Below are 144,179 nucleotides of genomic sequence, written 5' to 3'. Positions count from 1 at the left end.
ATAACTAGTGTGTGCAACTTTGCGCATGTTAGCACAGATTCCACAATCCATGCAGAATAAGGTGAAATCAGATATTTGGTGCTATCTCCTTTATTTTTCTCCCTTTTCCCTTGGTCTTCCCATCAACTGTGGCCAAGAGGGGAGGCTGTAGTCAGCTGTTAGGCCTCCACTAACATGCAGATTATCTGACCATTATCACTTGCCATAAATGCAAGCTTGCTGTGTGCAAACTGACTGCCACAGTTCCTACGACACAACAGTGACTACATCTCAAAAGTACTTCAGTGACTATTGGGATGTCCTGAGATAGTGAAAGGGGCTATATAAATGCAAGACTTTTCTTTTGTTTTCCTTTTCTTACTTTTTCTCATGCTTTTCTGTAGTTCTGTAAAATTTCCTCCCTCTCCTGTTGTTACCTTGTTTTTAAATGCCCCTTCTCTCTATTCTTGCTCTGTTGATTTGAGAAGAGGGCTGAGGAGGGGAGCACATTAGAGGACAATTCAAGATTAGCCAAGGGTGAGAGGAGAGGAGAGAGACAACATGGTGTAGGTGAGAGAAGTGTGAGGACTAGGAAGTGATAAATAACTGGAAAAGAGTAAGGGAAAATGAGCATGTTACAGAGACATCAATAGTGACACAAATAGTTCAGATTGAGAGTATATTCAACAACATTCTGCAAGCAACATAGAGTCAAAATGGCACGGAAGGAAGCCATCTGTGTTAAATATATTCCTAGAACATCAAGTATAATTTAACGGTTAAGATATTTTTACATTTGATTCGAACACGCCCACAGTCATCCTTATTTTTCTGACATCTATGTTACATAATAGTGGTCACCAGTAAAGTTTCTAAACATATAGTGGAACTCAAGCTGGAATCTACAAGACACAAGTGCAGAGAAGCCATCTCGTGAGCAATCTAAGTTGTAGAAACATTGTCGGCATAAAACAAATCAACTTACAGTCACTTGGCAGTACAGAGCTTGAAAATTGCAGAAGCTTTTTATCTTGCACTATTCAGGACAAAAACAAAGAACCTCCTCTTCCTGATTTACAGTGACCTGGACTGTGGTGTGCAGGGGATGATTTCAAAATTTTCAGATGAAGTGAAGATGGGAAATGTTGTCAACTGTGATGGGGATAGTCTTGAACTTTGAAAGCATAGGCATGTTGGCGGATTGGGCAGACGAGTGGCAGACAAAGTCCAATGCAGAGAAGTGTGAGGTGTTCCATTTTGGCAGGAAGAATATGGTGAGACAGTATAAAATAAAGGGAGAAACTCTAAAGGAGGTGCAGGAACAAAGGATCTCAGTGTATATGTACATAGGTCATTGAAGATGGGCAGGGCATGTTGAGAGAGCAGTTAATAAAGCAAATAGTATCTTAGGCTTTATTAATAGGGGCATTGAGTACAAGAGTAAGGAGGTCATGTTGAACTTATATAAGACACTAGTTAGGCCTCATCTGGAATATTGCATCCAGTTCTGGGCACCATGCTTGAGGAAGGATGTGAAGGCATTGGAGAGAGTACAGAGGAGATTCATAAGGATGATTCCAGGGATGAAGAACTGTAACTACCAGGATAGATTGGAGAGGTTGGGACTCTTTTCCTTGGAGAAAAGAAGGCTGAGAGGAGACTTGATAGAGATATTCAAGATCCTAAGGAGTATGGACAGGGTAAATAGTGAGAAATTGTTCCCACTCAAAGGAGCATCAAGAACAAGACAGCAATATTTAAAATAATTGGCAAAAGGAGCGAATGTGATGTGAGGACATTTTTTTCACCCAGAGGATGGTTGGAGTCTGGAATGAACTTCCTGAAAGGGTGTTGGAGGCAGGTTCTATCGAGATATTAGAAAGGGAATTGGATTGCTACCTGAAAAGAGAGAATGCGCAGGGTTACAGGGATAAGGCAGGGGAGTGGGACTAGGTAGAATGCTCATTCAGAGAGCCAGTGCAGATTCGATGGGCCGAATGGCCTCCTTCTGTACTGTAAAGTTTCTGTGTTTGAAACACAAGAATGCCAAACTTCAAATGATCCCAACAAATTATAACACTTTTCTCCTGTAGTATAAATTGTTGAGATTGTTTGAAATTTGGCATTCTTGCATTTGTCCTGATCAGTGCAAGATGAAAAGCTTCAGCAACATGTCTCTCTCTTCAGCAATATGCAAACCTGTTTATTATTATCATAAATGTAGATATTCTTTTCTGGAGGGTGATTCAGATCTTAAATGTTTTTCAATTGTGGGCCTTGGAAGAAAGGATTCACTGAGACATCCAGGCCTTAGCTGAGATACACCAGAGTTATTCCGTGCCTTTCCACAGAGCAAACACTCTGAAAAGGACAAGAATTAAGAGTTTTGCCAATCACATCTGGCTTCACTTAAATTATCCCAGTATTTCAAAACCACTCCTCTTAATTCAAAGTCCACTCCTGGAGTACTGTGTACAGATCTGATCACCATCTTATAAAAAGGATGTAGAGGCACTGGAGCGTGGTGCAGAAAGGATGATAGTGGAAATTCAGGGATATAACCTATAATGAGAGGATAAACAGGCTGGTCCTCTTTTCTCTTGAAAAGGCTGAGGAGTGACCTAATGAGGTCTTCCAAATTAAGAAAGGTTTTGCCAGAGTAGACACAGAGAGAATGGCCGGAGTAGACACAGAGAGAATGGCCGGAGTAGACACAGAGAGAATGGTCGGGAGGAAATTCCTGTCAAGCGTCGATGGACTTTTTGCTGGTTGGCCAAATTTTCCTGTCACTGGCAGGACCAGAAAATCCCAGCCCATGTTTCCACTGGGAAGAGCAGAACTAGAGGCCATCAGTATAAGATCATCATTTAAGAAATCCCACAGGGAACTCAGGCGGAACTGCTAGAATAGCGAGAATGTGAAACTCGCTGACACAGGGAGCGGCTGAAGCGAATGGTTTGGATGCATTTAAGGAAGTTGGACAAGCAGCTGAGGGAGAAGGGAATAGAGGGGTATACTGATAGGGTTAAATGAGGAAGGATGGGAGGAGGCTCAATGGAGCATAAACACTGACGTGGACTACTTGGGCTGAATAGTCTGTTTCTGCGCTGTATATCCTCATTAATGAGTTCAAATTAAATGAGAACTCACGTTTTTTTATTAAAGTGCCAAATTCCCATTTTGCTGTTTTATTTACATAACTTAAATTGTTGGATAATTCATAGTTTTTAATACAAAAATGACTTTGAATTATGAGTAGGCAGTATTCCAAAAAGAGGCTGTGTGAAAAATTAAAGATTACAAGGCAATAGGCACACAATTTAAAAGCAGCTTATATCAGCAAGGTAACATATAGCAGCTGCTTTTGGCTCTGTGAGCAGGATTTCTTGGGGGCTTGTATGAGTTTGTGTTTGAAAAGCAAGAGAGATTCCCATCTTTAAGTTTAATTCATGTCCTGCCAATGAAATTGCGAGGAGGCATGTTTCCCAGAAATGTTTCAATCAATACTGGTAATCAAAAGATAGTTTCCAATCACCTTGTGCCTGGCTCTAGTGGCCCTTATGTTTCTCAAGCAGGTGTACTGCTGCACTTAGGGTTTCACCACATGGTAATCTTGACAAAGGAGATCTTATGTAAAGATATCTCTAAATTGTCCATTGTTACCTTTGTTCAAATGTGGGCAGGTCAGTCACACAACAGGAAGAAACAGACTTGCATTTATATAGCACTTTTCACAGCCGACGGATATCTCAAAGTGCTTTGCAGCCACTGAAGTACTTTTGACGTGCGGTCACTGTTGCAATTTTAGAACCAGGGCAGCCAATTTACACACAGCAAGCTCCCACGAACAACAATGACGTTATGATCAGATCATCTGTTGATTGAGGGATAAATATTGGTCAGGACACCAGGGATAAGTCCCCCGCTCTTCTTTGAGATTGTGCCATCAGGTCTTCTATAAGCACCCAGAGGGCTGATAGCACCTCAGTTTACTCTCTTGTTTAAAGGATGGTGCAGCGCTCCCTCAATACTGCACTGGAGTGTCAGCCTAGCTTGTTGTGCTCAATTTCTGGTGTAAGTCTCAAACTCTGAATCAAGAGGCCAGGCCACCAAATGAACCTTGGCTGGACCTCTACTTTGCATGATAAAGATGGAAACCTTTAATTTATGTTAAACAGGTTAACATCTCATTATTTTTAAACAATGATGAATTTTATACAGACACATTCGAGTGTTTTAACATGTGTAATCCTACAGGGTGATTACAAGCCCAAACTATTTTTAGAGAAATCTCTTCCCCCACAGAAAAGAAGCATTTGGATGATTATTTTTGAAAACGTCGGTTATGTTTAACCAGGCCGGAGTTATTTAAGTTCCAGGTTGCTGTGGCTCTCACCTTTGAGTCAGGAAGGTTTGTGGGTTTAAACCTGCCTCAGAGATTTAATCACAAAATCCAGGCTGACGCTCCAGTGTAGTACTGAAGGAGTGCTGCAGTGAAGAAAGCGCTGTTTTCAGATAAGATGTTAAACTGAGGCCCTATCTGTCCTCTCAAGTGAAAATGAATGTACACAGGGTCACTTTTTGAAAAAAGAGCAACGAATTCACCTGATAACTCTAACATTTATCACTCAAGACAGAATCAGATTAGCTGGTCTTTTATGTAATCGTTTGATTGTGGGATCGTGCTGTGTACAAGCGAGCTGCTGCGTGTCCATTATGACAGCGACAACACTTCAGAATTACCAAATTGATTTGGGGGCACCCTAGGGTGTGAACAGTGCTGTATGCACGCAAGTCCTTATTCTCAATGTTAACAATGATAATCTGAATGCGGTGACAGTAATTTTATAAATTGCGTTCATATGGTGACAATGCACATGAAATTTATGAGGCAGATTTTTTTTGTTAAGCAACATGCCTAATGCAAAGTATTAGTTTGAGATCAGTAGCAATCCGGTTATTACCCTCAGTGTAATATCTCGTCATTCTTCCATGAACAAAGTCATTGGGCCTGGTGAAGAGGATTCTGTAAAATGTAACAGATCACCACCTGCTGGTGTCTCTGCTGAATTGCATCACAACCAGAGATTCTAATCAGCAAACAGCACTGCAGTTGGACACAATGGAATCTATCAATATTAAATGAACACTTCATATTCATTCAGTTGTTGCTTGGAAGATGCAGTGTTTCAAAAGCTCATTACAACGCTTTCCTTGGTTAATCTACGAAACTGCTCACCAGCATCATTGGTGTAGCTTTTGGTGGAAACTAGGACATTTCTTGCTGACTACTGCAAACAACAGCAGTTGGCTACTAGAAAATTCACAGGGTTAGAGAAATAATCCTTAAATTAGAAAAACAGACCTGCTACATGGAATGGGACAGTGCTCACGAAACGAGTATGGTTTACACATTTTGCTTCGATTTAAATATTAATACTTTGATATAAAATGGCCACATGAAGCAGCATAAATCTACGAGCATGTGCAATGAGGAACAAGCTGCGGATATATCATAAGGTTTGGAGTCCGCACAGGTACAAGGGCTCAAAGTGACTGAGGTCTGTCAGTTCCTTCAGCTGCCTTCAGCTGTGGCTGACGTGTGCTGGCTCGATCCTTCTCTCCTCACTGCCTTTCCCGTTTCGTAAAAGGTAGTATTCGTGGTTTCTCACCCTTCACAGCAGTGGTCCCATCGGTGGTGCCCTGACAATCAGCCAAAAGCCAACTTCATATCCGCGATATTATGTTGAAAAGAACTTGAGCCACATTTGGTGCTTTCCTGCTTTACCCTGTCCAGGGCATTGGGTTTAGCCCAGTACTGTATAAATGGACAGGGATATGTGAACAAAGGAACAGGGAGTGCCCATTTAGCCCCATTAGCCTGTTCCACCATTCACTGAGATCATAGCTCATTTGCAATCTAACTCCATATACCCACCTTTTCCCCATTATTTTTTACTTGTTCATGGAATGTGGGCATCGCTGGCGAGGCCAACATTTATTGCCCATCCCTAATTACCCTTGAGAAGGTGGTGGTGAGCTGCCATCTCAAAATGCTGCAGTCCATGTGGTGTAGGTACACCCACCGTGCTGTTAGGGAGGGAGTTCCAGGATTTTGACCCAGCGACAGTGAAGGAACGGCCGATATATTTCCAAGTCAGGATGGTGACTGGTTTGGAGAGGAACTTCCAGGTGGTGGTGTTCCCATCTATCTGCTGCCCTTGTCCTTCTAGGTGGCAGTGGTCACAGGTTTGGAATGTGCTGTCGGAGGAACCTCGGTGAGTTTTATCCATAAATACCTTTGCTTAACAAATATCTATCAATTTCATATTTAAAATTAACAATTGATTGAGCATCAATTCCATTTGCAATAGAGTCCCAAACTACTACCAGCCTTTGTGTGTTGAACTGTCCTGTAGAACACTCCTGAAGGGTGTCATCATATTCTTTAGACTCTACCCTCAGGTCCTAGACACCCCAGCCACTGGAAATAGCTTCTCTCTATCTACTCTGTTCTCCTTAACATTTTGAAAACTTCAATTAATTTGCCCCTTAACTTTATGAATTCCAGGGAATACAACACTCATTAGTGTAACCGCTCCTTGTAATTTAACCCTTGGACTCCAGGTATCATTCTAGTAAATCTACACTGCAGTCCATCCAAGGCCAATATATCCTTCCTAAGGTATGGTGGCCAGATGTGCTCACAGTAACTCCAGGTGTGCTATGTCCAGGGCTATGTATAGCTGAGGTATGATTTCTACTTCATTGTATTCTAGTCCTCTAGATATGAAGGCCAGCATTTAAGAGGAGATGATCGTGTCTTGGTAGTGTCACTGGGCTAGTAATCCAGAGGCTCAGGCTAATGCGCTGGGGACATGGGTTCAAATTCCAGGAATTTAAATTCAATTCATAGATCTGGAATTGAAAGCTCGTCTCAGTAATGGTGACCATGAAACTATCATCAATTGTCATAAAAACCCATCTGGTTCATTAATGGCCTTTCGGGAAGGAAATCTGCCGCCCTTACCCGGTCTGGCCTCCATGTGACTCCAGACCCACAATATGGTTGACCCTTAGCTGCCCTCTGAAATGGCCTAGCAAGCCACTCAGTTGAAGGGCAATTAGGGATGGGCAACAAATGCTGGTCTTGCCAGTGATGCCCAGATCCCACAAGAAAGAATAAAAAATTCCATTTGCCTTTTTTGATTATTGTCTCTGACCTGTTGGTGACATTGCAATGATCTGTGTACCCAGGCTGTACAGAAGTCATGTGTTGCAGTGCAGGCTGGCTTATATCGCTGCCCGCTCCCAACCCCCACGCCTCAATCCCACCTTAGCATGCCACAATATGGTATGCCATCTAGCTGAAGAACAGCAATGTTCACTCATTCTGCGGAGCTCAATTTGGATGGGTTCACGGCCAAGAAGTAAACTGACCCTGTTCCGGTTCACCAAAAGCAAGTGAAAAGAGGAGAATTCTGTTCTTAGCTACTGATACTGAAGTTGGGAATACAAAGAGCATACAAGCTTTTGCTAAAGTAGCAAATGGAAGAAATCTCTCTCTGTGCTTTTAAATAGTCAAAAGAAAGTGAAGGAAAATAATGCTATGTGTTACTTAAATAACCGTCAGCAGAATTGTCAAACATCAGCCTAACCCTCACCCAGGTAATCCCTAACATCAACTGTTTTTTATTGTTGTGGTTTATTCTGACACCATGTTTGTTGATTATTTTAAAAGTCTAATAGGGAGAGATTATACTGTATCCCAATTATTACTCCAATTATTACTGTATCCCAATTATTACTCCAAGATCTTTGGTGCATTTGAGTAAGAAGTAATTCAGCAGCTTATTGTTTGAACCAGTCTTTCTCCCCTCTCACCCACCACTGGAAGTCTTTTCAGCTTGCTTGCTCACCAAGTTTTCTTGCATTTTCACTTTGGTTTCAGTCACTTTCTTGATCCAAGAGACAAATTTAGACACTTTTGTGTAAACGCCAGGAGAGTCCTTTCTTCCACATCCGTAGCCCCATGAGGTGATTCCTAAAATGACCCAGCGTCCTCCTGTGCGCTGGCATGTTAGAGGTCCACCACTGTCACCCTGGCAACTATCAACCCGCTTGTGCTCAGACAGATTGCCTGCGCAAATCATGCGGGCAGTAAACTTGTTCCTGTAGCGGCTTTCACAGATCTTCTTTGGCAGTAAAGGTACAGCACCTTGCAGTAGAGTTCTTGAGTAGGATCTTCCTAAAAAGCGGGTTGGAACAACAATAAGTCATTGCATTACTTGCCTCTAGGTGGCCAGTGTCGGCCATTTTGTTTCAATATGTCAAGTTAGCGTTTGCAACTGGTAAAGTTGACTACGTTAATGTCTTCTCAATGCGCCTCCCCTTGTTTTAACACAGTGAGTTGCTATAATCTGGAATGCACTTCTTGAAAGGGCGGTGGAAGCACATTCAGAAGGGAACTGGGTAAATACTCAAAAAAGAAAAATTCGCAAGGCTGTGAAGAAAGAGCAGGAGAGTGGGACTAACAGATCTTGATAGCTCTTTCAAAGAGCCAGCTCAGACATGATGGCCTCTTTCTGTGCTACACAATTCGATGTAGGCCATTGGTCCACAGGAGTATTTAGTTTAAGCAGTGTGATGCATGTGTGAAGACAGTGTATACAATAATGCAATTGAAGCAGGGTATATGTCTGTACACAAATTTTGTTGCTTGAAGGTTCTATTTCAATATGTCTTAAGGAGTATCTTTCTTCAAACAATTACATTATCTTATACACTAGTTCAACCCCAGCTAGATTATCGTGTCTAATTCTGGGCATCACACTTTAGAAAGGATATGAATGCTTTGGAGGGCATGCAGAAGAGATTTACTGGAATGATTCCAGGATTGAGGAATTATAGCTATGTGAATAAACTGGAGATTGTTCTCCTTAGAGCAGAGAAGGCTAAGAGGAGATTTGGTAGAGGCGTTTCAAATCATGAAGAGTTTAGATAGAGTAAATAAAGAGAAACTGGTGACAATAGATTAAAGGCCAATAACCAGAGTCAAAGATTCAAGGTGATTGGCAACAGAAGCAGAGGCAAAGCAAGGAAAAGCTTTTTTATGCAATGAGTGGCACCATGGTAGATATGGATTCAATAATAACCCTCAGAAGGGAACTGGATAAATATCTAAAGGAGAAAAAAATGCAGATTTGTGGGGAAAGAGCAGGGGCGTGGGATTAACAGATTTGGTATTCGAAAGATTCAAGGCAGACTTATGGGCTGAATGGCCTCCTTCTGTGTTGTACTATTTGATGACTCTGGGAAGTAATTCTCAGTGGCAAAGTCATGGTTAAGTGAAGAAATGCAAATTATCAGGACCAAAGCAGGTGGAAGGGATGTGGAGAGGTGGCATCCTCTCTGCATATATATTAATGAGCTTGGTGTACAGAGCACAATTTCAAAGTTTGCAGATGATACAAAACCTGGAAGGATTGTAAACTGTGAGGAGGACAGTATAGAACTTCAAAAGGACATAGACAAGGTGGCGGATTGGGCAGATAGGTGGGAGATGAAGTTCAATGTGGAGAAGTGTGAGGTGATTTATTTTGGCAGAAAGAAAATGGGGAGATAGTATAAGATAAAGGGCACAACTCTAAAGGGGGTGCAGGAGCAGAGGGTGCTGGGTGGGTGTATATGTGCATAAGTAATTGAAGGTGGCAGGACAGGTTGAGAGAGCAGTTAATAAAGCATACAGTACCCTAGGCTTTATTGATAGGGGAATAGGGTACAAGAGCAAGGAGGTTATGTTAAACTTGTATAAGACACTAGTTCAGTCTCAGCTAAAGTACTGCATCCAGTTCTGGGCGCTGCACTTTTGGAAGGATGTGAAGGCATTGGAGAGAGTGCAGAAAAGATTCACGAGAATGGTTCCAGGGAAGGGGAATTTCAGTACTGGAGATAGATCAGAGAAATTAGGACTGTTTTCCTTGAAGAGAAGGCTGAGAGGAGATTTGATAGAGGTGTTCAAAATAATGAGCGTCCTGGACAAAGTAGATAGGGACAAACCATTCCCACTCATGAAAGGATCAAGAATGAGTGGGTACCCATTTAAAATAATTGGCAAAAGAAACAGGAGTGATATGAGAAAAAACTTTTTCATGCAGCGAGTGGTTAAGGTCTGGAATGCTCTGCCTGAGAGTGTGGTGGAGGCAGGTTCAATCGAAGCATTCGAAAGGGAATTAGACTGTTAGCTGAAGAGGAAGAGTAGGCAGGGATATGGGAGAAGGCAGGAGGATGGTGCTATGGAAATTGCTCATTCAGAGAGCCAGTGCGGACTCAATTGGCCGAATGGCCTCCTTCTGCAATAATAATGCTGTGATCCTATAACTAACGTGTTTGTAAAGGACTTTACAATTACACCACACAATGGACAGGAGGAGGCCATTCAGCTCCACTTATTCATGCCTGCCTTTGTTCCTTGCAGCTTGCTACCCATGCCTTACAAAATTCTATAATTCTCAGTCTTGGAAGGTTTAATTAACTCAACATCCACAGCCATTCGGTGGAGAGAATTCTGGATTTCCACTACCCTTTGTGTGAAGAAGTGCTTCCTGATTTCAATCCTAAAGAGCCTGGCTTTGATTTTAAGGTTCTGGATTTCCCACCAGAGGGGATCATTTTGTCAGTAAATATGCTGTTGAACCCCCTTATCATTTTAAACACCTCGATTAGGTCACCTCTCAACCTTCGAAACTCAAGGGAATACAAACCATCCTCATAACTTAACCCTTTATGTCCTGCTTATCACTCCGGACCCACTGTACCTGCCCAAAGCCAATATATCTTTGTTATGAAGTCCAGATGGGATCTAGCCAAGGCTCTGAGTACAAGTACAACTGAGGCATCACTTCAAATTAAGCTGTTTGTTTTTAAGGTGCAAAGACACTTACAGGCACATTTTAAAAGCTTTATAATATTAAATTTGCTAAGAAACAGACTACTGTACACCACTGAAACTAATAAATGGTTCTGATGATCAAACCAGGTTATTCACAGGTGGCAGATGAGAAACCCACATTAAAAATGCTTCTTTACTGTGACAAACCCATTTCCAGCTGTGCTGATTAAAGCTATGTCAAGTTACCACTCTTAAATACCTCAAGGAATGTTTATTGATACAAGGGAAAAGAAATAAACTATTGCATTCGAATTCCCTGCTCGATTGCTCTTGGATCTCACAGGAGATTTTCAATTTGTGATTTTGCAATTGAGTTTGAGTTTGCAATTGAACTTGAACTTTGGAAAATCAGCACAAATTTAGTTTCCTGATTGCGTCCAAAGTGGAAACTCTAGACCATGGTCCTCACTAATAAATGCAATAAAGAATTCAGGAGAAGGTTCTTTACGCAGTGAGTGGTTCAAATGTGGAACTCGTTACCAGAGCAAGTGGTTGAGGTGAATAGCATAGAAACACTTGCAGAGAAGCTAGACAAAGACTTGAGGGACAAAGGAATAGAAGGATATGCTGATGGAGTTCAGTGAAAGCTCGGAGGAGGTTTGCGTGGGGCATAAACATTGGCATGGACCAGCTTGTGCTGTAAGTCCAATGTAATAATTGTTGGAGTTGGAAACATAAGAACATAAGAAATAGGAGCCAAGTAGGCCATTCAGCCCTTCGAGCCTGCTCCACCTGTCAATATGATCATGGCTGATCTGATTGTGGCCTTAACACAACGTTCCTACCGCCGAAACCTTGTATATCAAAAACCTGTCAAACCGCTTACCTGTATCTCCCCACCCAGTGATATAGCAGGTTTGCCTGTTAATTCTGACCTTTTCCTTTCTGCCTGGTAAACAGACTGGAGTTGCATACTGATTAAAGGTCACACAATGTCCTTCTTTGCCCTTCAGTCTGACCAGCGCTATATCATTATCACTGCTGTCCGGCTGGTAGTTCTTGTGAGTGACAATCTTTTCAACGGGGATTTCTCGCTCATATTCATCCTCGACGGCCGTGTGATAATCTCCAACCCGAATAAAGTAATGCCGTGTGTCGTTACCAAACCTGAAAAGGTCAACAGCTCAGTAAACACAAACCCTCTTTTTGAAATGAAGGTTTTCACATGTAAGGTCTCTCCCTGTTTCCATTATAAAGAAAACTCTTTTGATTCAAAACAATTAAACTAAATTATCAAAATCAGGGGCAAAGTAGAAAGCAGCTCCTTAAAGGGAAACTGCAAAACCAAAAGGCAAAATGCAAAGGAAACTTACCAACATTATATTAAACTGTGATTAAAGGGGTCTATAAAGCACCCCAGTCCCCACAGTGCCCACCAAGCACCAAGGCCTCGATGGTGCTGGCAGACACCGCGTGCTCCTTCTCCAGGGACACCCAGTCATGTACGTAGCCGCGGAATAGGGGCAGACAGTCGGGTCAGACGACCCTCTCGATCGGCCGCTGCCTGCACCTGTTAATGGCCAACTTGGCCAGGCCCAGGAGCAGGTTCACGAGGAGATCCTCCTCCCTCCCCCCAGCAACATTTCCACTTTACATGTTCCATTCAGGAAAGGCATCCTTGAGAAGCAGCATCTCAGCTGCTGCACTGAGTGTCTCAGTTGGCAGCAAGTCTTATCTCTGAGTCAGAAAGTTACCGGTTCAAGTCCTATCCCAGCAAAGTGGGCATAACACCTAAGCTAATGCTCCAGTGCGGTGCTGCACTATTGTAAACACTTCCTTTTAGATGAAATGTTAAACTGAGGCCCCACCAGCCCTCTCAGGTGGATGTGAAAGATCCCATGACACTATTTATAAGCAAAGCAGGAGAGTTCTCCTGCTGTCTTCACCAATAGTTATCATTCAGCCAACAGCATGTCATTGTCACATTGCTGTCTGTGGTAGGGTTGCCAACTCTGCTTGAAGGTTTTCCTGGAGATTTGAACACAAGGTCTCTCTCCTCCAAGCTCCCCCATCCCCATGCATCTATCCTTGTGTCATCCCACTTTCCCACCCCAAATACAAACTGAACAGACTCCTCAAATATTCGACTGGATCTTTTTTGATTAGCGAACAGTGTTTTCCCGTGCCCTGCACTTATATAAAAATGAAAACTTTTTTAAAAAATGGAAAAATACCCATTTCTTTTAATGCTCCTATCACTTTTCCACCTGAGTGTTGCTTGCAACAGTGTCCTGGAGGTTAATCTTTAATTCCTGGAGACTCCAGGGAAATCCTGGACAGTTGGCAACCTTCTGCTGAAGAGTCACACGGACTCGAAACGTTAACTGTGTTCCTCACGGCAGGTGCTGTCAGATCTGCAGAGTTTTTCCAGGTATTTTTATTTTTGTTATAGTCTGTGGGAGCTTGCTGTGCACAAATAGGCAGCCATGTCTCCTTATTGTAACAGTGACTACACTTCAAAATTACTTCATTGGCTGCAAATTACTTTGGGCCATCCTGGGGTCATGAAAGGCGCTATATAAATGCAAGTCTTTCTTTCCACGAGTAGCTGTTCTTTCAGTTTCTTTGCCCTTTGGTTCCCTATGTAAATGAGAGCTCTCGTCAGCACCCCAATTACCCCATCCACCCCATTCTGGTGCATGATGCTGAGAGTTTGACAAATGTTGATGTCCATCACCACAGGAACATGGGCTAAGGAAGAGATCAGCCTGCAATCAGGCACAGGAAACAACATTAGGAAGTACGACTGATTGCACTGTAAACTCCCAGCTACCATGGAAGACTGTCTAACACTTACAGTAACTTACACCATGTTGTACCCAAGTCAAGGGTAACAAGGACAATTGTAGCAACTTCTATTGCCATATCAAGGATTTTCTCCCATTCTTGAAACGCCTCAATTTTAAAATTCTCCTTCTTGTTTTCAAATCTCTCCCTGGCCTCAACTCCTCCGTCTCTCTATTAACCCCCACCAGCCCTACAACCGTTCATGATTTCTGCTCTCCTCCGATATTGGCCTCTTGCTGTCCACCAATTTCCATCGCTCCACCATTGGCGACCTCGATGTTAAACTCTGCAATTGCCTTCCTGGAGTTTGCTGCCTCTCCTTCTTTAAGATGCCGCTCAAAACCTACCTCTTTTGATGTTTGACAATGTTCCTGTGAAGCTACTTGGGACGTTTTATTACAATAAAGGTGCTATATAAATGCAAGTTGTTGTTTTTGTACAGTTCAGTGCTGTTCTCCTGAAATGGAAATTCTTTAAGAAGGAGGGTGGTTTTGGAGAAAAAGGCAGAAAGAAAATAAGAATAAGAATTGACACTAATTATGCAAGAAGATGACCATAAAGATAGACTCCAAAATCAGCATAACACAGTACACCAGGTGATCTTGGCCTTATCACAACAGTGAAACAATTTCAAAGTACTTCATTGGCTGTGAGGCATCCTGAGGTTGTGGAAGGTGCTGTTTAAATGCAAGTCCCTCCTTCATTCTTTTTATAACAATTGCTTTCATATTATTATCAGTAGTGGCACTTTGAACTTTGCCAAGGGCATAATGCAATTTGCTATTATATAATATTAAGTTCAATCCTGCTAATGCTGAGATTTCGTAATACCGAATAATCCAATTTATTATAGGTAAAATAGAAAATGCCGGAAATGCTCAGCAGGTCTGGCAGCACCCTGAGGAGAGAAACAGAGTTAATGTTTCAGCTCAATGTCCTTTCATCAGAACATTGACCTGAATTTCTGGCAGATTCCCAGCATTCACAGTTTTTGCTCTTGAGCCAAATGTATTACTTGGGTTCTGATGGTTTAGATTCTATTTGCTTGTACTTGATCCAGCCTTACTTTTTATTTACTGGTTCATGGGATGTGGATGTTGTTTGGTTGACCAGCATTTACTGCCAACCCCGAGTGCCCTTGAGAAGGTGGTGATGAACCAACTTCCTGAACCTCTGCAGTCCTTGCAGTGTAGGTCCATCCACTGTGCTGTTAGAAAGGGAGTTCCAGATTAAACTCAATGAAGGAATGGCGATATAGTTCCAAGTCAGGATTGTGTGTGACTTGGAAGGGAACTTGCAGGTGATGATGTTCCCATGTGCCTTCTGCCCTTATTCATTTCAGTGTAGAGGTCATGGGTTTGGAAGATTCTGCTGAGGGAATGTTTTTTCAGTTATTCTTTCATGGGACGTGGCCATCGCTGACAAGGCCAGCATTTGTTGCCCATCCCCAACTGTGCTTGAGCTGAGTGACTTGCTCAGCCATTTCAGAGGGCAGTTAAGGAGCCAGTCACATTGCTGTGGGTCTGGAGTCACATGTAGGCCAGATAAGAATGGCAGATTTCCTTCCCCAAAGGATATTAGTGAACCAGACAAATGTGTTTTTATGACAATTGAGGAGAGGCAAACTCTCAATTCCAGATTTTATTAATTGAATTCAAATTCCACCAGTTGCTGTTTGAACCCATGTCCCCGGAGGATTAGTCTAGGCCTCTGGATTACTAGTCTAGTGACATTACCACTACGCCATCGTCTACCCCAATCCATACAATGGTGATAATTGTAGTCTTATAGATGCGATTGTAGCATATTGAGTGCTATATCAATTCCAATGCTCAGCCAAATGCACTAAGAGTTAATAAATCTTGAACTTTTGCATTATGCTCACATTAGCCACAAGATGTGATAGTTCTTTTGAGTTGTTTTGTGTAGGATGATCAGGGCCTCACACAGTATTAAAATAATATATTCATGGTATGAACCAGAGAAGTAACTGGCATCAGCGCTGGCAGGTTACCGCTCATGGATGCCAGGTGTCATCAGATACCTTCACACAAAAGCATATACATTGACTTATGGAACTGAGGCACAGCTGGTCTGTGAGAATATTAGAATATCAACACTTCTGTGCTCAATTCCTTTGTCTACTGTGTTATCAGAAGAGTTAACCCAGTTCAAATAAACAGGATAATGTCGCCGTCAAAATAACAGAGAAAGGAACTGCATAGAGCAGTGTTAGGTTTTTGTGCACGAAATGCACAACAATAATTCCAAGGTCACCGTGCAAGGGACCAGTAAGGACCAAACATCAGCACACTCAGTAAATGCCAGCAAGTTTCATATCCATATAATTAGAAAGAAAGTCTTGATTTATAGTCTTTCATGACCTCCAGATGTTTAAATTGCTTTACAGCCAATGATGTACTTTCTTCTTATAATGTAGTCAGTGTTGTAATGTGGAGAATGCAGCAACCAATTTGCACACAGCAAGTTCCCACAAACAGCAACGTGATTATGACCAGATAATTTGTTTTTGTGATGCTGATTGAGGGAAAAACATAAGTCAGAACACCAGAGAAAAGACCACTCCTCATCTCCAACATGGTGATGTAGGATCATTTACACCCACCCAAGAGGACAGACATTAATATCTCACCTGAAAGGCAGCACCTCCAGTACTGGAGTGTCATATTCAAGTCACCACGGTGTGACTTGAACCCACAACCTTCTGACTCAAAGACAAGAGTGTGAGCTACTGAGCCACAACTGGCACAAACAAACTCTTCACTCTCAGCACAAACAAACATGCATTAAGTTCTACATGGTTACTCCTGCACTTTGAAGTCTGGAGCAGACACAATGCTGAGGTTGGGGGGGAAATACCACTCACATGCAAAACAAAAATTAAATATCAGCCACACTAATAAATTTAAATGGAATGAGAAAACAGGGCCAAAACTACTGTTTCAATGAAAGCAAAGAATTATTGTCTCCCTCACAAACCTTTTGAAGCAGTGAGCTGCAGTCAGCACCCAGCAGTTGTTGATTAATGTGGCTCCACACAATAAACGGCTCTCTCGGTAAAACATCTTCAGCCTCAGTGAGGCTTGCCATGGCCATCCACCTCTGGAATCACAGGTCAGAAACGTCTTGACAGGAAAACACTTACAAACCCCTCTATGTAGTCCAGAGTCAACCAGAACAGATAAAGAGTAACCTACACATTTTTAGTACATGAGCAAAGTTGCATATGTTGGGCCTATATGTGCAGGCACGTTTTTCCCATTATAACGAGAACCTTGGTTTTATAAATAGAGGCATAGAGTACAAGATCATGGAAGCTAAGCTAAACTTTCATAAAACACTGGTTAGGCCTCAGTTGTCCAATTCTGGGCACCTCGCTTTAAGAAGTATGTCAAGTCCTTGGAGAGGGTGCAGGGATACACCAGAGTAGTATCAGGGATGAGCGGGTTCAGTATGTAGAGATACTGGAGAAGCTGGGGTTGTTCTCCTTAGAGCAGAGAAGGTTAAGGAGAAAATTAATAGAGTCACAGAGTTATACAGTACAGAAACAGACCCTTCAGCCCATCATGTCCATGCCAGCCATCAAGCACCTGTCTACTCTAATCCCATTTTTCAGCACTTGGCCAGTATCCTTGTGCACTGTGGCGATAGCATACAGGTGTCGAAAATTGTGAAGATGGAGGCTGGGGGATGTCTGTGTGATGGGTTCAATCAAGGTCCCGGAACCAGGGTGAAGCCAAGGCTCAGGTGAGGGAGCTTTACCAGGCCTGGTACCGGGAGGTGCTCAACACCATACAGAAATTCTACCTGGATATCACAGTGAAACAGGGACTGGATAAAATACGGGAAACGTTAACGAAAACTGCCCACGTCAACGACTCCTGGATTATCGACTTGCTGGTGATTAAGGACAAAATGGATCATGAAGAAACTATTAAAGGGTGGAAGCAGCGGACAGACATCATGCGGGACATAAGGTGTAAATAATGAGGGAAAATGGCTATTGTAAAATAAATACATTTTTAAAAATTTTAAATCCTGTAATGTTAAATTTTTAAAAAGCAGATTAAAGCCGAGCAGTTCTACCCTAGAAAGTTAGCTATTCGAATCATTACACAGTGTGTTGATGAAGCTAGAGCATACCTGTTTAGACCAGCTGCTGGTACTGAATGTAACATCAGCTGGTGATAGTCAACATCTGGTATTGCACTGAAACTGTTGCACTTGGTCAATACAGAAGTGCAATTAAACAAACAGGTTCCAGTTGTATCCAGGGGCAATGTACATTTTTTTAAAGTTTAAGTAGCACAAAAGACAGATTTTAACTTCCTTACTGAATAAAATGTACAGCAGAATCTATGTGGCTGAAGAGATTGAAGATCACAGTAGTAGGCAATGAGATGTAAAGAAAATGTCACAATTAGAAGTTCTGTCCATTTAAGCCAATATCCATTTAATAGGGTAAATTTAAGTATGCCCTGGTATATTTCCGTATTTGATATATGCCATTGCCCAGTGCAAACATGTTCATTACATATGTAGCTGGGTGTGCCAGAAAACTCATGTTTTTTCACACTTATCTTCCACAGATACAATTGTGTACATGAAAAGACACATGACCCACACTGTGGTTATCCGCCTGTACCCATGAGATACAAAAAAAAGACCTCCAAATAACACTGGATGTGTTCACTTATGAATTACATTAATCTTGAGAGACTGGCATTCTGGAGAGGCCCAACTTGTGCATCAAACAAAGACAGGCTAAGCCTCTCTCCCTATGTCACTACTGAGCAAGGTGCTAAGACTAGTAAGTTGTAAGGCATGGTGGTTGAATTTTATTAAAAAGAGACTGGCAAACATACCAGTATCCTGCTGTACATTCAGGTCTCCAGGTAACCTATGAAGATCCTTCTCTACAGGGAAAGGTCTATGCTCTATTTCCTATCTCCTCTGACTACCAGATTGAAATTAGGAACTTAGTCTATTGGGAATTGGAGTTAGGAATGCTCTGTGGCATCTCTGGTCAACAGCAAAGCAGTTTGCAGTTGGGTGAATATTTGGCGAGGCAGGAATGTGTGGAGATGATCCCAAGGGAAAATGAGGATGAACAGATGAAAAAAAGGAGCAATAATTTTATTATCTTGACAGGAAGAACAGAGGAAAGCTTGTAAATACCATCAGCTGACCCAGCATCAACTACTTTTACTTTTTGGTGTTCCAGTTGGAAGATGAAATGATCCTTGTAATTATTAATTATCCCTTTCAAAAGTAAAGTCAAACTTAGAAACATGTATACCTTTAAACTCAGCTGACTATCAGATTAACTCCATCAATGTCCAGATGGACAGCAAAATGTTGATTAAAATACCGTTTTCAGTTCCTACCTGATTGATTTATTCCCACCAATAATTCGCTTTTTACGACGATTCATTAAACGCAGGCCACACACTGAAGGCAAGGAACCTAAACATCCCAAATAAAATCAATTAAAATCTAAGCTAATATTCTTCAGTGTCAAACCTCCACCAAAGTCAACCATGGGCCTCCTGAAATATCATTATCAAAAATGCTAAAGGATACATCTTAAATAAAGGTTCATCGTGGAATCTGAAACTTGGTAGCTTTAAACAATTCTCTTGAAGGGATAGCTCAGTGTAACGTAGCTTATCAGGATTTGCTTATAACTATGGGATAAATGTACTGCTTATCAATAACGTGCTTATCAATAATATTAAACAAAATATCATTGAAAACAAGGGACAAAAATGGTCATTCAGGCCACCAAACCCTCTCCTTAAATACTACGGCCAGAATATTGCCATCGGCATGTGGGGGCGGGCTTAACACGCTGATGCGCAAAACTATGTGAGATGGCGTTGGGTGTGCGTTCCAATGACATCGCGCATCATTCCAATATTGCGTTCGGTGGGCATGTGCTGGAGGCGGCTGCGCATCTGCCAAACTGTCAAAGGCCTAGTAAGGCCATTAGGAAAGTAATTTAGCTCATTAACAGCGCTGCCCGTCCAACCTTAAGGTTGGTGGGCAGAAGAAGAGCCCAAGCGGCCTTTGCGTTTTTCAGGAAACCTCATCCACGGGCAGGAAAAAGTTTCCTGAAGGTTTAATAACATAATTAAATAAAATTTGCTAAATGTAGAAACATGTCCCAGTTGTGACACTGTCACATGAGGGGACATGTTTCAATAATTTTTCCGTTCATTTGTTCAGAAGTTTTATTATCAACTTAATCTCCCTGAGGCAGCTCCATCGGCTCTGGACCCGCTCCTGCCCAGCCTGCCCAACATCGGGAAGATGCTGTCCTATGTGTAAATTCATCTCCCTATAACCTCCAGCTTCATTATTAGATACTCACCTGGTTCCTTTTTAAAAGAGTTAATTAAAATGGCCTTAACTTCTTCTTCAGATTACTTCCTTGATTCTCTCCTGTACCTAGCGGCACATGGAGCCTATGTCTGTTTCCACAGCTATTTATTCCTGGAGCAGATTGCTTGCTTGTCACCAGAGGCTATAGCTTGAGGGCACCACTTTGCAACAAGCAAGGCTCACCAGGAGGCTCACCCACTTGTACTGCCTGCCACAGGCATCCTGGAAGGGTTTATAGATTTATAATCTACCAGTTTGGCCACATTATGAATGTGGTTGGAAGTCAATCATCTCAGTTCACTGCAGGAGTTCCTCAGGGTAGTGTCCACAGCCCACAACCATCTTCAACTGCTTCATCAATGACTTTCCTTCCATCATAGGGTCAGAAGTGGGAATGTTTGCTGATGATTGCACAATGTTCAGCACCATTCATACTCCTCAGATACTGAAGCAGTCCATGGCCAAATGCAGCAAGACCTGGCGTGGGGCTCAAACCTGGAGCCTCCAGCTCAGAGGTAGGGACACTATCCAATTCTATGTATAATACAGGTAATAACATAACATAAATAAACCCTATTTGATCATTTATTCTGATGGCAATAACTAGCGCACCAAGGCCTTGATATTGTGATAGAAGTAACAGTGAGACTATCAGCGTTCACCGCTATAATGGAATAAAGTCGACAGTAACTTCCAGCAAAAATTTCGGACAAGAATGTCCATTTGGGAGCTTATCCCACTCGCCCGTCAGCGCCCATCAGTACTTACCGCTGCTGCTAAGCTCCTCCAGTGGATCTTCCTTGTAATCACAGATGACACCCGCATCCTCGCTGTGCCAGCAGTTATGGATTCCAAGGCTGGATGTACCACACTCATCCAGTGAATTCTCATGGCCAGTACATCTCACATTGTCCAGGTGGATAGGTCCATGACCCTCCCCAAAATAGGCCATTGTTCTGGCTTTGGATTGGCCACTGCAAGGAAAAGAGTCTTTCACTGTCAGTCAGATTCCCACTTTGGTGTTTTCTCTGTGGGGTTTGAGATGTGAGATGAGGAATTGCTTTTGGCCATTATCTACACCAATACCACAAACATACAAGGAAGTTACTGATGCAGGAAATCTTCTCCTCAGTGTTTCCGACTTTGCTAGCACATAGTGATTGGAGGAATTTGGGGAGTCCAGTACAAAAGGGGCATAACCTTAAAATAAAGAGCTAGTCCATTCTGGGGCGATGTCAGGAAACTCTTCTCCACACAAAGGATGATGGAACTGTAGAATTCTCTCAACCCAACAGGCTGTTCAAGCTGGGGGCAGGGGTTTGGGGGTGGGGGGGGTGGTTGGGCGAGGGGGTTAGTGCTGGGGCTGAGGGTCGATTGAAAATTTCAAAACTGAGACTGACAGATTTTCATCAGACGAGGGTATTAAGGGTTACGGAAACATGGCAAGTAGATGGAGTTAAGACACAGATCAGCCATGATCTAATTTGAATGGTGCTTTGAGGAACTGAATGGATGACGCACAACATCTTATATAGACACCTCACTCACAGTGATTATCAGTTTAAACAAAGAAAGAAAGAATGGGGCTTTTTTTATTAGAAACGAGGAGAATAAAGGATGATACAAAAGAGATGTTTAACATGATGAACAGATGGGACGAAGCAGAAGAAAGATGTCACTTAGCGAGTGGTGTGGTCTTGCATTCGGCTGTTCCAACTTCAGCAGAAAACCTAGACACAAGGTGCAAATAGGGTTTCCATTGGCTGATGTTGTGGTGGCAAAATCAGGGGAAGCCCTGAGGAAATTCCCCAAGAAACATCTGTCCAGTGAGTGGTGGAGAACAAGGGAACACAGATATCAAAAGAGATGCAAAACATTTCCCTTCCTAAGAGCACTCTATGAGTGCACCTACACCAGGCAGACTGCAGCCATTCAAGAAGGCAGCTCACCACCACTTTCTCAGGGGCAATTCAGGATGGGCAATAAATGTTGGCATTGCCAGCGATGCCCACATCCCATGAATGAATTTTAAAAACCCAGGAATGAAGAGAGAATCGGACACAGAATTTTGCAAAGATTGCCCAATGATGTATCGGATGCAACTGAAATACATTTCTTTGGGTCTATCCGTTATAAAATTCCCCAAAATTGCTGGGAAAATAATGACAACTTAACGCACGTGGCATTATTAGTGTATAAAAGATCCAGCAACTTGTGACAAGGACGTGTCATGGCTTGAGCCAAGAATCACCATAAATTTCTGGGCAATTAGTGCCAGTCTGTCATTCACCTCCTGAAAACTTCAGTTTGCTAGTTTCAAGCAATTATTGGATTTGTGGTACAAATACATATGGATCTCAACAGAAACATTTCAGGCGCTTATTTCATGTCATAAGTACCCTGTTAATTATCTGATTTATGGTCCAAATATGAGATTCAGCCTTGAAGGCCAAAAAGGGAATGACTGAAATTGTGGAGTTTCAATCCTACAGATAGTAAATTGTTACTCGAGGTTATTAAAAATATAATTGAAAAGTTTTTTTCTTACTTTTCCTTTCTCTCTGTTTTGTTCTATCTCTCTTAATTCAATCTTTCTTTTCCTTCCTGCATCTAATTTAATTCTAATTCACCTCATCTCCTCCAACATCCCTCCATCCTTAAAGTGAATTGGCGAAGGAGATGGAGGATTCATGGAATTCCCAGTTGTGCTGTTATCAACATGCATTTCCAATAATTTGGAAGCAGTGAAAAAAAACTCAACTCAGGTCGTGAGATGCCCATTTGAGTAATTCCTGAATCACTGGTAGTGAAGCGTGATGTAAATGCATTGTCAATGTGTATCTTAGGTTTCTGAATTTTGCCATTGGGCGTGTTAGTTATGCGGTTTGGACTGAAGCATTCGGAGAGCTGATCGACTGCTTTAAGGTGGTCATAACTCCTTGACTCACCTGTAGCCCAACTGCCTGCAGACGACCCTCGCGTCCTTGTCTGTCCATCCGTCATCGCAGACACTCCCCCATTCTCCGTGGAGGTATACCTCTACTCGCCCCTCTTTACTATTCTCTCCATCCACAAGCCGGATAACTGGCCCTGTAAATGCAACATAACCAGTCACAGAACAATCTCTGCTGTGAAATTCAGGAGAAACCACACCCGTCAGTTCAGGGAAGCTCCAGATTTAAAGTTCTTAATACCGCACGTGCCAAACGACCACCTTTTCCCTCCCCAAGTATGTCCTAGTCTAGTTCCTCGCACCTTCTGTCCAAGATCATGCGGGATTTCGACAGAGTAAACAAGGAGAAAATGTTTCCAGTGGCAGAAGGGTCAGTCACCAGAGGGACACAGGTTGAAGGCAGAAGAACCAAATGTGCCAGGAGGAGAATTTTTTTGTTTTATACGGCGGGTTGTTATGGTTTGAAATGTGCTGCCTGAAAGGGCGGTGGAAGTAGATTCAACAGTAACTTTCAAAAGGAATTAGATAAATACTGGAAGGGAAAATAATTCTGCGACTGCGGAGAAAGTGAGAGAGGTGGGACCAAATCAATCACTCTCCCACAGACATGATGGGCCAAATGGCTTCCTTCTGTGCTGTATTGTTCTGTGAAATACTTTGGAGACACTTCTGAGAATCGTGATAAGACCGTACCTTGTTTCCTCTTAAACACTGTATCTGACTGTATGATTAACATGTTTGTCAAGGGCAGCAACCTTACAGTAGTGTCTTGTAACACAGTAAGGTACACATAACGGCATTCCTGGCAATACTTATCTGCCCGTCCTCGATTAAAACTTTTCCAGCAGTAGAATTACTTAGAATTTACAGCAAAGAAACAGGCCATTCAGCCCATGTGGCCAATCAATGCTGGGTGTCCACATGTGCTTCCTCCTGCCCCTATCCACCTTTGACACACGTCCACACACAGGGACCCGTTCTCTGCAAACAACAGGAATAGGTTCAAGCCTAGGACCTTTCTTTGGACTACCCGGGAGGTTGGGGGGCCTATAGTTTCCCATTGTTGTCACCATGGCAACACCTCGGCCAATCAGAGTCAACTTGCTAACCAATCAGCACCCTTTTCCCTGCAGTATAAATTGTTGTGGTCATTTGAAATTTGGCATTCTTGCATTTGTCCTGATGAGTGCAAGATGTCCCCCTCCTTCTATTCTTTCCTCATGCACTAATCCAGCTTCCCTGTAAAAGCGTTCACTGGGAAACTGCATGCTTACCTAAATTAGACTTGCTTATTTTATTGGTCTCTGCCTGTGCACATATCACGCCCACATCCTCGTGATGTGAGCAGTCGTGTTGGCCCCAGTTGCTCCGAGCACATCCCAGAAGCTCTAGTTCAGTCCCCGTGCAGACCACCTCATCCAGGAGTATGAAGCCAAGTCCCTGTCCGAATTTGGCCTCAGGTGCTACAATCCCAGGGCCACTGGTCAATGATAAACACAAACACTGATGCAGCAAGTACAATCTCAAAAAAGGTAGCGGGGTTTTACTATATTCAAACCCCACTACTTAAAATCCATTCTGTGCTGGGAAGAAAAAAATCCAAATTATCCAGTACAACAAATTAAGCAATTTAATTTTTTTTCACATGACTTCAATTTACATTAATTTGAATTGAGCAACTTTGAATTAAATTTATTAATTTTGCTTCCAATCTCCACCCCTCCATCATTTTCACATGGTCCCTCTCTGACACTTCCCTTCCCTTCCTTGATCTCTCTGTCTCAATTTCTGGTGATTGACTGTCCACCAATATTCACTACAAGCCCACCGACTCCCACAGCTACCTCGACTACAGCTCCTCACACCCCGCTTCCTGTAAGGACTCCATCCCATTCTCTCAGTTCCTTCGCCTCCGTCGCATCTATTCTGATGATGCCACTTTCCAAAACAGTTCCTCTGACATGTCTTCCTTCTTCCTTAACCAAGGTTTTCCACCCACGGTCATTGACAGGGCCCTCAACCGTGTCCAGCCCATCTCCCGTGCATCCGCCCACACGCCTTCTCCTCCCTCCCAGAAACATGATAGGGTCCCCCTTGTCCTCACTTAGCACCCCACCAGCCTCCGCATTCAAAGGATCATCCTCCGCCATTTCCGCCAACTCCAGCATGATGCCACCACCAAAAACATCTTCCCTTCACCCTCCCGGCGGCATTCCGCAGGGATCGTTCCCTCCGGGACACCTTGGTCCACTCCTCCATCACTCCCTACACCTCAACCCCCTCCCACAGCACCTTCCCATGCAACCGCAGAAGGTGCAACACCTGCCCCTTCACTTCCCCTCTCCTCACCGTCCAAGGGCCCAAACACTCCTTTCAAGTGAAGCAGCATTTCACTTGCACTTCCCTCAATTTAGTCTACTGCATTGCGGCTCCCAATGCGGTTTCCACTTCATTGGAGAGACCAAACGCAGACTGGGTGACCGCTTTGCAGAACACCTTGAGTCTGTCCACAAGCATTACCCAGACCTCCCTGTCGCTTGCCATTTCAACACTCCACCTTGCTCTCTTGCCCACATGTCCGTCCTTGGCCTGCTGCATTGTTCCAGTGAAGCTCAACACAAACTGGAGGAACAGCACCTCATCTTCCGACTAGGCACTTTACAGCCTTCCGGACTGAATATTGAGTTCAACAATTTTAGATCATGAACTCTCTCCTCCATTCCCACCCCCTTTCCGATCCCCCTTTTTTGCAATTATTTATACAGATTTTTCTTTTCCCACCTATTTCCATTACTTTTAAATGTATTTCCATCCATTGTTTTATCTCTATCCTTTAGCCTTTTTCGATCCCTTCCCCCCACCCCACCCCCAATAGGCCAACTGTACCTTTATTATCACATTCCTTAGATAATATCACCACCTTCAACACCTCTTTGTCCTTTTGTCTATGACATCTTTTGGTTATCTCCACCTATCACTGGCCCTCTATCCAGCTCTACCTGTCCCACCTCCCCCACCTTAAACCAGCTTATATTTCACCTCTTTTCTATTTTTCCTTAGTTCTGTTGAAGAGTCATACGGACTCGAAAAGTTAACTGTCTTCCTCTCCGCAGATGCTGTCAGACCTGCTAAGTTTTTCCAGGTATTTTTGTTATTGTTTTGGATTTCCAGCATCTGCAGTTTTTGGCTTTTATATTTGAATTAAGAGAACTGAACTGTAATTCCCTTAAAGACACTGCCACCACACATGTTATAAAACAAGTAATTTCTTGAAAGCTCTGAATGGTTCCATGCTATCCATGTGCTTTAGAATCAGTGTGTGCAGTTGAAGCTGTTGTTAAAATCGTGACTTCTAAAAATATCTACACGTAAAATCCCTAAATAGAATTTATTTTACAAGATTTATTTCCCCTCCACACACTTTGTTTGTCCCATTTCCTCCCTTCCAAGGACACTTGCTTTATACATGGTATTTGAGTGAGGCAGGGAGTGTATATATTGTGATTCACAGGGTATCACGATTGTGCAGTGACAGAAACCAAAAGGTCTTTTCCTGTCCGTCATTGTATGCTTGTATTATCCTTTATAAAAGAAAAGACTTTCATTTATATAGCACCTTTCACAACCTCAGGACATCCCAAAGAACTATGCAGCTAATAAAGTACTCTTGGAGTGTAGTTACTATTGTAATGTAGGAAATACAACAGCCCATTTGCACACAACCATCTCGCCCAAACACCAATGTGACAGTGATCAACTAATCTGTTTTGAATGATGCTACTTTGCCAGATAATTATTGGCCAGGACGCTAGGGATAACCCTCCTGCTTGTCTTCAAAATAGCACCACTAGATCTTTTACATCCACCAGAGAGAGCAGCCAGAAACTTGGTTTAACACCTCACCCGAAAGTTTGCATTTCTGACAGTGCAGCTCTCCCTCAGTACAGCACTGGAGTGGCAACCTATGTTCTTGTGCTGACGTCCTGGAGTGGGACTTGAACGCTCAATCTTCTGACTCAGAGGCAAGAGTGCGACCAACTAAACCACTGCTCAAGGAAGAGCAGGGGTATGGGGCTAATTGGATGGCTCTTTTGAAGAGCTGGCAAGTGCACAATGGGCTGAATGGCCTCCTTCTATCCTGCCTCAATCTATGAAAAAAGGGATGTCGAAAGCATTTGAAGTTACCTGAATCCAAGCTGCCTGCAAACAACCTGAGCATTCAGGTCAGTCCACCTGTCATCACACACTGTACCCCATGCTCCGTTGCGATAGATTTCCAATCTTCCTTCACTGGAATCTCTGCCTCCAACCAGTCTTATGACACCATCTGTAATAATCATCCATTGGACACACATTTACATCATTTATTTTATACAGAAAGGGCAAAAGTCAAGAGCGCCAGTGGAGAAGCGGAAGAATACTTGCATTTACATAGCAACTCGTCATGTGGAAATACCTTAAAACACTTCACATACTAATTACTTTTGAAGTGAAGGTTCATTGCTACAGAGGCAAAAGCAGCAGCTGGGTCAGGAATGTCTACAAAGATTCATGAGTTGAATGACCAGCTAACATGGTTTGTTTGTGTCAGCATTGACTGAGGGAGGAATGTTGGTGTGGCTGGACGAGACCCGAGGTCCTTGGGCAGGGGAAGGACTAAAGGAGTCACACAGTACGTGGAGGCTTTGATGAAAGACCATCAGCCTGGAATATTAACTCTGTCTCCTTCTCCACAGATGCTGCCTGACCTGCTGAATATTTCCAGCATTTCATATTTTTATTTCAGGTCTCCAGCATCTACAATATTTTGCTTTAGATTTTAAAATTCCCATTCTTGTTTTCAAATCCCTCACCCCTCCCTATCTCTGTAATCTCCTCCAGCCCCAAAACTCTCTGAGATATCTGCGCTCCTTTAATTCTGGTCTCTTGAGCGTTTATGGCCTTAATTGCTCCATTTGCCTTCCTAATTGCTTACTGCACCTACAGCCAGATATCCAAACAGCCAACCTCATTTCAGTTGACAAGCCCCTTTCGATATGGAAAGCGGGCTATGATGCAAATAGGATCTCGATTGCCACTTTTGGTTGGAACTGATTGGATTCTGAGAGTACTCATCGGATCAGTTCCACGGGTGGAGGGACTAAGGAGACCCACTCAAGGTAAGCATCACTCCAGGGCCCAAAAAAATAATCTGGGCCACTGATGCCCCAGGATCCCCCCCCCACTCCATGATCGGACCACCCCCTCCCCCTTCCCAGCCACCCTCCAACCACAACTTATCCTAAAGGTGGCTGTGCCAGAGCTAAGGCCTCTCCCCAGCGAGCTGTGTCAGAAACACTGGTTTGGTGACCCGCAGCTCGCTTGCCAAATTCACCTGAGACCATGGCCTCAAAATAGCGAGGGTACCAAAATGGGCAGATCACCTAAAGTCAAAATTGACCACACAGAGTGACTTGATGGAGTCTGAGGGGTCCGTTGTGTACTGTGGGACTAGAGTCACATGTAGGCTAGAGGTGTGAGTTCTCCTTAGGACACTAGTGAACGAGGTTCATTTTTACACCAATGCAGCAGTCATTCTTTCCTGCTGATTGGCCACTATTGGCCAATGTATTGATTCTGAATCCATGACTTCAAGTGTTGCTATTCCACTACCATAACCATCACTATTCAGCATCTGTAGAAGATGGGTTGGCACTCAGGCCACACTCCTGAAACACAGGCTGCAATATAAAAGCAATTATGGATTCTAATTTTAACAGCACGAGGCTGGTCGAAGATCTATTTAACAGCCACAGCATGTACTTGCATTTATATAGCGACGTTTATGTAGTAGAGCTTCCCAAGGCCCCTCACATGAGTGTCATCACATAAAATTTAAAACAGAGTCACAGGAGACATTAGGAAAGATACATACGATGCCCAAACGCTTGGTGACAGTGGTGATTTGTAAGGAGCATATTAAAGCAGTCACCATGAGGATTATAATAAGGCCCAATTTTAACTCCGTGGAAGTGGAAGATTTTGAATGAGTTAAAATCCCACCTACGCTTTGCACGTGACCCGGGGGTCATTTGATTTTTGATGCCGGAATCCTCCTCAAATGCACCGGATTCTATGAAATGGCAGCTGTTAATGTTAATTATCAAAACATGCTTGTGTACAGCTCACAAAATGTAACTTCCACATTAGCTGAAGTCCCATTAAAGGGAAATGTAGCTTGTTTACTGGAGCTGGGGACCACTTTCTGGATTCTGGAGTTGCCTCAGGTACGGGGCTGCACGGGGTAACAAATGCTTCATATTCCGATCACACCTCACGTCTGACATAAGGAGCACTGGGGTAGAAAATTAATTTGTGATCACGCAGATTAGTAATGTTAAAGGGTCTGCCCTATGAACAGGTATTTCTTTCTGGCATCACTGGTTTTGAATGAAAATAAAACAGTACATTCTCAAATCTGCGAACTAAACAACACGACCCTGGATTTGCCAGTTGTCATCAGATCCTGTCCTGTGCAGGGTAAGTGGCACCAGAAGCAATTTGGCAGAGAAATCTAAGGAGGAAAGACTGTTCAGCCCATCAAAGCTCATCCGTTCCTCATCTCTTCACTTTAATTGCAGTAACCAGCATAATCCCGACTGTCCCTTATGTATTTGCCTCCATCTGAGGTGTTCTTTGTTTCAAACCTATTGACGGTGATACTTGCATTCACACAGATTGTCTTCGAAGCGATAGTTTGTACAGTTCTGTGTCTTGTTAGCCTCTTTCAAAGGGCAATAAGTGCTTACCACATAATGTGGATGAGTGGCATGTAGACTGGCCCCTTTATAACATATTATATTGTTCCAAACTATGATATAGACATTTTTGTGATGTTTGATCATATAAATCCTATCTTGCTTTACCCTTGAAGCTATCTGCTGGGTTTAGCTGGGTTTGCCAATTCTGGCTGAACATATTCCTGGAGGTGCCATCACATGACTTCCAACCACCCTGCCCCCACACTCTCACCACTGGTTACCCAACATGACCAGCTTCACATGGCCCCGCCCCCCCACACGCTACTGGTTACCCAACATGCTCATCAATGCAGTGCTCCGCCTTCCCATGGCCAATCAGAAAGTAGATAGACTCTCCATTACCCAATTGGATGCTTCCTGACTGAGTAACTTTATAACTGTGTAACATTTTCTTTCTAGCTCATATGCAAAGTGTTGGAGGAAATTTTTTTTTAAAGAACACCATTTTTTCATTGTCTCTGATTTTTCTCCAGTTTGCTTGCAGCAGTGTCCTGGAAATTAGTCTTTAAACCCTGGAGGGTTGGCAAATCTAGTTGGTGCACTCAATTCTGCACAAAGATTAAAACTATCCAGGATGTACTTGGATCTGAGGGAATATCCACCCCACATGGACTGAAGTGGTTCAAGAAGGTGGTTCACCACCACCTTCTCAAGGACAAGTAGGGATGGGCATTAAATGGTCTGTGACACCCACATCCTGGGATTGAATAAAATCAAATACAGGGCTGTGACAATGAAAGGGTTAATGCTAAATTCTATGGTTAATCTTGCTGACCAATTTCAATGTGTAACTTCTCTCCCCAGCACTCCTCCATCCCAAATAATTCAACTCCAAAATAGTGCAGGAAACACTCAAATCTTTTACCTGCAAATGGGTCACAGGAGACACCAGCATCTTCTGCATGCTCACAGTTGTGCTGTCGCCAGTTGCTTTTCTGACACTCGTCCAAGTACAGCTCATTGCCCGTGCACTCAACTTCATCCAATAGTATTGGACCTGACCCGTGTCCAAAGTGGGACCACATCCAAGACTTGGCAGTCCCACTATAGAGGGAAGAGCCAAATACAAAGAAAGAAAGAGTCACCTGGGCATAATGGCAGAAACTTTATAATATTCCATTTGTACCTCTCTTAATAGCTCTTTCATAATTTATATGATCATGGGTATTTTATACTCAGCAACAATCTCATTCCAAATACAAAAAGGATTTGCGAAGCATTACAGCGTCAGTTATTAAACAATACTTAGCTGGTTCAGGTCTGGATGATTTAAGAAACCATCAAAGCTTGTTCAGGTGTTTTAGTCCTGATGTGAGCCCTGCTCACCTGGCATGGACAATGCTGTGGTGGCCAGGTGGAATCCACTTCATCCGCGCAGTCTTCCCACTCCCCCACCATTTTAATTCCCAAGGTTTTTGGGAAGGTGGAGGTGTTATTGAGATGTTGGGGTCCAATAACGTTGTTTGGATACTGGACAATTTCACTTTGAGATGTACCACGTGTGTACAGTCCCCGAGTTTCCACCAAAAGCTTGGGTCAGGAAAAGCCCATGAGAGTCATGATTGGACATTGTTTGGAATATTCCTTGTTAGTGAAAGCACATCTGGAGCACTGCGTCCAGTTTTGGTCTTACTTCAGGAGGGATATACTTGCATTGGAAGCAGTTTACTAGGTTAATTTCTGGGATGAAGGGGTTGTCTTATGAGGAAAATTTGAGCAGGCTGGGTCCATACTCATTGGAGTTTGGAAGAATGAGAGGTGATCTCATTGAAAACTATAAGATTCTGAGGGGTTTTGACAGGGTGGATAAAGTGTCCCCTAGTGGGGGAATCTAGAACTACGAGCATAGTTTCTGAATAAAGGGTCTCCCTGAGGAGGAATTTCTTCTCTCAGGGGTTCATGAATCTTTGGAATTCTGAATCCCAGAGAATTTTGGAGGCTGGGCTTTTGAACATATTCAAAGTTGAGATGGACAAAAGGGAGTCAAGAGTTATGGGGAACAAGTGGGAAACTGGAGTTGAGACAAAGATTGGACCAGGCATGATCTTACTGAATCACAGAGCAAGATCAAGGGGCCATAAGGCCTACTCCTCCTATCTCTTAAATTCTTATGTTCTTGTGGCTCATGACGGGAAAGGACCAACAAAAAAGCTTTGGGTAAAAGCAAAATACTGCAGATGTTGGAAATCTAGAACAAAAACAAAAATACCTGGAAAAACTCAGCTGGTCTGACAGCATTCGCTGTCCCCAACGCTGCTCCCAACGCGGTTTCCTCTACATTGGAGAGACCAAACGTAGACTGGGTGACCACTTTGCGGAACACCTTCGGTCTGTCCGCAAGCATGTCCCAGACCTCCCTGTCACTTGCCATTTTAACACTCCATCCTGCTCTCATGCCCACATGTCTGTCCTTGGCCTGCTGCAATGTTCCAGTGAAGCTCAATGCAAACTGGAGGAACAGCACCTCATCTTCCGACTAGGCACTTTACAGCCTTCCGGACTGAATATTGAGTTCAACAATTTCAGATCATGAACTCTCTCCTCCATCCCCACCCTCTTTCCGATCCCCCTTTTTCCAACAATTTATAATTTTTTTACAAATATATTTTTCTTTTCCCACCTATTTTTAAATTTATTTTGATCTATTGTTTCATCTCCACCTTTTAGCCCATTTCGATCCCTTCCCCCCCACCCCATCCCCATTTGGACCATCTGCCACTAGCTTGTCCTGCTTGCTACCCTTAATGCCTCCATTAGCACATCCTTTAGATAATATCACCACTGTCAACACCCCTTTGTTCTTTAGTCTTTGACATCTTTGGCAGTCTCTTCTTGGCCTCCACCTATCACTGGCCCCCTATCGAGCTCTACCCCCCCACTCTACCAGCTTATATTTCATCTCATTTCTATATATTTTTTAGTGCTGCTGAAGGGTCATACAGACTCGAAACATCATCTGTATCCCTATCCCCAGATGCTGTCAAAAAAGCTTTGGGGTTCCTCTGCTCCAAGGGTTCTTCCCAACCTCCTCCATGTGGGAATAGCCCATATCCCCTCTCACTGCATGATTCAAGTAGTTGCTTTTGGGCCCCACCAGCATTCAGGTCCTGACTGTCAGCCATGAAGCCATGCCTGCCAATTTTGTGCAGGGGACAGTGTTATAATCTAGATCTACTTCTTTTTAGAAAGTCCCTCAGGATCGAGGATGACTTGTTTCCACTCCGATTCGGTGGGTTCTGAGGTGGCTGATCAGTCCAGTTGTGATCTGCAGACTCTGCCACGTGCAGGATAGGTGGGCTGTGTGGAGGCTTGTGTACTCCCTCTGACTTCGCTTCCGCATGCTCCCAACAAAGTCACTCGATATACTCGGTGCCTTCCCAAATGAATCTTCTCCTTTTTGATTGGTCACAAGCCAGGGTCTCCCATAAGTTGACAGGAATGTTTGACCTCTTCATGGATGCTTTGAGGACATCCCTAAAGCACTTCCACTGTTCTCCTGGAGTCTCCTGCCACGACCGATAATCCAGATAGCCAATGATGAAGGATGATACCGGAGCCAATATTACTCATTCTTATATTTATTTACAGAATGAAACTCTACAGGCACACACTTCTGAACTCGACCACACTACAGTTTCAATAGGTCTCTCATATATGTGCTCAATTAAAAGCCCAAGCAATGCCCTCCACCTCCATATAGTTAAACATAATTGATATACAATTAACAAGTCAGAAATATACACCTTATAGGTGTTTATATAGGCAGGGCCTTGTTTCAAGGACTTGTCTGTGGGCAGGAAAGGGGTTCCCTCCTGCTGAGTCTGCCCACAAGTTAAATCAAGGCTTTTACCTTGTGTTTTAATTGTGAAATGGGAGCTGTCGGTGCTGCTGACAGTCTGGCTTTTCAATTATTTCATCACTTGAGATGTTAATTTTTAGTAACTCCGCAATGGACATTATAGAAATATTATCTACCAACTATGAGTCATTAATTTCACTGCAAATCTTTAGAAGCTTTTAAAGCCTTTTTTTTAAAATGGATGAATGAATTGAGGAAATAAATAGTTGTTGGTTTCATACACCAGTACCATAAACATTCCATTAAGATCACAACAACCACTTTCTGTAGTCGCCTCTGCATTATATCACACACTTCACATATTAAATATTTGATGTTTAAAAAGTAAATTTGTGACAAATATGTGACAAATTCTGTTGAAGATATGTCAACTGAATATGTCAAAAGTGAAATTGATAAGGTATTTGTAAATTAAAGCTATTAGGGGGTACAGAACCAAGATGGGTAAGTGGAGTTTAAGATACAGATCAGCCATGATCTAATTGAATGGGAGGCTCCAGGAGCTGAATGGTTGACACTTGTTCCTATTGGCAGTTTTTGAAACACTTCCACACTGTGACTGAATAAAATTGATGGAAATGGTTATGCTGAACTGTTGTAAGATATTTCATTCCATTTCTTCTGGACTGGGCCAACATTTATTGCCCATTGAATTGCCCTTGAGAAGATGGTGGTGAGCTACCTTCTTGAACCACTGCAGTCCACGTGGTGTAGGTACACCCACAGTGCTGTTAGGAAAGGAGTTCCAGGATTTTGACCCAGCGACAGTGAAGGAATGGCGATATATTTCCAAGTCAGGATGGTGAGTGGCTTGGAGGGGAACTTGCAGGTGGTGGTGTTCCCATGTGTCTGCTGCCCTTGTCCTTCTTGGTGGTAGAAGTTGCGGATTTGGAAGGTGCTGTCTAAGGAGGCTTGTTGAGTTGCTGCAGTGCGTCTTTTAGATGGTACACACAGTTGCCACTGAGTGTCAGTGGTGGAGGAGTGAATGTTGAAGTTGGTGAATGTGGTGCCAATCAAGCGGGCTGCTTTGTCCTGGATGGTGTCAAGCTTCTTGAGTGTTGCTGGAGCTGCACTCATCCAGGCAGATGGGGAGTATTCCATCACACTCCTGACTTGTGCCTTGTAGATGGTGGACAGGCTTTGGGGAATCAGGAGGTGAGTTACTCACCACAGAATTCCCACCCTCTGACCTGCTCTTGATTTGTATATCCAGCCTGCCCAGGTTGGCTCTTATAACAAGCTTTGTGTTGTGAGCTATAAGGGGATACGCTGTTACGTTGAGAGGATGAATTGCAATGATTCCTAATAAATTAATCTAATTATTGAGATTCCCTACTCCCTATATCACAGCTCACCTCTTTAAAGGGCTGGATCGGGTCAATTCTTACTCCTAACATACTGCAGAGTCTCTGAGATAGACAGTCTGGCCAGTCCGAATATTAACCTGTCTGCAGAAAACTGAGATAATTACAAAAAATATATATAAAATTAAAATGTTGGAAATACCCATCAGCACCTGTAGACAAAAAAGTGAGTTCAAATTTCAGATGTAGTGTCTTAGCCAGAGAGGACATCTCAGACATCGATCATTCCAACAAAGGCTTTACGCTCAGCACATCTTCTCTTTTCAGATGCTGGCTGACCAGCTGTGTTTAAACATTCTTTAAGCAATCCTGTCAGTTAGTTAATTCGGGCTCACTGGATACGAAATATCACATAGCTGCATTTTTCTAAGAATGGTATTTAGTTCTAGAAGATTTAGAACAGAACAAGGAGAAAGTCAAATGATGGGAGTAAAGGAAGAAATTGTTAAAAAAAAACTACAATTTCAATGCAAACTCCAATATAACACACATGAAGGAATTTCTACTAACAGTCGTTTGGTGGTACAGAACTTCACTGCAGACAGAAATAACATGTACACACATTGTGCCTGTTTTACCTGAACAAAATAAATGACAGCCATTCACTAGTTGATTCCTCAGGGCAATGCCTTGGCCAGTCAGAGGCAAGCTGCCTAGTTTAAATTTCAAGCAATACTTCACAGTTAACTGTCAGTCACCATCAACTGGTGCATTCTCCATGGCAATGCCTCTGCCAATCGGAGTCCACTTGCCAACCAATCAGCACTCTCTTCTCATCTAGTATAAACTGTTGTTGGTGACATCTTTTGATAATCTGCTTCTATCACTGCTTGTTTGTCCCTACAACCACACCAACCCCCTCCACTTCTCTCTCTCTCTCTCTCCACCCCCCCCCACACACCTTAAACCAGCTTATATTTCAACTCTTTCTTGGACTTGAACTTAAGTTCTGTCGAAGGGTCATGAGGACTTGAAACGTCAAGTCTTTTCTTCTCCGCCGATGCTGCCAGACCTGCTGAGTTTTTCCAGGTAATTCTGTTTTTGTTTTGGATTTCCAGCATCTGCAGTTTTTTTGTTTTTATCTCTGTGTTTAATTGACTGCCACTGCTCTTCAAGAAATGCCTACCTCCTTGAAGAAGTTCTGTTCTTCTCTGCAACAAGATTTCTGTACCTCTCTTTTGCCTTGCTCATCTTCATTGCTTTCCATTTCCCTCCTGGTGTTTGACAAGGTGTTTACTAAAACCCGCTTTCACAGCTATATTTCATTTCTCAGTGACTGTCTCCGTCTCCGACTTACCCCACGTGGATTTCAACTGAAATTCCACCCCTCATGTTTCGAACCCACCCAGGATTACAGGTATCTCCGGGACATAAAACGTTTCTCGGACTGCTGTTCCCGTCACATTCTGAAATCCACACTCAGTGCCATGCGCCGCCATATGAACACACTCGCCCTCTCCCTCCAGCAGCACCGCCGTACCCTTTTTCAAAGCTGCGCATGCCCCCAGTTTCATTTTATCCTTCGGCTCATCCGACGCCTCAACAAGAAACTTTTTCTCTTTCTCTCAAGTGCTAAGGAACGCAAGCTCCAACAACTCATCGACACCAACACCCATCTAGGACCCTCCACCCCTGCCTGTCCCTCCGTCCCCACCCCTTCTTCCAATCCCAACCCCAGCCGTGTATTCACTATACCCCCTGACCTTCCCCTCTCCGATGCTGAACGTTCAGTGCTCAGCAAAGGACTTAGTTTCATACCCTTACGCCCTCACCTCAATGAATTTTGGGCTCGGCATGATGCTGAACTCTTCTTCCGCCGTCTTCGTCTCCGGGCTCACTTCTTTGGGCAGGAGTCCTCTCCCCATTCAACGGATCCTTTCACCCACCTCCAATATTCTCCCTCCATCTGGACCCCTCCCTCTGGATTCTTACCTTCTCTTGATCTTTTCATTGAGAACTGTCGGCGCGACATTAGTCGTTTCAATTTCTCTGCTCCTCTCACCCATTCTAACCTGTCTCTCTCTGAATTTACTGCACTCCATTCTCTCAGGTCCAACCCTGACATTGTCATCAAACCCGCTGACAAGGGTGGTGCTGTTGTTGTCTGGCGCACTGACATCTACCTCGCGGAGGCTGAGTGTCAACTCGCAGACACTTCCTCCTACCTCTCCCTGGACCATGACCCCACCACTGAACATCAAGCCATTGTTTCCAGGACTGTCACTGACCTCATCTCCTCTGGGGATCTTCCTCCCACAGCTTCCAACCTGATAGTCGCCCAACCTCGGACGGCCCGCTTCTATCTCCTACCCAAAATCCACAAACAGAACTGCCCCGGTAGACCGATCAGCTTGCTCCTGCCCCACAGAACTCATTTCTCGTTATCTTGACTCCCTTCTCTCTCCCCTTGTCCAGTCCCTTCCCACCTACATCCGTGATTCCTCTGACACCTTACGTCACATCAACAATTTCCAGTTCCCTGGCCCCAACCGCTTCCTCTTCACCATGGACGTCCAATCCCTCTACACCTCCATCCCCCACCAGGATGGTCTGAGGGCCCTTAGCTTCTTCCTCGAACAGAGGCTCAAACAATCCCCATCCACCACTACTCTCCTCCGTCTGGCTGAACTTGTTCTCACGCTGAACAATTTCTCCTTCAACTCCTCTCACTTCCTCCAAATAAAAGGTATGGCTATGGGTACCCGCATGGGCCCCAGCTATGCCTGTCTCTTTATGGGGTATGTGGAACATTCCTTGTTCCAGTCCTACTCCGGCCCCCTTCCACAACTCTTTCTCCGGTACATCGATGATTACTTCGGTGCTGCTTCATGCTCTCGTCGGGACTTGGAAAAATTTATTAATTTTGCTTCCAATCTCCACCCCTCCATCATTTTCACATCTCTGACACTTCCCTTCCCTTCCTTGACCTCTCTGTCTCAATTTCTGGTGATAGACTGTCCACCAATATCCATTACAAACCCACCGACTCCCACAGCTACCTCGAATACAGCTCCTCACACCCCGCTTCCTGTAAGGACTCCATCCCATTCTCTCAGTTCCTTCACCTCCGTTGCATCTGTTCCGATGATGCTACCTTCAAAAACAGTTCCTCTGACATGTTCTCCTTCTTCCTTAACCGAGGTTTTCCACCCACGGTCGTCGACAGGGCCCTCAACCGTGACCGGCCCATCTCCCGTGCATCCGCCCTCACGCCTTCTCCTCCCTCCCAGAAACATGATAGGGTCCCCCTTGTCCTCACTTATCACCCCACCAGCCTCCGCATTCAAAGGATCATCCTCCGCCATTTCCGCCAACTCCAGCATGATGCCACCACCAAACACATCTTCCCTTCACCCCCCCTATCGGCATTCCGTAGGGATCGCTCCCTCCGGGACACCCTAGTCCACTCCTCCATCACCCCCTACTCCTCAACCCCCTCCTATGGCACCACCCCATGCCCACGCAAAAGACGCAACACCTGCCCCTTCACTTCCTCTCTCCTCACCGTCCAAGGGCCCAAACACTCCTTTCAAGTGAAGCAGCATTTCACTTGCATTTCCCCCAACTTAGTCTACTGCATTCGTTGCTCCCAGTGTGGTCTCCTCTACATTGGAAAGACCAAATGTAAACTGGGCGACCACTTTGCAGAACACCTGCGGTCTGTCCGCAAGAATGACCCAAACCTCCCTGTCGCTTGCCATTTTAACACTCCACCCTGCTCTCTTGCCCACATGTCTGTCCTTGGCTTGCTGCATTGTTCCAGTGAAGCCCAACGCAAACTGGAGGAACAACACCTCATCTTCCGACTAGGCACTTTACAGCCTTCCGGACTGAATATTGAATTCAACAACTTTAGGTCTTGAGCTCCCTCCCCCATCCCCACTCTCTTTCTGTTTCTTCCCCCTTCCTTTTGTTTTTTTCCAATAAATTATATAGATTTTTCTTTTCCCACCTATTTCCATTATTTTTAAATATTTTAAAATCTTTTATGCTCTCCTCACCCCCACTAGAGCTATACCTTGAGTGCCCTACCATCCATTCTTAATTAGCACCTTCGTTTAGATAATATCACCAACTTTAACACCTATGTCTTCTTTTGTTCTATTGCTGGTGACATCTTTTGATGATCTGCTTCTATCACTGCTTGTTTGTCCCGACAACCACACCCCCCACTCCACCTCTCTCTCTCTCTATCTCTCCGCCCCCCCCACACACACACCTTAAACCAGCTTATATTTCAACTCTTTCTTGCACTCGAACTCAAGTTCTGTCGAAGGGTCATGAGGACTCGAAACGTCAACTCTTTTCTTCTCCGCTGATGCTGCCAGACCTGCTGAGTTTTTCCAGGTAATTCTGTTTTTGTTTAGTATAAACCGTTGTTCCCTTTACTTTTGGTATTCTTGCGAATTGTCCCGAGGAGTGCACGACGATAAGCTTTGACAAAAAATGTCTCTTTTTCAGCAATACTGAATTTCTACTTGCTAAATCTGAACCTTTGAAGAGGTAGAAAATACTTCCCCTTGTGTGGTTATTGTACCTTAAGCCCAATTGTCTGCAGACAACCTCCGCGTCCAGATCATCCCACTGGTCATCACACACAGTCCCCCACTCTCCACCATGAAAGACCTCAACTCGCCCTTCATAGTCCTCCTCCCCTCCAACCAGACGAATGGGCATTACTGAACCTGCACTTGAGAAAAACAAGACAAGGCCATGTAAAGTGATATTTTAATAACAATCTATTCCTCAATCAATGACAATTCTCTTTTTCACACTAAAACACAATGGTGATAACTTTAGGACACTGAGTAGGAGAGCCTATGGCACAGAGAGGTGAGTTTTGAATGTCCAATTATCCACCTGATGAGTCTCTTATCTCAGAGATGCCAGCACTAGGAGGTTGCAGAGCCTAATCATTTTCCACACTGAGGAATAGGCTGCCCCATCTTTGCCAGCTCTCACTTTTTTCCAGGTTGTAGAATATCATTGCTAGACTCTGGGACAGTGTGTCTGTCACAGAGACAGGATATAAAATAACTTATCTGCTGCTTGTGTTCTAAGAGACATTTCTACTCAATCTCCTAATGAAAAATTGCACTTATTTGGGGGAAGGGGATTTGGTAGGTGTTAGGATATTAAGGGAACCCAGTTACATTAAGATGATTTCCAGTTCTTTGTCTAACATGTGCTGGCCCTGGAGAGGGTCCAGTGGAGGTTCATGAGAACGATCCCAGGAATGAAAGGCTTAACATATGAGGAATGTTTGAGGACTCTGGGTCTATACTCGATGGAGTTTAGAAGGATGAGGGGGGATCTGATTGAAACTTACAGAATACTGAAAGGCCTGGATAGAGTGGACGTGGGGAAGATGTTTCCATTGGTAGGAGAGACTAGGACCCGAGGGCACAGCCTCAGAGTAAAGGGAAGACATTTTAGAACAGAGATGAGGAGAAACTTCTTTAGCCAGAGAGTGGTGAATCTATGGAATTCATTGCCACAGAAGGCTGTGGAGGCCAGGTCATTGAGTGTATTTAAGACTGAGATAGATAAGTTCTTGACTGGTAAGGGGATCAAAGGTTACGGGGAGAAGGCGGGAGAATGGGGTTGAGAAACTTATCAGCCATGATTGAATGGCGAAGCAGACTCGATGGGCCGAATGGCCTAATTTCTGCTCCTATGTCTTATGGTTTTATGTTACATTATACAATAATAATAAACATCAACTGTTTTTCTTCGCAAATCCAATGATTCCAGTTAAATTTTCTGAGGAGTTTACTTCTGATCTTTACCTTCTGGAAGTCCACACACAACTCCTGCATCATTGCCATGTCTGCAAACTCCATTTGCTAACGTGCTGTTTCCACATTCTAGCAAGGCTGTCTCATCACCACGACAGTGAACCACATCCATATGTATGGGGCCTGATCCCGCGCCAAAGAATGAATTCTTCTTGCCAACGCCTATTTCACTTTGAATGCAAGCGACAGAAGAGAAAGTTAGGATGGGGAGGAAAGGAAGGATTAAGAGGTCGCAGTGGGAAAAGGGGTTAATGGAGAGAATGGAAAGAGTGGTAAGGTGAAAGAGGATATGAGGGAAATGGAAAGGAAGTGACAACTAGTTATTTCATGAGTAGAATTGTTCACACTGCATGTTTTGGAGATTAATTTCCTCTGAATTATTTTTAGCCTGCTAACTAATAAATGTGTGCTATTTTGATGTAGCCGTTAACTTTCTAAAAATAAATAGGCTAATGACTGTAGTAAAACAATGTAGAAATTTAACAGGGATGTTAATCAATGAACTAAAAATAGCAACAGAAATTTAGCTCCTTTTGTAGATTTGATAAATAATTACTCTGTTTCTCTTTTCACTGGATTACATTTGCTCAGGTTATTTCAATCCTGAAAGGAATCACAGGGCTAAAATGACCTGAGACAGGCCATATCACCCCTATGGGTCACTCCAGCATCTTGTGTTCCCTTTCCCCACTGTATGTTAATGCTATTATGCCAACACAGAGAGCAACAGATAGCTCCTGGAACAGTACTCAACTTCTATCTCCAGTACCACAGGGATAGGAAATGACTATTTGGCCCCCTTAAGCCTGTTCTTCCAGTTCATGAGATCATGGATGATCTGCAATAGACCTCCATTTTTTACCCATCTTCACTTTATTTTTAATTCTTTCATGGGATGTGGGCGTCGCTGACAAGTTACCCACCCCTAAATACCCTTGAACTGAGTGGTTTCCTAGGCCATCTCAGAGGGCAGTTAAGAGTCAACTACATTTTTAAAAAGTCATCTACAGGGTGTTGCTGGCTGGGCCAGCATTTATTACCCATCCCTAATTGCCCTTGAGAAGGTGGTGGTGAGCTGCCTTCTTGAACGGCTGCAGTCCATGTGGTGTAGGTACACCCACAGTGCTGTTAGGGAGGGAGTTCCAGGATTTTGACCCAGCAACAGTGAAGGAACGGCGATATATTTCCAAGTCAGGATGGTGTGTGGCTTGGAGGGGAACTTGCAGGTGCTAGTTCCTATGTGTCTGATGCCCTTGCCTTGTAGGTGGTAGTGGCAGTGGGTTTGGAAGGTGCTGCCTAAGGAGCCTTGATGAGTTTCTGTGTTGTGGATCTGGAGTCACAAGTACTCCAGGCCAGGCAGGGTGGCAGATTTCCTTCCTTAAAGGGCATTAGTGACCCAGATGGGTTTTTACAACTGATGATAGTTATCATGGTCACCATTACTGAGATTACCTTTAGATTCCAGATTTTATTTATTTTAAAGTCAACCAGCTGCCATGATGGGATTTGAACCCATGTTCCCAGAGCATTAGCCTGGGTCTGTGAACTACTAGAGCAGTAACATTACCACTGTGCCGCCATCATCCTCATCATATCCCTATTACACTTCATAGATTTTTGTTAAGCAACCTCAAATTTAAAATGAACAATAACAGCAATTGCCCTTGTGACCTCCTGTAACAGAAGTATAACACTTCAATGGTGTGTCACATTGGATAGTCAACCTAAAGTTTTGGGCTTCAGGCCTGGTGTAGGTTTGGAATTTACAACCGTATGAACCATAGGCAAGAGTGCAACCAACTGAGCCACAGCTGATACATAAGATACATTCACAACATCATTGCTTGGCTGTGTTATTTAGTTTTGTTCTAACCATTTCTATGAGGAAAGGTCCTGATTCCAGTATGGAACATATAAAGTATAAATATATATAGTGTATGTAAAGTGTAATATAAGTAATATATATAAAAAAAAATCCCATATCCTTGAGATTGCTGCGTCCAACGTTTGATTTACTATTCATTCCATGTTACAGACAAATTTTGTAAATATAGATTAGAACAAAATTGCTTTTGAGGGTGTCATAGTGTTCACAATGTAACAGCTCTGCTGTGGAAACTTCCAGCCATGAGCATGTATCATAAAATCTTCTGCCTGAATTAAAGGAGAAGCCAGAGGGGAACCAGTCCCATATTACAGAGATATACAGGAGCTAAGGTCAGTACTGAGAGTAACTGCAGACTTCAACACCCCAAAGTGTTCAGCTTCGTATCTCAAAGTGGGCCTAGAGAGGGAACACTAGGAATACTGACCCCATTGTGATACTGATTTGATTTTAACTCAAATGGCGGGCGTGATGTTCATCTTGGGCAATAGTGAGTCAGCTGCTGGTTTTATACTGGGGTGTGGCAGTCGATTGTCTAAAGTTGCTCTGTCCTCAAGATGACCTTCACCCCCAAAAGTCAAGCTTGATTTCAGCCTTTGTCTTTTTCCCTGAAGTCTACTAAAGGAACAATAGTCAAATCCATTATAAGAGTGTGTATGTGGTAGGGCTTGTGTTTGGGATTCGAGGTGCCAATTTTCATTGAAATTTCAATAAGCTTGCAAAAGGGAGATAGAATGAAACTTACACGTTAAGTTTGGTTGGCTACCTTCAGACCAGGAAATACCGATGGTACAGAGAGAACAACATACAATAAATTACATTTGAATTTGTGAAACATAGAATTTTACAGCATGAAAAGTGGCCACTCAGCCCATCGTGCCTTTGCTAGCTCTTTGGGGCTATCCAATTAGACTTGCAGCCCTGCTCTTTCCCCATAGCCCTGCCAAGTTTTCTGTTTCATGTGTACAACCAAATCCCTTTTGGAAGTTGCTATTTAATATGCTTCCGCCAAACTTTCAGGCAATACATTCCAGAATGTAACAACTCACTACGTTAAGTAAATTCTCCTTATCTTTCCTCTGATGCAAGTAAGTTTGGTCTGGATATTAAAAGTTTGAACAGTTCTCCCTTTCTGGACTCTGCTCATGTTGGGATACATCTCTGGCCCAAAAGATTGCCTGCTTGGGGACCTCTGTAATTTTTTTATTCCTTCATGGGATGTGGGGTGTCACTGGCAAGGCCAACAATTGTTGCCCATCCCTAACTGCCCTTGAACTGGGTGGCTTGCTAGACCATTTCAGGGGGGCAGCTAAGAGTCAACCACACTGCGGAGTTACATCTAGGTCAGACCAGGTAAGGACAGCAGATTTCCTTCCCTGAAGGACATTAGTGAACCAGTTGGGTTTTTACAACAATTGATGATAGTTTCATGGTCACCATTACTGAGACCAGCTATGAATTCCAGTTTTTTTATTCCATCAGTTGTCATGGTATTATTTGAATCCCCAGGGCCTCTGGATCACTAGCCCAGTGACATTTCCACTACTTCATCACCTCCCCAGCTGCTCTGCTTTAGTAATGTACAAACAGGTTCCTTCCTCAGCTTTCAGTTGGCACACTATCTAGGCATGGCACGAGTGTACTTGTTCTCTGGCTAACACAGCACAGGTTCAATTGGCTCAGCCACTTTATACACCCAGCTTCGGCAAACTTTGTCATTTAAAAACAGTGAAAGGATCAATGAGACAAATCTAGCAGCCCCTCACCCAACCAGCAATGAAATGGTTCAAAACTGATGCAAACAATTCCTGCTGTGGTACAGTAAAAACACTGTCTATAAAGTGACTAAACATTGAACAGTATGATACCAAGAGCTGTACGTTGCTCCAGAGGTTTAATATAACCTTGGCAACACCTGTAATTACTATGTTCAGGATAATTGCTGGATGTATTGTTCCAACATTCATACCTCAAGCCTAGCTGGCGACAGACCACACTGGCATCTCTATCATCCCAATTCTTGTCACAGACAGTGCCCCATTGTCCATTGTAAAGTAGCTCCACCCTTCCCTCATGTTGGCTGGCTCCTCCACTCAATCGAATAGCACCTTAAAAATCCAGGAAAACTATGAACAGCCTTTTGTCCTTTGAGAAGTAACAACTCCTTAATCAAAATAAATTGGTACACATTACACAGACCAAAAATACCTCAAACCAGTTATTGAAAATGTTGGAAATACATAAGCAACCACTAAAATTCTCCTAAAGCATCTTAACCCACCACTAATTGCATGCTGATTTTGCCCTCGCATTACTGGTGTCTCGATAATCCTGCCCTCCTGGACCACATCGCAGTTTTCCACCTGCCAGCCCAAAGAGTGCGGTGTAACTCCATTAGCACCAATGCAGCTCCGTTTAATGACCTTTTTAGAGGTGACCTCATCGCCGATGCATCGCTGCTGCCACAGCATAGCCGCAGCCAATGCACCACTTGCTGTTTCCGAGATTTAGGCTGATAGACATTTGTAGAATCAATTGAATAGTAAACCTGATATCAAATTTAAGAATGCACATGAGTTGGCAACACAGACTCGAGTGGACGGCAGCATTATTCAGCCAGGCTGACTGGGAAGGTCAAATTCAACTTGAAAATTCTATTATTCCATAAATCTCACTTTTGGCTCCTAGATCCTTTCTTGAAAGACTTGTTGATATTCAGCAAGTTCGCTCAGATCGAGAGAGGATTCTTTGAGGCGAGTGACCTCGGAATCTCCACTCGCTTGGCTTATTAAGGAAGCGAGTAGGTGAGCCATACAGTTTAGGACGTGCAGGTTAATCCCTGTTCGATGCTGGGGCAGCAGCTCTCAGCTCGAGTGGCAGCACGAGGTGCTACAATTGCCATCCCATGATGAGGAAGGGGTAAATGGGGGAAGGGTCTTCATTCGATTGGTTTCCAGAAATATCCAGCAAGAAATACACTGTCTGGACATACTTCTGAAGGAAGGATGTGACAGCAAGAGAGCAGACAATGTTCAGCGTAAAGACCCTCAAGGTGACAAAGAGTGAAAATTGGCAGGGAGGTGGGGGAATGTTCAAAACATGTACGTGTTTTTTTTATTCATTCAAGGGATGTGGGCTTCGCTGGCTGGGCCAGCATTTATTGCCCATACTTAGTTGCCCTTGAGAAGGTGGTGGTGAGTTGCCTTTTTGAACCACTGCAGTCCATGTGGTGTAGGTGCACTCACAATGCTGTTAGGAAGGGAGTTCCAGGATTTGACCCACTGACAGTGAGGGAACAGCGAAATACTTTCAAGTCAGGATGGTAAGTGGCTTGGAGGGGAACTTTCAGGTGGTGGTGTTCCCATCTTTCTGTTGCCCTTGTCCTTCTAGATGGCAGTGGTCGTGGGTTTGGAAGATGCTCTCGAAGGAGCCTTGGTGCATTTCTGCAGTGCATCTTGTAGATGGCACATACTGCTACTACTGTGCATCAGTGGTGGATGGAGTGAATGTTTGTGGATGGAGTGCCAATCAAGTGGGCTGTTTGTCCTGGACGATGTCAAGCTTCTTGAGTGTTGTGGGAGCTGCACTCATCCAGGCAAGTGGGGAGTATTCCAACACACTTCTTTAGTATATGTCACATATTTTCGCCAAATGTTCCTACTCTTTCTATCTACAGGTTCCCCCACCTTTCCAATTAATTTGTTTCTACAGTGTATCCTCACATTGAACCTTTTCACTCCTTAATTACAAGATATCTGAAAAAGTTACTTTTTTTGATAATCTAGGTATCTTTCCTTGTTTGGCATAGCAAAGCAAACTTCATCCTGTACCTCTCTGTCCTCCATCCCCAATTATTGACAGTTGCCCCTTCCCCAGTGGAGAGAGGAGGATTTGGCGCTTGTAGTGTTTGAAGTTTCCACCCAAGAAGTGTCTGCTAATCAACTCTATCATAAATAGTGCAGCTCAGCCACCCCACAACAGAGTTTGAGCTTGACTAGCTTAGATGACAACAGCCCACACTGGCACCTCCATCGCCCCAATTCTTGGGATGCGTGTAATAGGCCTTGGCTTTGCCAATTTTTCCTCTATCATGAGGTGAAAAATTGCTGCTGTGGAAGTATTCTGTGGAGCACACCCTTCCATTGCTAAAAGCAACCCTCACACCAGTTGCTAAGCATCCTGGCAGATCCTTTTCCAGGGTGCTCAATGTTTGATTGGTTATCCCTTGAATTTTACATTCCTTCCAACCTTTCCCAAGCCACACATCATCCACTTGGCAGTGAAGGTGACTGGGCCTTACTCCAAGAACCGGCCCATGGGATTTTAATTCCTTCTTCAAGGGAGAAAGCAAGGCTCAGCCCTCCTGTCAATGTTATTTTCCTTCTTGCCTAGATCCGCAATGTGGAGTCCAACACATAATCCTGGGATCCGTCCACCCATTTTAATGGCTGCGATGAGTGTAAAGATAACCAAACTGTTTACCGTGGTTGCAGTCGCATTCTGACCAGCTTATTGACCCCGTTTTCTTCCTGTAGAAACACCATGGAATAGTTTCACCATCGGGATTGCGGCAGAAATTGTGGTCACCAAGGCCCTTGTTGGGATATTGCTGGACATAGTCTGGGAATTCTGTCCACTTCAGACACTCTTCTCCAGTCACAGTGAATGTCACTGACCTGGTATAATAACCCAGCTTGGTGAAACTGCCCAAGCACCAGCCAACAGCTGTGGAAACAAAGGATGTATCAAGGAATTAGGTTTGTTCTTCACCCATTTTACACCGTTAAAGAGGGCTGGCAAGTAATTTGCTCCCAGGAACCTACCAATGCTGCTTGTATTCCAACCACTAAGAGGTATTTGAGAACATATTACTTTCTGCTAAACCCTTCCAATTCCTTGTGCAAAGTTTCTAAACTTTAATCATCCCTGTTCTCTGGTTGTACATAATATCTATTGGCATCACTGTGTCAACTAATTACTGAAAGACTTGCATTTATAAAGTGCCTTTCACAACCTCAGGACATCCCAAAGCCCTTTCCAGCCAATTAAGTACTTTTGAAGTATAGTTACTGTTATAATGTAAGAAACACAGCAGCCAATTTGCACACAGCAAGCTCCCACAAGCCGTAATATGATAATGAGCAGATAATCTTTTAGCGATGTCGATTAAGGACAAATATTGACTAGGACGCCAGGGAGAACTCCCCTGCTCTTCTTCAAAATAGTGCCATGGGATCTTATACATCCACCCAAGCAAGGAGATGGGGCCTCCATTTGACATCACATCGGAGAGACATCACTTCAGACAGTGCAGCACTCCCTCAGTGCTGTATTAATCTAGATTTTTACGCTTTAGTCTCTGGAGTGGGATTTGAACCCACAGCGATCTGACATAGGGACAGGAATGCTACCAAATGAGCAACCATTAACACAATGGGTTGGGGGCAGGGACAGGAGTAAAACAAACAGTCTACCTTACAGCAAATAAGGTCTTTTGCAGCCCCCATTGTATAGGAAGAACAGAGAACTCAAAATGTGGGGAACCATGAACATTAGCCAGCCTCTTACAATTCCTTGGTTCAGCATATTGGACCGTCTGTATCCTTACCAAACAAGCTACTCAGAAAAATACCAGCAGAATTCTCGTATATATAAAAAAAGGAGTCTCACAACACAGGCAGATTTTAAAAGTTACCAGAAATATGAATCGTCTTTCAAAGCTGAAATATGTTGGATCCAAAAGGATAACACTTTCCACAGCATATCATAGAATTATAGAATGTTATAGCACACAGAAGGAGACCATTCAGCCTGTTGTCTCCATGCTGAAGGAGCAATTCACCTTGTGCCATTCCGTTGCCTTTTCCCTTTAGACATGCAAATTTTTCCTTTTCAGATAATGATTCAATTCTCCTTTAACGCCTTGAATGAACCTGCCTCCATCCCACTCTCAGGCTGTGCATTCCAGATCCTAACCACTCGCTGTGTGAATAAGTTTTCCTTCATGTCACCATTGCTTCTTTTGCCAATTACCTTAAATCTGTGCCCTCTTGTTCTTGATCCTTCCACCAATGGGAACAGCTTTTCCCTATCTACTCTGTCCACACCCCTCATGCTTTTGAATACCTCCAGCAAATCTAATCTCAACCTTCTCTTCCCCAAGAAGAACAGTCCCAACTTCTCCAATCCACCTACATAACTGAAGTTCCTCATCCCTAGAACTATCCTCATGAATCTTTTCTGCACCCTATCTAATGCCTTCACAACCTTGTTAAAGTGCAGTACTCAGAGCTATGACAATATCCAGGTGAGACTGAAGCAGTGTTTTGGAACAGATGTTCGGTGCACACACGTATCTTACAGAGTAGATTAAATTACTCCATTAGGGACATTGCAGAGCCACATTAAACAAGGTATAAAATATTTTAAAAGAAAAATTTCCACTTACGTTGTTTACTCACATCCTCAGAATGTTCCAAAGTGCTTTACAATGGAAAGATTGCCTTTTGAAATGGTTTTTATGTAGATAAGTACGGCAGCCAATTTTTGAACAGCAAAGGAATACACTTAGCAAATGAATGGATGACCAGGCAATCAATTTTTAGTGGAGTTGGTTGTGAGAGAAACATTGGTCCAAAACACTGTGGGGTTTTCCTGTCCTCTTTGAATGATGCTACAGATCTTTTATGTCCACTTGAGAGGGCAGACAGAGCCTTGGTTTAACATCTCTGAAAGATGGCAATCCAGCCATGCAGCACTCTCTCAGTACTGTCCCACAGTATCTGGCTAGATTGTGTGGTCACGTCTATAGAGGGGTTTGAACCCACATCTTTTAGCCAAACTGCAATACCAGAAAAATGGTGTATTTAGACTCTTATAAACAAAGTTCCTTAATATATGGCAAGTGCCTTAATCCCAGAAAATGGGAGAACTCCTACTGATGCCCTGGTAACTCTTTTCAAGTTAAAACAATTAAACTAAATTAACAAAATTCTGATGCCCTGGTAGCTGTACAGGTCAGACCGGGATCTTGATTGAGCTCACTTTAGGCATTCAAGTTGCTAGTGTGAGCATCATAGACAACATAAACATAATTTCACAATGGGTACTATTCAAAAATGAGATCCTCTGCTTTGATATTAAGATGCATTTGAATCTGGGGGATTGGATTGCCCCCATGTTTTTTCTCAAACTGAATCCCTACTGAATAGGACAGGGTGTAAACTTTGCTAATGGGAAGCACATGAGGTGAACAGCTTTGCTTCCTCCTCTAGGCACAAAGCTCCATTCCTGCAGTTACAAATAGCACCATTCACCTCCACCAGACCTCTTTGTTGCAATGCACAATACCCAGCATGTGTTGTTCATTGTGACTTAGTGGTTAGCATTCTCAGTGCTAACTCAGGAGCTGCTGCTTCAAGCTCCACTCCAAAGACTTAGTGCAAAAACCAAGGCTGACACCCAGTGAGGAAGTGCCGCACTGTTAGAGGTGCTGCCTTTTGGATGAGATTGTAAACCTCTCCAGTGGATGTAAAGGATCTCATGGTGCTATTTAAAGAAGAGCAGGGGAGTTATTCCCATGCCCTAGCCAATATTCATTCTTCAATCAACAAAATAAAAGATTATCTGTCATTACCAGAATGCTGATTCTGGGAGCTTGCTGTGCACAACCTGACCCATGTGTTTTCTACATTACAGTAGTAACTATGCTTCAAAAACTAATTCATTGGCTGTAAAGGGTTTGGGACATCAGAAGATGATGCAGGTAACATATAAATGCAAGTCTATATTTTCTTTTTAAAACCTTTGACAGACTCAAAAAGTCCAGCTTAAATGACAATTTCTTGAATTGAAAAGAATCCCCACCCAGACCCAACTCCACTACAGTACATGTTGGGAATGGGTTGATGTGTGTAGGTGTCTGTGTGTATGTCTGTGTTTGTGTATTTATGTGTTTGTGTATGTATGTGTGTATGTTTGCATATGTATTTGTGTGTTTGTGTATGTTTGCATATGTATTTGTGTGTTAGTGTACGCATGTATTTGTGTTTGTGTATAGGTGTGGGTGTGTGTTTGTGTATAAGGGGCTATCTGTGGAATACAGAAACACAAATGGACCATTCAATCCCTGGAGCTTGTTCTGCCTATCTGTGAAATCTCACCCAGAATTATATTATTTGAACCTATTAGAACCATTTCGTCATTGAACTTGTTTGATCTTCCAATTGGAGAAATAAAAACATTGCTCCCAGCAAGTAACCGCCCTTGCACCAACCCAGCTTCACTCCTTCCTGATGGAAAGATCCAAGTAATGTAGGAACATGTTGAATTGCACAAAAAACCCATTTATCCTTCCAACCAGTTTTACGATAATGACAGGAACGGGTAAATCAGGCTGGCAACTTGCATTTCCAAACTAAAAACTTAACTAGGCATTCATCCTTCTTTGCTTTTAACAGTGTTATTTTCAATAATAAATTATTTTATAGCAAATTAATGAAAACAAACCTCGGTGTGGGTAAAATTTACAATGTGACTTGTCTCTATTTCATGCAGAGGGAAAGGCTTTGAGATCTGATGAGGTGCGATAAATAAATATCTGTAATATGTTTATATTTTCTGTTATGTTTTGTATTAAGCTATTCCTGCATTACAACAGTGACTACACTTCAACAGTTCAACAGTACTCCATTGGCTGTAAAGCGCTTTTGGGACATCCCGAGGTTGTGAAGGGGGCTATATAAATGCAAGAGTTTCTAATCAACGTACAAACGGTGTCTGAGCATCTGACAATGTTTAACGCATCAAACGTGTTACCTGAGAGGTGGTTGTCTTTTGCTTGATGGGTCTCTGCAATCTGGAAATGAAGACAACGTTATTAAAACATGAATTAATCTAGTGCAAGTGTCTGCCCTGTCTGTAGGACCGGCGCTTTAGAACCTGCAGCATCTCCGCTCCAGACCCCAGCATGCAGGATCAGGTCTAAGATTCTAGCTACACTAAATAAACTGGGGGCATTAGGCATTAGAGCAAAGAGCAAGGGTTATCAGACACAGGAGCATGCAGATAGAATACAATTTGTTCCTGTTTTCTTATCGTTATAACTTCAGGAGAGTGCAAATGAAAGGGTGCGCTCCAATTTGCGATGTGATTTCTAAAGTAATGGATTAAACTGCAATCTTACCTCGGCGTCCACAAAGCAGTAACACAGGAGCGTGGAAAGAACAGAAACCAATACCATTCTGAAGTCACATCCTAATCCGGATTCCCGAGCTGCGGCGACCCCCACTGAGATTTCTGTAATCAAGAATGAAGCAATTTCCAGGACAGCTTTCTGGTGATTTCTAAAGGGATTGCCACACTTTGAGAGGAGAGACCTGGCCCGAGGCAACAGACGTGTGCTCACAGTCAAGTCTCCAGTAAATGACTGTGCACAGCCAGACCTGCAGAGAGAGAGAGAGAGAGAGAGTGTGTGTGGGAGCTCAGTGAATGGGTGGGACCCGACCGAGTACAAAACAAAACCCATCAGACTGCAGATAATCTCAGCCCATTAGCACAATTCGCTTCTCGCTTTCGGCACAGCCGAATTATTGGCAAAAGGGTTTAGATTCCCCCACCCCCGCCATTGCCTCACCTGAATCTGAGCCCTTTGCACACAGGCTCGGGTTTAAGTGGATATCAGGGAGCTGCGCCCTTACACCTTTCCAGCAGCCCAAATATTAAATGGAGTGCACAGCACAGGAGCAGGCCATTCAGCCCAGCCACTTCATGCTGTTCATTCTTCCTCGAAAATCAGCATGACCAACTAACTATTCCCTTCTCCCTCCTGTTGTTTATCTAACCTCCCCTTAAATGCATCCATACTATTGGCCTCAACATGTACGAGCAATTCCACCACTTTCCCCACTCTCTGGGTAAAAGAGTTTCTTCTGAAATCCCTATTTGATTTCTTGCTTTTCACATTTTTGCTTTGGGACAGAGCTGTCCATTATTCTGACCTTTACACTCACTCTGGACAAATGCTTTGTTTCTTCACTGTAACCATTACCACACCCTTTGCCTTTTGTACCATGACGCTGTAACTTAACCCTTCCCGCCTTCTGCCCTATCTCAGACTTTCCCTTTCATTCTCCTGCCCCTCCCAACAGCATATCCCCACCCTCCTGGTCTGAAGAAGAGTCATGTTCGACTCAAAACATTAACTGTTTCTCTCTCCACAGACACTGCCAGACCCGCTGAGATTTTCCAGAAGTCTCTGTTTTTATTTCAGATTTCCAGCATCTGCAGTATTTTGTTCTTATCGAAATCTTGGCGACTGTTTGGTATTGCTGCCCTCTGGTTCTGATCTTTCTCATAAGTGGGAGTAATCTCTTTCTGTGTATCTACTCGATGAAAATCTTATAAAACTTTAAAGATTTGTATTCAGGCGCCCCCGACCTTCTCTTCCCAGCTGTTAACAAACATAAGTCAAAAAATAAGAGACTGCACAGTAGAGCAAAGATTGATGCAGGGTAGAAAGCGGTTTCCCCAGTCTACACTTCCGAATTTGTCATAAGAATGGTTCAGTTCATCACCAGGCCCAAGGAAGATAAACACTTAGGGTTGAGGCTTCAGTCCAAACTATGGGACCAATTTTTAAAATAATAATTAAATAAAATTAAGAGCCACACCAAGGGTTCAGATGGTCACAGGAAATCCATCCTGTTGAACAGGGGTAAGCTAGACCCAATGTTTCCCCTCTCCTCCTTTATATAGCATAGATTCTCACTAATCAGCCTTTTTTATATTTGTTCATGGCATGTGGGCATCACTGGCTGGGCCAGCATTTATTGCCCATCCCTAATTGCCCTTGTTCACAAGGCATTTAAGTGTCATTGCTTTGGGGTCTGGAGTCACAAGTAGGCCAGACCAGCTAAGGGCGCTGATGAGAAGTGACTGAAGCATTCTGGGAGGTCACGACAGCCACTGCGACTCAGGAGGGAATCGAGGAGAAGGACTCTTGCACTCAACAGGAGGAAGAGCATCCAACAGAGGGCGCTGGTGAGAAGTGACTGAGAAGCATTCTGGGAGAAGTCACTGCAGACACCGCGACTCAGGAGGGAATCGAGGAGGATCCACTGTCAAAGGACGGAATAGCCCCAAACATTCCATTGCTGTAGTGTTTCCAACCCCCCCATCTCCTCAAACCTGAAAAAAAAGAGAGGAAGAGGCGGTGCCTTCAGGAGTGCACCAGACCTGCTAGGGACACTCTTCTGAAAGTGGATTTTAAAGAAAAAGCAGTTGATTGGTGAGTAAATCCTGGGAGCAGACTCAGAGGGAGGAGCACTGGAGTGGTGAGTATAAATCTAGCTTACCTCGGGGATTCGTGGCCTTGTCTCCAGGGAGCAGACTCAGAGGGAGGAGCACCGGAGCAGTGACCTCGGGTCACAGTATAACTGAAGCCAAAACTGAAAAAGTGATGTCACAGGAAAGCTGTGACCTGATTGGTTCGTAGGAAATCTGCACCAAATTTGAAAAAAAAATACAGAGCTAATTAATAAATTAATTATCTAAGTCGAGATGGCTGGGCAGGTGATGTGCTGTAGCTGTATTATGTGGGAGCTGGCAGATCCCATTGTGAGCTGCAGTGACCACATCTGCAGCAAGTGTTGGTTTCTGGAGGAACTCAGAATTGATGAGCTGGAGTCCGAGCTCCGGACACTGCGGCACATCCGGGAGGGGGAGAGTTACCTGGATGCTTTGTTTCAGGAGGTGGTCACACCCGGTAGATTAAGTACCTCAGGTTCGGTCAGTGGTCAGGATGAGCAGGGTGTGACTGCAAGTGAGGCAGGTAGAGGGATCCTCTGTTCAGGAACAGAGGAGCCCCAGCTCTTGACCTTGTCCAACAAGTACGAGGTACTTGCTGTTCGGGGATTATCAGGAACTAGGAACTAAATTAAAGAACAGGTCCTCAAGGGTTATAATCTCCGGATTACTACCTGAGCCACGTGCAAATTGGCATAGGGACGTGAGAATAAGGGAAGTAAGCTCATGGCTAAAGGAGTGGTGTGGGAAAGAGGGGTTCCATTTAGTGGGGCACTGGCATCAGTATTGGAACAGGAGGGATCTGTACCATTGGGACGGTCTCCACCTGAACTGATCTGGGACCAATCACTAATGTAACCCCCCTGTTTAAGAAGGGAGTGAGGCAAAAGACGGGAAATTACAGGCCGATTAGCCTGACCTTGGTCGTTGGTAAGATTTTAGAGTCCATTATTAAGGATGAGATTTCAGAATACTTGGAAATGTATGGTAAAATAGGGCAAAGTCAGCATGGTTTCATCAAGGGGAGGTCATGCCTGACAAATCTGTTGGAATTCTTTGAGGAGGTAACAAGTAGGTTGGACAAAGGAGAGCCAATGGATGTTATCTACTTGGACTTCCAGAAGGCCTTTGACAAGGTGCCGCACAGGAGGCTGCTCAGTAATATAAGGGCCTATGGTGTTAGAGGCAAGGTACTAGCATGGATAGAAGATTGGCTGTCTGGCAGGAGGCAGAGAGTGAGGATAAGGGGGTCCTTCTCAGGATGGTGGCCGGTTACTGGTGGAGTTCCGCAGGGGTCAGTGTTGGGACCACAACTTTTCACTTTATATATTAATGATCTAGATGAAGGAACTGAGGGCATTCTGGCTAAGTTTGCAGATGATACAAAGATAGGTGGAGGGACAGGTATTATTGAGGAGGCGGGGAGGCTGCAGAAGGATTTGGACAGGTTAGGAGAATGGGCAAAGAAGTGGCAGATGGAATACAACGTGGGCAAGTGTGAGGTTATGCACTTTGGTAGGAAGAATAGAGGCATAGACTATTTTCTAAATGGGGTGAGAAATCAGAAATCTGGAGTGCAAAGGGACTTGGGAGTCCTAGTCCAGGATTCTCTTAAGGTTAACTTGCAGGTTGAGTTGGTAGTTAGGAAGGCAAATGCAATTTTGGCATTTATTTCGAGAGGACTAGAAAATAAAAGCAGGGATGTGCTGCTGAGGCTTTATAAGGCTCTGGTGAGACCACATTTAGAATATTGTGGGCAATTTTGGGCCCCGTATCTCAGGAAGGATGTTCTGGTCCTAGACAGGGTCCCGAGGAGGTTCACGAGAACGATCCCAGGAATGAAAGGCTTAACATATGAGGAACGTTTGAGGACTCTGGGTCTATACTCGATGGAGTTTAGAAGGATGGGAGGATCTGATTGAAACCTACAGAATACTGAAAGGCCTGGATAGAGTGGACGTGGGGAAGATGTTTCCATTAGTAGGAGAGACTAGGACCCGAGGGCACAGCCTCAGAGTAAAGGGAAGACATTTTAGAACAGAGATGAGGAGAAACTTCTTTAGCCAGAGAGAGTGACTCTATGGAATTCATTGCCACAGAAGGCTGTGGAGGCCAGGTCATTGAGTGTATTTAAGACTGAGATAGATAGGTTCTTGATTGGTAAGGGGATCAAAGGTTACGGGGAGAAGGCAGGAGAATGGGGTTGAGAACCTTATCAGCCATGATTGAATGGCAGAGCAGACTCGATGGGCCGAAGGGCCTAATTTCTGCTCCTATGTCTTATGATCTTATGGTCTAAGTACAGCAGATTTCCTCCACAGTGTATTCTTACTAATTACGTACCCTAATTTCATTGCTAAAGTCACCCTGCACAAGAAACTGGATGGGATAAAGTCCTGAATAATTCACCACCAAATATAGCTTTGTTCATATAAATTATTCTAAATCACTTACCCCAGCTAATCCAAATATAAACTCTCAGCCATTCGACACAGAGGCGAGAGTGCTACCCACTGAGTCATGTCTGACACAGATAAACATTAACAGGGCAGTGAAAAATTGAGTAAACAATTGAGATATTTCTAAAATATTTTAAGCAATGTATAAGAGTGTAATATTTCAACACTCTCTAAATCTAAGAGTTGGACATCTATTTCTCTTCAGTTGGTGCCACACTTACCTCTTGAATTACAAGGTTCTAGGTTCAAGTCCCACTCCAGGGCTTGAGCACAAAAATTAAGGCTGACTCTCCAGTGCAGTACTGAGGGAGTGCTGCACTGTTGGATGTGTCCTCTTTTGGATGAGGCATTAAATTGAGGCCCCAGCTGCCTGCTGAAGTGAATGTAGAAGATCCTGTGGCACTACTTTGAAGAAGAGCAGGGGAGTTTTTCCTAGTGTCCTGGCCAATATTTATCCCTCAATCAACATCACAATAAAACAGGTTATCTGATCATTATCGCATTGCCATTTGTGGGACCTTGCCAAGTGTAAAATAATTGCCACATTTCTCACATTATAACAGTGACTACACTTCAAAATATAATTAATTAGCATAAAGTGCTTTGAGACATCCAGTGGTCATGAAAAGAGCGATAGAAGCGCAAGCTTTTTTTCTTTTTCCTTGTCAATGCTGAGCCAAAACCTTGGAACTCACTATGTAACCGGAATGCAGCAGCTCCTTCATCAGATTGCAGAGGTTCAAGAAGACCCGCCATCTTCTGAAAGGTAACTAATGACGGGCAATAGTTACTGGCCTTGCCAGTGACTCCCATATCCCGAGAATTAATTTTAAAAAGGAAGACCTACATCGTGCAATAAGTTGATAACACCTCTTTCTTTGAATCAGTTTGATTTATAATGCTGTCTCTCCCTACAGGGATTATACTCCATGCATGCAAGTCCATAAAACACCTGCATTGCATGCAAGAGCCAAGGATAGAGACGCTCAAATGTATATTCACAGAATCACAGATTGCATCGAGTCTGCACCTCCTGACCTACCTACTTAATCCCATTTACCAGCACTTGGCCCATAGCCTTGAATGTTATGATGTGCCAAGTGCTCATTCAGGTACTTTTTAAAGGATGTGAGGCAACCCACCGCCACCACCCTCCCAGGCAGCGCATTCCAGACCGTCACCACCCTCTGGGTAAAAAGGTTTTCCTCACATCCCCCCTAAACCTCCTGCCCCTCACCTTGAACTTATGTCCCCTCGTGACTGACCCTTCAACTAAGGGGAACAGCTGCTCCCCATCCACCCTGTCCATGCCCCTCATAATCTTGTACGCCTCGATCAGGTCGCCCCTCAATCTTCTCTGCTCCAATGAAAACAATCCAAGTCTAACCAACCTCTCTTCATAACTTAAATGTTTCATCCCAGGCAACATCCTGGTGAATCTCCTCTGCACCCCCTCCAGTGCAATCACATCCTTCCTATAATGTGGCAACCACAACTGCACACAGTACTCCAGCTGTGGCCTCACCAAGGTTCTATACAATTCCAACATGATCTCCCTACTTTTGTAATCTATGTCTCGATTGATAAAGGCAAGTGTCCCAAATGCCTTTTTCACCACCCCACTAACATGCCCCTCTGCCTTCAGAGATCTATGGACACACATGCCAATGTCCCTTTGTTCCTCAGAACTTCCTAGTGCCTTGCCGTTCATTCAATACTTCCTTGTCAAATTACTCCTTCCAAAGTGTATCACCTCACACTTTTCAGGGTTAAATTCCATCTGCCACTTATCTGCCCATTTGACCATCCCGTCCACATCTTCCTGTAGCCCAAGACACTCGACCTCACTGTTAACCACCTGGCCAATCTTTGTGTCATCCACAAACTTACTAATCCTACCCGCACATAGTCATCTGTCATTTATATAAATGACAAATAATAGGGGACCGAGCACAGATCCCTGTGGTACACCACTGGACACTGGCTTCCAGTCACTAAAGCATCCTTCTGTCGTCACCCTCTGTCTCCTATGACTAATCCACCTTATCAAATTACTCTGTATCCCATGTGCATTTGCCTTCTTTATAAGTCTCCCATGTGGGACCTTGTCAAAGGCTTTGCTGAAATCCATATAAACTACATCAACTGCACTCCCCTCATCTACACACCTGGTCAACTCCTCAAAACATTCAATCACATTTGTTAGGCATGAACTGTCTCTGACAAAGACTATCCCTGATCAAACCTTGCCTCTCCAAGTGGAGATAGGTTGAGTACTTCTTTCTAATTCTTTCAGGGGATATGGCCAGAATTTGTTACCCTTGAACTGAGTGGATTGCCAGTGTATTTCAAAAGGCAATTAAGAGTCAAACACATTACTGTGAATCTAGAGTCACATGTAGGCCAGATTAGGTAAGGATGGCAGATTTCTTTCCCTAAAGGGCATTAGTGAACCAGATAGGCTTTCACAGCAATCAATAATAGTTTCATGGTGACCATTACTGAGAGTAGCTTTCAATTCCATGTTTTATTTTATTGATTTTAAATTCCACCAGCTGCTGCCATGGTGGAACTTGAACCCCTGTCCCATAGTAGACAGGCTTTGAGGAGTCAAGTGGTCAGTTGCTCTCTGCAAAATTCCCAGCTTCTGACCTGCTTTTGTAGGCATAGTATTCACATGGCTAGTCCAGTTCAGTTTCTGGTTGATGGTAACCCCCAGGATGTTGGTAGTGGGGGAATTCAGTGATGGTAATGCCCTTGAATGTCAGGAGAAGATGATTGGATTCCCTCTTGTTGGAAATGGTCAATGCTTGGCACTTGTGTGGCGCGAATGTTACTTGCCACTCGTCAGCCCAAGCCTGGATGTTGTCCAGGTCTTGCTGCATTTGGACATGGACTGCTTTAGTATCTGAGGAGTCACAAATGGTGCTAAACATTGTGCAATCATCATTGAACATCCCTACTTCTGACCTTATGGAGGGAAGATCATTAATGAAATAGTTGAAGATGGCTGGGCCTAAGACACTACCCTGAGGAACTCCTGCAATGATGCCTTGGCACTGAGATGATTGACCTCCAACAGCCACAACCATCTTGCTTTGTGCTAGGTATGACTCCAACCAGTGGAGAGTTTTCCCTGATTCCCATTGACTCCAATTTTGCTAGTGCTCCTTGCTGTTACATTTGGTCAAATGCTGCCTTTATGTCAAGGGTAGTCAATCTCACCCTACCTCTTGAGTTCAGCTTTTTTGTCCATGTTAGGACTAAGGCTATAACGAGGTCAGGAGCTGAGTGGCCCTGGTGGAACCCAAATTGAGCATCAGTGAGCAGGTTATTGCATATTAAGTGCTGCTTGATAGCACTATCGATGTCACTTTCCCTCACTTTATTCATGAACGAGTGTAGACTGGTGGGGCAGTAATTGGCAGGGTTAGATTTGTCCTGCTTTTTGTGCACAGGACATACCTGGGCAGTTTTTCATATTGCTGGGTAGATGCCAGTGTTGTAGCTCAATAGGTAATCTCCCAGAGTAGATTGAAAATTAGTCATCAATGGATTCGGATCTGCTTGGAGACTGATTATCAGTAGTGTCACATGGGAGGGCAATGTTGGCACTTTTGCTATTTACAATTTACATTAATAATTTGGATGCAGGTGTTGGGAGAATCATCTGTGAGGTTGCAGACAATACCAAGATATGCACAAGAACTGCATTTATGATGTTCAACAAGCACAAGATCTAGATGAGTTAGAAGGTTGGGCTTGTGTTTGGTGAATGATGTTTAACTTTTAAAAGTTCATCAAATGGGCAGATCCCTACAACTTTCATATAGTCCATAAAATTCTGATGTAAGGTCAGTGATCTGAAGCCTTAACTGTTTCTCCCTCCACAGATGCTGCTCAGTATTTCCAGTTTATACTGTTGAATATCAGAACAAAGTCTTTTAATGTAAATATAGTTTTCCAACCATTTAAAGGCTTTTGTGTCCATTCATAGGATGTCAGCATTGCTGTCAAGGCCAACATTTATTGTCCATCCCTAATTGCCCTTGAGAAGGTGATGGTGAAATGCCTGTGCTTTCTCATCTCTTCCAGGGGAGCAAGAGGGCTGATGTAAATCAACACGGTCCTGAGCAGAAGGAAGCCTTACTATTATGCTCTGAACAACTTAACAGCTACAACAGAGAACTATTCTGACATTTTATCAATGCACTGGAGCTTGATTGCTGAAGAAAGACTAGAGGGACTTTCATTCTTACTGAGTAGGGTCTCAACAAATCACACCTGTGTTAACATTGACACCAAGTCCAACAACTCGCCATCTCCCACTTACGAGACCATCTACTTGAAATTAGAATTATGTGATAAACACAGATCATTTATGTTTAATAGGGAGGGCAGGGAAAAGCTGTGGATACAACAATCTCCCTCGTTGATATTTGACAGATAGTCGAACAATTTACCATGTTCAAGAAGACAAAAATTAATTAAGATTCTAATACATCAGTGAGGAGAAACTGGCGTTACAATGTAATGTTATTGAAAACATCCACAAAATACTTCCGCACTATGTAACAAAATCACTGCTGGCTTATTGGTTGTAAGTACAGTAAGTACTGGAATTCATTTATTAGACCGAGTCAAATGGAGCACAGTAATACAAGATGCTTTCTTCTGTGATTACAGAGGGTTTGGTATGATTTTATACAATTCTGTGACAATATTGAATAACACCTCAGGAAGGCTTATTTCACTGCTGTCTTAGCAATAGTTGACTATTTGCAAACAATTGAAAAAGTGCAACTCCCCAAACTTGTTCTTTCATATACAAACTGATAGACCTTCCCAAAAGTGAGTGATTTTGACTTTGCTAGATGAAATTGGTTGGAAACACTGCTGGCTGATCCATTGAAAACAGCATCAGCTGGAGAGGTGCAAGATGGGTTTGAGTTGGAAAATCCCACAATGGAATTCCGGACCTCAGACACTGCCACCACTGGGAAAGCTGTGGATAAAGGGATGGTGCACTATAGGGAAGGAAGCAGAATCAGCCCAAACTGCACTAGTGCACCTCCTCACATCTAGTTAAAGAAAGGCACAGATAAGAGACATGGGATGGGATCTTCACAAATGGGAATTATGTGTGGCGTAGTAGACCCAAGGAGAGAGAATAAAATGCAACACAACCCACAAAAGGCACAATAACAGCAAAGATAAATTAAAAATTAATCCTCTTGTGCATTCAACAACTTCCAGATATGAAACATTTTGACATGTATTTCACAAAATACAATAAATTACCATAATTTTTATTCAGTAAGACCCATTTTCTTGAACATTTGTGTATCATAGCCAAGGGCATTGTCTATCAGATTTCTACTGTTATTGTTGGACATTATATTCATACAATTTTCACAGAAGTTGTATCCACCAGAAACAAGTCCTTCAGATAGGCTGAAGAGGTAGACAGCAGCCTTTTGAATCTAAGTAGTTCTTATACATGCTTCAGAAGAGGATTTTATGTCACTTGCTTTTTGTTAGGATATCTCTGGAGCAACTTTGTGGCTTGCTTGGGAGTCAAAGTACCGGTTTGTCCCACCTTGTCCAAATTTGCTCTTGCTTTCCGCTCAGCCTGCGAGATAGAAATTCCTATTCAGACATCAGGATGACTACATTTCGTTTCCCAAAAATAGACTTCATTTGTTAAATTTATAGAAGTACATTATATGACAGTTCAAAGTTGACCTCAAATAAAATAGAAACAAGATCAGTCCCCTTCAACAGTATGTGTCATTACACTTACAATTATAGCTTATATTTACCATAAAGCCCAAAGGCCTTTACACAATTTCCAGCCCCTCAGTATACTATGGTGGAAAGGCCTTAGATGGTGGCCTTTCCCCACTGAGCCTTTGCAGCTGCCCCAAGCTTTAGTGCATCCCTCAGCACATGGTCCTGGACATTGGATTGTGCCACTCTGCAGACTCCGTCATCAACATAGTTCTTTGCACTGGAGGAACAAGAAGTTTCAGGCAGAGCAAATAACGTCTTTCACTGAGTTGATGATCCTCCAGGAGTAACTGATGTTTGCCTCGGAGTGCATCCCTAGGAACAGCCCGGAGAGCAGAGTCCTGTGTTACAGAACTGCTCAGGATGAACCTCGACAAAAACTCCTGCATCTCTTTCCAAACCTGCTTCATAAAGGCACGTCCCAGAAGGAGTTGGGCAATGGTTTCTTCCCACCTCAGCTGTGTCGAGAGAAACACGCAGAGATGAGACCGCGAGCATACAGGAAGGACCTGCCGGGGATGGCCCTTCTCACCGCTAGCCATTTGAGATAACAACACTGGTAGCTTTGATCTGTACAACTGGAATGCCTGAGATGAAGCTTCAACTTTTGCTTGTGAAAGCAGTGCCACAGAAAGCAATGGATTTGGTGAGTGAGGCCTCAGCAGTAATGTATTGGAATTGATGGCAATCAAAAGTCACAAGTAACCCTAAACAACCCATTACTGCCAGCGTTCTTCAAACACTGAAACTCTAACAAAGAGAAGAAATCCCAACAAATGTTTAAATGAAATCCATGAGAAGGCCACCCAAAATCTCCAAAAAAAATAAACTGAAGCGTCTTCAATTGAAGCTGCATTCTAATCCATTACACGGAATCGAATGTCACAGGCTGGACAAAGTGCAAAATTACTGTGCAGTAACTGTCATGTCATTCCACAATCTCATCCAAGATTCTCCATTTCTTTAAAAAGATCTTTTAAAGCTAAAAATATAGTGAAATTGCCAGACAGATTTCAGTGAGATAGCATATTTACATAACTCGTGGACTTGACTAAATAGAATGCACATTGTGCTTTGTTGTATGTTAAATGCATTCATTGTTTGTGATGCCTCAGTTGAACCTGCCTTCTTCACAAGAGTTACTGTCAGTTACTCTAACTCATTCTAAAGCTCCTGTCTAACTAAGAGTTGGAGCATGTTCCCAAATCTGAGGCAGATAGGCTTCTCAAAATCCCACGCAGGGCACAAGAAAAAGTTTGGCATGCGATAGGTGTTCCTCCCTCTCCCTATTGGTTCTTTCACATTTAATGCTCCTATTACATTTCTCTCCTGTTTCATGTGGCAGCTCACCCTTTCCCTCCACAAAGATAAGACATGTGGAGACTGAAGGAAATCTAGATTGATTAAGTCTTTCTCCACCTCCCCCACAACCACCTTTCCCATCAGCATTCTTGTGAAATTGGCAATTATAGCCATTGTTTTCCCAATACATTTTGTCTTTCCCATAAATATACCAACATTATCTACAGTTCCAGCATGATAAGGGTGTAGTGGTAATGTTACTGGGCATCATGTGGTTAGAATTTTCAGTGTTAAATTTTCTGATGTTATACTGCACTGTTGCACCATCATTCTCTACACTTCTATACCCATAATTACACATTTCACTCTGCAATATTGTTATTATATATTTATAATCTAAAGGCGCAGGCGAATGCTCTGGGGTCACAGCTCAAATCACACCACAGCAGCTAGTGGAACTTAAATTCAATTAATTAAAACAAAATCTGGATTGGAAAGCTAGTCTCAGTAATGGTGACCTTGAAACAGTCTTCAATTGTTATAAAAACCCATTTGGTTCACTAATGCTCCTTATGGAAGGAAACCTGCCATCCTTTACCTGGTCTGGGCTATACTTGTACCCAGACCCACGGCAATGTGGTTGATCCATAACTACTCTCAAAAAAGGGCAATTTGGAATGGTAACAAATGCTGACCTTGTCAACAACGCCCACGTCCCACGAATGAATGAAAAAATTGTTTACCTCTGCTTTGGCTGTGCACGTATAGAATGCCTGGATCTCTTTGGTGCAGGGTCTCTCACTGAACTCATTTTGTTTCCAGCAAGCCATCATCACCGACATCTCCGTGATACATGTTGCCTCTGTGAATCATTAAAACATTGGCAAGGTTAGTAGCTAGGAAAACTTTATAACATATAAACAGCTGAGATTCTGCCCATTTTACAGGGTGAAATGTAGATGATGGGCTCACAGCCATAAGCCAGTCTCAGCTTGAGAACAGACAGTAAAAACATGGTACATCAGAAGGTAGCATCAAGTTCGAAATTTTGATTATAGTAACAATGGAAGACTGCCAGAGATAAGAAAAAGAGCTTGAATTTAAATAGAGACCTCAGGACATCTCAAAGTGCTTTACAGCCAAACAAACGCTGCTGTAATGTCCCATAAATGGTAATAAAATGACCAGATAATCTGTTCTGTTTTTTTTAAACTGATGTCAGTTGGGTTATAAATATTAGCCCCAGAGCACTAGGGAGAAGTCTCATCCTCTTCTCGAAATAGTATTACATAGGAAAAGGGCCACCGAAACAGGTCATTCGGCCCATAACAGTCCATGCCTGCATTCATCATCCACACAAGCCTCATCAAATCTACCATCATAACGCTCTATTCCCTTCTCCCTCGGATTCTTGCCCAAATGGATCTGCACAATTCACCTCAACTACTCCCTGTGGCTGTGGGATCTTTTACGTCCACCTGTGACGGCAGACGGGGCATAATTTAACATCTCAAGACAAAGACGGTACCTCCGACAGTGCGGCACTCCCTCGGTACCGCACCCGGAGTGTCGACCTGGGGTTTTTTTTTTTAAAAAAATGAGGACTCAAAAAGACTCTGACTCAAGGAGGAGAGAGAGTGCCACCCACTGAGCCCGGGCTGGGTCCTCAGGGAGAAAGGATGAGGCTGGGGATGCTCTAAAAGAGATTTGGGTGCAGATAAAGCGGGGCTAGCATGGAGCTGCTGGGCCGAATGGCCTGTTGCTGCTTCCCCCACCTCCCAGCCGGCTCTTCCTGTTCGCCACCCTGTCGGCCAGCACCAGCGGCTTGTTGGGCTTCAGCACCGGCCGCCCGTGCTGCCTGCTGACCAGCCAGGCCACCCGGGCCTGGACATTCCCTCCGGCCGCCGCCATCGCCGCCCAGCTCCAGCTCCAGCTCCAACTGCGCCTGCGCCTGCGCCCGCCCCGCTGCCGGAAAGGGGCTGCGCCGGCGGGGCGGACGCTGACCCGCTGCCGCAAAGCAGGAACACCTGTCGCAAATATCACCGTTGCAAAGACCCAGCTGTAACAAGCTCAGATCCAGGACAGGACATGTTTGCTGGTGTTTTGTGTGGGATGTAAACAATGCTGTTTAGTGAGACCAACTACAATTACACATCCTATTGAAATCTCTTCTTAACTAATGCAAAGTTTGCTTTCTATTTTGTTCCCTTGATTCTTTAATGCCTTATTATTTAATTTAATCCCAGCATCACAAGTGACTACACGTCAAAAGTGCTCCATAAAGTGCTTTGCGAAGTCCACAGGTTGTGAAAGGTATTATGTAAATGCAAGCCTTTTGAGCTCAGGGGTGACAATCTAGCAATTGCAGTTTATTTCTGCAAAAACATAGTGTCTAATTAATGTGCTGTGATGTAAGGAAATGTAAGATTCCCCCCCCCTCCACCCCCCTCCACCCAATATCTTACTGTTGTGACTTGTGAGTCCCCCTTGCACACTTGTTGTGGGGCGACCGAGTTGGTGCTTTAGATCGAGTAGTTCTGCAGACACTTCTTACGTGGAACACACATTCTGTTTATTTACAAGGTACTCAGGTGCTTCTACACCAAACTCTATCTACACACTTCTGTTGCTCACTTGCAGACCCTGGTTTCCAATTAACTACAGAGTTAGCCCATGCCATTCCACTATTGGTTACACAAGATCATGTGATCTTCCTTTATAACATCCTTCTTAAAGATATACTACACATTAGATCAAACCATAGTTACCACATTTATATAATTGATAAAATGGAAAGGGAAAATGCTGTAATAACCACTTGCTCCACTGAATACAGTGCCGTGTGTGACTGGATTGTGAGATGTAATTTTGCACAGATTGGCTTAGGAAAGTCATAAAACCTCCCCCAAAGAAGCCAGTGCTGACAAAAAAAAATCAGATTGTGTAGCCAAAACGAGGTCCTAAAGTAATTACTTTACTTTAAAGTAATTACCCAACAAATGAATTTCTAACTGACAGATCAGGTTGAAGGAAGGAATAGTCCCTGTGCCAGGTCCATTGGTTGTGGATGGGGATACAAACTGTCGTTGAAGCAATTCCTAGGTGTTTGGCCACATAACATTTGGTGCAGTTCTGAGATGTTATGCACAGAAGGAGGCCATTCTTTCCATCATTGAGTCCATGAAAACCCTCTGTGGAGAAATCCAGTCAGTCCCATTTCCCAGCCCTATTCCCTGAAAGTTTATTTCCCTCAAGTGCCTATCCAACTTCCTTTTGAAATTGTTGATTGTCTCCGATTCCACAAGTCTTATGGGCAATAAGCTCTAGATCTCTATCACATTAAAAACGTTCTTTCTCACATTCCCTAATAAATAAACTGGAACTTTACTCTGCAATAAGTTGCAAAAGCACCAAACACCTCCTGCACATTGAGAAACAGTGAGAGCGAGGATGTTTGTTTTTTAAAAAATCCTGTACATTTCCAAAACTGTTCCCCACTAACAAGATATTTTTAATGGGGAAGAATTGTTTTGGAACTTGCCAGCCACAGGCTGACTAGAAGAGGGAAGGAATTAAAACTTTTCCATGCAGAAGTGATGGAAGTTTGGAACTCTCTTTCACAAATGACAGTTGATGCGGAATCAATTCTAATTTTAAACCTGAGGTTGATGAATTTCGATTATCCAAAGTTATTAAGGGATAGGGGCAAAGACAGGTATATAGAGTTAGGTTGCAGGTTAGCCATGATCTATTTGCATGGCAGAACAAGCCTGAATGGCTAAATGGCTTAATCCTGCACCAATGAAATCAAGCAAGCAATGCAAGTTGCTGCAGGTATAACAAGTGCCCTGTTTTGCTGCCATAACTCCACAGGAAATGCAGCAAACCATCTCTTTGATGGACTCAAGGGCAGCAAGCACAACAAGGAATAGGAATTGCTTAATCGGAGAAAGCTTGGATGGTGAGGCCTTGGATGGTGAGGCATGGGAGCTGATAGCTCGTCAGACCAATACAGGGTGGAACTTATCTTCTGGGTCATCAGCACCCAGGAGACTGACCATCCAACCTGGGAGACTCCTGCCCAATCTATGAGGGTTGCAAGTTTCAGATTACCTCTGGCAAACAAGGTGGCTGGAAATGCATCAAAGCTTGCAACACAGGCAAGCAGTTAGAGACAGTCATCCTGGAAATTCTATGTATCCTGGCTGATTTAGCCAAACCCAAGACTAAACCATGAAGAGGCCATCTGATTTGTTCACCTTACGTGACAGCTGATGAAAATGAGCCTGGTTCATGCTGGAATGTCACATCTGGGAGAACAGAAGTCACCATTTGTGTAGCTAACTCTCCCAGTGCTCCTTCTGAACCCCCTCCAAATCTCTGTGACCCTCTCCACTCTGACAACATCACCAAACTCTCTGTTCCTCTGACTCTGACCTCTTGTGTGTCACCCCCCCACCCCCCCCCCCCCCCCCCCCCCCCCCCCCCCCCCCCCCCCCCCCGCCCCTCCCTTTCCCCCAGTTGTGCTCTGGTTCCCACTGTCTGAAATTCACTCCCCAAAACATCTGCCATGCGTTTTCCTCCTTTAAGGCCCCCCACTAAACCCATCTCTTTGACCCAGTGTCAACAATGGTCATGGTAGGGAAATAGCTAGCAAAACCGAGAGGGGAAAGAAAATGAAAGAAAAGGGAGTGAGGATTGAAAGTGAAGACTGGGCATAGGAAATGGAGAGAGATGAATAAGGAACCGGAGGGAGTGGGATGGGGTAAGGACGCTGAGTAGGAGACAAGGGAGAGAAAAAAAAAATGCATTTATGGGGAATCTAGATAAGAGTCATCATGGCAAAAAAGGAGGCTATTGGCCCTCTTGAGTCCTTTCTGGCTCTCTGTGAAGCAATCCAGTCAGATTAACACATGAGGAAGAAAGGAATAGAAGGATATGCTGATGGGCTGAGATGAAGAAGGGTGGAAGGAGAGTTGTGTGGAGTATAAACACCAGTTTGTACCAGTTGGGCTGAATGGCCTGTTTCTCTGCAGTTCACTCTATGTAATTCTTTGGGTCCCCCAGTTAACTCACACCTCTATGAAACATCTCAGTACATGATGTTGTTGTTATTGCCTTAAATGAAATATAGACGTATCTTGCCTGATGTAGATACAGGCTGCACAGGATGGGAGAGAGTTCCACTCTCCAACAGTGATATCCCTCATCTAGACAAGCAAAAAAAAGAGAAAAATTCAGCAGTAAGAATCAATTCATAACTTGTCACTTCAGGCTAGAGAATCATTGAGTTTTTTTAAATCTGCTCCTCACAAAAGTCATCCCTAAAGCTGTGACAGCTTGTTATTGAGTGTGAAGTTCAGATTTTATCTGACTAGCATTAGCTAATTATACCAACTGGGATGAATGTGGAAGATACCAGACATATACGTCAGCATGAAGCCTTAATTCAATTTGTATTCTGACATGTTCAAACTCCTGTTAATTATTAATGCTTTCACTTAGAGTAAGATCTGGAGATCTACTAATCCATGACAGTGTGAATAAAAAATGAACTGCTACTTGGCTTCTGGTGAGCAAGTTCGTACTCAATTATAACTTCGGCAGGTAAGTGACAAGCTCATTTTGTCCATCATAATTCAGCGGCATGTCTGGGCTGATGTGTGCCTTGCATGAGAAGTGCCTTGCTACACTAATTCATACTTGCGGATGAAAATGAAAATGTTGGGACACTCTCCCATTTTGAAAGCACTATGTCAATGCATGTTGTTGCTTCAAAACACAGTTGGAAGAATTTTGAGCTCCACAAGAACACAAGTACACAAAAATTGGTGCAGGAATAGGCCATTCAGCCCTTCAAGCCTGCTCAGCCACTTGATAAAATCATGACTGATCTGATTGTGGTCTCAACTTCACTTTCCTGTTTTCTCACCGTAATCCTTGACTCCCTTGTTGATCAAAAATCTAACTCAGCTTTGAATATATTCAATGACCCAACTCCACTGCTCTCTTGCGGGAGGAGAATTTCATAGACTAACAACCCTCTGAGAGAAAGAGAAATCTCCTCAACTCTGTCTTAGTTGGGAGACCCCTAATTTTTAAACTGTGTCCCTGTTAACAGAGGGCATCAAAATACTATTATATATAAAAGATGTACAGAAAGTACCTTTTACATTCAAGGACACATTTTACTTAGTATAAGGTATCTGCCCCTGTAAACAGGGGAATGCATTGAGTGGACAAGATACGTAATGAGGAAACTGTAAATGGGACCGAGCTATGTAGGGTAGGGTTGCCAACATGGGTTCATGGGTTCATGACCAGGATGCCTGTCTCCAACTGCCCCCATCTCCACACTCTTGCCATGTCATCCGATATGCCCAGCCTCTTGAGGCACTGCCTTCCCATCCCAATCAGAAAAAAATAGACTCTTGGATGGTTCCTGACTGTCAGTAAAACTGTTGGGTATGGCTGTGATTGCCCATTTTGTCAAGAGTCCCATTCACCCATCAGTCCTGTTCTCGCTGATCTACACAGTCTCCCAGTGAAGCAATTAAGGCCTCGATTTTAAAATTCTCATTCCTGTTTTCAAATCGCTCCATGGCCTCAACCCTCCCTATCTCTGTAATCTCCCAAATCCCCGCAACCCCACTGGGATATCGGTGCTCCTTGAATTCTGACCTCTTTGTGTGTCCAATATTTTAATGACTCCACAGACGCGCCTACAGTTGCTTGGACCCTAACCCCTGGAATTCTCTGGCATACCCCTCCGACTCTCTATCTCTCTTTAAGCCGTCCTTTAAAACCTACCCCTTAGAACAAGTAAAAACAAAGTACTGCGGATGCTGGAAATCCGAAATAGAATCAGGAAGTACTGGAAAAACCCAGCAGGTCTAGCAGCACCTGTGGAGAGAGAAGCCGAGTTAACGTTTCCAGTCCGTATGACTCTTCTTCTTTAGACCATGTATTTCGTCACCTGCCCCTCTATCTCCTCGGTGTCAAAGTTTGTTTGGTGCCTGTGAAGCGACCGAAGATGTTTTACTGCATTAAAGGCACTATATAAATACAAGTTGTTTTCTTGTAATGCTAACTAGACAGCAAGGTCTGGTTTCGCACTTGTGTTATGCCTCAATGAGTTTTTTTCAGCCTGTGCTTTCATAGGCAGGGTACCCCAGTAATCGATGGCATTGGATTAGCAACACTGTTTTCATGAGAGTTCATCATCCCACTATGGCAAGTTGCGAAACTGAGTTCAATAAATCCTGATCATTTAGGGCTGCCTGAAGAGCAATAATCATGACACTGCTTTCAGAACCCTTTCATTTAATTTGGTTTTCAGCTCCCCGCACATTACTGCTTTCTCCTTCTTCCCTCCTAATTAGCGTGTGCTCATGCTTGCAGACGTGTTTCCAAAACTCACATTATCAGAAGAAGTTTCATAGACTAGGCTTGTAGAAGATTAAGGGGTAATCTAATTGAGGTACATAAGATGATTAAAGAATTTGATAAGGTGAATAGGAAGAGAAGCTATTTCCTCCGACGGCAGGCTCCACAACAATAGGGTATAACCTTAAAATTGGAGCTGGGCCATTCAGGGGTGTTGTCAGGAAATACTTTTCCAGATAAAGTGTTGTAGAAATCTAGAACTCTCTCTCCCAAAAAGCTATTGAGGATGGGGGCTGAGGGGAAGTGGGCATGAGTGTGGAGTTAAGGACACAATCAGATCAGCCATGATCTTATTGAAAGGTGTTGCAGGCTTGAGAGGCTGAATGGCCTAATCCTGTTCTTACTTCTGATATTCTTATGATCTTATGTAACATAAAATGTCAAAACTGAGATTGATAGGTTTTTGTTGGTCAAGGGTATTAAAGGTAACAGCACCAAGGCAGGTAGATGGAGTTGATCAGTCAAGATCTAACTGAAAGGTGGAGCAAGCTCAAAGGGCTGAATGGCCTCCTCTTGTTTCCATGCTCCTATGTTTCATTATAGACCCATTGCTGTTAAAGGTTTTCCTAACCTTTATACAGGCAGGTATGCAGGATATGCTCTACCATACCATTATCTGACTTAAAAATGACTTTACTAACAGTGGACTGATCTTTAGAAAAACTCAGCTGAATACATTCAGTGTGTGACTCAGACAGCAATCTGGATAACTGATGAGCATGTCAGGCAGGATCTAATATTACCTCAATGTTTGGCAATTGGCCTGATATAAGGTATTAAAGAATCAATGCCTTGAAAACTATTTATTGTGGGAAGGGTTAGTCATAAGTATTGAGAGCCAAGTTTTACTTGCTGCTGCAGTACACCAATGAAGAGTATTAACCTTCACTTTGCGTAAGAACATAAGAACTAGTCACGTGACAATGACTGCAGTATCTGTTCAGTGTTAAACATTGGACAGGACGCCTGGGATAACTTTTGCTAATGTTGCCACTGGATGTTTACATCCATCTGAGAGAAGCAAGTGGAGCCTTCAACAATTTAGCACTGGGGTGCCAGCTTGGAGTATGTGTTCAAATGTCTGGAGTGTGACTTGAAGCTACAACCTTCAAACTGTGAGGTGGGGGTGCTAGCCATTGAATCACTGATGATGCTAAGGATCTAGTCAGGCAGTCAGCACCACCATAAGATCAATCATCTGGTGACATTTGTCTGCACAGTGGTGGGGAGTTCCAGTTTACTCAGGGAGTCTGAGTTGCTCTGGCAACATGCTCTTTTTTCCCATCTATGTTGTAGTATGAAGCAATAGATGGTGTTGGTCGAGGCTCCAGCATCACAAAGCCAACCAGAAACCTCTCCTGCTCTTACCGCCTGCCTGTTTGACCATGTTATGAACACATCTTTCTTAGTCATCAAGTCTGCTGGAGTAGTTTTCCAGAGGCTTTGACTAGTAATGTGTCTATGTGATGCATGTAATAATAATATTTTTCATATTCGTTCATGGGATGTGGGCATCGCTGGCAAAGCCAGCATTTGTTGCCCATCCCTAATTACCCCTTGAACTGAGTGGCTTGCTAGGCCATTTCAGAGGGCAGTTAAGGGTCAACCACATTGTTGTGGGTCTGGAGTCACATGTAGGCCAGACTGAGTAAGGACAGCAGGTTTTCCTCCCTGAAGGACATTAGTGAACTAGATGGTTTTTACAACATCAATGATAGTTGTCATGGTCACCATGTGAGAATGTGTGTATTAATCCCATCAGGGCTGCTTTAAAATTTGAATCCCGTTTTCTAAAAAGGTAGTGAAGTTCAATAAAAGTGTCCCTGAAACTGTTGGATTGGCATAAGAACCCCAACTGGTTCTCTAATGTACTTTAGAGAAGGAAACACACTGTCTTCACCTGGTCTGGGATATATCAAACTGAAAGGTTATCCCCATCCAGCTCCTCTCTCTAGAAAAAAGACAGGAGAGTGATATGACAGAGGTTTTTAAGATTGTGAGAGGGTGGATCTAGAGAAGATTTTATTTGTTTACAGGGAAGACCAAAACTAGGGGCCAAATATGAGTCATTAATAAATCCAACAAGGAATTCAGGTGAAACTTTTTTACCCACAGAACAGTGAGAATGTGGAACTCACTACTACATGGAGCCGGAGATGGGACCAGCATAGGGGAATCTGGAATGAGAAAGAAAGAGAGGGGATATGCTGATGGGGTTGGATGAAGTAGGGTAGGAAAAAGCTCATGTGGAGCATAAATACTGACATGACCCTGTTGGGCCAAATGTCCTGTTTCTGCACTCAAAGCTGTGTTACAGATCACTCAAGGAATCCAAGTTTCCATAGCAACATGCACACATAGTCAGAAGCTACAAGAGAGACCCCAGCCTCCTCTCCATTACACAGCTGACCAGGAATCTCTCCTGCTCTTACCACCTGCCATTCATGTATGCTGGAATTATAAACACACCTTCCTTAGGCCTCAAGTCTTGGGTTGGGATTTGAACCTAGAGCTTCATAACTCAGAGGTAGGGACACTACTCACTGCACACAAGACCTCACAAGCACTATGTAACACTATTCAATACATGTGACTCCAGTCTCACATTAATGTACTTGATTCTTAACTGCTTTCTGAAGTTGCACAAGCAAGTTAGTGAAGAGTACCCAGAGCAACAAGGGATGAGCAATAAATGCCAACCACACCCAAATCCTGGGAAAGAATTAAAGACTTGGGGCTTTATATTTACTGTTTATAATGTGATCTCTTGTTTCAATATGTTGTAGATTTAAAATACACTCCGGACTGTTCGCTGTATCTGAATCACATTCTGGGAGTCATGAATGAAATATCTGATTAGATTCTGTCATTGTTATTTGGGATCTGTGCTTATATTGAATTATGTAAACCAAATAATCGTTAACAACCAAGTAAGGCTGTATTTCTTAAAATAATAAATTAGTTTTTGCCTAGTTGTCAGCGGTTGCAGATTGAAATCATAGATGAAGACTCCATTGCTTTATTCCCAGATTTCAAGGTGAGCCATGTCCACTAGGATCAGTAATCAGAGGGCATGGATTTAATAAAATTGGAGGGCATGGGTTTAAGATAATTGGCAGAAGAACCAGGGGGAAGGTGAAGAGAGTTTGTTATTTATAGTCGATGAGTTGTTATCATCTGGAATGCACTGCCACCAAGATTCAATACAAGCAGATTCAATAGAAATATGAATAACACCTTTCAGGAGCTCAGGACACCCCATAGTGCTTCACCGTTAGTGAAGTACTTTTTGAAGTGTAGTTACTGTTACACTGTAGGAAATTTAGCAGCCAATTTACACGCAGCAAGCTCCCACAAACGTCATAGTGAAAATAGCTAGATAATCTGCTTTTGTGTAATAAAAGCAAAATACTGCAGATGCTGGATATCTGAAATAAAAACAGAAAGTGTCGGAAAACCTCAGCAGGTCCGGCAGCATCTGTGGAGAGAGAAACAGAGTTAATGTTTTGAGCCCAAAATGACCCTTCTTTGGAACTGCATCTGCTTTTGTGGTGTTGATTGAGGGATAAATATTGGCCAGGACACTGGAGGGGAGAGCACCCCTCCTCTTCGAAATAGCATCAAGGGATCTTTGTAAGGTTAACATTTCATCCAAAAGATGGCACTTCCAACAATGCAGCACTCCCTCAGAGCATTAGCCTGAATTTTTGTGCCCAAGTCTGTAAAGTGGGACTTGAACCCACAGCCCACTGACTCAGAGGCAAGAGTGTTACCCATCAAACCACAGCTGGCATTTATGGCTTAACGTTCAAAAGAGAATTGGAGATATTTCTGAAAAGGAAATTTTTTCAGGCCTACAGGGACAGAGCAAGAAGTGGGATTAATTGATTACTTCTTTCAAAGAGCTGATCAATGGGCTGAATGGACCTCCTGTGCTGTATCATTCTATGATTCGAAGAGAAGTGCAGGTGCAAGAATTCCAGTTGCCATTCTAAAGGTGAACTTCTCAGGTATTTTGCTTGCAGGGTTATGGACAAAAAGTGTGGATACAGATCTAAAGACAAGTCCTCTTTCTAAAAGCCAGCACAGGCACTATGGGCTGAATGGCCTCCTTCTGTTTTATGGGTTTCTATGATTCTATATATATTTAAGGGTCTTTGCTCAACTCTCTTTGGCTGACTTGATAGGACAGAGTTTTTTAACCTTCCTTTCCTCTCCTGAAGCTGTTGGGTGACTTTCAATGCAGCTGGAGACAGCTTCATTTAATGGTAAGCTTTGGATTCACATCCAGGGACAAGTTTGACAGGTGTCAGCTTTATCCTCTGACATATTAGGCATCAGGACAGATTTACATCCCGCAGTTCATCAACTGAACTGATGTGTTGTTGCCAGTGCCAATCAATCCTACCGATGAATCTGGCTCAGGATCAATAGTCTCATTCTGAAAACCACTGAACAATGCAGTTGAGCATGCAATTCCAGAAAACTCTGGGGCTTATGCCTCTTCCATTTCCCATGAATGTTGATGTCTCACCTCCAGTTGTCCCCTGGTACTGCTTCAGATTGCACTTCTGTACTAGGTATGCAGCAGACATTTTCATCAGATTTGGAAGCAGCCACCATCACAATCCTTCACATCATTATTCTTTACATATCCAATCATTGAATTGAACCCAAAGTTTCTCCTCCTGATTTTTCTTCACTTGGGGGCACAAGAGATGAAGATGATGGATCTGGGCTATGTTTGTATCTGTCCAAGCTAAGCGGAAGTCATTCAACTAATCGTCATTGTGTCCGTGTCGACTCTTTGAGACAGAGATCCAATTATTTATTCCACCAATGCTTTCACGGACAAGCACATAGGGCTTCTCTGTGATGACAAATCATTTTTGAGAAGGAGGAACAAATTACTGTTTCTGTCTGTAAGCATTTCAGAGTCTTGTTATGAACTTATTTTCTACTAGTTGAGCAAAACTCTCATAGGAAGGTCGATACAGTCTGCAATTTCCCAAGTCACATTCATCCAAACTCTTAATCAGCAATAGTACCTTTTTTTAAATGAAAGAACATGTAATGAAGCAATGATCATATTCACTGTGTACGTATGTAATATCTGCATTAGTTTACTCTGTGTTGCATTACTGTTGAACAAGGTACATCTGGTATAGATTCAGGAAGTTTTATCATGAATGAATGGCTTGGTGTTGAAGAGGAAATATCAATCAGAATCCGAATTTTAAGAAGATAAACCGCGTGAAGGAACTGGTTTACTCAGACAACCACCTGGGCTGATAAGTGGCAAGTTAAATTCGCGCCACTTATAAACGTGCCAGGCAAAGACCATCTCCAACAAAAAAGAATCCAACCACTTCTTGACATTCAATGCATTACCATCGCTGAATCCCCCACTATCAACATTCTGGGGGGGTTGACCAGAAACTGAACTGGACCAGCCGTATGAATACTGTTGCTACAAGAGCAGGTCAGAGGCTGGGAATTCTGAGGCAAGTAACTCTCCTCCTGAATCCCCAAAGCCTGTCCACCATCTACAAGGCACAAGTCAGGAGTGTCATGGAATACTCCCCACTTAACCTGGATGAGTGCAACTCCAAAAACATACAAGAAGCTCAACACCATCCAGGACAAAGCAGCCCACTTGATTGATCCACCAGCTTCAACATCCACTCCCTCCATCACTGTGCATTATGTTGAACACATCGCGTTCTTTTTCCAAGCTAAGAAGAAGCGTGCAATCCTCTTATCCGTGTGTGGATTGATCCGAAGTTTAATGGCACCCAGTGCCCTGGATTTGAAAAGTTTTGATGATTTAGTGAACCTTGTGAAGAATTATTACCAGCCCAAGCCCTCAGTGATGATGCAACAGTTCAAACTCAACTCAAGAAATAGAGCCCGGGGAGACAGTCACTTGTTGTGTGGCAAGTCTGAAACAGTTAACAGAATATTGCAAGTTTGGTACATCTATCAATGATATGCTTAGAGATCATTTGGTGTGCAGTGTAAATGAAGATGCGATTCAGAAGAGATTACTGTCTGAAACAAACTTGGATTTTCAGAAGGCGCAGGAAATAGCACTGGCCATGGAAGGTGCAGTGAGGGACTCTAAAGCCACACAGGGAGCGGAAAATGATGCCGTCTCCACATTGGATGGAGAGTTCCAGCCAAAAAGTGCGTGAAAATGCACAGCTCTGATGAGAAGCGGGAAGCAGCCACAGATTTCAGACAAATAAAAATAATTGACTTTGCAGCAAAAACACAGAATAAAGATAACAGAGGTGGAGCAGACAACCTTTTAATTAATTGAAGGCTAAAAAAATCAAATGTTTTTACTATCATCGAAACGGACACCTCATGAGACATTGCAACGATAGAATCAGGCAGACTTTCAATCAAAAGAAAAAACCCCATGAGATCCATAACACAGAAGAGCCTGAAATAACATATTCAGATATTTATTCATTGTATAATTTAAAGGTAGAAAGAACAGAATCAATCTATGTAACAGTGAGGGTGAATAATGGAAATGGATACAAGCGCTTCCACTACGGTGATAGGTGAACATACTTATAAATACCTGAACCATGGAGAACGTAAATTAAATTTGGAAGAAGCAGATGCCAAATTGAAAACTTACAGAGGAGAAAACATCAAAATCAAAGGCATAAGCAGGGTTACCATGCAGTACAGAAGGCAGTCATCGAAATTACCCTTGATAGTGGTAGCAGGTGAAGGATCAACCTTCCTTGGACAAAACTAGCTGAAGGAAATCAAATTGGATTGGACTGAGATTTTCCAACTGAGAGCCACTGGGTTACCTGAGCAACTTCAAAAATACGCCTCAGTTTTCAAAGATGAACTCGGGAAGATCCAAGAGTTACAAGCAAAAATTCATGTTGATCCAGACTCTACCCCCTGATTTATGAAGGCAAGACCGGTATGCAATGCGAGAAAAGGTAGACACCGAATTGGATAGATTAGAGAAACTGGGAGAGATACAACCTGTGCAGTTCTCGGAATGGGCAGCATCAATAGTCCCTGTACCTAAGCCAGACCAAAGTGTTCGAATTTGTGGAGACTACAAATTGACTGTTAATAAAGTGGCTAATTTAGACAGGCACCCTGTACCAAGAACTGAAGACCTGTCTGCGAAGCTGGTGGGTGGAATCGCCTACATGAAGCTTCATATCAGCCATGTTTATCAGCAATTAATGTTAGAGAAGGCTTCCCAGAGGTTTGTCACAATCAATACATACAAAAGGCTGTACCAATACGCCTATTTGTCTTTTGGCGCATCCTCTGTATGCACCAAATTCCAGAGGACAATGGAAAATTTACTGCAGGGATTGCCTCACGTTATAATTTGACATCCTCATGACAGGACTCACTGAAAAAGAGCATTTGGCAAACTTGGAAGAAGTTTTGAAGCGTTTTTCACAAGCGGGAGTGCGATTAAAAAAAAGAAAACTGCACATTCCAATGGAAAGAGGTAGTCCACTTAGGTCACAGGGTAGATGCACAGGGCCTCTACCTGGTTGAAGAAAACACGAGAGCCATTAGAGAGGCACCAGCACCAAGGAACACCTCTGAGCTAAAATCATTCTTGGGGATGATCAATTACTATGGACGCTTTTTGCCTAATTTGTCGACAATAAATTAGGAGGAGGTGGTGGCATAGTGGTATTGTCACTGGACCACTGGTAATGCTCTGGGAACCGGGGTTCAAATCCCACCACGGCAGATTGCGTCCAATAAAAATCTGGAATTAGAAATTTAATGATGAATGTAAAACAATTGCTGATCATCATAAAAACCCATCTGGTTCCCTAAAAGGGAAGTAAATCTGCTGGCCTGCATGTGACTCCAGACCCCACAGCAATGTGATTGACTCTTAAATGCCAGGGTAATAAATACTGGCCTGGCCAGTGATGCCCACATCTCATGAACTAATAAAAAAAAGAACTGGAAACTCTGTATTACCCACTCAAAAGAAAAACACAGGAAATACTTCCTTAGGGAGTGGGAGCAGCACTCTCCCATCGAATGGACAATGGCTCAGAATGACCTATTGGATGTGTATCAAGAACACTCAATACAGTGGAAAAAGGATACCCACAGATAGAAATAGAAGGCTTGCCAATCATCTTTGGTGTCAAGAAATTTCACCAGTACGTACACAGCAGTCATTTTACCATTGTTTCGCACCACAAGCCCACATAGATTGTTCAGTGAGGACAAGGCTAGACCATCCATAGCCTCAGCAAGAATACAGAGAAGGACGTTGATCCTGGCAGCGTATGAGTATACTTTCATCTACAGGCCTGGAAATCAGATCACAAATGCTGATGCACTTAGTCATTTGCTTTTGAAAGAAAATGATGAGGATGTTCCAGTTCCTCAAGAACTTGTTTTATTATTGAACTTCTTAGATTCATCGCCGGTATGTGCTAGACAGATTAGAGATTGGACAAGTCGAGACCCGGTCTTATCCAAAGTACGTGAACAAGTTCTTCACGGTTGGTCACAAGAACAGGATTCTGACGAAATGAAACTGTATTTCACAGAAGATATGAGATAACCAGCCAGGGTGGTATCTTATTGTGGGGCGCACGAGTGATTGTTCCTCCAAAAGGAGGACAAAAGCCAAAGTTAACTGAACTACATAGTACACATTCAGGTATTTCCCGAATGAAGACCATAGCTTGCAGCTACCTATGATGGCCTGGAATGGATGGAGAAAGAGAGAGCTTAGTGAAAAGATGTGTGCAATGTCAGCAAGTGCAAAAGTTACCTCCAACAGCTCTGTTACACCCCACACGGGACTGGCCAGGAAGACACTGGGTGCGATTGCATATGTGGAACTTTTTATGGGAACAATGTTTCTCCTTATTGTTGATGCTCACTCAAAATGGATGGACATATATGAGGTAAAGTCACTGATATCTTCTGCTACAATTGACAAGCTACATCAAAGCTTCAGCATCAACTGACTCAGGAGTGGTCATATCAGCACGGCATTTACAAGTGCTGAGTTTCGACGGTTTATCAGCCCCAACAGTGTTACTCATGTAAAAACTTCACCATACCACCCTTTCTCGAATGGACTGGCTGAGCAAGCAGTTCAAACATTCAAAGCTGGTATGAAGAAATTAACTGGAGACTCCATAGTGACCAAATTAGCACATTTTGTTTTCCATCATAAAACCACCCCTCACAGGACAACAGCAGTCAAACCTGCAGAATTGTTGATGAAACACCGAGATTGAGCTTAATGACGCCAGATTTAGGGGGTAAGGTGGAAAGGAGTCAGGGAAGTCAGAAAATTGTACATGACTGGCATAGTTGTGAGAGAAAGTTTACTGTAGGAGAGACGGTAAATGTGAAAAATTTTGGTGAAAGGCCCATGTGGTGAAATAAGTGCAGCTACTGGACCTCTTTCTTACCACATGAAAGTGGAAAACCAAATCATGCGGAGACATATAGATCATATAAGGAGGAGAGAAGCAAAGTATCAGGAAATGATTCCTCCAGTGTTCACGACTGCATCAACATCTCCTGTTGAAAGAACTCAACTGAGTACAGATGTGTCTGAAGGATTGGCCGTACCTGCGAGAGTTGAGGGAATAGATTTGCAGGTACGCACTGAAGAACCTGGTGTTCGGACAACACCAGAAAAGGAGGTTCCTGACAAACTGTGGAGCTGAGACATTCTACACGCATCAGAAACCCCCAGAAAGACTGAATTTGTAAATTACTTATCTGTGTAAATAATTTGATATTTTGAGAAGAAATGTAATTGTAACTGTAAAATATATTTCTGAGTAAAGGGGGAGGGAAGTGGTAATCTGGGGCAGAATATTGAGCTCAGCAAGTTGGCGCACGCCTGGCCTATCAGAGCGTAAAATGACACATGATGACGTTGGGTGAGCTTCCCAACATCATCGTGTAGTCCCACGATATTTCGTTCGGTGGGCGCGCGCTGGAGTTGGCTGCGTGCCCGCAGACAATTAAAAGGCTTATTAAGGCCATTAACAATTTACACTGTCCGTCCAACCTTACAGTTGTCGGGCAGGCAAAAACGCCAAGTGGCCTTTACACCTTTTAGGAAACCTCGCGGGCGGGATAAGGTTTCCTACAGCAAATAAAAATAAAATAAAAACTTCACACTTGAATTAAAAACATGTCCCTGCTCATGTGACAGATTCACATGAGGGGACCTGTTTTATGGCATTTTTATTCTCTTCATTATTTTTTTTAAACAGCGCTTTATCTCCCTGAGACAGCTCCGTGCCTCAGGAAGATTGAAGCGCTCTTTCGCACTCACCCTCCTCCCCCCACCCCCCTGCCCGCACAGGTAGCACTGAGCGCTGCCGCTAGCGCTATACGCTGGGCAGGCCTTCATTGGCCCACCCGCGTAAAATCATGGCACGGTGCCGATCGTGGGCGGCAGTCAGCTTCCTGATCGCCCCCACCGAGCACCCCCGCCAAGGGCAAAATCCTACCCCGATGTGTAATACACCTTTAAGAAGAATATTATAATAGAAGAACACATGATCTTATTATCTAATGAAAGAGTAGCGCTGGTTACCTTAGTAGTCTGTAGTATGTAGTTAGTCGTCTAGAGTAAGAGTCTGTAATGTAGACAGGGTTTTAGTTGTAAGCACATAAATATAGCTGCTGAGTTCCTTTGTAAATAAATAGAATGTGTTCTACATAAGAACCGCCTACTGATCTGCTATGTCTATGGTACCAACTCGATCATCCCAAAACAAGTGTACTACCCGGATCCATTAGTCCAGCTAAACTAGTGACCAGAATCCAACACATAATAACTTCCTAAATTGGAGCCATGCACAGGAGAACTATAACAAAAGCAGAGCAGTTTCAGAAATTTGAGCTTGGTGCTGTTTGAAATGCAAGCCTGACAGCCAAAAGTGTTCACTGGGGTTAGTGGGAAAACCCTGTTGTAATTGTGTCAAACGTAACGCATTCAAACAAAACTTCGACCCACAAGAGGTAACATCTTCCACACAATCAGTATCGATCTTCTTCCCTTAGATAATGGTTCTGGTTGGATATTATTTGGAGTCTGTTTCTCTTTGTGTGTAAGCGTATTCTTTGAGTTATTAATTCATTACTGGTGAACACATATGGAAGCGATGATGATGGATCGTGCAGATGTCATTGCACAGATACACCCAAATCAGTCTCATACAGGTTCCATCTTGCAAGATTTTTGTTGCAAGACCTAACATTATGTTGCATAAGCAAGTTATAAATAATGATACAGATTTTAGGCATTACACTAATCTTAATGAGTAATTGTGCAAATATTTGGTTCCCATGTAAAGTCTAACATGATGGCCGTTGTTATCATTAGATATTGTGAGTGTTTTCAATAACTTGACTGTGTGCTGCCTGTGTGCTAACTTGCAACAAATCTTGTTCACCCAGCACCATCCCCACCCCCCGTGCTTGCTGATCTACATTGGCTCCTTGTAATAAACTTGGGAAGTGCAGGACAGGTTTCTTGTAGGAAACTGTAAATTTGATTAACAGACTTCAGAGGAGACTCCATGCTTGTTCCAAGACCAAGGCTAAAATAGCTCTGCCCCTAAGATTCCCTACACTTAGAGCTGATTGGTCTGTATAGTCACATGATCCCCATAACAGTAAGGAATGGTTTAACTTACAATCGTTACATTCCTCTCCCTTTACCCTCTTATTGACAAAATATCTTAACCCATATCATATACAATTATACAAGCAAAAAACAGCAGATACTGGAAATCCAAAACAAAATCAAAAATACCTGGAAAAACTCAGCAGGTCTGACAGCATCTGCAGATAGGAACACAGTTAACATTTCAAGTCCGTATGATTCTTCATCAGAACTAAAGAAAAATAGAAAAGAGGTGAAATATAAGCTGGTTTAAGGGGGGGTGTGCGACCGGTAGAGCTGGATAGAGGGCCAGTGATAGGTGGAGATAACCAAAAGATGTCACAGACAAAAGGACAAAGAGATGTTGAAGGTGGTGATATTATCTAAGGAATGTGCTAATAGGTGACATTAAGGGTAGAAAGCAGGACGAGCAAGGTACAGATAGCCCTAGTGGGGGTGGGGTGGGGGGAAGGGATCGAAATAGGCTAAAAGGCAGAGATAAAACAATGGATGGAAATACATTTAAAAATAATGGAAATAGGTGGGAAAAGAAAAGTCTATATAATTATCTGGAAAAAAGGGGGGATGGGAAAGGGGGTGGGGATGGAGGAGAGAGTTCATGATCTAAAATTGTTGAACTCAATATTCAGTCCGGAAGGCTGTAAAGTGCCTAATCGGAAGATGAGGTGCTGTTCCTCCAGTTTGCGTTGAGCTTCACTGGAACAATGCAGCAGGTCAAGGACGGGCATGTGGGCATGAGAGCAGGGTGGAGTGTTGAAATGGCAAGTGACAGGGAGGTCTGGGTAATGCTTGCGGACAGACAGAAGGTGTTCCGCAAAGCGGTCACCCAGTCTGCGTTTGATCTCTCCAATGTAGAGAAAACCACATTGGGAGCAGTGAATGCAGTAGAGTAAACTGAGGGAAGTGCAAGTGAAATGCTGCTTCACTTGAAAGGAGTGTTTGGGCCCTTGGACGGTGAGGAGAGGGGAAGTAAAGGGGCAGGTGTTGCACCTTCTGCGGTTGCATGGGAACCCGCTGACAAGGGTGGTGCTGTTGTTGTCTGGCGCACTGACCTCTACCTTGCAGAGGCTGAGCGTCAACTCGCAGACACTTCCTCCTACTTCCCCCTGGACCATGGCCCCACCACTGAACATCAAACCATTGTTTCCAGGATTGTTACTGACCTCATCTCCTCTGGAGATCTTCCTTCCACAGCTTCCAACCTGATAGTCTCCCAACCTCGGACGGCCCGCTTCTACCTCCTACCCAAGATCCACAAACAGAACTGTCCCGGTAGACCGATCGTGTCAGCTTGCTCCTGCCCCACAGACCTAACTTCTTGCTATTTTGACTCCCTTCTCTCTCCCCTTGTCCAGTCCCTTCCCACCTACATCCGTGATTCCTCTGACACCCTACATTATATCAACAATTTCCAGTTCCCTGGCCCCAACCGCCTCCTCTTCACCATGGACGTCCAATCCCTCTACACCTCCATCCCCCACCAGGATGGTCTGAGGGCTCTCAGCTTCTTCCTCGAACAGATGCCCGAACAATCCCCATCAACCACTACTCTCCTCCGTCTGGCTGAACTTGTTGTCACACTGAACAATTTCTCCTTAAACTCCTCTCACTTCCTCCAAATAAAAGGTGTGGCTATGGGTACATGCATGGTCTCGAGTTATGCCTGTCTCTTTATGGGTCTGTGGAACATTCCTTGTTCCAGTCCTGCTCCGGCCTCCTCCCACAACTCTTTCTCCGGTACATCGATGATTACTTCGGTGCTGCTTCATGTTCTCGTCTGGACCTGGAAAAATTTATTAATTTTGCTTCCAATTTCCACCCCTCCATCATTTTCACATGGTCCATCTCTGACACTTCCCTTCCCTTCCTTGACCTCTCTGTCTCAATTTCTGGTGATTGACTGTCCACCAATATCCATTACAAGCCTACCAACTCCCACAGCTACCTCGACTACAGCTCCTCACACCCCGCTTCCTGTAAGGACTCCATCCCATTGTCTCAGTTTCTTCGCCTCCGTCACATCTGTTCTGATGATGCCACTTTCCAAAACAGTTCCTCTGACATGTCTTCCTTCTTCCTTAACTGAGGTTTTCCACCCACGGTGGTTGACAGGGCCCTCAACCGTGTCCGGCCCATCTCCCACGCATCCGCCGTCACACCTTCCTCTCCCTCCCTGATAGGGTGATAGGGTCCCCTTTGTCCTCACTTATCACCCCACCAGCCTCCACATTCAAAGGATCATCCTCCACCATTTCCACCAACTCCAGCATGATGACATCACCAAACACATCTTCCCTTCACCCCCCTGGTGGCATTCCATAGGGATTGTTCCCTCCAGGACACCCTGGTCCACTCCTCCATCACCCCCTACTCCTCAACCGCCCTCCCACGGCACCTTCCCATACAACCGCAGAAGGTGCAACACCTGCCCCTTTACTTCCCCTCTCCTCACCGTCCAAGGGCCCAAACATTCCTTTCAAGTGAAGCAGCATTTCACTTGCACTTCCTTCAGTTTAGTCTACTGCATTCGTTGCTCCCAATGTGGTTTCCTCTACATTGGAGAGACCAAACGCAGACTGGGTGACCGCTTTGCGGAACACCTTCGGTCTGTCCGCAAGCATTATCCAGACCTCCCTGTCGCTTGCCATTTCAACACTCCACCCAGCTCTCATGCCCACGTGTCTGTCCTTGGCTTGCTGCATTGTTCCAGTGAAGCTCAACGCAAACTGGAGGAACAGCACCTCATCTTCCGACTAGGCACTTTACAGCCTTCCGGACTGAATATTGAGTTCAACAATTTTAGATCATGAACTCTCTCCTCCATTCCCACCCCCTTTCCGATGCCCCCTTTTCTCCAAATGTTTATATAGATTTTTCTTTTCCCCACCTATTTCCATTATTTTTAAATGTATTTCCATCCATTGTTTTATCTCTGCCTTTTAGCCTATTTCGATCCCTTCCCCCCACCCCACCCCCACTAGGGCTATCTGTACCTTGCTCGTCCCGCTTTCTACCCTTAATGTCACCTATTAGCACTTTCCTTAGATAATATCACCACCTTCAACACCTCTTTGTCCTTTTGTCTATGACATCTTTTGGTTATCTCCACCTATCACTGGCTCTCTACCTGTCCCACCCCCCTTTAACCAGCTTATATTTTACTTCTTTTCTATTTTTCTTTAGTTCTGTTGAAGAGTCATACGGACTCGAAACGTTAACTGTGTTTCTCTCCGCAGATGCTGCCAGACCTGCTGAGTTTTTGTTTCATATACAATTATATACAGTTCATGCCATTATAAATTTAGTCTTTGAGGAAGTTTTTGGATTTGAGTAGAGTGATGCAACTCTACAATTGAAGGTTCTTCCATTGGATCGACTTGCACAGGGACTGTAGCTTCGGGGACATCCCTTAGACAGTGGCAGTTCAGAATTATTTACTTCAACAGAGACATCAGGTATGTTCATTCTTTGTTGATCTAGCACCTCAGGACTCGAAGTTTCAACTTTGATTTCAGGTGGATGAACTGGTCGTTGGAGGATTTCTCAACTGCTGAGATGATCCATGTGTTTCCTAACAATCCTGTTTTCCACTTCTACCTGATAAGATAAAGGACCTGTTTCAGAGGTGATTTTACCAGGAACCCATCTTGGTCCAGTTGCAAAATTTCGTACAAAAACTCTTTCTTCCACAGTAAACTCTCAACCTTTACTGTGAACATCATGATTCGCTTTCTGACTCCCCTGGTTTCTCTCCACCTTCCCCTCTAAATTAGGGAACACTAGACTCTGAATACTGGGGTTACCATTGACCAGAAACTGAAGTGGACCAGCCATTTAAATACTATGGCTACAAGAGCAGGTCAGAGGCTAGGAATCCTGTGGTGAGTAACTCACCACCTGACTCTCCAAAGCTTGTCCACCATCTACAAGACACAAGTCAGGAGTGCAGCTCCCACAACACTCAAGAAGCTTGACAGTCTGCTTGATTGACTCCACATCCACAAACATTCATTCCCTCCACCACCGATGCACAGTGGCAGCAATGTGTGCTATCTACAAGATGCACTGCAGGAACTCACCAAGGCTCCTTAGACAACACCTTCCAAACCCATAACCATCTAGAAGGACAAGGGCAGCAGATAGATGGGAACACCACTACCTGGAAGTTCCCCTCCAAGTCACTCACCATCCTGACTTGGAAATATATCGCCGTTCCTTCACTGTCGCTGGGTCAAAATCCTGGAACTCCCTCCCTAACAGCACTGTGGGTGCACCTACACCACATGGACTGCAGTGGTTCAAGAAGGCAGCTCACCACCACCTTCTCAAGGGCAACTAGGGATGGGCAATAAATGCTGGCCCAGCCAGTGATGCCCACATCCCATAAATGAATTTAAAAAAGCTCAATCTTGTACAAAGTCGGCGCTTCATTAACAATTCTGAAGGTGTTAAACCAGTAGTCGCATGAGGAGTTGTGTGATAGTTGAACAGGAATCTTGAAATTTGTGTTTCTAATGTTCCCTCTGATAGTTTTTTCATGCCTGTATTAAAGGTTTGTACTGCTCTTTCTGCCAAGCCATTAGACGAGGGATGGTAGGGTGCTGCTCTGACGTGCTTAATCTCATTTAGCTTCACAAATCTTTGGAATGCAGTGCTAGTGAAAGCAGTACCATTATCTGACACAATAACTTCAGGTAAACCATGAACACTGAAACTCTGGCATAGTTTTTCAATGGTTGCAGATGAAGTAGGTGATCTCACTTCAAACACATCCATCCATTTGGAATGTGCGTCAATAAACACGAGAAACATGGTACCTAGAAATGGACCTACATTGTCTATATGTAGTCTAACCCAGGATCGACCAGGCCACTCCCACGGATGCAGTGGGGCTGAAACATGCAATTTCTATTGTTGCTGGCACTGGAGGCAGTATTTCACCATTCTTTCTATATCACTGTCTATACCTGGCCGCCAGATATAACTTTGTGCAAGCATCTTCATTTTTGAAATACCAGGATGCACTATGAAGTTCTTCCAATGATGGTTCTCTTCCCTGCACAGGGATCATGGCTCCTGCTCCCCATAATAAGATACCATCTTGACAATTTAGTTCGATCTATGTACAAAGAATGGTTTTAATTCTTCAGAAACCTGTCCATTTGACCGTCCTTATAAGACTTGTTCACTGACTCTTGCTAAAATTGGATCCCGATTCCTCCAACCCTTTACCTGTCTTGCACAGACTGGTGAGGAGTCCAGGAAATTTAATACTAGTACTACCTCTTGAGGTACTGGAACATGTGTAATACTGTCGAGCAAAGGGAGACAACTGAGGGGTCTGCATTTGCTATCTGCACACCCAGATGGTTCATTTAAGTGTACTCAGATGCCGACAAAATTAAAACCCTTCTTTTTCAATTTGCGAGTATTCTCTTTTGGGCTGCAGAAGGGGTTCTGGAGACATATCCTATTGGCTTTTCAGCTTTGATTTCTGTTTTTTTCTTTTTGTGTTTGCCACAGGATTTTATCTCATCATTCTGATTTCACAGTTGGCTAAATTGCTCTCTGGTGAAATCTTAACTTGGTTCAGTTCAGGGGTTGAGTTACCCAGTTGCATTTTGGAAAGTTCCACGGCTTATCCTTCTAATGTCTCTTTTGTCTCCATCAACTAATTCTTCAGTTCTTCTGCCTCTTGTTTGTATCTTTTAGCTTCCTCTTGGAACATTGAACATTGTTGGTTTTTATCTTCTAATTGTTTCTTCAGTTGGTTCGGAGTGGCACTGCATTCATTTAGCCGCTTTTCATGATTTGCCTGTGGAACCTACTCTGACCTGAGGGATCCTTGCTTCCAATGAAGGTCTTTCAGTTAGTCTATCTCATTTCAAACGACACCATCATATTCCCTTGTCAGCCCAGGATTTCTTCTCATCCTGACCTGAAAAAATTTCAGACCTGATTAGTTTGATTTCAACTAATCACAGCCCAGAAGGACTCCCCAGATACAACAATTGTTGGCAGCTGTGCCGTCTGTTGTCTGTATGATACAGGTACAGAAGTGATGCCTTTCACCTGTATTGCTTCTCCTGTGTATGTTTTTAACTGAGCAGTGGTTTTCTCCAAAGTCAATGGCTGGGTACCTCCACTGAGATACTTAAAGATGTTTTCTCCCACCACTGTGGTTGATGCTCCTGTGTCCACCTCCATGAGCAGAGGTTTCTCATTTACTTGAAATGTAACAGTGATTGGTTCAGTTTTCCTGGTCTTCAGATTTTGTAAGGAATAAGCTCATCCTCAGTAACTTCTGGCTCTTTTATATTGTGCACTTCATTTAACTTGACTTGATCTCTAAATGGCTGCCTTGATCTAGTCCTACACTGTTTAACAACATACCCTTTTTTGTGGCAGTAGTACTGTCATGAGACTATAATAATTTTCATAATATTATTGTGATTTATTGTAAAAGTGGGTTAAAAGTGGGGTTTGGATAGTTTCTTTGTGTAAGTGTGTATGTGCGTGTGTGTGATTTAATTGAATTAGAGGCAGTTGGTCTGCATGCTTTGAGGCATCAAAAAGAAGCTAACTTTGAAATGCTAAATATGTAAACATGGCTGAAGTCTTACAATGTGAGGTGTGAAGAAAATTTGCATTTCTAGATAAATTAGGTTAATTTGAATTTCAAAGAGATGGTAGCATGTTACACATAGCCAGAAGAAGCTAAGCCAAACAGTGCATTTATTTTACCCAAAGGTTATTGATGCTATGAATGCTATGAAAAGATTTATATTATGAGAAAGGTAAAGTTCCAAAGACATGTCGAAGCAATGGAATTTGCATTAAAAAGGGAGAAACATGTATAAAGGAGGTGAGGCTGTGTGTCAGAGGAGAGAAGGCATTCTAAGATCTAACTCAAGTGTAAAAAGCCTCCAGCCTCTGTACATCAAATTGCTGTCTACAGGAATTGAAGCTAAGAAAACTCACTTTGAATTCTACTGTACAGGGTATCATGTTGCTTTGCCTGGGTCTGTTTAAATCTATTTGTTTTCTCCTGTTGCCTTAACAGAGGTGTAACTAGGAGTTTTAGGAGTTATTATAATAGTAATTTGTATACCTATGTATGGGCTTGAAATCTTTTCCTTTGTTAATAAATGTTTAATTTAGTTTTCTACAAACCTCTGAAGTTATGGTAGTCTTACTACTCCTGAGTTCAGGGCACGCACATCAAAATAAAATACAAATTGCAAAACAGTTGTGAACACGTGATCAGGTTTCCCTCATGGATTTAATCTGCCTGGCACTCATCATCTACCACATCATAACAAGTGACATTCTGCCTCTTTAAATCTACAGGCTTTGGGTGTATGATTTCCCCCACAATGGTAACACCTTAACTTCTGCGTTACTGGTGAGCGTTTCTTTTTATTTTCCTAGCTGTAGGGACCGTGTCTTGCTTCACTGTAGCCTCCCTGATCTTCACGTCATGGCCGGCGGCAGGTTCCCGCCCTAAAGAACTGAAGAACGGCGCCATGTTGGACACTCTGCAGAGCCTGCGAGTCCCTCTCACACTCTCCATTGCCAGCGCTATCTCCATGGCGCGCTTCGGGTCTATCTCTGTAAGGAAACGGCACTGAATGGTGTCGTCGTTTGTGCCACAAACTAAACAATCTCACAACATGTCGTTTAAAGTGTCACTGAAGTCACAGTGCTCCGTTAACTGTTTTAACTTCATGATGTGCGCTGCAATTGACTCACCCGGGGCCCTTACTTGAGAATTAAACTTGAACCTTTGTATGATCACAGAGGGTTTAGGTTGAAAATGACCTTTCACGAGGTCAACTAGCTTGGTGAAGGATCTGGAATTTGGTGCATTCGGAGCCGTCAAGCTACAGGTTAAGTTATAGGTTTTCTCCCACAGACACAGAAAAATTGACTTCTGTTTCTCCTCTGCCATTATTTTGTTAGCTACAAGGTAGAAGCCTAATCGCTCAATGTATTGACTCCAGTCCTCGATGGATGAGATGTATGGGTCAATTGTGCCAAAGTGAGGCATTGCTGGTGAGTATACTTCTTTTCGGTACTTCCCTCAAAATATCGGAATATTCATTGTCATGAGGTGAGGTGCTGCAAGGCGCTATTTATCCTCATTGCCGGTTGCAATAAACTTGGAAAGTGCAGATCTGGTTTCTTATAAGAAACAGTTAACCTAATTAACAGACTTCAGAGGAGACTACATGCTTGTTCCAAGACCAAAGTTAAGAAGCTCCACCCCTAAGATTCCCTGTGCTTAGGGCTGATTGGTCTCTAAAGTCACATGATCCCCATAACAGTAATTTTCAAATCCCTCAATGGCTTTGCTGCTCCCTTTTTCCCCACCTCCAGCCCTACAACCCTCTGAGATATCAGCTCCAATTCTGGCCCCTTGTGCATAGGCCCAAATTTCTTTGCTACTTCGTTCTGTCGAAGGGTCATGAGGACGCGAAACGTCAACTCTTTTCTTCTCTGCCGATGCTGCCAGACCTGCTGAGTTTTTCCAGGTAATTCTGTTTTTGTTTTCTTTGCTATACCATTGGCAACTGTACCTGGGCCCTAAATTCTGGAATTCCTTTCCATCAACCTCTCTAGCTTGCTCTCTTTTAAAACACCCCTTAAAGCTTATATCTTTGACCGAGCTTTTGGTATTTGTGGCTTGGTGTCAATAATCAGACAAACCTTGGGATATTTTACAACTTTAAAGATACTAAGTGCAAGTTGTCATTGCTGGCACAGCTCTGAAACTAGCATTTAGTTTAGCTGTCTGGTGTGGGGAGGGGAGAACCTCAGTTCAGTAATTCCACATTTACACTTGCCATAACCTCACCACTCATACTGCAGGGCTTTCTGTGGTTATGAAGTGTGTAGGTCCAAAAAGGTGAAACAAGAATATAAGAAATAGGAGCAGGAATAGACCATTCGGCCCATCGAGCCTGCTCTGCCATTCAATATGATCATGGCTGATCTTGGGTTTCAGCTCCACTTTCCTGCCCACACTCCATATCCCTTAATTCGCTAAGAGACCAAAAATCTGTCTATCCCAGCAATAAATATAGTCAATGATATATTCAACATCTGCCGTCTTGTAGATGAATGCACCCAGACATTAGGAGCTGAATCTTCGGTTTGGCGAGTGGGCCCCATCCCTGCTCGCTGAGGGATAAAGTGACGCGGGGGGACATCAGGCGGGTGTCCTGACATCACCGCGTGTCATTTAGATTTTCAGTTCGGCGGGCGCGCAACCGACTCAGCTGCAGGCCCGCCGAACTGTCAAAGGCCTGTAAAGTCCATTAACTAACTAATTAAGCCTATTGAGAAAGCTGCCCGTTCAGACTTAAGGTTGAGGGGCAGGTGAAGAGCCCAGGCGGCCTTTGCATTTTTCAAGGAACCTCATCCGCGGGCGGGATGAGGTTTCTTGTACGGGGTTAAAAATTAAATAAACTTTTTCGTTAAAGTTCATTGACATGTCCCAGCTCACGTGACATTGTCACATGAGGGGACGTGTCTTAAAATATTTTTTTTCTTTATTAAAATGTTTGGAACTTAAACTAATTTCTCTGAGGCACCTCCGTGCCTCAGGGAGATTTCTGAGCTCTTTTGCCCACGTGTGAAAGACCACAGGCCCCGACTCAGGGAATACCCCCCACGCCCGCACAGGTAGCGCTCAGCGTTTCCAGGTGTGCATCATGCTGGGTGGGCCTTAATTAGCCCACCCACATAAAATGGCGGCGCAGACCCGATCGGGGGCGTCGATTGGGTCCACTCCTGCCCGCGCCCACTCCCACACAACCCCACCAACAGGGGGAAAATTCTACCCTAGGTGTGTTAAGGTGGAAGGAAGAGTGCTGCTCTGTTCTTTATTAGACTTACATTTCATTTCCCCCATCTCCAGGAGGTTTTAATCTATCAGTTCATGCCAGCGATATTAATGAACAAATGCTGGACATTCTTGTGTGAGTTTTATCTGCAATTTTGATGGAAGCGCTAACCCTTTACCTTAATCTGAAATGGTGAAGTTCAGGCCATCCAAAGTCAGAAACAGAGCTCAGCTCTCATTCCAAGTGGAGTGATGTAGGGACTATTTTCCAACCACTGCTTTTACTGTACGTAGTCCCCTTGTTCAAATTTTCTCAGTGCGGAATTTAACACAGGGCTAACTGAACTGGTCATTTGAAACGTTAGGAAGTCACCAGTGCATGTAGTGTGAGTGCATAAGCATTTATATGAAAATAGGGTTGGTTAGAAAATATTCTACATAGAAGCTGAAATGTTTTCCAAAGGTGATTATCAATAGGTTAGCGTTTTTAAATGGATAGAATCTCCCCGGTTACAGTTGGATTGGAGACCAGGTAACCTGATTCAGAAACAAGACCGCCTCCCACTGAGCTATACAGAAACAGAAATAAAAATACCTGGAAAAACTCAGCAGGTCTGACAGCATCTGCGGAGAGGAACACAGTTAACGTTTCGAGTCCGAATGACTCTTCAACAGAACTAAGGGGGAGAAAAGCTATGAGCTATTCCCACTGAGCCATGGTTAGCACATCAGAGGAAATTGCATTCCTCCAGTGACAGAACTTCAACCTATAAAACATTTGCCAATGTGTTACTCATACATTATTCAGCAGGCCCAGACTATATCAGAAAAGGGTCCCTGACATTCCTTGTATGCGCACATAATACAAAACATGTTGATGTACTAATGGCGATTAACAACAGTTGGGACATGAGCAGCTTTTTAGTGAAAGGGTGATTTTCCTTAAGATTAAACCCTGGCACAAGGCCAAGGTCAACAGAGAAGTCTCAATAAATTGATTTTAATATGATGGGAAGAAGGTATCGGTAGCTGAAGTAAAACCATTCATTCTCATTCCCACGCTAGCTGGACAGACATGACAGATAATATTTATTCAGAAGGCTGGTGGAAAGAAAGTGTCTTTGGTTCACACGTTTTACCAGAAAGAATCCATGGCCTTGAGATCGATGGAAGACCAACTTGCCATGCTTACTTCAGATACTCTGATTTTAAACACAGAGATAAAAACAAAAAACTGCGGATGCAGGAAATCCATAACAAAAACAGAATTACCTGGAAAAACTCAGCGGGTCTGGTAGCTTCGGCGGAGAAGAAAAGAGTTGACGTTTCGAGTCCTCATGACCCCTCAAATCAGTTCTGCTGAAGGGTCATGAGGACTCGAAACGTCAACTCTTTTCTTCTCCGCCGATGCTGCCAGACCTGCTGAGTTTTCCCAGGTAATTCTGTTTTTGTTTTTTGACTCTGATTTTAATGCCGTTTATCTCCTGGCTAATTCAAAATGGTTTACTTGCTCAAAAATTTCAAATTATCCAGGAGTTTGAATGAAGTAAATTCCCTAAAATAAAAGCACACAGGGAATGATTTTTGCACCACTTTAACAGATAACTTGAATTAAGCAACTTTGAGTTAAGAGAGGTTGACTCTATTCATGATTTAAAAAACAAATAAACATCAAGCCTTGGCAATCTATGCACACATGCATCTACAATTCCTCTCTCTGTCCTTTAAGTGCATGAATAAACCAACCATAAAACAAAGATTTAGGAGGGGGGGGGAGGTGGGTTTAGGTGAACATAGGGAAAAAACATGTGTGGAGTAGGAAAAGGCCCATCAAGCCTGCCCCACACTTGTGATGGCTGAAGCTTCATTGACTGGACACTTCCTACCATGTAATCTCCTGGGAAAGAAAACAGAAAAAAAGCCCAAGGGCAACACGGGAAGAAAAGTACTCTGGAAATCCTTCTCCAAACGCCACAGGCAATTGGAACCCAGCCCAAGATATCATGTCAAGCATTTGTGAGCTGCAATCCCCACTGTCGAATTGTAGGGCTTGTACGCTAAAACCCAACAGCACCAAAAGAATTGATTAGGGCAATGGGCTGTAAATTTTCCATTGAACAGGGAAGGAATTTTTGCTGACATCATCATTATCACTTTATAAGAAAACAACGTCAATCGATTGCATATGAAATAACGTCTGCTCGATATCGACTGCATTAGTCACAACAATTAAACCCTGTAAAGGCCACGTTTGATTTAATAATGGATTTACATTTGCTAATTACAGTTCCTGAATAATTTTGCTGAGTTAATCTTTTTCCTGAAGTAACATTGGCTCAGACTTTAACGATTCTATTACCAACGCTGCAGAGTACTCAACAAAAACACTTGGAAAAATACAGTTACAAATATTGAAGGTGTGAGTAAATTGGTATTTTTTTCATATGTATCATACTTGCGAGATTTTAGAAACTTATCCCATGAGGCCTCCTTGTAGAACCATAGAACACTACAGCACAGAAAACAGGCCATTCGGCCCTTCTAGCCTGTGCTGAAATATTATTCCCTAGTCCCATTGACCTGCACCCCATCCATAAACCTCCAGACCTCTCCCATCCATGTATCTATCTAATTTATTCTTAAAACTTAAGAGTGAGCCCGCATTTACCACGTCAGATGGTAGCTCGTTCCACACTCTCACCACTCTCTGAGTGAAGAAGTTCCCCCTAATGTTCCCCCTAAACCTTTCCCCTTTCACCCTAAAGCCAGTTGTAGTTGGAGCCTGCAGTTTAATTTGTGACAACCCGTACATTCATGTGCGCCCTGTCTGAAGGCAGGTCCTTTGCTCATTGTCTGCTGATGCTTCACCCTGAGCTGTTTCCTTCAGTGGTGATTTGTCTCCTTCCACTCTCAGGGGCTGGGCAAGGATGCAGGTCCCAAGTCTACCTCAGCCAGAGCGGGAATAGAACCTCTGCCCTTGGTGTTATTCTCAACCACACATTGACCATCTTGCCAACTGAGCTAACAGCTGCAACCCCCACCCCCATCCCCCAGGGCTGCAGCACAATTGAATGTGACTACAAAACCAAAATAAAAATACCTGGAAAAACTCAGCAGGTCTGACAGATCTGCAGAGAGGAAGGCTGTTAACATTTTGAGTCAGTATGACTCTTCAACAGAACTAAGGAAAAATAGAAGAGAGATAAAATATGAGCTGGTTTAATGGGGGGGGGTGGTGGTGGTGGGGGTGGGACAAGTAGAGCAGGATAGAGGACCAGTGATAGGTGGAGATTGCCAAAAGATGTCATAGACAAAAGGACAAAGAGGTGTTGACGGTGGTGATATTAGCTAAGAAATGTGCTAATAGGTGACATTAAGGGTAGAAAGCAGGACGAGCAAGGTACAGATAGCCCTAGTGGGGGTGGGGTGAAGGGAAGGGATTAAAATAGGCTAAAAGGTAGAGATAAAACAATGGGTGGAAATACATTTAAAAATAATGGAAATAGGTGGGAAAAGAAAAATCTATATAAATTATTGGAAAAAAGGATCAGAAAGGGGGTGGGGATGGAGGAGAGGGTTCATGATCTAAAATTGTTGAACTCAATATTCAGTCCGGAAGGCTGTAAAGTGCCTAGTCGGAAGATGAGGTGCTGTTCCTCCAGTTTGCGTTGAGCTTCACTGGAACAATGCAGCAGGACAGATGTGTGGGCATGAGAGCAGGGTGGAGTGTCGAAATGGCAAGCGACAGGGAGGTCTGGGTCATGCTTGTGGACAGACCAAAGGTGTTCCACAAAGCGGTCACCCAGTCTGCGTTTGGTTTCTCCAATGTAGAGGAAACCGCATTGGGAGCAGCGAATGCAGTAGACTAAATTGAGGGAAGTGCAAGTGAAATGCTGCTTCACTTGAAAGGAGTGTTTGGGCCCTTGGATGGTGAGGAGAGGGGAAGTAAAGGGGCAGGTGAATGGGACTACACTTCAGAGTTAAGTCATCAGCTGTGAAGAGCTTTGGGATGTCCTGAGGATGTGAGAGGGTTCTATGGGAATGCAAATACTTTCTGACAAGCCCAATAGTATGAACACAAGTCAAGACCTTCCACTGTACACCCTGTAAGGGCCGGAAGGAGCAGGTAATCAATGTTGGAGGAGCTGGATTAGCTCGGGATAGATCATAAACTCTTTAGGAGTGCAGAGCTGGGATTGTTCTATTCGATTTGGCAGTTCTGGGCAGTGTCCACTGCTATGAAATTCAGGGCAATTAGTGTTGACAAGCCCTTAAAGGCACTATGTGACTGCACTGATCATATTAATACCTCTGTCCCCACAACCTGAGACTAGATGTTAGCACTGTTGTTGGATGATTTGTGCAAGTGGTGCAGATTGACCCTACAACATACCAACTGAGGTACCAGTTATTTGAAGCAGAGAACAACTTTGTAACCAGTTTTTGACCAGAAAGGTGGCCCAGCAGCAGCATCCTCTCTCAAGCCAACTTGCCCAGCATTGAGGTGCTAATCACTCAAAACCAGCTCTGCTGGGCAGGACACGTCAGTTGTATGTCTGACACCAGGTTCCCAAAGCAATTTCTCTATTCAGAACTCGTCGCAGCAGGAGACTACATGGAAGACAGTAGAAACACTTTAGGGATGTCTCCAAAGCATCCCTGAAGAGGTCAGACGTCCCCACTGACTCTTGGGAGACCCTGGCTTGTGACCGACCAAAATGGAAAAGATCCGGGAAGGCACCAAGAGACCTTGTCGGGAATGTGAAGATGCAAAGCCGAGGTGTCAGAGGGAGCGCACAAGCCTGCAAACAAACCATCTACCCCAAGAACCTCCAAACAAACCATCTACCCCAAGAACCTCCAAACAAACCATCTACCCCAAGAACCTCCAAACAAACCATCTAGCCAAGCGTTCAAACAGCACCTGCCCCACAAGCGGCAGAGTCTGCAGATTGCACACTGAGCTTATCAACCACCTCAGAATTTGAGTGGAAGCAAATCACCCTCGATCCTGTGGGACTGCTCAAGATGAAGAACTAGTTTTTGAATCAGGATTGGGCTCTCTAATAAAGCACACAATGCGTTAAGCAGGAGAAAAGAAGGTGGTAAATGTTATGGTGGAAGTGTTACCATGCTGTTGTGTCTCCCTGCTGTAACTGGGAAGTTTCGGTTTAGTAAAATGTCCCAAGGTGCTCTGCAGGTGTGTTATTATACAAAAGTTTGACACTAAACTCCATCAAGAGAAATTAGATCAGGTGGTGAAAAACTTGGTCAAGAGGTCGGTTTTAAAACCCTCAGGCGTCATGAAGCTATTAATGTATATAATATTTTGGAAAATATTTTTCTTTTAAAATAGAGGTCTGTGGGTGTGTCTTAATTGGATTAAAACCAGCTAGCCTGGGTGCTTTGATGGCTACTAGTTTTGATATGTAAGGGAGATAGAGTGCATTTGCATTTTTTGAATAGAGCATGCTAGAAGTGGGGTGAAAACTGACGCCTTTCTAGCAGCTACCAAGCAACATGTTTATATTACGAATAAAGTTGGTACTATGAAAGGGGTTTTATTGTTAGAGAGGTTCTAACAAGAAGATTGTTGATACAATGAGAATTAACATTCAATGGGGCTGGTAGGTATAACTTCAGTAGTTTTTGGCTGTGCAGAGCAAAGGAATTGTGAGATCAAAAGGCAGCTGTAAGCCTCCAACTGTCTCCACTGGAACATAAGTGAAAGGAACCTCATTTTGAATGTGTAAGGTGAAGATGCTTTGCCTGGTGTTTGGTTAAGTCTATGGGTTGCTGTTGCCTTAATGGAGATTAGTTTGGGAATTTATTGAAAATTATGATAGTAGCAATTTGTAGCCGTGTGTATATATATTTTTAACCTGTGTAAATTAATAAAATATTTCATTTTGTTTAATGTAAAACTTCGAGTACTGATGGTCTGATTCCTGAATTTAGAGTCGCATCTCAAACATAACATTTAAAATTATAGGTTATTATGGTTGTTTAAAGTTTCCCTCTGGGATTTTTAAATAACTCTGCTTTATCAACTGCGTCAGTCATAACACAGGAAAGATCGGTGTGTTGAGCACTCCTGAGAACACTCTCTGACATAATTATTTGGGCTCAGCAATATATGTACGAGCCACTTTGTGATAATCCCCTCCCTGTATCATAGCTTTTTTGTATGGCTTCTGAAGGGATCACTATAGAGAAAGATTATAGTGATTCAAGGGGAATGCAAACAAATTGACATTCAGAATATGGCTGGATAGACTAATGCTTTTGGAGGGAGGTAAATCTTAATTAGTTGAAAAATGTAATATCTGTCTTCATTTAGAATAACACCCCATTATCACTGCATGCACCAGAGCAATAATTTCAGTATAAATTTGCTGCATTACTAAAGAGATTGAACATTGGCTCACGGTGTAAGAGCCTGCAGGAATTACACAGTACTGTGAAAACTTGTCTTGCAGTTTTATGTCTGCTCATTGCTGTAGAATGTCAAAGCATTGCAACATTTAACTTAATTTCTATGTTCTTTGCAGCTCTGTGTTATTTAATGCTTTAACCAGGTATATTGTACTGTAGGTAAAGCACCTTCAATAATCAGAATTAGAATTTAACACAGAGCTACTATTAGACCTTTGTGTCTTTGCTCTGTGTGTATGATCTATGTTTAGGCTGTTCAGTTCTGTTGCTTCGCTTTCTGAATGCTTCTATATTCCGGTGTCTGTTGCTTCTTCATCTCAATATATACTCCTGTAAAAAGGGCAAAAGCAGAGTCGCCTTATAAGAAAATGAGGCAGGAGAAGCTGCTGCTGAAGAAAGTGGAGGTATGCACTGTATTTGCTGATTGTTACTGGTGATGTTGGGGGTTATCTTTGCTTGTAGAGTGGCCACAACAACACAAATACAGCTGACAAATGCTCAACCCCCATTCTGTGGAGCATCAGTGTCTCGCTGGGCTGTGAGCAGGCAGGTCCTGTCAAAATACAAGTGCCCGCTGATGTGTATGTGTGTGTGTGTACGTGTGTGTGCGTGTGTGTGTACGTGTGTGTGCGTGTGTGTGTGTGTACGTGTGTGTGCGTGTGTGTACGTGTGTGTGCGTGTGTGTGCGTGTGTGTGTGTGTGTGTGTACGTGTGTGTGCGTGTGTGTGTACGTGTGTGTGTGTGTGTGTACGTGTGTGTGCGTGTGTGTGTACGTGTGTGTGTGTGTGTGTGTGTACGTGTGTGTGTACGTGTGCGTGTGTGTGTGTGTGTGTACGTGTGTGTGCGTGTGTGTGTACGTGTGTGTGCGTGTGTGTGTGTGTGTGTGTGTGTGTGTATGTGTGTGTGCGTGTGTGTGTACGTGTGTGTGCGTGTGTGTGCGTGTGTGTGTGTGTGTGTGTGTACGTGTGTGTGCATGTGTGTGTGCATGTGTGTGTACGTGTGTGTGCGTGTGTGTGTACGTGTGTGTGCGTGTGTGTGCATGTGTGTGTACGTGTGTGCATGTGTGTGTACGTGTGTGTGCGTGTGTGTGCGTGTGTGTGCATGTGTGTGTACGTGTGTGTGCGTGTGTGTGTACGTGTGTGTACGTGTGTGTGCATGTGTGTGTACGTGTGTGTGCGTGTGTGTGTACGTGTGTGTGCGTGTGTGTGTACGTGTGTGTACGTGTGTGTGCATGTGTGTGTACGTGTGTGTGCGTGTGTGTGTACGTGTGTGTACGTGTGTGTGCATGTGTGTGTACGTGTGTGTGCGTGTGTGTGCGTGTGTGTGCGTGTGTGTACGTGTGTGTGCGTGTGTGTGTACGTGTGTGTGTGTGTGTGTGTGCCTGTGTGAGCGTGAATTTGTGTATATACTTGGGCTGGATTTTATGCCCCCCCCCCCACCCCTGTTGGGAGGGGGTGGCAGGGAGCAGGGAATGTGCATTCTGTAAAATCCAGGCCCATGTGTTTGTGTTTGTGCATCCATGTGAGTGACAGAATGAGACAATTAGAAGAAATTGATGGGGAGGAAAAAGACATTGGGGTAGATTTTAACTGTGCGATTTTTGACTTATACACGGACATAAAAATCGGGAGAGTTGTCAACCAGGCGGCCGTACCCCTGTCACCCGTTTCACACTACTGCACAAAGTCACACTTACCGCCAGTGTGCTCACTAATCGAATATCCTGTCTACACAATCCAAGGCATTTCATACATTTTCTTTAAGAGAAGCATTTTCAAAAATGTTTTTTATGAGGAACTGGAAGTTGGTGAAGAAGCAGCAGAGGCTGATGAGGAAAGCTACTTCAATTAAACGACCGCTTTAAGATTCAGGGTTGCAATCACATTTAAAAGTACCCAACCGAGGTCATGTTACATGTTTGGAATTCATGTTAACATCTGGAGCAGTCTCTGAACTTACAAAAATGTTTTTGTGTGAACTGTAGTCTTAGAGAAGGTCACACTCTCCCCACTGGGATCTACCTCTTTGAAGCTTCAGAGGCCTCTTTGAAAGGATAGTGAAAGCCCTTGAAACTGTATTTTTATGTATATTTTAGCAAGCTATTTTCTGGTAGATCCCAGTGGAGAGAGTGTGACCTTCTCTAAGTGGCCAGCCACCAAATCACTGCAAAATTGACACAAATCATTGAATTTTGAAATGCTCTGTACAGAGTCAAGGACAAACCTTGATAAACCTCGATTTGTTAGTTAATATAAATATCAGAAAGATATAATGCAAGTACTATGACAAATACCTTCCTGGAAATGAATACCCAATAACTGTTTCGATCTTTGTCTTGAATACACACAATGACTGAGCATTCACAGCTCTCTGGGGTAGATTCACAACCCCTTTAAGTGAAAAAAATGTCCTCATCTCAGTCCTAAAAGGCTGATCCCTTATTCTGAGACTGTGACCCCAAGTTCTAGACTCCCCAGCCAGGGGAATCATCGTCTCAGCATCTACCCTACCAATTTTGTTTATTAAATAATGCTTAGCTGTGTCTTAACTGCTGTCTTAAACCATCTCAGGACCATAGCCCTTAATGTTCTTGTCTGACAAAAATAGCACCAATCTCAGTTTCTGAAATTTTCATTTGACCTGCCCGGCTTCAACAGCTCTGGCCTAGAAAATGTGGACATATTCCTGTTGCAGTAGAGAACACTTCCCTGGAGCTGGAATGGGTGCCTCATCACAGGCACATTACAGCTGACCTCCGATTGCTCAGAGTTATTCTCCAATAAAGAGAGAGGAGGAACAACAAAAAAAGGCTTCTTTTCTCGGTGTGAGCAAAAATAAACAATTATTTAAATGTCTTCAGATACAATGAAGTGTGTACTGGCCCTATCTCAACCCTACCCAGAACAGAAGTTGAAAACTTCATTGTAAAACTTCTTTATTCGAGCCTTTGCATTTCACGGACAACAGATCACGTTTCCACGGTAACAAGGCTCGGCCTGTTGAGGCTGTGTCCCTTATTCCCATGTACAACAGTGGGATAATTGTATAATCTTCAACCCATTGTCAGTGAGCCATTCCTCTGAAACATTTAGCCCCATGTGTATCATCACTTTCTATACGCACACGGTTAGATTAATGACAATCGCTGAATATTGATGAGAAGGTGGCATTGATACTAATGCATCAGCTTTTAAAAAGACGGTTTTGTTATGCTTACTCCATTTTTCCCCCCAAAAATGTTTTTCCACACGCCACCCTTTAGTAAATTATTAATAGTATCCAGGCTTTTAACAAATTGATACATTTCATTCAGCTAATTATCCAAAATAAATTCAATTTCAAAACTGGCACACTGACACCAATTCCATTGTAGATTGTACAGACCAATTATTTTCAAATTACTTAAAGCTAAATGGAGAAACTTTCATGGTAAGTATTTGGAATGATGGTGCACAGTTGCTAATATAGTGCGATTTAGAGCATTGCACAGCTTTGCACTGGGGACTACTATTCAGGGCTGAAAGAATTGGCACATTGGCACAAGTCAGGAGTGTGATGGAATACTCTCCACTTGCCTGGATGAGTGCAGCTCCAACAACACTTAAGAAGCTGGATACCATCCAGGACAAAGCAGCTCACTCAATTGGCACCCCATCCACCACGATCAACATTTATTCCCCCCATCATTGGCAGCAGTGTGTACCATCACAAGATATACTGCAGTAACTCACCAAGGCTCCTTCGACAGCACGTTCCAAACCCCTGACCTCTACCACATAGAAGGACAAGGACAGCAGATGCATCGGAACACCAGCACCTGGAAGATCCTCTCCAAGCCACACATCATCCTGACTTGGAACTTTATCGCTGTTCCTTCACTGTTGTAGGATCAAACTTCCTTCCTAATCACACTGTAGGTGTACCTACACCGGATGGACTACCACAGTTCAAGAAGGCGGCTCATCAACATCTTCTCAAGGGCAATTAGGGATGGGCAACAAATGCTACGTTGCCAGTGATGCCATATCCCATTAAAGAATTTAAAAAATGAATAGGTTCTTTTCAACATAAGGGACTCTGAAATTCTTTGACACAGGGGCTCTACATGAGCACAAATTGCTGTTGTGAATTCCTAATCATAGGTATGTTGGTTTAGAGAATAATCCAGATCCCAAGGAGAGAATCATCAATTTGGCCCACTCATACATACCTCCTAACAGCTGGATCAAGGATGATATAGGCTGAGGTCCAGGGAGTAAGAAGGAGACTTGTATTTAAATATTGACTTATCATATCTCTGGGCACTTAGGGATGGGCAATAAATGCTGGCCTAGCCAGTGATGCCCACCTCCCATGAATGAAAAAAAAGATCAAAACACAGCGCACACAAGGCTTTTGATATACAACGACAATTATGGCATTACATTGACAAACACCATAGCTGTTTTGTTCTTAGCAAAATCCTTCAAACAACATTGACATGAATGACGAGTTAATCTGTTTTTGGTGATGCATGTTGAGGGATCTTATTGGCAGGGACACCAGGAGAGTTCCCTGCCTTCACTTGATCTCTCAGACTGGTATCACAGTTGAGATCAAGAATCTATGAGAAGATTTTGGACATAGTAACCTACTGTCCACACATGTCAAGTGGCACTATTTTGAAGAAGAGCAGGGAATTTCTCCCTAGTGTCCTGACCAATGTTTATCCCTCAGCAGGATTGCAAAATGCTGCTGGTGTAAAATTCCGCCCTATGAGTTTTGAACTTCCATTCCACTTCAGATGGTGCATTTCAAAATGCCAAAAGTATTAAAAAAAAGAGAAAAAAATGTAGTCATTTCGTGATGGTTTCATCAGACTTGGTGCCAAAAATTTGCAAGTGCCTCCCAAAGCACACTTCCTGCAGCAACAGTAATTAGCTCCTGATCGATGGATGTAGCGAGACTTAGTGGTCTTTACCGAAAAGGCCAATTCACCCTTCACAGGGGAATACTATACTCTGGTGACATGACACAACATACCTGAAAGAATAAAAAAGTATATCATCAGCCTTACGGGGATCTGCGAATAAGCTATAAAGCCAATGATTTCAGTCTCAATTCTCCATTAAATTCTAAGCCTCACACAGGAAATGAATTTAAGGATAAAGTAGCTCCTTGTGTATCTCCAATGGATTCCCGTCAGTGGCGAAGCATTTTATTACGCAGCTGGGACCATTCATTTAAAGTGTAACTTTTATCTTCAGTTAGAGCTAAAACTATTGATTGATTTTAACCATTTGAGTGTTGAAAGACATTTTCATCACATCAGCAAACAGACGCTCTATATTTTCTCCACTTCCTCCATCTAATTTCTCCCCTTACATTAATCTGCAGGTTTCTTTTAAAATTGTGTCATAGCTGTAGTTATTCTTTTGACCATTTCAATGACTCTAAGCACTTTGGGTTGTCCTTAGGTTGTGGAAGGTGCTTTCTTTCTATTGACTGTTTGCAGAGTGGGATCAATTAGTGTTCTGGCTGGAATTAAGTAGCTTGTTGGCCTGAAACTCAGCAATTTGGGGAAGAGGTCTAAAAAAAATGCCTAAAAAAATTACATTATAAAACAAAAGTAAGAACAGGTCTAATGTGCTGTTGAACAAAGAGCAATATATCAGTGTATGCTAATTTTCTCCATTCCTGAAATCTCATCCTGGGATAGAGTTCTGCAGAACTCATGTAGTTTCCTGTAAATTGCCCAAGTGGCCTGTTCTTCATGAAGGAATCCTGACAGTGAAGACTGACCCAGGGCATTAGAGCAACACTGTCCTTATCCATTCCCACTTCTAGCAGGAGTCACTAGATAATATCTAGGGTCGTAAAACCATTATAGCACAGAAGGAGGCCTTTTGGCAGTTGAGTCCATGCCAGTTCTCTGAAGAACCAATTACTTCCATTCCCCTGCCCTGCAAATTTATTTCCTTCAAGTGCCCACCCAATTTCCTTTTAAAATTATTGATCGTCTCCACTTCGACCACCCTCATAGGCAGCGAGTTCCATGTCATTACCAATCACTGCGTAAAAAAGTTCTCCCTCACATCTCCCCTTGATCCCTTGCCCAAAGCCTTGAATTTGTGACCCCTAGTCTTTGTACCATCAGCTAATGGAAAGAGCTTTTCTTTGTCTATCTTATCAAATCCTGCCATAATCTAGAACACCTCTTTCAAATCTCCCCTAAGCCTGGTAAATCTCCTCTGCACCCTGTCAAGGACCTTCACATCCTTCCGAAAGTGCGATGACCAGGATTGGACACAATACTCTAGGTCGTAGCCTGGTGAGAGGTTCAGCATAACTTCCCTGGTCAATCTAGGATTGAGAAGTCTGGCTGATCTGGCCACTCCTTTAGGTCAGAGGTACTGTGGTCACTGCTGCCTCGGGCTGACATGTTAACTTAGCATGAATGGAGGATCAGACCTGGGAGAGTTCTGAACTATTCGACTCACTTTCATGCTGGGCAATGTCTTTACTATCAGGGCCCCTTTCCATAGGTTTCTAATGATGGTGGTTTTGAAACAGGAATGGAGAAATGCAGGAAAATACAAGCTTTTAGATAGGAGGAATTTCATTTACAAAGTAACTAAACACTAGCTTTACTGTGATTGCAAATAAACCAGTTAGAATATATATTTTAATTTGGTGAAGGACACATTTTAAAAGCAAATTTTCAATTTGGACATTGCCATTTCTCTATATCTGATTGCACTTTCCTGGGGAGATGCATCAGACAATGATGCCAAATTCCAGCCAGTAGGAATTATAGCCTTCTCTTGGGTATGCAGGAGTGTGTCCAGAGTGACTTCCTCTCTGAGCTTTCCTTTTTTCCCTCTTGGTCTCCATTCTGCATTTCCCTTAGAAAGTCAGGAACTGGCTTCCTTAGAAATCGGGATAGTTGACAGCCATTAACAATGAATAGACTACACTGTTTGTAAGGAAACTATAATGAAGTAAGTTACTTGCAGGATTTCTGCAGTTCATATTGCGATCAAGCCTCTAAATGATGCTTCCCCAAGTTGATGCAGCAGAGAGCAAATCAGCAATGAGTCAGATCACAGACATGAACCTGTGTCCCACCCCTTGATAACAACTGTACCAATACTTGAATGTGCTTTTCAGAACAATTTGAAGTCTCCCAAGTTGGTTGCAGCTCAACCTACAGCACAATGATAACCAGCAAACCAATCAAATTCAAGTATACCAGGACTAGAGCAGCAGAAACACAAATTGCTTTAAAGGAATCTAGTGTAAATTTTATACTCTCTCTCCCTATCCTTGGCACCTCATCAAATGAAGAATCAACCAAGAGACTTTAATTTACCTTGATCGGTTGGTAGAGTGCTGCTTTACAAACCTTCCTTAACAGCTAAATAAAGTTATATGTAACTCCAGTTATATTATAAAGGTCTGGCACATAAAGATTATTGTGGGACTGAGTGCAGTACTGACAGATGCCAGAACAAGCTACAATTCAACAAAGTTTACCTGCAGTGACAGAGCCAACCACTCCTCCGACAGATATGGAAAAGCTTTAAGGCCTCTAGACTGCCTGAACCTATGAATCTTCGAGACTAGAGGTGGGGAGATGGAGTGGTAGTAATGATGTAATACATGCACTAAACTGGGGTAACTTTCAAATACGTTAGATGAAGACTTGGGGGAGGTATAGTATAAGGGCCTGGCAAATATAGGGTTAACGTGGGACTAAGTACAGTACTGCCCACACGGTCATGTAAAAGAACACATGACCCACAGCTAGGGGTCAGCATAGTGTTGGACAGAGCCATGTGTAGAAGCAAGCATGGAGACAGCTCCTAGCTTGGACCTTTACTGTATCTATGTATATAGTTTCTAGTAGTTAATAAATATTTACTGTTGAACTACCTAAAGACTACAAATGCCTTAAAAGACCTGCTGAACTATGCTCAGCACTGTACAACACCATTGAGTGCATATGGCATACATTTTCTTCCAAGTGTTACACCACCTCAGCATCTACAATCCATGCAAGTTATTGACAACAGGCCAGCTGGATCTTCTGTTATTGTGCAAGTATAGACACACATCCCAAATCTCTACAGACCATTGTAATCTGACCATGAGAATACAATGTGCCTACATAGAATTTCCAGCACCAAAACAGGCCATTCAGCCCAACAGGTCTCTGCCAGTGTTTACACTCAACATGAAGCTCCTCCCTCTCAATTCATCTCACCCTATCAGCATAGCCTTCAATTCCCTTCTCTCTCACGTACTCATCTAGCTTCCCCTTGGATGCATCTATGCTAGTCACCTCAACTACTCCATACAGGTTCCATGTTGTAATCACTCTCTGACTAAAGAAATTTTTCCTGAATCTTTTGTTGGATTTATTGGTGACTATCTTACATTTTATCTGCTGTGGTTTTAGACTTCTCCACAAGTGGAAGCATCTTCTCTCCATCCACCCTATCAAAGCACTTCATCATTTTTAAGGCCTATTAGTTCACCCCTCAGCCTTCTCTTTTCTTGAGAAAAGAGCCCCAGTTTGTACCTGTTTTTTCTGCTCAGTTTAGGAAAAACAAATATTTCCTGAGGTCAAGGGTCAAGGCCCATAACACAGGAAATGACTAAGATTGCAGAACAAAACCTGCAGTTTTATAACACCTTTTACATCTGGCTGCATTTGCTGCCCACGTGATGGATGCGCAGTTGTACCGACGTGATGTCATTGCGAGCAACGGCAATCAGAACACTCTACTCATCCCCTCCAACCTCAGTGCGATACTTATCCTTACCACATAGTTTCGTTAGTTTTAAGCAAAATTCAAACTTGCAGCAATCCCACTGAGAACTGAAACTGACTGTCTCTGTTTTTTTTAAGATAAATTCTGATAAGTGGCAGCTCTTCGGCAGAGGAGGAAGAAAGGGGAGAGAATTGAATAAGAGGGCCTTGGGTAGTGGGAAGAGAAGGATTCTTAGTTTTATCTTATGATGCATTAAAGGAAGACCTGGGTTTAAATCTGCACGACTTGTAGCATCGCTCCAAAACAGCAAGACAGCTCCTGGCACTTTTTTTTCTGAAACGGAGCAGAAAATCAGACACTCTGACCTCCATATCAGCCTAACTAAATAACAATTGCCGTTTACCGATTCTCATGGCCCAGCCTCTGGCTTTGTAGATGCGGCCCTTGGTTTCTTCAAGTGTGTTCTTTCACCATGTTTCGAGAAAAGGCTGAAAAAATGTAAATTTTGGTTCTCTGAGCAAGATTGGTTTTTGGTAGCCATCTTGCATCGATAGGAGTCACAGTGTTTACATCTTCAGGGATTTGTAAAAACTTTACAGCCAATTGGGCTTGGCGATGGGCCTAATTTCTACTCCTGTCTTATGGTCTAATTAACTATTTTTGAAGTGCAGTCATTGTTGTTATGTAGGCAAATATGACAGCCAATTTGCATTGAGCCAAGGTCTCACAAACAATGGCCAGATAATCTGTTTTAGTGAAGTTGGTTAAGGGATAAAGAGAACTCTTAGAAACGTAGAAAATAGCAGCAGGAGGAGGCCCTTTGAGCCTACTCTACGATTCAATATAATCATAGTTGATCCTCTATCTCAATGCTGTACTCCCGCTCTCTCCCCATACCCCTTGACACCTTTAGAGTCCAGAAATCCATCTACTTCCTTCTTAAATATATTCAGTGTCTAGGCTTCCACAGCTTATGTGGTAGAGGATTTCATAGGTTCACCACCCTCTGAGTGAAGACATTTCTCCTCATCTCAGTCCTAAATGGTCTACCCTGTACCCTGAGACTGTGACTCCTTGTTCTAGATCCACCAGCCAGAGGAAACACCCTCCCTGCATGCAGTCTATCCATCCCTGTCAGAATTTTATCTTTTCTTCCCCTCTCATTCTTCTAAAACTCCAGTGAATACAGGCCGAGTCGGCCCAACCTCTCCTCATACGACAATCCTGCCATCCCAGGAATCAGTCTGGTGAACCTTTGCTACACTCCCTCTATGGCAAGCATATCCTTTCTTTGGTAAGGAGACCAAAACTTCACACAATACTCCAGCTGCGGGCTCACCAAGGCCCTGTACATCTGCAGTAAGACATCCTTGCTTCTGTATTCAAATCCTCTCGCAATGAAGGCCAACATACCATTTGCCTTCTTAACTGCTTGCTGCACCTGCATGCTTGTTTTCAGTGATTGGTGAACAAAGACACCCAGGTCCCTTTGTACATCAACATTGGTACTGGGCTTGGAACCCCAAGATCAAGAGTTCAAATCTCACAATGACAAACCATGAAACAATGTAACTTCATCTGAAACAGATGGAAACGGGTTTGTACTTGAAAGAGTTACATCAACATTTCCCACCCTATCACCATTTATCTTCTCCTACATGGTGTCATGAGATAGTTTCCATCCCCCAAACAAACAGACAAGGCAGCAGTTTAACACCTTATCCAAAAGGTACCACTTCTGACAATGCAGCTTTGCTTCAGTACTGCACTGAAGTATCTAGATTAGGTCCTGCTGCCAACACCTCAAATTAATTCTCATTATTGTTTTTAAAATCTCTCTATAGTCTCATCCATCCCCATAACGTCATCTAGCCCTACATTACTGTGAACTTTGCATTCTTCCAATTTGGTCTATTGTGCATCTTCCTCTTCCTTTGCTACAATGCTGGTAGCTATGCTTTCTTGGCCCTACACTCTTGAATGTTCTCCCTAAATCTCTGCCTCTCTACCTCCCTTATGACTGTCATTAATACCCACCCCTTGATGAACTACCTTTTAGTCATGTCTCCTAAAGTCTCCTTTGGCTCAATATCCATTCTCAGAAGTCCAACTGCACCGTTGAAGCATATTGGAAAATGCTAATATAAATGAAAGTTGTTGTTGAAGACAATTCTTGGACAACTGCTTAAACTCACAGCCCTCTGACAGGGAAGCAAAAGGGCAACCAGTGAGCCAAATTGACACCAAGTATAGGAGTGATGTAAGTTAGGAAGTAATGACTAGCTGACACTGTGGATGCAATTTAAGTGCACAAGGGTAATAGCAGGAAGGTTTGGAAGCTCTGAAAGCATGAATTAGAGCAGGAAATTGCAGGATTCAAATAGAAGAATGTGTGCAGAGAAGAAGTGGAATTCAGGATGATTGTGGAATCTGGGGAGAGGGTGGAGTTCATAGCAGCATTAGCCATAACATTGTAGTCAAACTAATAGCATTGAATTGCAGATACATGGGAACGCCACTAGCTGCAAGTTCCCCTCCATGTCACACACCATCCTGACTTGGAATGATATCACCATTCCTTCACTGTCGCTGGATTAAAATCCTGGAACTCCCTCCCTAACGGCATTGTGGGTGTACCTACAACACATGGACTGCAGTGGTTCAAGAGGGCAGCTCACCACCACTTTCTCAAGGGCAATTAGGGATGGGGAATAAATGCTGGCTTAGCCAGTGATGCTCACATCCCATGAAGGAATTTTAAAAAATCATCTCTGACAACTGACTGGTCTACTGATAGATCATGCACGTGTTTCAAGGAGTTGCAAAAAGTTTATTTTTCATATTTTTATTGACTTTAAATACACTATGTTTGGAGAATAACTTCTTCCTTTTAGCTTATACAAGATCAAGAAATAACAGCAAGTCCTCAGTCACTGAGGACAAGACTCTCTTTTTAATAATGTCAACCTATATTCCAAGACATTTCCAGAACAAGCTCCTCAGAAGAAGCTTTTAATACATCAGTAATGCATAAAATTAAAGTGAAAAGAACGGAAAAAAAGACAAAATAAATTAACAGGACACTTGTCTGACATGTCATAGTCTGTCTGACTTAATGCAATAATTCTGTACTTCTATATTTGTGCAAAATGTTCAATACTGTCTGTATCACAATTTATAAAATGCAACCAGATTGTCATCCACCTCTGCAAAAACAGCTAGCTGGCACAGACATGATGGGCCGAAAGGCCTCCTTTTGTGCAGGACGATTCTATGAGGGCACTTCACTTTTTTCTATTTGTTACCAGTCCAGTGACAATACCACTATACCAGTGCCTCCCCCTTTAATTTTATAATTGTTAGTACTGCACCCAGCCAGTTAGGGGAAATAATTCCCCTCTCATCGATTCACAATAATTCACCCAAAGTTTTAACATGTCAATCATTCATCAGATTGACTATCCTCGTTGTATGGGGCATTGGCAGGAACTTAAAGCCACTAGTGTATAAAATAAAACCAAACAGGAAAGAATTTCGTCCTACAAGGATCAAAGTGTAAAATTAACAGTAATAATGAACAGCTGAGTTATTGTATTATAAAAAGATTTACTTGAGCAGTATAGTGGTGAATACTAAAAAGACATTCAACAATGAACTTTTTTGGGCAGGGCAACACATTCTGTAATCAGTATGATCTGGAACTAGTTAAACCTTACTGATGTGTAGTACAATGTGTTATAATCAATAATTGTGTCATGATCCACCAACACTTGAGAGGCATATGGGGAAAAGGAGGAGGATCAGCGGTTTACTCCATGAGTAACCCAATAACCTGATGCCTGCCCTATAGGCGGGTAACATGCTTACTCCACTATTTTTCCCATTGTGGAATTTATATACAAATGAAAGAAAAACAGATGTTTTAAATGGAAGAGGCTGTACTGCTAATTTGATGACAGATTGTTTCTAGTGATGCTCTCCTCCTCCTTCAGCTACCATGCCCTAAGAGACCATGGACCTCCATTGGATTGGTCCGTGATTACACTTGGCAAAGTAATGCAGTAGTTCGCCATTCCCTTCTGCAGTATCAGGAAACTCTCTCACTCTTGCCACCTGCCATCCGGCACATTTGATGGATTTACTGCCGATAATCAACCTGTTTGGCCACATTATGAACACGCTTTCCGTGGCCATCGAGTTCTGAAGTGAGACTTGAACCCGGAACCCAGAAAATATTTCACAAGGGCCAGGTCAATCATGTGCTATACATTTGACACTATGCTCATGTCAAACTGTGGCTTTCTTCAGTGACTTAAGATCTTCCTCTATCCATAGAAGAGTTACATCTTAAATCATCTTAATCTTCTTACTATTCTCTCACTACTTTTCTTGGTTATGCCTGTACCATAAACTGTTTGTATTTTGTAAAAAGTAGCCAAAAATCACAGTACGCCATAACTAGCTTTTTTGATTTATGGGGTTAATAAAAAATTAAAACTCAACTGCAAGATTCATATTTCATAAACCTTGGGAAATGACTGAAAACCTGAGATAAATTGAACTACTGACAGTTTTCAAGTGGATCTTAGGTCTCCCTCAGGCACCAATTAACCTTGCTCCAACATCGACACTGTCAATCACTGAGAAGTGTACAAGGAAGCCTGAAGCACTATACCCCCAGTGACCAAATGATAAACGATTGAGTAACCTTGAAAAGACAGAGGAAGCATTTCCAAGTTGGCACATAATGAATCTTCAAGAAGGCCTACAATGGCGGCTCCCAAGGTACCAATACAGACAGCATGCCTCAAGAACATCTTTGTGAACATGTTTTTTATAGCTTCTTCTTCCTCCTTGTCACACCTTCCTTCCAGGTGATAGTTTTTCCCTGGCATGATAACACCATTAAGCAGTGCATTTCAGGACTGGAAACCCTTCTGCTTTGAAATTACATTGTGTGAATATCAATTTTCCAATCTGCAATATATTAAAAAAAACTCTCCTATATTATAAATTTCTATGCCCCATTTAAATTGGAAACTGCTTCATACTATAAATACACACTTGCAACAGTGTGATAGGTTTACACAGGCCATCTCTATTATAAATGCAGACATCAAAAATACGTATTAAAAAATAAAATTATAGAAAGCACCGATTTCAAATGAGGACTAAATTACATCTGCATGTCATGGCTTAATTATCCTTTCAAACTCTAAATACTGCAACCGAGGATTACACTTGGTCTGAACTCCATGTGGAAAGGGCAGTACAGATCGGCTACTGGAAAAGAATTCAAAAGTTATGTTGTTATGTTAAACTTATATAAAACTTTGGTTAGCCATGTTGGGCTACTGTGTACAGATCTGATTTCCTTATTGCAACTGGGATAGTGAAGCAGTGGAGCAAATGCCAAAAAAGATTCATCAGTAATATACCAAAACTGAGGGTACAAATATCAGGAAAGGCTGAACACGTTGGGGCCTTGTTTTTCTAAGACAGAGAAGAGTGAGAAGTGACTTGAAGGGGCTTGACAATGTAATGTAGAGAAGATTGTTCCATTTTTGGCAGTTCAGAACTAGGGGCCATGAATATAAGATAGTCACCAATAAATCCAATAGGTAATTCAGGAGAAGCTTCTTTGCCCAGAGGGTGGCAAGAACCCTGAGGCAAATGTAACCAAGGGGTAAATAGCATAGTTGCACTTAAGGGGAAGTTAAATAAGTACATGAAGGAGAAAGAAATAGAAGGTTATATTGACAGGGCATATAGGGGCTTATGTGGAGCATAATCTGTTGGGACAAATGGCCTGTTACTGTGCTGTAGTGCTCATGTGAAGTCCTTTAAAACAGAAGGTGTTAACCAGATTGAAAGGGTTAGAGGTTAAAAAGTCAAATTTGATATAAACTGTGGTGCTGAAATATGCAGTGTAATTTAAAGACTGTACAGATTGCAGCTGGAGAGAAATTAGAGAGAGGAGCCCATATTTGCAGCATCACTGGCCTCTATCCCACACAAATTTCGTGAGGGAAAAATTTGCACAGATTGGCGACAGCACCTTCAAACTTCAGACCCAAACCAAACATCTCTCAAAAGGTGAAACAAGTTTCAAACCTTCTAAGTAGCACCATTTTTAACACAATGGAAATATAGTGCGTGCAAGACCACTGGATTTCCAAATTGCTTACTAATTTATTCAGTTTGAATGCTTCTTTCCCTGTCCCTCCCAAACAAAAGAAAACTATCTATTTTTGGGGAAATTTTAGCAGGATAAATATGAAAAGAGCTTTTAAAAAGTATAAAAGTTGTAAGAACTTGTTTTCAATAAAAATATATCTATGTATAAAAGGGTCCATAAAGTTCATGATAATTGGATTCACAAAATTCCAGACCAGTGATAGTAGTGTTTATCCAGCAGCCAATAATCAAGCAGCAGTCACAGATGTCTTCAGTCCCAACATTAGTGTTTGCTCCTCTTTGTCATTAGTTGATGAACATAATCCCACAGTTTACTTGGGTCGGTCTCATTTCGGTGAATCATAGTGGTCAGTGCTTCAGCCTGATCGAGGCTCTGCCAGTAATCTTGTTGCCACATTTGTTTCCAACTGCAAGAAGGCATCAAACAAGATCAAAGAGTTAGGCAGGGGGAGGATTAACAAGAAATAGTTTGGTTACTAATTTTGCGGAACAATCCTAAATTGGTACCAGAAGACAAAAGCCAATTCCGCTGCATCCAATTAAACCATAAACAATTCCAAGGTTTGTCCCCACTGTCTTACCTGGAGTAGAATCTGTGTGTTGTATGGGAAGAGCTTCCTGGCACCACTCCTACATTTGTCCATTGTCAGTTTGCATATGTATCCCCCTTGCACTGCTATTGTGGTTTTGATCAACAAGGGACAATCTAGATTTGGCTTCTTTATACCACTTTATACCACTTAAATATCTCAGTTAGGTTGCCTCCTTAACAAGGGTGAAAAGCTCAAGTTTATTAACTCATGACATAATTAGCAATTTCTATTAAGAATAATATATAAGTAGAATTCAAATGCCACCTATTTCTGGTTTATTTTGCAGGTTATGCAGAGAACTGTACTATCAAACTTTGAAAGAAAATTAACAGCTTGCTGCAGAAGCGGAAGAGTTTTTGAATTGTATCTCATGCACTATTTTTAATTTAATTTAATTTAATGAAAATGTAGGCTGGTCTCAAGTCTATACCTTAAGCCAATAAAGATCACATACTGGAAACAAGAGTGACTTATTGCAATCAAACCCATTTAAGTCAAATTATGCAATGACAGTGGCCTATAGAAATTCAGTATTTTTTTTTCACAAGAGAATGATTACTTGCAAACTGTGTTTCACGTCCTCTCCTCCATCTTCTCCCATCCTTGCAAAACCCCACAGCCTTCCTGCTCAAGAATTGACACACACATCCTCAAACCACTCACTCCGCCCCTATCTGAGCAATCTTTTCTGGTCTCACAGCTCTCCTTAAATACACCATTCTGTCTTCCAACTACCTTGAATCTAGCCTACTATATTCACTGGCTATAAATTTATGTGGTGCTCTGCTGATGCAAAGCGGGTTCTCACCATATTTAAGGTAGTGGAGGAAAGGAAGCCTCGTAGAATTTCACTCGTGTTATAAGCCTGATTTCTGGAATTTTACCCCCAAATCTATCATTAACTTTCTCCTTTCAAAAGCCTGTTCAAAACTGATTGACTGCCCCTCCCTGTAGATATTCCCCTTTTTCATGCTCAGTGTTCACTTTTTCACTTTACACATACTGAAATATTTTCCTGACCACTGAATAGATACAGGATGGTTACTTCACAATGGTTATTCACTCAGGATATACACTTAACTTTGCCGTGTCACTCAACTTTACTGTAACTCTAATGTTTCAGAATATAGGTCAGTTAACATGTCTAGGCAAAGTGCACTTGATGGAAATAGCAAGATTGTGACATATAGTGCTTAAAAGGACATTCAATAACTGCACAGTAGGTTATTTTAATGGATCACAGTTCTTTCTTTTGTGAACATACACTGACTTGTGCAACCCTTTTACCACCCTCTGCCCACCATTCAACAAGCATTCTTTGTGGTCTGTATCCTTCTGATGCTGAAACTCTGTTGAAGTATTTTCCGATTATATTACGGATTGGAGAATGTGTTTCTCCAAAAGGCTCCAGAAATCCATGCAGTTATTCTGCCTCTGTGGTTAACATGTAAAAGTTAAAAGTATCCTTCCCTGCATCTACATTAGTCTTCAACATTTTGCCCCTTTCTGTCCTGTCCACTGGTGTTTGTTTCTACATCTTTTCATCCAGTCGGGAGTGTATTTGAACAGACTGTACATTCACATGAGATTCAAAATAAGCTCCGTGACCCAAGGCACTGAAGTTTCAATTTCTGCTGCCCCCACCCAACCCAACTGCCAGCATGGACTCAATGGGCCGAATGGCTTCCCTCTGTGCCGTAAATTACTCTAAGATTTTGTTGATTTTCTTTTCCTATTCTTAATCCCGAAGTGTACGAGCTCACTTTTGTCTGTTTCAAACTGTTCTCTCCATTTACCTGCAGATCCTGATGATGTTGTGACTTCCATTTCCTTTTTTTAAAAAGGAGATACTTTGCCACTCAAAACAAACGGCCCACACTCTAACAGATATTTCAAGACTGGATTCTTGAATACAGTGAATGACTTTGCTGTTTTAAAGATGACTGTAATGATAGCGCAGAATCTAAACCTCGACTGTGCACAATTCAAGGTTGGTCTCCAAATTATATTAAAATAATTGAAATGTATCTTTCTTAAATGTGGTGACTCATCCATCCACTCTGTTATACACTGTAGCTCATAAAATCTATTTTCTTTTGAAAAGATGCTTTTCAGAGTCTTCAAAGTAAACTAATAAACACTAACAATATGGTTTAATTCAAATGCAACAGTACAATAAATTTAATCAGGCTCTTTTAATTAATTGAAATATTAACTGGAATAAGTACATTAGCTTTTATAAGTAGTGCACAAACTAATTGCACCACAGACTAGAAAAATACTTGAACAAAGAGTTACATAGATTGCACAGCACAGGAGCTGGCTGTTCAGTCTAACTGGCCTATGTAGGTGTTTATGCTCCACACAAGGCCTTGTCCCCACTTCTGCTCATTTGACTCCATCAGCTTTACCTTCGATTCCTTTCTCCCTTCTGTGTTTATTGAGATTCCCCGACACATCTTAAATACTCCCTGTGGCAGCAAATTCTACATTAGCAGCCAAACCACACTGTGGGTAATGAAGTTTCTCTTGATTTCCTTATTGGATTTATTATTGACTTTCTTATATTTCTGGTCTCTAGTTTTGATCTCTTCAAGTAGAAACATCCATGATACTATCCTATCAAACCCCTTCATAATCTTAAAAATCTATACTAGGTCAGTCTTCAGCCTTTTCTTTTCCATAGAGAAGAGCCCCAGCCTGTTCAATCTTTCCTGATAGGTATGGCTTCTCAGATCTGGTATCATACTTGTAAATCTTTTCTTGCACCTTCTCCAGTGCCTCTATGCTGTAAACTACATCCCTGTGGAAATGAAGCTCAGTGTTTTTTTTAAGTGTCCTTATTATCCAACGTGGCTACTTATAGTGATTTGTATATCTGAACCCTTTCATCCTTTTGTTCCTTTCCCCCATTAAGAGTCTTAATTTTCTGAAGAGTATGGGACCTCCTCATTCTTTTACTAAAATGCATCGCACACATTCCCCAATCTCATGACCATTCTGCATTTCATATCTTTATTTTTGCAATATTCCTCAGTATTACCTACATTCCCCCAATTTGGTGTTTTCTGAAAATGTTGAAACTGTTCCTCTGATTTTCAGTCCGAATCATTTATGTAAATAGAGAACAAGTGTAGTCCCAGCATCACTTCTTGTGGAATACCACTTCCCACCTTTTGCCAGTCTGAGAAGCTATTCTTAACCCCTACTCTCTGTTCTGTTTTGTAGCGAGCTTGTTATCCATTCTGCTACTTGTCCCCTGACTCTGTAATGAAATAAGCCATGGAGCTTCACAGGAGCATCAAACAAAATGTGACACTCAGCCACATAAGTATATTAGGATAGGTGACCAAAACCCGGTCAAAGAGATTTTAAGGAGCATCTTAAAAGGTGCAAGAGGTAGAGAGATTTAAGAAGGGAATTCCAGAACTTGGGACCCAGAGGAAGGCACAGCTGCCAATGTGCATGAGGCCAGAATTGGAGAAGGACAGAGATTTGGTAAGGCCGGAGGAGGCTATGGAGATAGGGGCGTGGCTGCAGAAGGATTTGAGAAGTATGCTTCTACATGGCTATGGGGACTGAACTGTCAGCACAACATTAAAGCAGTAAGCAACTGGTGACTAACAACATCATCATTCGATTGACTTACACTGAAATCCACACACAGGCTGAGAGATGGTGACATAGTAGTAACATCACTGGAGGCCCAGACTAATGCTCTGGGTACATGGGTTCAAATCCCACCATGGCAGCTGGTGGAATTTAAATTCAATTAATAACTGAATAACAAAACTGGTGACAATGAAACTATCATCGATTGTTGTAAAAACCCATCCCGTTCACGGATGTCCTTTAGGGAAGGAAATCTGCCATCCTTACCCAGTCTGGCCTGCATGTGACTGTTAACTGCCCTCTGAAATGGCCTGGCAAACCACTCAATTCAAGGGCAATTAGCGATGGGCAATGAATGCTGGTCTTGCTAGTGACACCCACTTCCCATGAAAGAATAAAGAAAACAAAAGTGGAAAGTGGGAATATTTTTGGACAGTTTTTTTACTTTTGTTGATCCTGACTTTGCTCTCCTAATGTGTCTGCTCAATCAGGATGTTTCTTTTTGGAGAAAAAAACCCATCAACGCTTTAGTGAATCATGATAACAGGGTGACTTTGCAGTGAGGAATGAAACTGGGCAGAGGAATGCAGACGTTAAGTGGAAGCTTTCCAATTGATTTTATTACAGGTTGGGCAATTTGGTTAATGGACATTTTACAGAAATGAAATTTGGCTGCATTAAATGATGGGGTGACCCAGAAGAGTCTGAATATACCAGTGCTGAATTTCTAAAATTAACAGTCATACCTCTATAAATACAGACAAGCCAGGTTTAATAGTACATTGCAGTGGAATATCATCAAATAAATCATTTCGACAAAAAGCTTTCTTGACGAAAGCTGATCCCATAAGCATTCATACATTTGGCAGCCAATGCACAGTTATTTTCTTACTTAAAAAAAAAATCTCTTTGCATTTAATCCCCTTACTTGTGCATACCTACATTTTTTATTAAAGTCCTACGCTGTTATATTTCTGGCTTCCATATGAGAAAAGGCTTGCATTTATATAGTACCCTTCACAGACTCAGAACATCTTATAGCATTACACAACCAATAAAATCCTTACGAAAACTACCAGTATTTAGTAGGTAAGGAGAAGATAGATAAAAGCTGGGTACCAAACTGCCACAGCCTGTGGGAAAACAAATCACACACAAGGCAGCAGACACTAGTCAGTCCTGAGCCCTGGGGGAAATTTCCGATGAATGCTCTCAAACCTTCCATGTGCTTCTGTCTTCCTACATAATCATGATGCTGAAGTTCAGATTGACTGCACCAGCCATTACTACAGGTTATCATCCAGAGGAACCAAAACCACAGAACTCTTGATCCTCTCATTCAAACAACGGCAAAAGGATTTTCAACCTTAAACCTGGCATCACCTTATTCCTCCTGTTAATTTAACATTTCTAGGCTATGCTTTGGTAATTTCCTGTACCTCAGCCTTCAATGTTATGTATTTTAAAAATGTAAATTAGATCCAAAGGACTTTTTATAGATATCCTATACCCTGTAACCCTAATTAATCCCACTAACCTGCCACACTGTCAGATCAATGGATTACTCCAGTGCAAAACTATCCATACCCTTCCAACTCCATCTTTGACTATTAATCAATACAACAATTTTAATTTTAGTATCCACTCAGCTTTGGGCTAGTATCTAATTTAATACACTTGAGTTACAACCCCAACAGCAATCCACCATAATACTGATGTACAAAATTGATCAGCTACCCTCCCAGTTGGCTTTTAATATGCAAAGTAATTAATGCTATCGCTGTAATAAACTGCAGTGTTTTGTTCCTGAGATCTTTGAAGCCATTCTGCAAAGTTTGGTACTGCTTTAATCAGGTATGAGAAAAATTTAACCTTTGCATTTTCACGCTTTGTACTTCAGATCAAAGTCACCAGTGAAATAGTCCTGGACCAACTGACTGATTGTGAGCAAGGATCACCTTCTTCGACACCACCTCCCAAACTCATGACCTCCACTACCTAAAAGGACAAGCCTAGCTGGCGCTTAGGAACACCATCGCCTTCCAGGTCACACTGACGTGGAAGTATATCGCCGTTCCTTCATTGTCGCTAGGTCAAAATCCTGGAACTCACTATTTAACAGCACCATGGTGTAACTACATCATATGGACTCTAGTGGTTCAATGTGGCAGCTGACCAACACCTTCTCAAGGGCAGTAAATGCTGGCCCCTACATCAATGTTCCTTTGAATGCATATAAGTAAAGCTCCATCTAAACGTGTCCCAATCAATAAATTTGACTTTGTTATACACTATATTCCCAATAACTCACTCACCACCCCTTCTCAAGGACAATTAGGAATGGGAAATAAATGCTGACCTAGCCAGCGACACCCACACATATAAATCAATAAAAAAACTTATAAGAATCAATCCTGTAGATTCTTAAAAACTATTCAACAATGAAATAAAAGTTTGTTACCCCCTCTTCTATCCAGGACACTCAGGTAGAAGATTTTAACATTTGATATACCCAATGGCAAACTGCCATCACCAACACAAAAAGCAGCCATTGGTCATCAGTGTAGTGTTTAGCTGAAATCCTTGAAAGGCAATATTTAGTTTGCGTTGTATTTTTCTATGCAACTAATTAAAGCTCACTGTATGTTGATTACAAGATTTCTATCAGAAGCGTAATTATTTTAACGGTGGAAAATATTTAACCAAACCTATCGCTTTGTAAGTCTGAAGTACTTTGTTTTACTTCTGTCAAAACATTGTCGTTGCTGTAGCTACAGCACTTCATATTTTCTTGCTGACATATCAACATCGCTAAACATTCTGGGCATTGTCACAGAACATTAACTGTGAACAAGCAGAAATATTTACAAATATGTTTGAATAAATTGGAACAAAATTTTACATTAGGTCCCCCTGCCCCACCCTATCCTCACTAAGTGCGACTCTGCAACTCCCTAAATTGACCCACACACCACAATCTTTTTTTGATATGAGCTAATCTCTGATTGTCTCCTTAATTGACCTAAAGGGAGGCAGCAACTACTTCTGACTCCATCACCTCCTTCCTTCCTCCATAATTTTGAGGGGAAAGCACCAAGAGTAAATGATGCTCTGAACAGAATCAAAACGCAGTACTTAGTCAAAGCTTCAATATAATTGCAGTAGAAGTCACAGCATGAACACACTACTTATTTGTTTTATAATGCTCCTGTGCAGCACCTTGGGATGTTTTATTTGTTAAGGATGCTATATAAATGCAAATTGCTGTTGTAAATATCTACAGTAATGACTTGCCAATATTTTCATATATATCCTGCCTACCAAGCATAGTCCATTGCTGCAATCCTAACATGTCTATTCACATCCACATCACTAACTGCAATTTACTTTGAAAACTTCCCTGCAGTGTCTGTGCAGTTGTCCTACAATTGTTGTACAGTCCCATAGCCAGAATTTCAACCCTATTGAACTGTATAACACATTACGCAAATTTAAAAAGTACAGGCAGGTTAATGCTTGCACTGTCAGCACCAACTTGCCTCATTTTTGTGTGATTTCAGCTCTTGAGTAAGAAATCCGTAACTCAGTTTTATCAGCAACTCTCTATCATCTCTTTTGAGCAAGTTCAATTTCAAAAGCAAGCATTTGATTCAAACTCTCCTAATCTCTCATTATTTCTCCATTAAACAAGGAGAATGTAGGCAAGACTTAAGCTTAAAGGATTTGAAACACCAACAGAATTTGCTGTCAATTAAAATTGGCATTGAGAGCTGGCTTAACAGCTCACATTGTTGTTATTTCCATAAGCATCCATTACTTGCTTGGCCTGGCCCTGTACAGATCACATCACCACATTTTTATACATCAGCATGTGGTACCTGCAGCAGGTAATCCAGAAACTCAATTATGCATGTCACACTTTCAAGCAAAGATCTGCTAAGGTGGAGGAAAGTAGTTAGTACTTAGGGATGAAATGGCAAGTTATTGAAGTAGTTTAGGTTACTGCATTTGGAAAGAAAAAAAACTTAGAATCATAAAGTGCAGAACAGGAGGCCATTCAGCCCATTGTGTCTGCACATGTCAGCCCTGCCTTACCCTCCACTCCTCAGTTAGTCGCAAGAGTAGAGGCACATTACGTGTTTTTAATCTGTTTTATTATGCTTCTTCCCATGATCTCATGTTATTATCACTTCAGCCATTCAATCAGCTCCTAGGGCCTTTGTGAGCAGAGCTTCTCAACCAGGGTCTGTGAGAAAGTTCCAAGGGATCCGTCTTGAATAACCAGAGAATAAGTACAATGTGGGCTTTACACATTCTCCTTAGCTCCTCTCGAATAAATATTTAATTCTGCGCTCAGGCCTATGACTATTTGATTCAATCAATAGCAGTAACTTAATCTCACTCGCTCATGCTGGCACAATAAGGCTCACCGTTGAAACTATTCCCGTCACCCAAGCACAGCCACAGGTTTCCCCATATATGTGGCAGTAGAATTTGTTATAACACAGGAGGGGGGCCTCAGGAGGGAAAAGATTGAGAACCCCTGGGTCTGGGCACCATGCAAAACAGTCTATTTCTTCTCTGGTGCAGTTTTCTGCTCCCTTAACCATCGTTCTGATTCTTTTCAAAGGCTGTTCACCTGCAATCCCGCAACTCCCCCTCCTCCATTTCGAATGAAGGATAACACATGAAAGGTTAAACTTATCTGCTTTTGATATTCACAGATGCTGAGCTTTTTGCAGAATTTTCCACTTCTTTCAGGTTACCAGTCAATGCAGTTTTTGCATTTTATTTACTAAAACAATTAATGGCCTAGAAATTTGAGTGCTCCCAGTCCAGTGGACACCTGGCAGACTGGACTGCCGATAGAGACCCTCAGGTAAACGAGATTTGGGGAAGCCGGAGACAACCAGCAGCCGGATTGGGGGAAGAGGTCAGAAGGAGGAAGGAGAAAAAAATTATCGGGAATCGTTCAGGGCGAGTCCAGGGCAGCAGGACTGGGAGGATTCTTCTTTTTCTTGCTCCAGATTCAGGTAAGTTACTCACCTTCTTGGTTGTAAGCATTCCCTGGAGCAAGTATCCCTGTGCATCTAACGTCAACTGCCTCAGGGCAAACCAATTCTGGAAATAGGGCTTTAAGCATCCATTAGTCCAGTACTTTGCGTTTATCCTTACCCAAGATTCAGGGTAATGTAGCATTGTGGCTATGTTACTGGGTTAGTAATCCAGAGACCTGGCTAAAATTCTGGAGACACAAGTTCAAATTCCAACCAGCAATAGCTGGGAAATTTACGTTCAACAATATAAATAAATCAATCTCATATCACTAATGTTGATCATGAAATTGTAGTTTTAAACTCGACCGGCTCATTAATGCTCTTTAAAAAAAGGAAATCTGCCATCATTACCCGGTCTGGCCAATGCTGTGGGCTGGGAGTCACATAATGTGATTGACTCTCATTCACCCTCTGAAGTGGCCTAGCAATTCACTCAGTTGTATCAAGACCACTGTGGTAGACTACAGCAGGAGGCTCATCATGAGCTTCCCATGGGCAATCAGGATGGGTAATAAACAGTGGCCTTGCTGGCCACACCCACATTCCATGAATGAATGAACAAAAGACAGCTGACACATTTCCAGCTGGAGGTATGTGAGTGCTCCTGCCCACCATTTTGGGGACTTTGTTGGCTGCAATGCCCGAAAATCAGGTAATATGCAACCTAATTTCTAGAGCAATGTGCTTTAAAACATAAAGGAGGTAAATACAATTCTATTGGAATAGAATGAATAAAAATGTGAACCAGTACACTGGGTGCATTGTAGTTATCAGCTTTATCTCAACACCAAGGGTGTGGCAGTGTACTTAAATATCACAATATCTTTATATCTCTTCCTTTTAGCCTATTTCGATCCCTTACCCCCCACCCCACCCCCACTAGGGCTATCTGCACTTTGCTCGTCCTGCTTCCTACCCTTAATGTCACCTATTAGCACATTCCTTAGATAATATCACCACCTTCAACACCTCTTTGTCCTTTTGTCTATCTCCACCTATCACTGGCCCTCTATCTAGCTCTACTTGTTTCACCCCCCCTCCCTTAAACCAGCTTATATTTCACCTCTTTTCTATTTTTCCTTAGTTCTGTTGAAGAGTCATATGGACTCGAAACGTTAACTGTGTTCCTCTCCGCAGATGCTGTCAGACCTGCTGAGTTTTTCCGGGTATTTTTATTTATGTTTTGGATTTCCAGCTTCCACAGTTTTTTGCTTTTAACAATATCTTGGCTGTTGCCTAAGTGAGTGCAGATGCAAAAAAACCGCCATTATGTACACAACATACAAATTGGGAGAATTTTCAAATGCAACAGCACGATCAAGTTAAGAACAAGTTGTAGGGAATGCCAAACTGTGCAAATACTTCTCCAGTGCTCTCGTATGTTCTGTGCACCCGAAATGATGGTGGTGACGTACCTGTCATCTTCAGGAATCTCATCAAAGTTTCCATACCCAGGGACTGGCAGCGGGCAGCCCATGTGATTGTAAGCAGCTATCCTAGGGGCTGGGGGCTGAAACTTAGATGGCTGCAGTCGGTGAGCCTCCTCTGCCCGCAGTCTCTCATTCTCCTTATCACAAACGAAGCACTCAAACCCATTCAAATAATTCGGCTTGCTAATGTCATTCACGCCCCAGTCCCTCTTTTCTAAACTCTCCAGCAGCAAAGTGTTGGTGATACCACCTGGTTCTTTGTACTCTAGATACTTCAGATATTCTTCGTCATTCTGATCGAGATAATTGATGAAGTCCGCCAAGTCCTTTGGAGATTCAAAGCTGTCAATCAGAATTATAGAGTGTGGATTGGGCATCCAGTCCTGCACCACTGGGGATCCACGGTATATTGGCACAGCTCCCAAGTGCATGGGGCGCCACAGTTTCTCAGTCATATAATCATCGCAGATTGCGTTCTCCATGGCAAGGTGAAACTTGTACTTGCTTATGAAATCCATGAACTCTGCATCTTCGGTTGTGGCTGTTAGTGTGTCCACCAGTCGATCACTAGGCAGGTCTTTGTTCTGTAGACACTGGCCATAAGAATCAATCTATGTGCGAGAGGGGGAAGGAAACAAAATTGGTCAAGGGTTGTTCAATGTGTGTCTGAAGAGCCATTTTATGTTACAGCTGAGGTAGAGGCAATTGCTTGCCAGAGGCTTAGGAACATCAATTTGCTTTACCAGCAGTATACATGAAACTTAGTCAGGAGTTAAAAATAATATGTGGATCGTTCAGACCAGGAAAAAAACAAAATTTCTTTGGCTATGAAAGAGGAGGAGAAGCAAGCTGACGATAAGTTGCAACTCAAATCATGCTACAAAGCTTACTTCACGCAGCAGTGTGAACATGATAATCAGCTCAAGCACATCACTTAGTATCTAGTTTAGAACAGTTAATTTTGGTCATTCTCAAGACCACAAACAAAATTACTGTAATCATGAAATATAAATGACCACCTAATCACTGAGGTTACTATTATAATTAGGAAATGAGCTTCAAACAGTACAAAGAGATTCCACTGCATTCTGTGGTAACCTCTCTATTTATTAAAAACTTTATAATATACACACTCCATCTAGAGTCCACTCTTGATAATGGCACCTTGTCTGCTAACAGAACCCAAAATGCAGACTGAGAACTGCTTTAGCCACCTTATCACTCCTGGCTCATCCAGTTGTGGTTTGTTGGCTGTCAAGCACTGAGAGATGTCCTGAGATTGGGAAAAGCGCTATATAAATGCAAATCTTCCTTTCAGAATATGCCAAGACAGCAGATTCAATTATGGGAATAGTAAGATTTTAAGTAAATGCAGATTTTCTGTCAGGTTTAAATTAAAGGCTGTTACAGCTACATTGCACACTTAAGTATTAAAATTAGGTAAAGCTTAGTCAAAAAGGAACGCTTGTTTAAACTGGGTGGTAGCAATTCAACTAGTGAACAAAAAAATGCATAGCTCTTTATTATAGTTCAATCTATAAACACGACCAATGTATTTTTTCATAAATATCATGGAAGGGTAAATAAAGTATTTGCATTTTGTAGGATTCAATATAATTAACAATATAATTTAAATATAAATGGAGTTTGAATTTCAAAATAAAATTCTCTGCATTGTCGATAGCTTCTATAACTGCAGTTAATGCAGAAGAATATTTCAAAATAGATTTAATTTTGGTCATCTACAATTGACTGAACCCAGTGTTGAAGCCATTGCTGTGATTTCTTCCTCAGATTTCCTTCTGCTTGGAGGGTTACACTGCCCCCTGCTGTAATGGCACAAGCCACATTTTTTGTGTAAATCGAAAGATCAATGGGTTTTCAACCTTTTTTTTGTTAAGGAACTCTATGATATATTGTGAAATTCTGTGGAACCCAAACAAAGTAAAACATTACTAAAAGAATGCAAAATTAAACTATACTGTTAAATACTTCATATTTGCAATATACTATTATGGTTTGTACAGCGCTAGCATATCATAATTATTTCATTTCAGGTTTTTTTGCCCAAAAAAATTCTTTTGTATTTGGTACAATTTTCAAATGAACTGAACTTTATGGGGAACCCTTCAGGGATGCTCAGGTAACCCTTGGGTTCCAGAAAACCCCTGGTTGAAAAACAATGCAATGGATGTATTCTCTTTCTCTTCCCCCCACCTCTTCAAATAGGCTGGATTATATTTCACCATTTTGGGTAAACTTATAGTCATCATGATAGGATAGTACAGCTGGGAAATTGAACCTTTAAAAACAGAAACTGAGCATCATCGAACACCCCCAGCCACAGGCCAGCTGCAGAGTGAAGGTTTTTCCAATCTTCCTTCAAGTTTTAAAAAGAAAAGCTGATCTGCAAATTAATCGTTTAATTTAATGTTGGTTAGAATAATCTTTTCCTCTCAATCTATTTGCATCATGCTTAAAATTCTATTGTTTAAAAAAAAACTGTATGGAATGTCCTCAATTGTATTGCACGGAGGGAAGATAATAATGCTGTACAGAAATTTTAAAATTGATTAACCTCACTCCAGAATTCATAAAACCACAATTACAAAAGCCACGTCATTTACAAAAGTTCTGTCTTAACTGAGGCCTTGCTTACTACAGATTCAGTACTGGCCAGACCCACTCCATCCCATTTACTTGCTCCTTCTTAGGAAACAGCAAGATACTATCAATGCCACTGTGTTTGCCACATCCCTAAAAGCTAAACTACAGCTGGAATCCGTTTGGGAGAATTTTGAAATTGACTGAGGTCTCATACTTTTCTTGTAAAAGGGGGGAATTAAAACCTTCCATTTATCCACAGCAAATAAAATCTAGAAAAGGACTCAAGTCTCTTCTTATGCAGTATAAATTATTGTTCCCTCTACTATTGGTTTATCTTGCAAACTGTCCTGATGAGTGCAAGACAAAAGGCATGTCTCTTTTTGCAGCAATACTCAAGTCAAGTTCTCTTCGCTTGTATCTGCCACACGATTGTACAAGAACACACCCTTGTTGTTTCCCTTCAGTCACAAAATTTAGGATATTATTTATTGCCTGCAAAAGCCCCTGACCAAGTATATTCCTTCAAGTAGCCTTTAATTGAGAGCCTGGGGACTGATTTTAACAGCCTTACTTTTCCTGTTACTGGTGCCAGATATTTGGCTGTTTTTGACTATGCAATCCAGCATTCAGCCATGGGCTGCTGAAGTCTTTTTGGGTCTGATCAATAACAAAACTTGATTGCTGAATGCTGCAACTTAGGTGTACGGTTTCTGATCAGCATTACATCCTGATGTAGAATGGTGCCTATCTTTTCTACCTTCAATGCAGAATCCTAGCAGTAACACTGGTCAGTTGGGAAGAGAGTACATAAGAAATACACTATACACAAGTAGACCACACAGCCCACTGAGCCTGCTCCACTATTTAGCATGATCCTGGAGGACCTTGGGCTTCAACCCACTTTCTTGCCCAACCCGCATATACTTTAATTCCCTGAGACCAAAGATCTGTCTATACCAGCCTTAAAAATATTCAGTACTGGAGCATCTACAATCCCCTGGGTTAGAGAATTCCAAAGATTCACAACCCTTTCAATGAAGTAGTTTCTCCTCATCTCAGTCCTAAATGGTTGGCCCCTTCTCAGGTTGCCAACCCTCCAGAATTGGCCTGGAGTCTCCAAGAATTGAAGATCAATCTCCAGGACACGGAAACCCTAAGGAAAAAATCATTGTGACATTAAAAAAGATTTTTTTTCTGTCATTTTCTTTGAATATTTCTCTTTATTAGATATATTAAAAAAAAATAGGAATAAAGGTTGTTTGGTTGACAGTCAAACATCATCTAATTGGGTAAAGAGTTGTTTTGCTTTCCAGTTGGCTTAGGAAGGCACTACATAAAGATGGATGTTGTTGGCTGACCAATGGCTAGAGATTGGGACAAGTCATATGATGAAACTTCCAGGAATACATTTAATCACAGTTGGCAACCTTACCCTTATCCTGAGATTGTGCCTCCATGTTTCAGATTCCCCAACCAGAAGAAACAATCTCTCAGCGTCTACCCTATCAAGCCCCTTCAGCATCCTGTATGGTTCAATGAGATCACTTCTCATTCTTCTAAACTCTAGCGAATATAGATCCAATTTACTCAGCCTCTCAGCATAGGGCAACCCGCTCATGCCTGGAACTAATTTAGTGAACCTGTGCTGTACCACCTCCTATGAGTAAACTGCCTGCCAAAGTTAACAATGGTTAAATCAATGATTTGTTCTAGCTATAAACATGGTTAGAACTAATTGCTCACATGGAGGGTAAATCCTGACATTATTGCACCAAAAGGCCTGTCCCGACACTGTAACTTCAATGGAAACAACTTGGGGAGAATGCCAGCTGAGTTTGCTATTCATTAAAGAAACTCAGCTGTGATTGACTGTTGATCTGGGCAATGGCAGCCAGCCTAACACCGTCTTTTACAACTAATTCAAGGCAGCCAACTGCTCATAAGGTAGCCCACGAGGTAGCCTGCATGGAGACTTATGAATTCAAGCCAGCCACTTATATCCCTGCAGGTCTAAGCGGGCCAAACGTAATACATTTTCTGAGAGCTGACACACTCCTCCTTCAATTGCATGAACCAGAAATTTAACAGCAGCATCACCTTGTGAGCAGGACATGATTTTTGCATCTTTCACATGACTTTTTCTTCAATCTATCCAAAGACAGGCTAAGTTAACACCAGGTTAAATTAAATTAAGTTTTGTTCAAATTGTTGTATGGATATATGTTGTCTTATGAAGAAATCTAGAGGCTTGTATGGTTGAAAATAACTGTTTATTAATAACACATAACTATAACACATATATGTAGTCCTGACTAGGACTTTTATCAGAATCATTCTACTACTCTCATGTGACTCTCTACATCATAATATGGGCGATGTTATTTCCCCTGTCCCATATTAACCCTTCCAGTCCCAAACAACAAAATACTAAACAATTCATTAAGCTGCTTTATTCCATTGTAATGGGAACGTCCAGAGCAACATTTATGGGCAGATTCTCTTAGTTCAAATGGTAGAATGTAGCTCCATGTACTAACATAAAAAAAACACTGCTATCAACTTCTGTGGGGGGGTTATTCACTTCCACAGATCAGCTCCACTGCATTCTTAATTTTTTGAGGATGCCTGTACCGTCTGAACAGTTTCTCCATTGCCATTAGAAGTGCTTTATTCCTGACTATTCCGTTAAAAATAAATTAAATACCTTCCAAAATGCGTAGTCTGAGGTGTTTTGCAATTATTAAGTGATCTAATTTCTTCTTATCTCCAGACTACTTGGATATCATAGCTATCTACCAACTTAGACCCTTCTAAACTTGCAACAAAACACATAACTATATTAAAAACTAAAATACCTGGGAAAACTCAGCAGGTCTGACAGCATCTGCGGAGATGAACACAGTTAACATTGAGTCCAAATGACTCTTCGTCAGTTCTGTTCTGTTGAAGAGTCATACGGACTCAAAACGTTAACTGTGTTCATCTCCGCAGATGCTGTCAGACCTGCTGAGTTTTTCCGGGTATTATTTTTATTTTGGATCTCCAGCATCTGCAGTTTTTTGCTTTTACTTTATAACTATGTTCTGATTGGAGCCTCCTGCACTCCCCCTCAGCCACAAGAACCACCACCTCAAGCCCTCCCCGGCACCTCTTCCTCTAACACCCCCAACCAGGCTCCTCTTTGTCCTCCACCCTCCCCACTGCGCATACCATGGCCCCTCCTCCTCCTCTCCTGCCCCAGCCCCCCCTCATCCTCCTTTGCCCCTCCCACTCCTCCCCAGACCCCCTCCTCCCTCCTCCCCTCGCCCCCTGCTCCACCCCTCCTCCTCTCCACCCCTCCTCCTCTCCACCCTCCTCCTCCCTGGCTCCTCCCCCCCCGCCCAACCACCACCCTCCTCCCTGGCACCGCCTCCCCCCCCCCCACCACCCTCCTCCCTGGCACCTCCTCCCCCCCCCCCGACCCCCACCACCCTCCTCCCTGGCTCCTCCTCCCCCCCCCCCGACCCCCACCACCCTCCTCCCTGGCTCCTCCTCCCCCCCCCCCCCGCCCGCCCCCCCACCACCCTCCTCCCTGGCTCCTCCTCCTCCCCCCCCCCCCCCCCCACCACCCTCCTCCCTGGCTCCTCCTCCTCCTCCCCCCCCCACCCCACCACCCTCCTCCCTGGCTCCTCCTCCTACCCCCCCCCCCCCCACCACCCTCCTCCCTGGCTCCTCCTCCTCCCCCCCCCCCCACCACCCTCCTCCCTGGCTCCTCCTCCTCCCCCTCCACCCGACCAACACCACCCGCCTCCCCGGCTCCTCCTCCTCCCCCACCACCACCCTCCTCCCTGGCTCCTCCTCCTCCTCCCCCCCCCCACCACCCTTCTTCCCGGCTCCTCCCCCTCCCCCACCACCACCCTCCTCCCTGGCTCCTCCTCCTCCTCCCCCCCCCCCCCCCCCCACCACCCTCCTCCCTGGCTCCTCCTCCTCCCCCCCCACCACCACCCTCCTCCCTGGCTCCTCCTCCCCCCCCCCCCCCCCCCCCACCACCCTCCTCCCTGGCTCCTCCTCCCCCCCCCCCACCACCCTCCTCCCTGGCTCCTCCTCCTCCCCTCCCCCCCACCACCCTCCTCCCTGGCTCCTCCTCCCCTCCCCCCCACCACCCTCCTCCCTGGCTCCTCCTCCTCCCCCCCCCCCCCCCCCACCACCCTCCTCCCTGGCTCCTCCTCCCCCCCCCCCACCACCACCCTCCTCCCTGGCTCCTCCTCCCCCCCCCCCCCCCCCCCACCACCACCACCACCCTCCTCCCTGGCTCCTCCTCCTCCCCTCCCCCACCACCACCCTCCTCCCTGGCTCCTCCTCCTCCCCCCCCCCACCACCCTCCTCCCTGGCTCCTCCTCCTCCCCCACCCCCACCACCCTCCTCCCTGGCTCCTCCTCCCACCCCCCCCCACCACCCTCCTCCCTGGCTCCTCCTCCTCCTCCCCCCCCCACCCCACCACCCTCCTCCCTGGCTCCTCCTCCTCCCCCCCCCCCCCCCACCACCCTCCTCCCTGGCTCCTCCTCCTCCCCCTCCACCCGACCAACACCACCCGCCTCCCCGGCTCCTCCTCCTCCCCCACCACCACCCTCCTCCCTGGCTCCTCCTCCTCCTCCCCCCCCCCCACCACCCTTCTTCCCGGCTCCTCCCCCTCCCCCACCACCACCCTCTTCCCTGGCTCCTCCTCCTCCTCCCCCCCACCCCACCACCCTCCTCCCTGGCTCCTCCTCCTCTCCTCCCCCCACCACCACCCTCCTCCCTGGCTCCTCCTCCCCCCCCCCCGCCCGCCCCCCACCACCCTCCTCCCTGGCTCCTCCTCCCCCCCCCCCCTCCCCCCCCACCACCCTCCTCCCTGGCTCCTCCTCCCACCCCCCCCCCCACCACCCTCCTCCCTGGCTCCTCCTCCTCCCCCCCCCCACCACCCTCCTCCCTGGCTCCTCCTCCTCCTCGCCCCCCCCCCCCCCCCCCCACCACCCTCCTCCCTGGCTCCTCCTCCCCCCCCCCCACCACCCTCCTCCCTAGCTCCTCCTCCTCCCCCCCCCCACCACCCTCCTCCCTGGCTCCTCCTCCCCCCCCCCCCCCCCTCCACCACCCTCCTCCCTGGCTCCTCCTCCCCCCCCCCACCACCCTCCTCCCTGGCTCCTCCCCCCCCCCCCCCCCCCCCCCCCCACCACCCTCCTCCCTGGCTCCTCCTCCCCCCCCACCACCACCACCCTCCTCCCTGGCTCCTCCTCCCCCCCCCACCACCACCCTCCTCCCTGGCTCCTCCTCCCCCCCCCCACCACCACCCTCCTCCTGGCTCCTCCTCCCCCCCCCCACCACCACCCTCCTCCCTGGCTCCTCCTCCCCCCCCCCACCACCACCCTCCTCCCTGGCTCCTCCTCCTCCCCCCCCCCCCCCCCCCCCCCACCACCACCACCACCACCCTCCTCCCTGGCTCCTCCTCCTCCCCTCCCCCACCACCACCCTCCTCCCTGGCTCCTCCTCCTCCCCCCCCCCCCCCACCACCCTCCTCCCTGGCTCCTCCTCCTCCCCCCCCCCCCACCACCCTCCTCCCTGGCTCCTCCTCCTCCCCCTCCACCCGACCAACACCACCCGCCTCCTCCTCCTCCCCCACCACCACCCTCCTCCCTGGCTCCTCCTCCTCCTCCCCCCCACCACCCTCCTCCCCGGCTCCTCCCCCTCCCCCACCACCACCCTCCTCCCTGGCTCCTCCTCCCCCCCCCACCACCACCCTCCTCCCTGGCTCCTCCTCCTCCCCCCACCCCCCCCACCACCACCCTCCTCCCTGGCTCCTCCTCCTCCGCCCCTCCCCCCCCACCACCCTCCTCCCTGGCTCCTCCTCCTCCCCTCCCCCCCACCACCCTCCTCCCTGGATCCTCCTCCTCCCCTCCCCCCCACCACCCTCCTCCCTGGCTCCTCCTCCTCCCCTCCCCCACCACCACCCTCCTCCCTGGCTCCTCCTCCTCCCCCCCCCCAACCACCCTCCTCCCTGGCTCCTCCTCCTCCCCCACCCCCACCACCCTCCTCCCTGGCTCCTCCTCCCACCCCCCCCCCACCACCCTCCTCCCTGGCTCCTCCTCCTCCTCCCCCCCCCCACCCCACCACCCTCCTCCCTGGCTCCTCCTCCTCCCCCCCCCCCCCCCCACCACCCTCCTCCCTGGCTCCTCCTCCTCCTCCCCCCCCCCCACCACCCTTCTTCCCGGCTCCTCCCCCTCCCCCACCACCACCCTCCTCCCTGGCTCCTCCTCCTCCCCCACCCCCACCACCCTCCTCCCTGGCTCCTCCTCCTCTCCTCCCCCCACCACCACCCTCTTCCCTGGCTCCTCCTCCTCTCCTCCCCCCACCACCACCCTCCTCCCTGGCTCCTCCTCCCCCCCCCCCGCCCGCCCCCCACCACCCTCCTCCCTGGCTCCTCCTCCCCCCCCCCCTCCCCCCCCACCACCCTCCTCCCTGGCTCCTCCCCCCCCCCCCCCCCCCCCCCCCCCACCACCCTCCTCCCTGGCTCCTCCTCCTCCCCCCCCCCCACCACCCTCCTCCCTGGCTCCTCCTCCTCCCCTCCCCCCCACCACCCCCCTCCTCCCTGGCTCCGCCTCCTCTCCCCCCCCCACCACCACCCTCCTCCCTGGCTCCGCCTCCTCCCCCACCACCACCCTCCTCCCTGGCTCCGCCTCCTCCCCCACCACCACCACCCTCCTTCCTGGCTCCTCCTCCTCCCCCCCCCCCCCCCCCCCACCACCCTCCTCCCTGGCTCCTCCTCCTCCCCCCCCCCCCCCCCCCCGCCCACCACCACCCTCCTCCCTGGCTCCGCCTCCTCCCCCACCACCACCCTCCTCCCTGGCTCCTCCTCCCCCCCCCACCACCCTCCTCCCTGGATCCTCCTCCTCCCCTCCCCCCCACCACCCTCCTCCCTGGATCCTCCTCCTCCCCCCCCCCACCACCCTCCTCCCTGGCACCTCCTCCTCCCCCCCCCACCACCCTCCTCCCTGGCTCCTCCTCCTCCCCTCCCCCCCACCACCCCCCTCCTCCCTGGCTCCGCCTCCTCTCCCCCCCCACCACCACCCTCCTCCCTGGCTCCGCCTCCTCCCCCACCACCACCACCCTCCTCCCTGGCTCCGCCTCCTCCCCCACCACAACCACCCTCCTCCCTGGCTCCTCCTCCTCCCCCCCCCCCCCCCCACCACCACCCTCCTCCCTGGCTCCGCCTCCTCCCCCACCACCACCCTCCTCCCTGGCTCCTCCTCCTCCCCCTCCCCCCCCACCAACACCACCCTCCCCCCCCCCCACCCTCCTCCCTGGCTCCTCCTCCTCCTCCCCCCCCCCCCCCCCCCACCACCACCACCACCACCCTCCTCCCTGGCTCCTCCTCCTCCCCCCCCCCACCACCCTCCTCCCTGGCTCCTCCTCCTCCCCCTCCCCCCCACCAACACCACCCTCCCCCCTCCACCACCACCCTCCTCCCTGGCTCCTCCTCCTCCCCCTCCCCCCCACCAACACCACCCTCCCCCCCCACCACCACCCTCCTCCCTGGCTCCTCCTCCTCCCCCTCCCCCCCCACCACCACCACCCTCCCCCCCCCCCCCCCCCCCACCACCCTCCTCCCTGGCTCCTCCTCCTCCCCCTCCCCCCCCACCAACACCACCCTCCCCCCCCACCACCACCCTCCTCCCTGGCTCCTCCTCCACCATTTTCCACCTCCCCTAGCACACTCACCCCCGCCCCCTCCCCTCTCGCCCCGCCCCCCCTCCACTCCCGCCCCGCCCCCCCCTCACCCCGCCCGCCCCCCACCACCCTCCTCCCTGGCTCCTCCTCCCCCCCACCCTCCCCCCCCCCACCACCCTCCTCCCTGGCTCCTCCTCCCACCCCCCCCCCCACCACCCTCCTCCCTGGCTCCTCCTCCTCCCCCCCCCCCACCACCCTCCTCCCTGGCTCCTCCTCCTCCTCCTCCTCCCCCCCCCCCCCCCCACCACCCTCCTCCCTGGCTCCTCCTCCCCCCCCACCACCACCCTCCTCCCTGGCTCCTCCTCCCCCCCCCCCCCCCCACCACCCTCCTCCCTGGCTCCTCCTCCCCCCCCCCCACCACCCTCCTCCCTGGCTCCTCCTCCTCCCCCCCCCCCCCCACCACCCTCCTCCCTGGCTCCTCCTCCCCCCCCACCACCACCCTCCTCCCTGGCTCCTCCTCCCCCCACCCACCACCACCCTCCTCCCTGGCTCCTCCTCCCCCCCCCACCACCACCCTCCTCCCTGGCTCCTCCTCCCCCCCCCCACCACCACCCTCCTCCCTGGCTCCTCCTCCCCCCCCCCACCACCACCCTCCTCCCTGGCTCCTCCTCCCCCCCCCCACCACCACCCTACTCCCTGGCTCCTCCTCCCCCCCCCCACCACCACCCTCCTCCCCCCCCCCCACCACCACCCTCCTCCCTGGCTCCTCCTCCCCCCCCCCCCCCCCCCCCCCCCCCCACCACCACCACCACCCTCCTCCCTGGCTCCTCCTCCTCCCCCCCCCCCCCACCACCCTCCTCCCTGGCTCCTCCTCCTCCCCCTCCACCCGACCAACACCACCCGCCTCCTCCTCCTCCCCCACCACCACCCTCCTCCCTGGCTCCTCCTCCTCCTCCCCCCCCCCACCACCCTCCTCCCCGGCTCCTCCCCCTCCCCCACCACCACCCTCCTCCCTGGCTCCTCCTCCCCCCCCCCACCACCACCCTCCTCCCTGGCTCCTCCTCCCCCCCCCCACCACCACCCTCCTCCCTGGCTCCTCCTCCTCCCCCCCCCCCCCCCCCACCACCACCCTCCTCCCTGGCTCCTCCTCCTCCCCCCACCCCCCCCACCACCACCCTCCTCCCTGGCTCCTCCTCCTCCGCCCCTCCCCCCCCACCACCCTCCTCCCTGGCTCCTCCTCCTCCCCTCCCCCCCCCCACCCTCCTCCCTGGATCCTCCTCCTCCCCTCCCCCCCACCACCCTCCTCCCTGGATCCTCCTCCTCCCCTCCCCCCCACCACCCTCCTCCCTGGATCCTCCTCCTCCCCTCCCCCCCACCACCCTCCTCCCTGGATCCTCCTCCTCCCCCCCCCCCCACCACCCTCCTCCCTGGCTCCTCCTCCTCCCCTCCCCCCCACCACCCCCCTCCTCCCTGGCTCCGCCTCCTCTCCCCCCCCCACCACCACCCTCCTCCCTGGCTCCGCCTCCTCCCCCACCACCACCCTCCTCCCTGGCTCCGCCTCCTCCCCCACCACCACCACCCTCCTCCCTGGCTCCTCCTCCTCCCCCACCACCACCACCCTCCTCCCTGGCTCCTCCTCCTCCCCCCCCCCCCCCCACCACCACCCTCCTCCCTGGCTCCGCCTCCTCCCCCACCACCACCACCCTCCTCCCTGGCTCCTCCTCCTCCCCCCCCCCCCCCCCACCACCACCCTCCTCCCTGGCTCCGCCTCCTCCCCCACCACCACCCTCCTCCCTGGCTCCTCCTCCTCCCCCTCCCCCCCCACCAACACCACCCTCCCCCCCCCCCCACCCTCCTCCCTGGCTCCTCCTCCTCCCCCCCCCCCCCCCCCCCCCACCACCACCACCACCACCCCTCCTCCCTGGCTCCTCCTCCTCCCCCCCCCCACCACCCTCCTCCCTGGCTCCTCCTCCTCCCCCTCCCCCCCACCAACACCACCCTCCCCCCTCCACCACCACCCTCCTCCCTGGCTCCTCCTCCTCCCCCTCCCCCCCCACCACCACCACCACCCTCCCCCCCCCCCCCCCCACCACCCTCCTCCCTGGCTCCTCCTCCTCCCCCTCCCCCCCCACCAACACCACCCTCCCCCCCCACCACCACCCTCCTCCCTGGCTCCTCCTCCACCATTTTCCACCTCCCCTAGCACCCTCGCCCCGCCCCCCCCCCCCTCGCCCCGCCCCCCCCCCCCCTCGCCCCGCCCCCCCCCTCGCCCCGCCCCCCCCCTCGCCCCGCCCCCCCCCCCCCCCCCGCCCCGCCCCGCCCCCCCCCCCCCCCCCCTCCTCACCTGCAGGTGCTCCATGAGCTGACGGACATAGCGGTCCCGGTCGGAGGCCACCTGGCAGTGGGACTGCAGGTAGAGGACGGGGGCGAGGCCGAGGCTGCGGAGGTGGTTCTTGTGGCCGAGGGGGAGCGCGGGAGGCCGCTGCAGGTAGGCGGGCGCGGGCAGCCACTGCAGGGGGAGCGGGTAGTCGGAGTGACGGCGGAAGGTGGCCGTGTAGTTGAAGAGGCGGATGGCGGGGCCCTGCGACAGGAGGTAGTTGTTCATGGGCGACTCCTCGTGGAAGAGGGCCCAGGTCTGGTGGGGGAGCCGGGGCAGCGGAGCCTCGTAGGCCCTGAAGTCGGTGCCGTAGAAGATGACGGCGGCGGTGCGGCGGTGCCGGAGGGCCCTCTTGCTGCGGGTGACCAGGCAGGAGGCCGAGCCGCAGTCCACCCGCTCCGTCCTGCCGGGGAAATGCGGGAACAGCTGCTCGCTCCACCACAGCAAGACCGGCAGCTGGCGGTCCCGCCGGCTGCCGTTGTTGCCCGGGCCGCCCGCCGAGGCGAACTCGAACCCCGACAGAGCCGAGGCCGCCTCGAAGACCTCGGCCTCCCGCAGGCTGCAGACCGAGGAGAGCAAAGCGAGAAGCGGCCACGGCCTGAGGAGGAGAGCGGCCGCCATGGCTGTAACGGTCACTTTTGCGACAGCTGCCGCCCCTGGTTTACGGCAGCAGGTCGGCCCGGCCCCCCCCCCCCTGTGGCGTCGCGTTCCCTCTTGACGGCGGAAGGTCAGGTCCAAGGTGTTGCTGTCCTTTGCGGCAGATTGTCAGGCCAATGTGTTGCTGTCCTTCTTTACGGCAGGAGGGTTTGGTGCCGATCCAGTTTACGGTAGAAGGTCAGGCCCCAAACACCATCCACCCCTGCTCTCCTCCGTCTGGCTGAACTTGTTCTCACACTGAACAATTTCTCCTTCAACTCCTCTCACTTCCTCCAAATAAAAGGTGTGGCTATGGGTACCCGCATGGGCCCCAGCTATGCCTGTCTCTTTATGGGATATGTAGAACATTCCTTGTTGCAGTCCTACTCCGGCCCCCTTCCACAACTCTTTCTCCGGTACATCGATGATTGCTTCGGTGCCGCTTCATGCTCTCGTCGGGACTTGGAAAACTTTATTAATTTTGCTTCCAATCTCCACCCCTCCATCATTTTCACGTGGTCCCTCTCTGACACTTCCCTTCCCTTCCTTGACCTCTCTGTCTCAATCTCTGGTGATAGACTGTCCACCAATATCCATTACAAACCCACCGACTCCCACAGCTACCTCGACTACAGCTCCTCACACCCCGCTTCCTGTGAGGACTCCATCCCATTCTCTCAGTTCCTTCGCCTCCGTCGCATCTGTTCCGATGATGCCACTTTCAAAAACAGTTCTTCTGACATGTCCTCCTTCTTCCTTAACCGAGGTTTTCCACCCACGGTCGTTGACAGGGCCCTCAACCGTGTCCGGCCCATCTCCCGTGCATCCGCCCTCACGCCTTCTCCTCCCTCCCAGAAACATGATAGGGTCCCCCTTGTCCTCACTTATCACTCCACCAGCCTCCACATTCAAAGGATTATCCTCCGCCATTTCCGCCAACTTCAGCATGATGCCACCACCAAACACATCTTCCCTTCACTCCCCCCCCCCCCCCCCCCCCCCCCCGGCGGCATTCCATAGGGATCATTCCCTCTGGGACACCCTGGTCCACTCCTCCATCACCCCCTACTCCTCAACCCCCACCTATGGCACCTCCCCATGCCCACGCAAAAGATGCAACACCTGCCCCTTCACTTCCTCTCTCCTCACCGTCCAAGGGCCGAAACACTCCTTTCAAGTGAAGCAGCATTTCACTTGCATTTCCCCCAACTTAGTCTACTGCATTCGTTGCTCCCAATGCGGTCTGCTCTACATTGGAGAGACCAAACGTAAACTGGGCGACCGCTTTGCAGAACACCTGCGGTCTGTCTGCAAGAATGAGCCAAACCTTCCTGTTGCTTGCCATTTTAACACTCCACCCTGCTCTCTTGCCCACATGTCTGTCCTTGGCTCGCTGTGTTGTTCCAGTGAAGCTCAATGCAAACTGGAGGAACAGCCCCTATCTTCCGACTAGGCACTTTACAGCCTTCTGGACTGAATATTGAATTCAACAACTTTAGATCTTGAACTCCCTCCTCCATCCCCACCCCCTTTCTGTTTCTTCCCCCTTCCTTTTGTTTTTTTCCAATAACTTATATAGATTTTTCTTTTCCCACCTATTTCCATTATTTTTAAATCTTTTATGCCTTGCTAGTCTTTCCACCCCACCCCCAGTAGAGCTGTACCTTGAGTGCCCAAACATCCATTCTTAATTAGCCATTCGTTTAGATAATATCACCACCTTCAACACCTCTTTGTTCTTTTGTCTGTGACATCTTTTGATTATCTGCTCCTATCACTGCTTGCTTCTCTCCCCCCACCCCCCTTAAACCAGCTTATCTTTCACCTCTCCTTATATTCACTTGAAGGGTCATGAGGACTTGAAACGGCAACTCGTTTCTTCTCCGCCGATGCTGCCAGACCTGCTGAGTTTTTCCAGGTAATTCTGTTTTTGTTTTCTATTTGAAGATATTTCTGTTGGTCATTCAGCAAATATTTGCACCAATCACAAAGCACATCATTGAATACCCAGTGCTGATTGGCTAGCTAATTCCATCAATCAGAAGCCAGTGCAAAATCCACAATTAAATACACAAAATCACAAATGTTCTTGTTATAAAGTGCTTGTTTTAACACAATTTTAAGTAATTGGTCAAATAAAAGTAATTTTACCCAGTTGCAAATCTGTGGATTGGTTTTATCTTCTTTCCAGACCATTGTGAGGTTTGTTCATTTTCTGAATTTTGGTTTGTTCATCTTGACCATTCAATTTTAGTCAGATCTCTGCACATGTATAAGGTCCAGGCTGGCCAGCTGTCCTGGATTTTATGGGACCGTCCTGTAATTGGTTGCCCCATATCCTGGGTTGTTTGAAGCCAGGATGCTGTTTCTCTCTCTGCATCTTTTTGCCCACTCCAGGTAGGGCTTGTTAATATCACTTTGCACATGTGTGATTTAGGCCACACCTTCTGTATTTCACTCTTTCATTCATGAGCACAGTCTCTGTGTCGGGAAGCTCCAAGCCTTTCTCCATAGCTTCAGGATTTTCCCAGGCAAACTGCAAGCCTTGGGTTGCTCTAGACTGTGCTCATTGACAGCCTCAGATCCTTCTATCATTTGCTGGCCCACTTTAGCTTTGCTCCAGCCCAGCTCCACAGTGACAGATGATTGCAGTCCTGGTTCCTGGCATTGGGTTATACTGGATGCTGTTCTCTGGTCACTTCAGCTTCTGCTTTCCTGATTCAAACTGCTCCAACAAACAACACTCATTCTGGGATCTGCTCTCTAGCCTCACGACATTTCATACTCTACTCCCTAGCTTTGGGTAGCTCTGGTTTCAAGTTGCTCCTGGCTTGAATATGAATAAAAATACCTCCCTCTGGTTGTGTGGTACAAGGGAGATAAGAATCCCAATTCAGCCTATATGAATGGGCTGTAAGGCACCGAAAGAATCATTTTGATCAACTGAAATCGCATTCCCAAGAACTACAGCACAAACTGTCCCTAATATGGCACTAATTAGCAAGCCAACTCATACAGGCCACAGAATGGCTGGTGTTGAAAATGACACACTGGAGATGCAGTAAGTCATGCAGAGATTACTATTTTGAAACCAAGCTGGGTTTAACAGACTCTATTAGGTGGAGGAGGGGGAGGGGGAGGGGGGTGGGTGCAAGGGGGTTCACCAGACTGATTGAAGAGGGTTTGGCCACCCTGGGGGAGGGGCTGGCAAAAAAGGTGGCGGGACAGTTCTGTAACGTGTTCTGCCTCCTACTGCTTAGCCCTGAGGCAGCTTGTGGGTCAGCAACCCACCGGCATTGTAGACAACTTCAACTTATCAGCTGTCAGTCATTTCCCCAGGGCAATGGAACCTTTCCAATGGCACACGGACCCATACGGTGTGTGGAACTCTGTGTGAAAGACAGTGGGTGTCTGGAATTCGCTGCCCAAGTCGGTGGTAGAGGCAGAAACTCTAAACTCTTTTAAAAAGTACCTGGATCTGCACCTTATGTGAAGTAAGCTGCAGGGCTATGGGCCGGGTGCAGGAAGGTGGGATTAGAAAGGGCTCCTGGGTGTCCTTGGGCTGGCATGGACAAGATGGGCCTTATGGCCTCCTTCTGTGCTTTAACTTTTCTATGATGCTAACAGGGGGCGAGAGCACAGCAAGAGGCCGGTGCAACATGAAAGTAACACGCAATGTTAAATTTAAATGGAGAAAACCACAAGCCTGAGGTTATCTCTAAGCAGAGGCTCGCTATTGCAGGGGTATCTCATTGATCCTGCTGTCACAGATAGTGCTTGACGTGACAAAATGGCTGCCGGCTGCTTCAGGCTCATCTCACATCCATTTTGATGCGCCCTCTTATGTGCCATGCACATCAGCAGCACTCCCGCTACAGTCACCGCCCTTCAAATCACACCAACTGATTCGCCCTCCTGCTTCCTCATCCTGACCCTAATCTGATGGTGTTCCTAGAGGCTGCTTCTTAATTGGCTGCTTTCTGGAAGATTGGAGTGGAAGTCCCATAAATCGCACATGAGTCGCTGATGCAGGAATCGCCTGGACATCCAAAAAGGAACTAAGTTGGGAGAATTTGATCCCATGACTACACTGATAGTGATTGTCTGGTTAACCGTTATGTTGGATGCTCTTGGACATGGTTGAAATGATACATGCATATCTGAAGTGCTCACTCAAAAGGAGACAATTCTATTTTGATTGACAATTCTCTGTATAATAATACTGACAACTCACCAATCAAGTGCAGCACTTCACCGCAATATTATGTTCCAATCCACCTCTCAGTGAAATGAGGCACTATGATCATCCTGTACAGCTGTAAAATTGAAATCAATGGAGTATGGAGCAGATAGTAAAACATATTTATTGACTTGCCAGCCAGTAGCGTACATAAATTCCTGCTTTGCATAGCAAATTATTTCTGTAAGAAAAGACTTGGTGCAAGGTTAGGACAAAGATTTCCTTCCTCTTGTCACTGGAGGAACATAGAGATTGTCAAATGAAAAAAAGACCAAGATCTGTTTAGTTTGCCTTCTAGAATCCTGGTAGTCATGTGATACAGCAACAATGGAGTTGGCAGTCAATCTCAATTAATTATCCAGCTCTGTTATCCCCCCTTTTGAGGCCTAGTCATCAGCTCCTTGTCAAAGGTGATTAATCCTTTGGCATTTGGCTCATAAGCCCATATTAGAGATCAGAGGTTAGAAATTGAATCACGCTGTGTCAGTTATGCCCTTAAAACAGACATGATGAAGTCTGATCTCAGGAAGCAACTCATGAAGTGCCTGTCTGAAATCAGTGAAGCTCCTGGTGCCTTCTTGAGGACCTCTATAAGAATGGTTGTCTCTGGACCTGCTCCGGTCAAATCTTCTCTGGTCCAATCAGTGGCTTTAAGAGAGGTTTATATTGTGTCAGGAGGAGTACGGATAAATTACGGAGAACCAAACACCCTTGGTTACCTGCCCCCTTCTCTGAAGGCCCTGATTTGCTGTTAGTCTTTCACTCTCCGTTCTTTCGGTGCCTCACAGGAACTTGAACAGCAATTATTGGCTACAGCAGTGTGGTCAGACATCACTGGCTACATCAGTGTGGTCAGACATCACTGGCTACAGTGACATTGTTTTAGTCACAGAATTGTTCCAGTGCAGGAGGGGGTCATTCAGCCCGTCGTCTCTGCACTGGCTCTTTGAAACAGCAATTAATCTAGTGCCATTCCCCCACCTTTTCCCTGTAGCCCTGCACATTTATCCTTTTCAGTTAACAGTCAATTTCCCTTTTGAATGCCTTGATTGAACCCGCCTCCATCACTGTCTCAGGCAGTGCATTCCAGAACTTAACCACTTGCTGTGTGAAAAAGTTTTTCTTCATGTTGCTATTGCTTCTTTTGCCAATTACCTTAATTCTGTTCCCTCTCGCTCTTGATCCTTTCACGGCTGGGAACAGTTTCCCCCTATCTACTATCCAGACCCCTCAGGATTTTGAACACCTCTATCAAATCTCCTCTCAGCCTTCTCTTCCCCAAGGAAAACAGTCCGAACTTCTCCAATCTATCTGCGTAACTGAAGTTCCTCATCCCTGGAACCATTCTCATGAATCTTTATCTGCACTTTGTTTAATGCCTTCATATCCTGCCTAAAGTGTGGTGCCCAGAACTGGACACCATACTGTCACCTTTATAGAAAGCTCCTTACATGTACTCAGTGCAGGTAACAAGACTTGACAAGTATATTTACTTAATAAACATCCACCATTATTCATAACTAAGGAAATGAAACACTCAGAATGATCAATAAGCAGTCATTTTGTCTCATTGTTTTACCAACAAATGCACTAAAAGGTTAAAGTAGATGTGGGTACACCGTGTGAATTTGAGTATTGGAATCATAGTGCCCCAGGATGGTGTTTTACTAATTTTTTGTTTATTAATCAGAAATGCACATCTGAATTCTCAAGATGCCACCTGTAGTTAGTGTTTAATGTATTGGATAACAGTGAGCTCGATGCTGTCCTCATGAACCTGGTGGACTTCTTCCCATTTGCCTTCCCCAAACCACTCCCCTACTGCAAAGCAGCTGAATTGACATAAGACTATAAGACGTGAGAGCAGAAGTAGGCCATTCTGCCCATGGAAGACTGTGACAGCCCATTTGACATGGAAGACTGTGATGCAC

At 44.6% G+C, this 144,179-nt stretch overlaps 3 protein-coding genes and 1 long non-coding RNA gene across 10 annotated transcripts; 1 reads left to right on the top strand and 3 right to left on the bottom strand.

Moving 5' to 3' along the window:
* Nucleotides 1–7,665: 7,665 nt before the first annotated feature.
* si:ch211-51a6.2 (neurotrypsin) lies at nucleotides 7,666–52,823 on the bottom strand. 5 transcript variants are annotated; one of them, XM_041176041.1, is made up of 16 exons: nucleotides 52,792–52,823; nucleotides 51,966–52,224; nucleotides 51,599–51,638; nucleotides 47,264–47,506; nucleotides 44,751–44,889; nucleotides 40,888–41,066; nucleotides 39,636–39,783; nucleotides 30,741–30,919; nucleotides 27,261–27,402; nucleotides 24,350–24,555; nucleotides 23,071–23,212; nucleotides 20,891–21,096; nucleotides 19,126–19,204; nucleotides 16,718–16,840; nucleotides 11,757–12,037; nucleotides 7,666–8,227 (listed from the first exon to the last, which is right to left on the bottom strand). In XM_041176041.1, the coding sequence occupies exons 2-16, from the start codon at nucleotides 52,020–52,022 to the stop codon at nucleotides 7,860–7,862; spliced, it is 2,532 nt and encodes an 843-aa protein (XP_041031975.1). In that variant the 5' UTR covers nucleotides 52,023–52,224; nucleotides 52,792–52,823; the 3' UTR covers nucleotides 7,666–7,859. The 5 variants fall into 5 exon arrangements, with proteins under 5 accessions (XP_041031975.1, XP_041031974.1, XP_041031978.1 ...); XM_041176040.1 differs by lacking the exon at nucleotides 52,792–52,823 and having other exon boundaries at nucleotides 51,966–52,359; XM_041176044.1 differs by lacking the exons at nucleotides 44,751–44,889; nucleotides 52,792–52,823 and having other exon boundaries at nucleotides 51,966–52,360.
* An 8,315-nt stretch (nucleotides 52,824–61,138) lies between these two features.
* On the bottom strand, nucleotides 61,139–65,577 carry chchd1 (coiled-coil-helix-coiled-coil-helix domain containing 1). The gene is made up of 3 exons (XM_041176384.1): nucleotides 65,412–65,577; nucleotides 64,380–64,498; nucleotides 61,139–62,176 (listed from the first exon to the last, which is right to left on the bottom strand). Exons 1-3 carry the CDS (start codon nucleotides 65,545–65,547, stop codon nucleotides 62,063–62,065), a joined length of 369 nt encoding a protein of 122 aa, XP_041032318.1. The 5' UTR covers nucleotides 65,548–65,577; the 3' UTR covers nucleotides 61,139–62,062.
* A 3,581-nt stretch (nucleotides 65,578–69,158) lies between these two features.
* Nucleotides 69,159–120,252, top strand: LOC121270766. Of its 2 annotated transcripts, none has more exons than XR_005941613.1 (3): nucleotides 69,159–69,243; nucleotides 116,412–116,599; nucleotides 120,122–120,252. It is a non-coding gene; the product is annotated as an uncharacterized LOC121270766 (long non-coding RNA). The 2 variants fall into 2 exon arrangements; XR_005941614.1 differs by lacking the exon at nucleotides 69,159–69,243 and adding an exon at nucleotides 90,756–90,835.
* On the bottom strand, nucleotides 110,641–138,008 carry fut11 (fucosyltransferase 11 (alpha (1,3) fucosyltransferase)). 2 transcript variants are annotated; one of them, XM_041176176.1, is made up of 3 exons: nucleotides 137,340–138,008; nucleotides 124,694–125,319; nucleotides 110,641–114,423 (listed from the first exon to the last, which is right to left on the bottom strand). In XM_041176176.1, exons 1-3 carry the CDS (start codon nucleotides 137,991–137,993, stop codon nucleotides 114,279–114,281), a joined length of 1,425 nt encoding a protein of 474 aa, XP_041032110.1. In that variant the 5' UTR covers nucleotides 137,994–138,008; the 3' UTR covers nucleotides 110,641–114,278. The 2 variants fall into 2 exon arrangements, with proteins under 2 accessions (XP_041032110.1, XP_041032108.1); XM_041176174.1 differs by lacking the exon at nucleotides 110,641–114,423 and having other exon boundaries at nucleotides 124,451–125,319.
* Between the last annotated feature and the right edge of the window lie 6,171 nt (nucleotides 138,009–144,179).

Source organism: Carcharodon carcharias, chromosome 28 (assembly GCF_017639515.1).
Source record: "Carcharodon carcharias isolate sCarCar2 chromosome 28, sCarCar2.pri, whole genome shotgun sequence".
Classification (NCBI taxonomy): domain Eukaryota; kingdom Metazoa; phylum Chordata; class Chondrichthyes; order Lamniformes; family Lamnidae; genus Carcharodon; species Carcharodon carcharias.
This window is presented reverse-complemented; position numbering and strand designations above follow the sequence as displayed.

Excerpts from the sequence above, each read along its gene's own strand:
- si:ch211-51a6.2 (XM_041176040.1), bottom strand. The coding sequence starts at position 52,307 with ATGGGTTTTGTTTTGTACTCGGTCGGGTCCCACCCATTCACTGAGCTC. Across the intron at positions 51,639-51,965 it reads ACTGCTTTGTGGACGCCGAG|ATTGCAGAGACCCATCAAGC; the intron begins GTAAGATTGCAG and ends CTTCATTTCCAG. Across the intron at positions 27,403-30,740 it reads CTCCTGTGACCCATTTGCAG|ATGGTGTCATAAGACTGGTT; the intron begins GTAAAAGATTTG and ends TGATTATTACAG.
- chchd1 (XM_041176384.1), bottom strand. The coding sequence starts at position 65,547 with ATGGCGGCGGCCGGAGGGAATGTCCAGGCCCGGGTGGCCTGGCTGGTC. Across the intron at positions 64,499-65,411 it reads CAGGAAGAGCCGGCTGGGAG|AGGCAACATGTATCACGGAG; the intron begins GTGGGGGAAGCA and ends AATGATTCACAG. Across the intron at positions 62,177-64,379 it reads CGTGCACAGCCAAAGCAGAG|GCTGAGCGGAAAGCAAGAGC; the intron begins GTAAACAATTTT and ends TCTATCTCGCAG.
- fut11 (XM_041176174.1), bottom strand. The coding sequence starts at position 137,993 with ATGGCGGCCGCTCTCCTCCTCAGGCCGTGGCCGCTTCTCGCTTTGCTC. Across the intron at positions 125,320-137,339 it reads AGCTCATGGAGCACCTGCAG|ATTGATTCTTATGGCCAGTG; the intron begins GTGAGGAGGGGG and ends TCTCGCACATAG.